The following is a 121,389-nucleotide window of genomic DNA, read 5'->3' on the forward strand; positions in this document are numbered from 1 at the left end:
TTTTCAGAGGCCCGTATATGCATTTTTGGAGATGATTTCTTCTAACGATTGAAACCCGAATTCGAATTATAACATAAAAAAGAAAGGATTATAATTTTAGTAATAAAATAATCTATCAAATTTAATTTATTTAAATGGTTGCGACTTAACTTATTGCATTTATATGTAGATTAAAGTAAGGACAGATAGTTAATTTCCTGATGGACTCGGTTCTAAATATGATACGTATCTATATTTTAGGTGCTGAATCTTTCCATCACAATTTATCTATCTAGCTTTTTATGTTTTGAAATTATCGTGTTCTCCTGTATCTTTCAGTAAAATCAATTTTATTTCCAGTCAATTCTTTAATTTTTCAAGATTTTAATGTTATAGTAATACTTTTTATTACTTCAGTCATTTTATTTATTTTCAGGCACTTAGTGACTATACTAAATACATTTATTTTTGTACATATTCTTTGCTATTTATTTTAATTAGGAGAAAATTTTCAAAATAATAACTAATCAAGTTTAATAAATTGTCATGCACTGAGTTTTTGAATTAGAAGTATGAATATTCTTTAAATTTTCTTAGTATTGTTTGTGACAATTCTTTAGAATACTCATGCTGTTTACATTCTCTCTCATCTTCTTTCATTTTCGTAGCTCTATTTTTATAAAGTTGGTGGGGAAAATGACGGAAGAGCTGTATTTTTTATTACTTTATTGCTTAATAAACAAAATTTTTCAACGTCTTCCAGTTTACCGACTGAAATTTTTAAAAACCAAAGACGAGAAAATTAAAATTCGCATCTTTGCAAATTTTATCTTCATAACCTGTCAAATGGAAAGTGAAATTTTTTTCTGAAGAGACAAATGTTTACATGAAAGTCAATTTAAAGTCTTATCAGTGGTTTTCAAGTATTACGATTTCTTCAAACTCAAACTTCCACATCATATCAATGGAGATATTTTATTGTAATTCGACGAATTTTGTCGATTTTCACTCTAATATTCATACTAATCAAAATATTTTTTAAAGTCGCAATCTTAACTTCAAAATAAAAAAAATAATTTTAAAAAAATCGCAGCTAAACTTAATGTTAACAGAAATAGTCTCCCTGAAACTTTTTTGTATACTCTCTAATAATGATATCATCCCTTCTCCTACCACAAAAATGGACCTTAATAAAGGTCGTACACATCACGAGTATTCAAATTTTTATTTTCAGAGCCCCGTAAATGAGAGCATTGTGCTTCTTAATATAGCTATGCAAACTGCGTATGTATTTTAGGAACGGTTTCTTCTACCGATTGTACCCCGAATCTCAAATATAACAGAAAAACAGGATTGCAATTTTAGTAACAAAATTACCTACCAAATTTCATTTATTTTGATTTAGTTTATCGCATTTAGATATTATTTAAAATATGATATGGGACTATATTTTAGGTGCTTTCTATAAAATCTTATAATCTATCTCTCTACGTTTTGTACTTATCGTATTCACCTGTACTCAAATAGCCGTACAGACTTCTTAAGCATGGATTTCGTCCAAAATTTGATAGAAATCTACAAATTTAGTATAAAAACCATGCACCAAATTTTGTACATGTAGATAGTACATACAATTATAATTCTCGAAAAAATACATAAATAAATAAAATAAAATTTAAGTAAATTGAAAGTCATGATTACTGTGTATATTTCAGATCTTCCGAGTTTGAAAACATGTTTTTAGAACATGATAATTGAAAAACGATTTGAGCTACATGTACGAAATTTGGTACATGGATTTTATGCTAAATTTGAAGATTTCATTAAAATTTTGAACGAAATCCATTCTTAGGAAGTCTGTGGGACTACTTGAGTACAGGTGAACACAATAAGTAAAAAAAGCGTAAAGAGTTAGATAATAAGGTTTTATATAAAGCACCTAAAATATAATTCTTTGTACATCACAAACATAAACCAAATCCTACGAAATCAGGTTTTAAACACTAGCAATAAACAAATAGCCAACATTAAAACAACAAATATAAAAATTTTAATTTAAAATTTTTTTTTTTTCTCATTAACGAAATAAATGAGTAAGCATTATAATCTTTAAAAAATTTGACTCGAGATTTTGACGAATCTCTTCGTTTTAAACCTCAATGAGTACAAAAGAAAAAAAATTGGTATAAAGTTTCACTGTTTGTTTGTTTGTCCTGGAACGCGATAACTCAACAGCGCTTTGAGCTCGACAAATGAAATTTGGTTCATGGTATTTACACCAAATTTGTTTTCTACCAAATTTTGATCAAAATCCATTCAGATATAGTCTATCCTTCCAGCTGCGCTAATATAAATTAACATGATAAAAGGAATAGAGCTAGATGGATAAAATTTGGTACATAGATTTAGCATTTTATGTATAGATATCTATCTCATTCGAAGCCAAATAAGTCAAAATGTTGACCGTCTGTTGTTCCGTATATTAAAAATAGAATTTTCACAAGCACTCTATGAATTTGTGACAACAATTATAGTTTTGTATAAAATTTTGTTTTCAATGGATTGGGGAAAAAATTCGTCTAAAACACAAATTTGATTTTCGGGTTCTATTAACTGCATGCTATGGAGTAATCCTTCTAAAAAAACCGTCGAAAATCACTCGATAGATTCAGTAACAACACTAAATTTACGCCAAAGATTTATATTTCATAACCGTTCTTTGCGAATGTTATAATAAAGATACAAGCCTTTATCCAAGATCCGCAATTTTATGTGGGAATAGGGAAAGAGATAACACCCTTATTATAGCATAACGATGAAGTTTTGGGAAGATCACTCCAGCTGGCTTATTTAATTTCAAAATAAGATTTCATTTAAAAGAATGTTTTTTATTAGACAGGGCCCTGTCTTTATTAGTTTACTAGTATTCTCAAGTCCAATACTAAGATAATTTTGCAAACTTTCCATACTTTCCACCTTTACTTTAAAATTACTTTTTACCCGATTATCTGAAAAACATTGTAATGTTTCCTTAGTAAATAACTACCCCCCCCCGTCCTCAAAAAAGTCACAAATGTAAATGTCCTAATTTTGGGGTAATTATGAAATACATTTTTTATATTTCGGAAGCCAAAACTTGGTTTTTAAAAATTATTGGAAAAATAGAATATCTTGAAAAATTTATTTATTTGGAGAGTTTTAAAATTTGTTGCAGGTTACACTTTCATATGTTTACCTTCATTTTCAGCGTTATTTTAAACAAATATTGTAACAATCAGTAATTAATAAATGAAAATTTTGATGTTTCTTTTTTAAAGAGTCAGTTACAAAACAAGTATTGAAATAATTCATATAATTATTAGTATAATCAAAAATATTAATTTATTATCATGGAAAGATATTGTTCTAAATTAATGGAGTTTGCTGAAATTTTTAGTTTTAAAAACTTTGTTTCTTGTCTATAAATAATTTAATAGATAAAGTTTTATCAAAGTAGATGTTAAAAATATTAGATATTTTTGATTAAAAGTCTACATTCAATTGTTTCTTTGACGATCTATGCCTTTTCTTTTGCATGTGTTATTCATTAATTTTTTTAAAGAAATTATACATTTAAGGAATTTATTTTTAGTTTCATTAAATAGTTAAAATTAATTGACTATGAGTTATTTTATTGTTTGAATTAATCACATGATTATAAATTAAATTGGAATCTGAGTATCCAAATTTCTATCTGGAATTAAATCATCGAATCCAATTATTCTTTTTTAAAAGAAAAAAAAGTCTTTATTAAATTCACAATAATATCACTGATCTATTTGGCTTAACTACTGTTGACTTCATCTCTCTCTCCGGGGATTTTTTTTTTTTTTTTTTTGTTAAAATAAGTATTGTCTACTTAAGAAGTGACCTTTTTTTACTTTTCATAAAGATATACACGAACCCTCAATCCTTACGCATGCGCTGAAAAGAGGACAACTTCGTCACTTTTACTTATTATACGAACGCTCAAGCATAGCCACGCCTCCTCCAGGATGATTGACATGGACAACTTCGTCACCGGTCTGGATACTTTTCCTACCAGGAGCCTCGTTCGATATTTCGATTACGATAGAAAGTAACAATCGATACGATCTGTCCAATGGAAGCTCTCGAACAAAACAGAAAAGGAGAAATCTGTGAATGGGTTCCCCCAGACCAATCCAAAGCGGTTGCGCGCAAGGAAGTTTACTCTCTCCAACTCTTTTTAACATTTATGTTAACGATCTACCTAGAGCTAGTAATTGTCACTTAGCAATTTTTGCAGACGATACCGCCATTCTTACACAGCATAGGGATCCAAACATAGTCATAGCAAACATTCAACAGTACATGACCATTTTGCAGTGCTGGCTCATCGGCTGGAAAATAAAAGTCAACCCAAGTAAATGCGCGTGCCTCCTGTTTACTAAAAAAGTGAATATGCCTGACTTAGCCCCAATCCAAATATTCGGCCAACCCGTCCCCTTTGTAAATGAATACAAATACTTAGGGTTAGTTTTAGACGCAAAATTAAGCTTTAATAGTCATATTAAAGCAGCCCTCTCCAAAGCTACCAGAATGAGTTGTAAACTCAACAGCTTAATTGCTCCATGGAGCCAGCTATCGATTAGGCTCAAGCTTCTGCTCTACAAAGCTATTTTAAGACCAATACTGATGTACGGCTCTCAAATTTGGGGGGCGACATCAGCCACTAACATCAAGAGGTTGCAAGTTTTCCAAAACAGACAACTGAGGAAAATAGTTAACGCACCATGGTATGTCAGAGGAAAAATAATACATAACGACCTCAAAATTGAACCTGTTTCGGAATTTATTAAAAGAACGTCAATTAAGTTCTTTGAAAAATTACCCCAGATTCGCAACGAGTTACTGAATTTACCTGCATATGATCCTGCTTTACCCAGCTCTAGGAAAAGACCTAGAGCTGCAATTGATAATGTTTATATCAATTTCCCAGCCGTAAAAAAGCTGAGGACATCTTAACTCTGTTGCCAATCTGGTGGCTTAAAATTCTCAAAATTGTTACTGTTTAGGCCCTAGATAGCTACGATGTGCTACACGCGTGAAAATTTTCTGTAATTTTATTCAGCCCAGTTAAAATCAGTCCCCATAGAAAAAGGCACGTGCAACGTAAATCCATTAAAATTATCTATTTACCCCATAAATAATCTTTTTATTATTTTAATTAAATAAATTAGATCAAATATTGTTAAAAAAATATGTATAAATAAAATTAATTACCAAATTTCATGACGTTAGAGCTTTACTGCGCTCGTCTAAACTAGTTCAATTAAATTTAACTTTCCCTAAACTAACAAATTAAAGTATCTATTCCAAATTATGATGTGGAGGTGCTCGTGACCACTTTGTCACTTCGCGGAACTCCGAAACATCACGACGTTGCCGTTGCCGTTGTGAATGAGTTGGTTATTCTTGGAGTTATCGTATCATTGAATTGCATACCACTGAAATTTATCGGAGCGGTGACTCGCCGCTTCTCTTCATGAGGGTGACCTTGAGTTTCCGTTCGCATTTGATTATGCAGCGGATTGTTATGAGCGAGTATAGAAGCTGGGACCTTGTGGTTCGCAGCCGAGTAACAAGACTACAATACAAAAGTAATACTCATGTCTCGTAGCTGTTAGCGGGCTTATAAACTTCACCACAATGCACTATTCCATACAGATAATTTTTAATTAATCACCCTCCAGTGAGTCGAACGATATGGCTGTTGAGTCTAATGTGCCTGTACCCATCTGAGTAGCGCCAAGCATTATGGCGAGCGTGTGTGAGTGGTTGCTGCTGCGTCTAGTGAGTTCTGACGACTTTGTGTTGCTGCGGCCAGTGAATCTGATGACTTTGGATTGCTCAGGGTAGATGGCGCCACTACAGCTGTACGAAGGTTAATCGTCCTATGACCACCAATGTGGAGGATTGGGATGAGCTAGGATAGAACCTGGGACTTTGTGATTCGCAGCCGAGTAACAAGACCACAAGACAAAGGTAATTCGTTGCTATTAGCTGGCTTATAAGCTTCACCACAAGGCACTATTCTATACAAATAATTTTTAATTGCTTGTGACATGATTTTGCATTTAGTCTGGCGCCATCTATTGGCAGAATATAGAACTAAAGTAAACATTTTAAAGAAATGACATATATTTAATTCAAATTTTTCAGAAAATGGTTTACTCCAATAAAGAAATTAAATAAATAGTTTTGAAAAAAAATCAAATTTAAGAAGTAAGCTGAAAGAGATGAATTAATTCAATCACACGTTACTTAAATTAGTAAATTAAGTATTAATTACAATTAATAAATTTTATATTTGATACTAAGCAATAATTTTAAATTAATAATATGATTGAAATAATGTATTTGAACAAATATTTAAAAATAACAATAGCAAAATTATTTGTTATTCAAAAAAATCGTGGATTATGCATCTCTACAATGAATGGATTCATGTACGGCGTACATGAATCCATTCATTGATGATAAGAAGCTTAAATTTTGATGAATAGGTGGAATTATGATATAAAAAAAATCTGTGTTTCTAGAAGCAGTTGGAATTGCTTTAAGCCTTTTCTTAATTTATTTTTGTTTGTTTGTTTGAATGAGGGGGATTTAGGGATTTTTAGCTACAAAGGCTGTACTCCCAGCGTTCAACAATATCTTCAATCAATAAATGTCAAAAAATTTCAAGGGTTGAAGGAAAATATGGAGAGAGAGTTTATCTGCAAATGCTTTGCTCGTGAGTTGTTTGAAATTACAGCTTGAAGAGAGTTGAGGCCCATCTTCGACCACAGGCAACGTCTTACGCTTGAGTATTTTAGGCAGTGCAGTAAGATATGATCCAAATTATTCAAAGATTAGCATGTTTCACAATTTGGTTGATTCGACAGGTTAAAACGATGTAGAAGGCCAGGTGTAACGAGTGTTTTGGTAGATATTCTAGCGCAAATGATGTCTTCTCTTCTATTTCTTGTCCATTTAGCAATATTTTTTATGTCTGGAATTTCACCAAGAATTTCATAATATTTGCTCTGTCTATAGCTGTCTGTTGTTTTTCTTTTTGAGATTTGTTTGATGCGTGAGATGATGTCTTCCGATGCGATCCATTCAATGCATGGGCTGATTTCTGTAACTGATTTTGCGATCAAGTCCGCTTTTTCATTCCATAAAATTGTCGAATGCCCTGGGATCCATAGAAAAGTAATATGTTGGTTAATCTGAGATTTTTCCACAATTTTGGCCACAATTTTATGAATAATGGGTGGGGATTTATATGAAAATTTTTGAAGTGCTGTTGGAACTGAAAGACTATCTGTAAGAAGAAGTAAATGTTTCTCAGGAACGGAAAGATAGTCCAGAGCCTGGCAAATTGCAAGAGCTTCAGCTGTAAAAATTGAATTGATGTTGTGGGTTCGAAAAGCAAATTGAGACAGATCCAAAATGCCGGCGATTGAAGTTAAGTTTTGCGATTTCGATGCATCAGTTGCGATAATGAAACATTGTTTGAAGTAATTTTGAAGCGTTTCTTGAAAACTGCCATTAATAGCTGAGTAAGGGAGAGATTTGTTTTGAAAAGGGTATTTTGAAATAATAATACTGCAATTTTCTCTTGGAAGTTGCAAAAAATGTTGATCAGAAATAATGCGATTCCAATTAAGGTTTAGATCAGAAAAAATTTTATCCAGAAAAATTTTGTCCTGTTCAATAAGAGCAAGATTGAAATGTTCTAAATCTAATTTGAAGATGGCGGAGAAGGAACTGATAGAAATCTGCTTAATGAGAAATTGTAAGGATTAGCGTTTGATTTTTTCACTGAGAATTTCCTGATTGGAGATGTAAAGGAGAGCTTTATTTGGTGTCCACTGTGGAACACCAAGTGCAATGCGAAGTGCTTTGGTCTGAATAATATTACATGCTTTCATGTGAGTTTCTGGAAATTTGTTGATAATGGGACTGGCGTAAAAGAATAAGCTGCAAATGCTATTGTCTGTGATTGTGATTAAATCTTTTGTTCTTGGGCCATAATGTTTATATGCAAAACCCTTTAATGAGTTGATTTTTTTAAAGCTTTATTTTTAATTTTATTTAAGATCGATCCGTTTTGATTTCTTTTTGAAAAAGGAATTCCGAGGAATGTAATTGAGTTTTTCCATTGGATGTTCGTCCCTGCTAGTGAGATATTTGGGTGGGTAAAATTAATTTTGTTTGAAAGATCGGCTATGTAACTTTTCTCTGCATTAACTGAAAGCTTCCAATACGTACACCATTGATGTACGTTTTCCATTGTTTTTTGTAATTTCTTAGTAATAAGTTCAATAGACTGGTTTTCTTAAGATAGAATAAAATAAACGAGGACTTCTTGCACTATTACATAAGTTATCCCAAAATTTTTGTTTTGCTTGTTTACTATAAAATTTGAATCTGCTTGCGAATTTTTTGTGAAGAATCCAAAATTTAGTTGATATGCATTTTAATGCTTTCTTCCGATATATGATTTTAAGGTTGTAAAGTTTGTGACAGGTTTTATCCCGCCAAGGTGGGTATTGTTTGTTATTCAAAGGTATTTTTCTAGTATTATTGGATATGATTTCTGAAATGTTTGATGAAACTGAGTCTAGGTTAAGATTTGTATCTTCAAAAATTTTTTCCGATTGAAAAAGAATAGATTGCCATTTAATTTCTGTGAGGAACCTTTGTTTGTTGTGTAAAACTTTGCAGGTGGAAATTATGGGGAAATGGTCGCTGTCAAAAGATGATTCAGCAACAAAACAATCTGAGCTACAGAAGAGTGATTTGGAACAAAGGGTAAGATCCAGAAGTGATTGGTTACCTGCAGGAGTAATGTGCGTCGGGTTCGAAGTATTTCAAATGACAAAATTTGAATCCGTTAACCAATCGACAAAATTGTTGCTGAGTCTGGAAGAAGTGGTTGAGCCCCAAAAAGGGTGATGTAAATTAAAGTCACCAAAGATGAACGTTGGTTCAGAAAGTGAGTTAAAAAAGTTTCCGAAAATTTCAATGTCAAAACCTGTAGTAGCGTAAATGTTTACTATACAAAAGTTTAGAGAAGCTGTAATGATTTTAACGGTGAGTATTTCCACGTCCGAATTTTGAGGTACATCGTAAGGGATTATGTATGCCGACAAATGATCGGGGATTCCAATTAAAAGGCCCCCTCCCAGTCTGCCTTCCCTGTGAGATCTAAAAAACCTTTTTTTATAGAAACTAAAATCTTCTTCAGCATAAAGAAAAGTTTCTTGAAAAATCCATAAATCTGAAATTGAGAAGGGAGGAATACCAAGCCAGATTTTTTTATTCCTAATACTACGGCAATTCCACTGAACAAAACGCATCCTAATAAATTAAACCAACAGAAAAGGAAAAAGCAATCTGCAAACTCTGCAAGAGGTCAACCAAACACCGGGGTGATGTACACACATACACACACAAAAAAAAAAACCAAGCATTTGGGAAAGATAAAATTGAAGCAGCGCTTTGCAAAGAAGAGAAACAAATAACAAGCAGTAAAGTGGGAGAGGAAACATAAAACAGCAAAAAGGAAACAAAGCGCAAGAAAAGATTATGAATCCGAAGTCCCAGCAGGGCCACCAGCGTCCCATTGCATGGGTTGACTAGTAGAACTAGCGAAGTTTTTCGAAGCATTAAGTAAAGCTTTTTTCTTCCTGGATGGAGATTTAATTTTTTCACCTTTGTCAATCACATGAATTAACTGTTGCACCATAGACTCGACCGTCTTTTGAAATATTTCCAATAGAGCATTGAAATGTTGCTCCATCTTTTTGTTGATGTTTTGGATGATGGATTCCATTTTGTCGTTGAAATGTTGTTCCATCTTTTTGTTGATGTTTTGGATGATGGATTCCATTTTGTCTTTTAAAGATTTTTCAAAGTCAATGGGTTCCGTGTTCGATCTAGTAACAGTCGCATAAGTTGCATTAGAAGATGCATTAAATATGCGTCGTGCTTCCCCCGTAGTGAGGTGGTTACGACATTTTAGATCCAAAATTTGTTGTTCTTTGACGTACAAGGGGCATGCTTTAGATGTTGCTGCATGAGAACCTTGACAATTAATGCATTTGACTGGGTTTTGACAATTTCCAACGTGTTCTGTTCCACATAATTGGCAAACGGTGTTTCGAACATATCCTAGATAGGTGTAGGAAACTGTAACATTTTGAACACTGTCTAGGCCGATCAATAAAAGGTCGAATTTTCTGGATTGTAAGCCAAAGTTTAACTGAATCTGGAAGAGAAGTACCCAGAATTGTTACGAGAATTGGAGAAGTTTGTTGTGTCGAATTTTGTTTGACAAAACGTCTCATCTCTCTGATTTCAATATCATTAAACTGTCGCAGTTCATCTGCAACTTCTTTGAGTGGAACACATGTGGGCATATCAATAAGCAGAAATCTAGAAGTAACTCCTTCCCAAATAACGTTTGAAGCAACCTTAGTATCGTTAATCTGCTCTAAGCTAAGAAGTTGTTTTGCGCATCCCGGATCCTTTGTAGTAAAAATTAGCTTCCCTTTCCGGGTAAATCTCATGTTCATGATATTTGAGTGTCTGTCGATATTTTGCTTTATGAAAGTTTGCATCAGAATGGGGTTTGTGCGCGGTATTTGAGAAGAAGCATTCGCATTAGAAAAAATAACGTTTATTTCCTCGTAATGTTTCTGACCTAAATTTAGCACAAGGTCCTTGGCAGGTTTTTCATTCAAAAAATAAATGTCAGTAATTTGAGGCATCGTGTTGAAGGCGAGAGTTTCAGAATTCAATTGAAAGGACTCATCACTAAAGTCTTGCACTGATACAAATGTGCGACTCAGCTTGCAATGAAGAAAAAATTCACAAAATATAAAGGAACAATTTTACCTCGGACAAAATGAATTTAGCAGAGTAGAAATATGAGGAGAAACAAATAAAAAACTTGTCTAAACTTGAGAGTAAGATGCAAAAACAAAATCCACCGTAAAGTATTTTTAAACGCAACTTCGCTTTTTTATAAACAAAAGACCGTTATATCTTTCAAATCAAAAAAACGAATCTCATACGATGTCTCAGAACCATTCTTCAAATTCATTAATTTATTTTGTTTTAAGCAGTGTTTTATATACGAAAACGAGAACTAGTTTCCAATTGAACATATATAAAAGATCGAAAGACATTATGGCACAATATTATTGCTTTATTCTTTTACTGCACATGCAAAAGGGCACTGGAGTATATAGACTGTTTGAATGATTTAGCCCGTTTATTTTTAATGTGGTGTAAATCGATCATTTAATAATAAATAAAATTGAGACCAACTACTCACATGTTGCGAAATAGAGCTTTTAAGAATGAGTTTGCGCAGTAGTCAAGTTTTTACTGCGTTTATTCTTCAATTTGCCATGCGTTTTGTAGTTTTTGCAAAAATTGCTATTATGTAATATACAACGCTAAACTTGATTCAGTGTGTATCGTACGATATATTGCTGTTTATTTTTCGGCATATATAGTTTTCAGTAATTGAAACGTTTTGCATTATCATATTTTTTAAAAAAAATACTAACTCATGCCTGCTGGAAAAAAGAGCTCCAAACAAAAACCTTCAAATAAAAGTAGTAATTCAGGATCGTCAGCCTCCGAACCTGGAAAACAAAAGTTACGTGTTAAACGAAAGAGTGAGGGTAATTTCGAAAATATAAAGAAAAAGCATTGCTCTTCATCCAAAAGTAATTTTGTAAATCTCTATGGACCCGAGAAGCGAGAATTGTTTACACGATCATTTGATTTTTCTCCGTTGAATTATATAAAATATTTACCTATGGGGCAATGCTCTGCATTAAATCTGAGGAAAGTGAGTATTATCAATATAGATAGGAAAATAAAAATGTCTATGTTGTACTCTTTTTAAAATTATTTCTCTCTTTAAATATGATGTTTGTAGTTTTATTTAACCATTACATGATATTTGTTTAGTATATTTATTTTTCCAAATATATGTGTGAGTGTGTGTGTTTAATAATAACTTCTCTTCACTTTCAATTAATGAATTTTACTTGAAGATTCTTTTTTTTTTCCAAGTTAATCTTCATAAGAATAATTCTAATTTGTTATGACAAAGCTTATCTGCTATATTTCATGTCTTTGTGTAACATAATTAGTACATTCATTCAGTTACAGAATGTCCACTGAGACTTTTTCAAAGCTGATGATTTTAATTTATAATTAATTATGAAAGTTTTATAGCATTGCCTTTTTATACAAATCATAGTTAGAATTTTTGCATTTCAGGAAAAAATATTTGCATTTGGATTAGTTAACTTATATTTATGCAACAATATATTTAACAAATCCTTAATTTTGCATTTAATAATAGTTTTATTTCTATTTAGGTGTTTTCAATGCTACTATTTTTGCTTTAGATTGAATTTTAGTATAAATCAAAAATTTGTTCCTTTATTAATGCAATTGAAATTTATAATCAATTATACCATTCTTTGATTATAAGCTGTTGTTTTCAAATACCATTATCACAAATGCTTTGTCAAATGTCAGGAATTTAGTTTGTTCACCATCAGCATGCAATACGATTTGAACATTATTTTTAGTTGCTGTGTTACCCATTGTCAACAGATTTATATTTTAAACAAATATTTTGAACTCATTTAAATTATAAAAGCACAAAAAATATTTTGAAAAAATATCTTCTCAAAATAATTTCTAATAAAAGAAAGGTGAATTAAAATCTATTTCTCATTAAAATTAGACTTTCATTTTTTTATTCTCCAATGAAATTTTATTAATAGTGAAACCTTAGTAATCCAAGCCCCAGATATCTGAAATTTCAGATAATTTAAACTTCTTTTTATCCTTCGAATTTTCTAAAAAAAAATTAACAAAAAATGAAGGAAACAAGTTTAATATTCATTACTAACCTAAAAAAAATAATAACATTTGAGTTGGTATTAAAGAAATCATACTGCATATTAATTGATAGAAACAAAATATGATTACCTCTTGACTTTTTAAGCTAAACTTGCTTGGAGATGCAATGTTGTACTAACACTACCTAAACATATCAATTGCTATTGTAGTAATATGCTGTTTCATGTAGTGTAGCGCTATTTCAAATACTCGCAGTACCTGCATGTGACACATAATCCATCAAAATGTCTTCTTATTCATTTTTCTTGGAATCATCTTGATCATAGAAACAATATTGTGTAGAATATTGATACAATGGTACTAAAAAAACAAAAACAATTCATTCATATGCCTTGACACAATGCAGCATTGATGGCTTTTACTGAAAAACATGAGTATAGTGAGTTAAACACTGATGCAACAAGCAAAACCAACCCAGTAAGCAATGCATGTTTTTTATGAATTGTCAATCACTCCAGCTTAAAGTCACTATCCTCAAATTGTTTGCCTATGGCTCTACTGAATTTTCTGAATTGCTGTTAGCTGTTTCCGTACTCTTTTACACAGTACTCAAGACTATATTCTACTGTTTTTAGTATTTAAAAAAATATTTTGCTGAATCCTTGCAGAATCTCAACAGGATTTCACAATTTTGCAGAATTATTGAGAATTAGTTCAGATTCTCAAGGTTACACCATATTTCATAGAGCTGGTTCAGTTTTTTCTTATTTTAATATTTAATTAAAATACTCTGATTTAGAAAGGTAAAAATTTTAAATAATATTTAATGAAATTTAGAAGCGAACTACATCATATAGTGTATTTTGTAACTATGTAAAAATGCAATTAGTAATAATATATTTAGGTTGCATTCTTAGGAATTTCATGTAAATGTATAATAAGAAAGCTAGAAAATGCAAAATATGTTATGTAAATATATTGAATCCATACTTTTTGAACAAATAGTTTTTAATGATTTATTTATTTAGTTTTGGAATCATTAAAATATTTTGGGCAAGAAGAATACCTGTTCTAGAATTTTTGTCTAACAAGGTCCTCACAATTCTTGAATTTTAAATTGTTGTACATTGCATTAAACTCTGAGAAAATACTTGATTTTTTTTTGTTAAATGCTTGACAAAAATTAATAACTTTTATTAATAAATAGTAGATAGGAAAGAAAAATACTTTGACTTTATTTTGCTTGAGATTTCAACTAAAAAAAAAAGTATTGTTTTGAGAACTCTCAATACTCAAGATTGTCAATCAACAATCTCTCTGTAATTACAGGAAAGGGTAGGAATTAGTATGTACAAATAACACAAACTCAAAAAAGAATGTTTTACAGACCCAGGAAATAAAACTATTGTTCCATTTATTGTATTTGTCAATGCTTAAATGCACATTTGAAATGGCCCTTGAAGTTTGTAGTGAATTATTTATATAACACTAAAAAAAAAAAAATTTTCAATCATGTTCCAAAAAATGTTCTCCCAAGTAGCAAAAATTGCCAAAAGTTTTCCTGTGGATCTGCAAAATACTTTTTTAAAATTTTGTTTACTATTTCTCCATACATTATAGATGTTTTATTGAAACTTGTGACTTATCTTAATGTGTATAGTCTAATGTCTGATGAAAAATTTAACAATGTAATGTAAAACAATACAACAGCAACAAAAAGAAGATTAAAGCTTATATATAGTACTTATGTAAGACAATGTATTACAAATTATGGTTTTAAGATATGCAATTATTTTCCCAAATAGTTTTGTTTCCACTTATAAATCATTTATTTTAGTATGCAGCGACTTTTATTATTAATGACATAGCAAAGAAAAAAGTGCCCACAACACTAAATCCTTTTGAAAGAAGAGTTACAGCAATTGCATGGCATCCAAAGTATTCTCAAATTGCAGTGGCTGCTTCCAAAGGGGGTGAACTTTCACTGTATAATCTAAATAAGCCTGGTTCAAGTTTTATTCCTGGAGTAAGTAGTGTTCAGTATATAATTATTACAAACTAAAAAAGAAAAAAAATTCATTGTATTATAAATATTGCAATGTGTTATATGTTATAGAAGTTGACTAGAAATGTAGAGATTCTTAAAGAAGTATAGTTGTTTAAATTCAAAATTGTTGTTTAATGATGATTTAATTTCTTCAGAATATATTTCGACTCAAGATCATCGTAGAAATCTTCTGCAAAAAGGCATGGAGAATAGAGAAATATTAAGCATACAAAAATATAATTAGAACCATGCTTAAAGTTTTTATTTATATAAAATGGGAAAATTAAAAAAAAAGTTGCCATTCAATTAGGTATGTAAAAAGTAGTGATTGATGTGATTCATAATTTAAAGTAGAAATGCTTTTATCTTTGAAAATTCCTTAATGCTAACAAAAATTATCACATATATAGTTAACATTTAATTTGTTTTTATATAAAGGCCTTGACTAAATTCTATTAATGATAATTTCTGTTTAAATTAATATTTACAATTTTTTGAAGTAGTTTCCTAAAATGTTTCCATTACATATACTTTCCTAGCCATGAAAAATTATAATTATTTCCGAAAAAATTTCAATTTAAAAATATTTTTTTGCCTTTGAGATTTATTTTTATTAGAAATTTTGTAGGTGAAATGAACAAAATGTAGCTTGTTTTGCCATCTTCCTTCCTTAGTGTTTAAAGTTATATATAAGATTTCAAATAAAGATTTTGAACTTGCAAAATTAATAATTTAGAGGACTTGAAGAAATTAAAAGTTAGTAATTATAAGAATCTAATAGAAAAAATATATATCTTTTAGATGTATCTTCGCATTATTATTATTTTTAGTTGTGTAGATAATAAAGCTAATCATTGGTTAGAGATCCCCCCCTTCACATTTATTCTTTTTTACAATTACTTTTCTGAAATTGAAATTTTTTTTAAAACTGGGAATAGTTTATTATTAGTCAAGCAGCAACCTACCTTTTATTATAAGCTCTCTATGTATTAACCCTTAACTGGGGAGGTGCGGTCTACAAAACTGCATTTCATTTATACTCATATTAAATTTTCTAATGAATGTATTAGTATGAAAAATTGCCAATATATTTTGCAGTTCTTTTTTTTGATATATGAATATGTTTTAGAAATTTTTCAAAATATATTATCATTGAAAAAAGTAAATGCATTGGAACATTCATTTTCTTCTCAAATTACATGTTACAATAAATAATATTCTTGAAAAAACATTACTTTTTACTTTTAAATCATATTTATTCTTACAGTATATGAAGGTATATAGAAGACAATATAATGCAAAATTCAACAATTATATGAAAAAAAAAAAATGACAATGGGTAAATTGGTCCTTCTTTTATCGGCTTGTGTGACTTTCATAACACGGTTTTCTAGGGCATTTTAAACATGCAGGTTAAGAACTAGTATAAAAATCAACCTATAAATTTTGTATATATATCTCTTGGTATATTAATATATTTTATAAATTTTTCAAAATACATTATCATTAGAAAAATTTATTATGTTTGAACATACATACCAGAATCAGTTGAATGCGAACTTTCATAAAAAAAACACTTCTAAACAAATATCCTTATCACTAAAATCACTTTCTGCTTCATTTAAAATTGTCTGAAGTACTGCTTCATAATAGGATCAGTAAATTGGATAATATTTCGGGACCCAAGTTTTAGCGCCATCTGCTAAGCCTTCTTTATCACTGGGACACTAATAGGGAGGTACGGTCTTAGAGACTGCACTCAAAGAAATAACTGAATTATTTTAAAAAGCATCCACTGAAATCGGTTGAAAAAGTGTATGTGTATTGAAGGTCACAAAACAGTAAGCTGCATGGTCAACCCATTCAATTGAGCTAAAAATAGAATAGGGGTGACCGAAAATCCACCACTAGTGGTCTCACAGACCTCACGTCCCCAATTAAGGGTTAAAGCCATGTGTACAATTTTGATCATCCTCTAAAGTTTTGAAAACAACATATAGTTGATTGATTTTGTTTAAAGCTTTAAATATTATAATTTTTTTGAAATCACTATTTGGACACAACATCTGCTAATAAGTCTAAATACTTTTACAAAGTATTTGTTTTCAATACTATGATAGCATAATTTTGTTCAAATCGATGTTAATATAAACTTAATACTCTGTAGCTTGCAGAAAATTGACAAACTTTCGTCATTATCTGTGATAGAAAAATAATTGATAGCAAATATAGATCTTTTACCTACAACTATTAAAAATTTCAAGTTTTTTTTCCTCCAATTTTCATTATTTTTTTTTCTTCTATAGTGGTGTCTTAGAAATTTAGCACTGACTAATATACAATGAACATTTCTAATATGTAACAACAATTAATATATAATGAACAAAATAAAATATTTGTTTTTAAATCTATTATTCATCTGATATTCTTAGTATACTTTCAATTCTGCACCTCCCCCCATTTAATGTTTTCATGCAAGATATAGTAAAACCTCCTGATTTATTGGAAATATTTCTTTAGTAATATAATAATTATTAAACAAATTAAGTTTGATATTTCTGCAAAAATAATATTCAAATTATAATATATTGGTTATATATGTAGAATGTGATATGTTGATTCTTGTTACATATTAGTGAAACTATAATTATAGTTCACTGAAATAAAATTTCTGATATTTTGTCAAATTTTATATTCTCAAAGAATCAGCATATTTTTTTAGTTTTTAGAAAATAATATAATTTGACATTTAAATATGTAATTCAACTTATTTAAAAAATAAATACCTCATTATTTCAAAATACGTTAGACCAAATCAATTTAAGTATTTATTAATCAATGATTATGTTCATTAATACTAATTCTTTAATTGATCTAACAGCGATTGATCAAATTTTAAAATAAAGGCACTTTTCTTTTATGTAGGTAAAAAGCTGTTCTATTTCACATTAAACTTGCTTAGTAAAAAATTAATATTTTTTTCAGTGAAGTGTCCTTTGCTTATATTAATAAGAGAATTGATTGTGCCAGTTAATATTTTAAATCTTTAGTAATATAACATGAAAAGCTATTTTCTTACTGTATAGTCATCAAAAAAGTATCTAGACACTTGTTAATACTCGTAATTTATAAAAATTAAATTCAAAGGAAAAGTTTCAATTGGTTTGCAAGAAGTTCCCCTTTAAAAATATGTAGATTGTATTTACATAAGGGACCATCTGCATATTTATATTTGTGTAATCTGATTTTCCAGTTGCACTTCATAATGTTTTATTTTTTAACTGATTTTGAAAAATAAGAAACCCCAGATATAAAATTTTAGACAAATTAGTTCAAAATAATCGGTGATATATGAGAAAAAAGATTTAGGGGCTGTTTCAATCTATGCAAACATAGCAAACACATTATTACGAGTTAATAATGTGCACTGTTAATATTTTCCTTTATTAAAGTTTTCATTTCAATCATTAATACAGTAACTTTGCTTTAAAAAATTGAGATATTTTCATCATGAAAATTTAGATATATTGTCACGTAGATACTATGATATAGAACTCAATGACACACACAAGGAGTAGAACTAAACCAATTTATTAACTGAACTCAGAACTGAGAATACAGTAACTGATAAATCTTCTGCTTTTATACAAGCAGAGAAAATTCCAGAATACTCTTCTGGAGACAGTAAGAAAAGTCCAGGACCCTTATATGGTAAACTAAAGAAATGTCCAGTATCTTATGGAACATGAAATAAAGGAAAACATAAAATCAAACAATTAAGTATTTACATATACAATTAATCGCATTATCTCTAGCGGGATTCGAACCCAGTTCTCTTGATCATGAGACCAGTGCCATGACCATTCGGCCATGGAGATTCGACTGTCTTTCTTCAATGCGGCATTGCTCCCTCCTTAAAGAACAGCGTCTCGATGTTATGACATTTCATTGTGTGGCTCTAGTTCTTGATCGAGTCACAGGGCCAGTATAAGTTGTCGTGTCTTCACGGGGAGTAGTCTCTTGAGAAATATCTCTTTCCGGAACCTCCATACTTTCATTAGAATGTTGGTCGTCTTGTTCTTCTGGGTCATGGTACGGCTTCTTGCGTAAAACGTGGACAACTTCCTTCGGTTTCCGCTTTCTAGAATTAGGATCGAAATCGGCTACTTCATAAATGACGTCGGACAACTGCCTCAAAACTTGATAAGGGCCGAAGTACCTCTTGAAGAGCTTCTCGGAAAGCCCTTTTTTACGAACTGGAATAAAAATCCACACTAAATCCCCTGGTTCGTATGCCACCATCCGATGTTTGGAGTCATAACGCCGGCGATCTTTCTGCTGAGCCTCGAGAGTTCGGGCACGAGCTAATTGCCTCGATTCTTCTGCCTTATTGATCAGATGACTAACGTAATCTTCTTCTTGGCTGAACTCGTTGGGGCAGAGAGGAAACATCGTATTCAACGGCGTTTCAGCTTCTCACCCATGTAGTAGGTAGAAAGGCGTAAAACCTGTCGTGTCGTGCTTGGCAGTGTTGTAGGCGAATGTGACGAACGGCAATATCTGCTCTCAGCTCTTCTGTTCGACATCAACTTACATAGAAAGCATATCTGCTAGCGTTTTGTTGAATTGCTCTGTGAGACCATTTGTTTGCGGATGATAGGCTGTAGTCATTCGATGAGTGATATTGCACAGTCGATTAATATCGACACCAGCTTGGACTGGAAAACTTGTCCACGGTCTGTAATGATAACTCGTGGAGCTCCAGGCTTCAATATGTTGGTTGTTACTATTGGAAAAAAATGAGTTCAAGTAAATCTAAATATTGAGACAACTGCTAACAAACAGGAAATATTTCATACACTTATAAAGAACATGTTTTTATTGTGACAATATTCAGAACTTTATTATGCAATTTTTAGTTTTAAAATAAAGAACAGTATTCAACATTTTTTTTAAAAATCAGAATGTACTTCATTTATTTGTTTTCTACATAATAGCTCATTAAAAATTAGAAAGTAAATGCATTTGTTGTGTAAATTTATTTCAACCATTGTTGTATGTAGTAACTTATTTTATGAAATTATAAATTTTATGCATCATTAACATACATATATCCATATTTAAAAATATATTAATTTTAAGATAGGTCCTGGCGGCTCAATAGTGGGATTAAAGTTTCACCAAGATGATCCTTCACTAATATACACCACTTCAATAACTGGAGATATAAGGCTTGATGATTTTAGTGGCAGGAGAGGGAAAATACTGGCCTCTATTGGATGCTTCGAGTAAGGTTTCATTGTGATACTATTATTCTTTAATATATATTCATTAAAATTATATTTATCTGTATCCTCTCTTTCTATTTCAGCAATTGGTTTTCTTCTTTAGATGTTTGTTATAATAGGAAGTTGCTGATATCCGGAAATACTGCAGGGAATGTATGCTTAATCTCTGTTGATGGTCAAAAAGTAAGAAAGGTTATTTTTAAAATATAGTCATCATGTTTCTCTGAAAATAAAACCTATTCTTACATTATTTTTTGCTCTAAAACATATATTAGGGCCTGTTTAAAGGAGATATTTATTATTATTTTTCATTTTATTTTCAAATTTACATTTATTTATGTGAAAGAATCACAGTGAATCAAATTTTACTGGAAATTATCCTTTCAGTGTTATGATACTTTAAATTTTTTTGTTGATATATTTAATTATTATGCAAGTCAAATGTTTGAGCATTAATCTTGCCACTAATAAAACACTTCTTTCATCTGCATGTTACTCACAAACCTTTCAAATCAGAGAATAATGATTCTTGATTTTGATCTGCATTTATGCTTCTATTTTCCTTATCCTCCTGTTTATTGGTTCTACTGTTATTTTCAGATCATTTGAAGATTCAGATTCTTCTCATTACAGAAAGTTTTAATATTCCTATCTTTAGAATTTTTCACTGTTTCTTTCTTATGCATTATGGATTAGCTTTTCCTTTTTGTACTCACCTTATCTGAAGATGCAACTTTTAAATGTATTATTACATAAGATTCTAATAAATGTTATGTCATATTTATCAAATGTTCTTTTGCATTATATTTTCTTTATTTGGCTATTCTGTAGTAACTCTGGCATCCTATACTTGATGATCTTAATTAGGGCTTATTTTGGGATAAGGGCTTGTATTGGAAGTATTCTGAAATATTTTTTGTTAGAATTTCTTTTTCAGTTGGATCTTATTTTCAGAAAATCTTGATAATTATTTTATGAAATTGTGCAAAAATATTTATTTGTGACCTTTTCTTTTTTTCTTTTAAAGGTTTGGCCTAAATCAAAACATTTGCATAAAAAGAAAATTACACATGTGGAATTTTCAGCAGCAGATCCTAATATTTTTGTAACTTCATCAATTGATCATTCAGTTAAATTATGGGATCTGCGTATGATGAGTGATTCTGAATTGAAACCAAAGCCTATTCGTGAGTTTGTGCATGTAAAGGGAGTAAATTCTGGTAAATTACTAGTTTTGTAGTAACTTTTAACCGCTTATTAATGTATTTTAATCTTTATTCTATATTTTATTGATTTATATTTATAATGTTTTGGGTTTTCTGATCATGTTATGTAGATATAAATTCTATTAATTTTTTTATTTAAGAAAAATTCTTAATTTTATTAAAACGATTTATTTTATGATTATTTTAACAATTCATTTTAATTAATTGTGATAAAAGGTTTAATCTCCAGCTTTTTACATTGGTTAAATAAAATACTTTATAAATTTGTATAAGAAAAATATTGTTTTTAATGCGATTTTTGAGTAATTTTTCAGTGCAATTGAAGGTTGAAAATTTTTCAAATATATTTTTAAAACTTAAGTTGAAAGTTCAATTTATTTGTTGGATAATTTTTGAAAAATTTTTTTTTCTAAGGTTAAGCTATCTATCTTAATTTCTGGACATTTTTAGAATTTAGTGAAATTCTGTTTTTTTATATTAATATATTAATATAAAATATATTTTATATTAATTTTTATATTGTTATTTTTCTATTTTGTACCAGTATTATTTAAAAGAAATATCTTAATTAATATTGATAACTTTATTTTGCAATAGCAATTATATAGTTAGTAGAAATTTTTTGAAAGCCTTAAATAGTCTGTTTAATAAATTTTTTTTTCTGAATTACATTTTCGATATTTGTTTCTATTCTCATTTAGCATATTTTAGCCCATCTAATCGACATTCTCTTCTTACTACTGACCAACACAGCGAAATTCGTGTATACAAAAGCCCAATGTGGGATGAAGAACTTATTATAAACCATCCTCATCGTCATTTCCAGCATCTGACCCCTATAAAAGTATGAATTTAGTACCTTAATAATTTGTGGTATCTGGCTCCAAACCACCTCCTTTCCATCTCTGTCTTAATTTTTCATACAAATATTAAGACAGAGATCGAAAAAAATCATGAATATAAAAATTAATTTGATTTTGAGTTCATTTGATTACAATGATTACAATTTTCATGAATTTGAAACTTTTCAATTCTTTTACAATATCTTTCATTTTTCCTTAATCTTTTAATATTAAATATGTTTTTAATTTGCTGAAACTAGTTTATGTCAAAATCAACCTTCAAAAATTTAGCTGCTGTAAAATCAATAATAAATAAATAAAAATAGTATATAATTACATGATATGTATAAATAAGAGATATTCATTTTTCAGTGAGATTGCAGATTTTTGACCTGGAATATAACTTCTCTGCTTATATAATAGAAGTTGTAATTAGAAATAGTCTACCTCCACAGCTCTAAGAAATAAAATGTGTTGTACTAAATGACAATGTCTTCACAATTATTTCTTTCATAAAATGTTGCTTACTACTTACAATTATCTCATTTCTTTTTATTATTTTTCTTTTTTGACTTTTTTGAAGAAGGAAACAGCATTCTAAAACCAAACTGGCATCAAGCCTTCCATCAAAACTTTTACTTAATAGCAGCTATAAAAATTCTGAAAAATTAAAATCTTGAAGATTACATTTCTAAATCTTACTTTTTCAGATATTTCATGGATATGTAATCTGTATTTATTCATTTCATATTTATTCAATATGAGATATATATTTAAATTTCTTTTTATAAAAGTCACTATGTAATTTACAAATTATTATAATCTGTAACTTCCATAAATTTACATTTCATTTTTCTGATCTAAATAAAAGTTGATTTTTTTCTGCCATTGTTCCAAAATTAATAAGAAATGACTTTTCATGTTAGCAGGGGTGTTTGTGCTCCGGGGAAACCCCGGAATTCCGGGGATTTTGAACTTTGATACCCGGAAATTCCGGGGATCGTCGTTCAAAAGGAAGTAGGAATAATAATGAATTATTTATTTTGATCTGGGTAATTTTGTTTGCTTTGAAAGCAGAAAACGCAAGGTCAGTGTGTGTGGTGAAAACTTTTCCTTTCTTTCTCCAAAGGCAGTGATAATGCGTGAAAAGGGGGAAAAAACTTCTTTTTTGTTCTTTCCTTATTGCGAGTTATGACTCATTCCCCCGGTTCTCGGACATTCTCTTCTGGATTCTTTTCGGCAAGTAGGCGCGGTAGAAAAAAAAGGGCGAGACTTCGTTCGACCAGATGTGCGATCACGTGACCTGGGTTCAAAGGTCTTAATTTTGCAAAATTAATGGTTATTAATTTTGCAAAAAAAGTAATTCATTGAAGTTTTATAATTAGGTCATTCAATACTTCATAATCGTAATTTTTCATTCCCCCCCCCCTTCTCGAAACTCCAAAATGTCGGTAGTAAGTCCGTAAAAGTTTCAGGGGATTTTTTGGGGTCCCACAAACACCCCTGTGTTAGAGAAAATCTGTATTGTTCAGTAATATCATTTATTAAATAAATTGTTACTCTAATTATGTTTATCAATAATATAATCATTATACTTTTTTGCACTATAATTGCATTTTCTGAGAAGCATGTGTTAATTTCTCATGTGCTTGATTATTTAATTAAATATTTGTAATGCATTTCTTTTTAAAAAGCATAAAAATAAACACTAATTAGATATTAAAAACATACTTGTAATTTAATATGCATATCATAATTTGCATTCTACAGCATTATTATTTCTGGTTCCAAAACATCTGGCTGTTGCCATTTTGCTGTAGTCATTTTTGCTCCAGCAGCAATAAATATAGAACAGTTTTGCTTTTATCATTTAGAAATAAAATATGATCACATTCAACCATCCTGACTTTTCAACTACCATCATTTTAACCTAATATTCAACATACATTATGAAGAGAATTAAATATAAATAAAATGAAATATAAATATGAATTATATGGAATCTCTATAATGTAATGCTTTACTCACAATTCTCTAGAGCCATTGTCTTTTGGATTGTTATCAGAATTGGAATTATCATCTTCATCCCAATTTTTTCAGGTTTCTAATTGTCTGATATGAGCTGTAATGGCATAAAGACAGTCATTTTTAGCTTTTAATTGTGATATTTTATATGTATTGCTTCAAAATATTTCTGTGACAAACATTGATTCTTGATACTTTGGTTGAATTTCCATCTATGCATTTGTCTTCTAATGATTTCTTCTTACTACTATGCTTTATGCTTTATCAGAGGATAATATGCTGCACTTCATTTTATTTTGATCTTTCATGTGTGTTGGCTCCTTGCTTTGAGTTGTAATTCTTCTGGATCAGTCCAAACTCCATCTTCTTCATAAATGTTTAACCTCAAAATCTCACCTTTAAATCTTAGTACATATCCATGAAAAATTTTGAAAGTTTTTTTTTTTTATCTACAAATTTTATTCTGTATTGTTTCAGTTTTTTAAAAAAAATAATTTTACTATTCCAACCCTTTCGGTTGGTATTTTCAATTGATGCTAAAATAATAAATAATATTGCTCTATATAGTCTCTTGATCATTCCATTCTCATTGCAGAATCTTTGGAACTCATGTGAATTGAAACAGGTACCTTGATCTGATATAGTATGATTCAGTGTTCTGAAATCTTCAACAAAATGCATCACTGATTTAAGATCATTGTTAAATGTTTTGTCTCTCATAGAATAGAGGCATACAAATCTGATCATATTATCAATAATGTCAAGTAATTATTTCTTTCTCTCATAACTTGTTACTCACTTATACGGCTGGTGGGATAAATTAGAAAAGAGCCTGTCTCTTTCCACTTTGAAGTACATTGATATAGAATGATTAAATATTTCTGCATAGATGAAAAACCAATATAGTACCTTCAATTTGAATACATCTACAGCAAAGTGTCCTGTAAAGTCAAAGAACTTTATTGCAGTGCTTTTTCTCATACTTTTGGGTATGACATAGAATTCTTTCTTTTGCACCCTCATTAATGATGCAAAATTATCTATTTCCTATCAAGGTATAATTCTGAATCTTTTTTGATAATAATTAGTTTCTTCACTCACCCTATGTCATAAGAATTGGATCATCGTTCAACACAAAACATCTCTTAATTTATTTTCTGTAAAGATACATAATGTATCTAAAGAATTTAAAACCAGAGCACTACCAAGTGTATCAATGATTTACATTTTAGCACTCGGTCAATGACAAATTTTTAAATTAAAATCTTGAAGAAGAAGACTCCAATGGGCAATTTGATAATAAATTACCCATTGATTGCCATATGATTTTTTTCATTCTTATAAGCTAAAATTTGGCAGTTGATTACTATTGTAAAACTAATGCCCAGCAAAAATTGTATAAATCATTCTAGTATTTGTTCAATTATTATTAACTGCAGCTTTCTTGATGGATATTTCTTTTCTGTCTATACAATAAATGCCATTTGTCACCATTTGCATTACAATATGCCATCCACATACACATCGGTATGTACTTTGGTTTTAATTTTGGATTGTAGAGATCCAAAATCTGTTGATTCATTAATTCACACTTAACGTTTCGAAAGTTTCTTCTTAAAATTCTTCCCATTTGAAAATTTCTTTCTTTTTTGTAAATTGAATATCTTTTTTAATGACATAATTTGGAGTAAACCTTCCAAAGAAGTTATTCAAAGCAATAAATCTTCGAACGTCATGAATATTTTTAGGTTACGAGAACTTTGATATTGCTTCTAGTTTTCTGATTTCTGTTTGGTCTTGTATTTGCTAATGAAAAATTTTAAATATTTTATTTTTTTCCCAAATTTACTATAAGAGTTATTTCAGAGTTATTATTTCGAATTATTTATCAATTTCCAAGTAATATTTGTGAATATTACTTGGAATTGTGAATTTGTGAATTCTTGAAATATTTCTGCTAATTTTTCAAACATCTTTTATAAAGTTTTTTCTAGAACAAATATATTATCCAAATACCCTTATTGCATAAAGGGCCCATTGCAAAGTACATCAAATGTTGAAACTCTGTTAAAGCATTTGAAAATCATCCTCTTAAATTGTTCAGCTTTATCAGATATTATGAAAGCCGTTTTTAGCTTTGTATTTTCGTTTAATGTATTTGTAGATATCCATGTACTAAATCTAGAGTTATGAAATTCATATCGATATAATCCATATTTTGAGCATCCATATAATTACTCTAATAAATCATCAATTTTAAGTAATGGAATTTTTTTTTATAGTCAGATTAATTAAAGCGTTTATAATCAAGAACCAGTATTCTTTTTAACCAATCTGACAGGATTTCTGTAAGATAATCATGTGTGTGACAAAATTCCATTCCCCCTCACTCTTTCACAATTTCTTTAATAGCAGCTCTTCTCTCAGAGGCATACATTTTTTTAGTTTCATATGTATTTGCTTCCATCCTTTAATTTCTTTTATGTCCATTTGTGTTAAGTCTGTGCATCCTAGTTTCTGAAAACAGTCTCTATATTTATTCATTAGTTGAATCAATTCTTGCTTTCATTTGTTTATGATATTGAATCAATTTTAATTTCATTTAATATTATGGGAATTCTTCTCTTAAAATAACTTGAACTGCTCGGAGAACTTGTGGATTTTCTTTTGATATCATTTGAACATAATTCAATAACATCAGCTCTAGCAATAATTTCAATAAAAATTAAATATCTTAGCCTCCTACATTCACAAAAAGAGCATGTGTTTTTCCATGCTCAGCTTCTGATAAGCAGCCAACGTTTTCAGAAGAATTTTCTATTGTAATTAAACCATTGACAATGAAGACTGCTTCATAACTGATATGATTAACTGCATTTTTTTTTCTAATGTATTGTTTTCAAGAACTTTTATGTTAGATAAATTTTTTATATCAATTTGTAAGTTACCTGATAGTTTATCTACTCAAGATCTAATATGAAATCCTTTTCCTATTCTACTGTAAGCATTTTAATGAAGATCAAGACATGTCCATTTGATGATATGATCCACTAGCTATGCATTACCATCGATTACCATTGATATGCATTACCATAGTATTTACACATTGGCCTTTTTACATTATCAATTTCAATATCAGATTTAATTATTTCTATAGAAATCACATCAAGCACATTTTGATTTTCAAAGCCATATAACTCATTAACAGCAGATTAGGGTTTTGGTGTAAATTTCTGAACTACTGAAATGTTTAGAAAACAACAGGAACTTCCTATTTCAATTAAAACTTGTAATTCAGCATCCAATATGAGTTTATCTCTCCTGAATTTTCATCAACTTGTCTTAACAAATAAGCTTTATCACTTGAATGATTATTTTTAGCTCTAGCAACACAATTTTTAGCTTTATGCTCTACTTCATTACATTTTCAATATGTTAAAACTGGTTTTGGCAGCAGATAATCCTTTGAAATGTGTCCAAAATTGTTACATTTGGAACATTTTGATTCACCTCTTTCATTGCATTCATTTCATATATCATTTAACATTTCATTGAATATAATGTTAGGATTATCTTTAAAGGAATTCTATTCATCATAGTGTTCTAGATCATCAGGTGAAATGCATTTATACCAATCATGAGTAAAATGATCCTTCCGTTCTTCAAAATTATCTACTTTAACATTTATCTATTAATTAAAAAACTTCTTAATTCATATTGAAAGTTTTTGCATGTGCTTCTTACATCCTTAATATGCATAAATATACATCCTTAATATGCATAAATATACATCCTTAATATGCATAAATATACATCCTTAATATGCATTTGGGGCAACTTCAGATGTTAACTTATACCACTTTAATAAAACCATTTTTTCTTTATAATTGCTTGTAATATCATCTGTTAACCCTGATGATTAACTGAGCAGTGTTATAGGGCAATAAGCCAAGAAAAGGAATAACTCGTGTACTTTGTAGTATAGCAGCTACTCTTGTGCTCTTTTTATTATTCTTCATGATAAATTAAATATTCGTTCAGAATTCACTTGTATTTTTATGTTCTTGTAAAATATGCTTAAAATATTTTTTATATTGATTAAATGGAGAAAAAAAAATTATGTGACATTGATATCTTTGAAAAAATAATTTTTAGAATTATAAGTTAATGTAAAAAATATTTTTGTACTGTAATATTTTTAGAAATTATTGCGGAAAAAAATACCGAAGTTTCGCTTGATTATAATTAAAATTATTATTAAAGTTTTTTTTTTTTTTAATTGCTCTGGTCTGCATATTTTTGTGCTCGAAAGTATATATGTGAAGTTGATACCTCCATTTGTAGAGTACCAATGCTCAGAAACAAGCACAATTTCATATCAGTAAAGATTCAACCATACTTATAATAGTTTTTGCAAAAATTTATCAATTTTATTGTTCTGTTAATTATACTCATTTTACCTCTTGGTGCTCAGCCAATTCACTATTTTATGAAGTTTAGGATGGAGGAGAAATTATGCACTATACAGTGATTATATTCTAGCGTAACAGCAAAAAAATATAGCTTTAAAGTTAGGAGCTGGGAGAAGTACAATGAGAATTGGAAGAAAAATTGAGCAGAAACTGAAAAGTGGTTTGTTGCACCAACTAGTGGAAATGAAATAAAAGTAAGAAAAACCATGAATACTCACTAAGAAGTGAGATAATATGTATTATAACAGTGAAGTTGCTATAAAAACTTTGTCTTCTAGTACTTGTGAACAAAGAAATGAGCTTATAGAAATCTGACCTGCCCTTCAGCCACATTAGGCCAAATACTCAGGAGTATATTGTAATTGTAGTATTACTGAGGTGCTTTTCTCGCATGATAATTTATATTTTTACTGTCTTGGAATCCTTTATTGCAGTTAGATTAGAATGTAGACGTTGTAATAGAAAATTTAATTTATTATTATTATTATTTAAATTTTATAGGTATTTTATTATTATTATTTAAAACTATTATTATTTATTATTTCATAAATACTTTATAGCAGCAATTTGCAGAAAAACTTGTTCTATCTGTTATGAAATTAACATGATTAACATCATGTTTAAAAGACGTTTATGTAGGAAAAAACATTTTTGTGGGTTTTATTAATCTATGGGATTTTATTCAGGCAACTTGGCATCCTTTAGAAGATATCATTGTTGTTGGTCGATATCCAGATTGTGGAGTGAATGAAAATACTGTTCGTTACATTGACTTTTTTGACGGTTCAACTGGAAAGCTGTTGCACAAGTGGAGCTCCCCCAATGGAGGAATTTTATCGGTACTGTTTTTAACTCTTCTTTTTTGCTTAAATTATATTTTATTTGTTACTTTAGTCTGTAGCTATGTTCTATATATAAGTGGTTATCAAAATAATGGAAACACCTCAAATGAATATGAGTCTTTGTTAATAAGGCATGGGCCCACTTTTGGCATGTAATACAGATAGGATTCGCTTGGGAATCGAATCATACAAGTGCTGAATAATGTTTAAAGGAATATTGTACCATTCTTGGAGATATTGTGAAAGTTCCATTAGAGATGCCAGTATAGGAAATTGTTTCCAGATTGCACAACCTAATGTAGACCATAACAGTTCCATTATATTAAGGTAAATGTTTCACTTTGTTCTTGTTCTCATCAGACCACGATTGGACAAGTCCTTTGCTTGAATAAGAGCATTATCGACCTGGAAAATTCTGTCTCTTGCAGGAAACAAAGTCTGCATGATAGGATGAACTTGGTCAGCTAAAACTTCTCTATGCAATTCCTGTGATCCTTCCTTTCAGAGTTAGGATTGGACTAGCACAAAAGTACGCACAGCTACCTATGTCATCCACGTCCATGTATGATGTTTGGAAGGAGACAGTCACGATCATATATATCTTAATGCATGCATGTGTCCTCCAAACATGTTCTTGTTCTATTTTGCAGAAAAGTAGGAATGATGATTCCATGACTTCATAACTAGGTGCTACTTATTAGTCGATCAGGTTTTGTGATAATAGTAGCAATGTAGATGACCTTTGGCATTAACATCTGTGACAATATTCAGTTTACGAAAGTGCTTCCAATTACTGGCACTGACGAATCCAAATGCTGTTTGAGTTCTGCGATCAATTTGGTTGCCATTACTTTCTTTTTGAAACATCACAATCCACTTCCGTGCTTTTCGGTCTCTTTTACACAGCTTCTCTTTCCGTGCGCTATTTTGCTTTGCTGAACTTGTCATGTTATGCTATGTGTACCCTAATATGACTTTAGACACAATACCTCTAGGAATGCCTAAATGTGGGAAGTTTCGATCCTGGTTGCTCAAGCTAATCGGACTTCTATAATTTAGCTTCTTTTGAAAGTCTGTGAGGTCTCAAATTTTATACATTTGAAAAAAATCCAAGATATAAGCTAAAAAAAAAGCTTCTAAGTAAGCTTCTTTTAGTTTCTAGCTTCTTTTGAAAGTCTGTGAGGTCCCAAATTTTATACATTTGAAAAAAATTCAAAACATAAGCTTAAAAAAAAGCTTCTAAGTATAAGCTAAAATAAAGCTTCTTCGTACTATCATGGTATGTAAATTTTAGATTTTAAAAAAATGATAGCTAGGTTTATATCTCAATGTTTATCATAAATGTCACTTTTATACACAAATGTTTCCATTATTTTGATAACCACCTGTGCTTGTAATTTGCATGTAATTCTTAAATAATAAAAACAGTACTTTTGATTAAATTAATGGAATTTTAAATTTGAATGTTACTACAGGTAGATAAAAGTTTATTTTGTTTTCGAACAAAACATTTAAATCAGAAAATACCTAATAAATTGGGCTGAAAATTGCTGAGGTACAGCATGATTATTTGCTAAAATTAACATGTTTCATGAATAAATAATGAGGGAAAGGAGTTTTAAAAAAGATAAATTTCTTACCTCTTTAAGGATGTATAGCAAATTGCATTAGAGTAGAATTTTTTATTTGAAAAACATTATTGTTTCAGAATAGTTTGGATGAAATTTACAATTTAATTTATGTTGTGTATTCAGTTATTGTAAATTTCTAAATGTGCTTGAAATAGAGATTATGTTCAAACTTTGATATTCTTCTGAATATTATGTATACATTGAAATGATGAACATTTGAAATTTTACTTATTGCTTTTGTTTTGTTTTCTTTTCTCTCTTTATAGCTGAATGTTTTTAACATTTCTGGTGATTGCTTGGCTTCTGGGACAGGTAGTTAAAATGATTTGTTTTTATATTTATATCACAAAATTAAAATTCTTAAAAATTAGAATTTTAAAAAAGCTTATATATGTTTAATATTTTTAGTACAAGAATTTCACAACTCTTGTACCATTTTTTCAAAGCTTTTGGTTATTTACGTTTGTTCTTGTAGGGTTACAAGTTTTGATTCTAATAATAATTTTCATGGTATTGATTTAATACACTTAAAGTCAACTTTAGTTCAATTGTTTTCATATCCATTTCATTTTGGATGTAAAGGGAAGATTGATTACTGAGATATATTCTATATTATCTAAATTTTATTCAGAATTATAGTATCTAATTTTAAAGAATTGACTATGTCTTATAATATTTATATTCTTTAACATTATCTATGCTTATAATAGGAAGTGTTTTTGTGTACATCTGTAGTTCTCAAGAAAAAAGTCTCTCACTTACAGCTAAGAAATTTGGTACACAAGTACTCATAATGTGAATTTAATGTAATTTGAAATCCTAATTTTAAAAGTTAATGTAAAAAATATTTGTTCTATATTTTCTGTTGCTTTTGATGATTTGTTGAATATAATCATCAAAAACATTTATCATTCTAAAGAAACTTTTTTTTACACCTCTAACATAATTTATTGAATTTAGAGAAATTTTTGAATTTTAATCACTATTCATGAAAGATTTTTAAAATGTATTCTAAAGTACTTGTATTTCACCTAATAACTTCTCTTTAAAAAAATTGTAAATGATTATTCGAAATTTCTCTCTAATTTAAAACACAAATGATCGAAATATCCTTGATTGATGTGTGAGATGATGAAAAATGATGAATTAAATTTAAAGATTTGTTTATCCAAAGCATCACTTTGCTGATATCAGAAAGTGACAAATTATGTGTAGAATTTGTTCATTGCCATTTAGCAACAGCATGCAAAATTGGATTGTTTTCTTGTTTAAAATGGCAGAAAGTGTGAGGATTTTTCTTTTCTTTCTATGTTAGATGTTACAATAAAATGAATTTTAGCTGTGTAGTTTTGATTAGAAATTGAATTTAAAGCCAGATTACTTTATAATTTTGTTACTAGATTTAGTAAAAACAAAAAATATGTGCAGTGAAACTCCCCTAATTGTAACATTATAGAGGTAAAATGCATTGGATCTTTAAATGTCTAAATGTGTTTAAACCAGGAATATCTCCCATTCCTTCTGATAGCAATATGCCATTTAAATTTAAATGAAAGAAGTTTTCATTTCACTTGGCCTGTAGTGTGATAGTAAATAAAGAACATAGACTTTTGAATAACACAGAAGATAGACAGTATTTGATGCTGAACAATCCTATTTTTAGTCATGGACAGTTAAGTATGTGCAGGCTTCTCAAGAATTAATGCTTTTGATTTGATGGCTTTGTCATTCCATGTACAAAAATAATCAGTAGTGTTTATCAAGAAGTTTTAAGCAACTAATTTCTAATTGATGTTAATAATTTTGATTTTTAAGCATCTTAGAATGATATATTTTGGCATTAAAATTTCTTCCTTTCATTTACATATAGTGTGATTAGTAAAGTTCTTTTAAACCCTTTAAATTCAAAACAATATTTTGTATAGCCAGGGAAGTAATGTATACTTATAATAAAATGAATATGCTGCATGTATTGAGACATATTACAGTACCATTAGTGGTGAAATAAGGAAGTTACCAAAGATTGAACTAAAAAAAATATAGAGAGAGATCGGCCAAAAAAGTTAATTTACAAAAATGTACACTATATTATAATAAAAAATACAGGAATACGTTTCATGGAATTGTCTATAAAACTGACAGAAATATTTGCGATTAAAATAATAAATGTTCCATAAAATTTGTACTGAAATTGGAAAATATATTCTCTGATATTCCCCTTCCCCAGATGCATTTTTCAGATATTTTTATTATTATTATTGTTTATTTGCATTTTTCTGATTGGATTTTTTGGTCAGGCTTCTTTATTTTTTGTAATTTCCTATTTAGACGCTTGAGTTGCTGTAATCTGTTTCAGTAAATCCAGCCTATCATTTTGCTATATGTGCATGTTACTTCTCTGTCTGTATGAGACACCAATTTGAATTTAAGGATCTTAAAAGCACTTTACTGAACAGCTTGTATATATCTCTGTGCTACCAGAAATTTTTAAAAAATGAGGATTTAGTTTTTAGTAATTGATAGAAAATTAACGATAGCAGCTTATGCATATTCTAACAACATAACATTTTAGCAATTAATATATTTTGTCATTTCTTATAACAAGCAGGAACAGATAGCTGTATGACAAGCCAGCTAGGATCATGTAGTGATCTAAAAAAATCACTTGATTCTTGAGAGTTAGTGAACAGATTGAGCAGGGAATATAACCCTTTAGTTACATTTATGTAATTTAAATTCTAATAGGTTAATTTGCAACAAACTTTCGAGTTTCATTCTCTCTCTCTCTTTTATTTTAGTGTCTGCATTTTCAGTAATAGATCAATCAATCAAATTTCGATTTTTATTGTCTGTATTTCACTAAGCAACACCAATATCAAAAAAAAAAAAAAAAAAAAAAAAAGGAAAATGTAAATTTATTATTACTTTTTTTACTTTGTTTTTATACTCTGTTATTCTGGTTTTAATTTATCTAACAAAGATTCCATTCATCATCACATGGGCAACACCATTGGGTTCTTCTAGAATTTTTTTTAAAAATTTCTCTTTTAATAAATTAGTTGAAAATATTAGCAATAATAGAATGAGTAGTTTTTGTCTTGTTTTCCATTTATATAATATCTAAAAATTGGTGTCATTTTATGGCCTAAATTTAATTTATATGAAATTTTTGCATATTAAAAGCATATCATTGGCAAATGCAGTCAAATTTTAGCAACATAAAATTTCCCCCCCAATTAATCACTAGTTACAGTTTTAAAAAAATTACATCTTTGTCGATTAATTTTTAGCATATCACAGATATACAAGAAGTGAATATTAACATTAAATATTTATCATCTCTTTATTTCAAGAATGATTTCAAAAAAAGGTCATGGACAGTAGAATGCAAAGTTAATACAGTAGACTCCCGATTAAAGTTTTTTTTTTTTACTGATTTTTTCAAAAAGGTGCAGTTTTACAGTTATGCTTTTGTAATTACATAATACATTAGAGTAATAAAACAGTACATATGTATTAATTTTTTGTGTATCCTTGACGCCTCTCGTAAATACAAGGCACTTTTCTGTTTTCATTAACAAAATGTATTTTAGGTTAGTTTTGAGTGATATACTAAAATATTAAGCGTTAGTTAAACATTTCCTGCTGTTTATTTTACGTTTTATTGTACATAAAACGATTTTTCAAAGTTGGAATGACTATTTTCTCTTTTGCTATACCCGTTTTTAGCTTTTTTCGGATTATTTGCGATTTTTGTTATCCGCGGCAGCCGCACCACCCAATTCCGCGGATAATCGGGAGTGTACTGTATATGAAAGAATCATGATTTTCTGTTATTTTGTCTCTTTCATTTGTTACTATACCTGGACCATTCATTTGAATAATATTGCTCCAGATATTTTCCCTTAGATTTTATTTTGTAATATTTTATTCTGTACTCAGATTTGTTTTTTAAACTTCTGAATAATTTCTAAAGATTGCAATATTTATGAGTTTTGTCAGTTTCTGTAATGTAGATTATAACTATTTGAAGGAGCGTTTGATTTGTAATTTCATGAGAATACTAAGATGAAATAATATTGTTACTATATTTTATCCCTTGAATATCAAAATTTGATGTGGTATTTTTACAGAATTTGTAATATTTTATAAATTTGAAATGTGGTAAGAAAATGTTTACATAAAGTTTAAAACAATCATGTCATCTGTATGTGTAATCAAATTGTATGTTGACATGGAAATAATATTTTACCGCAATTTTATTAGTTAAAGTTGTTGAGTTTGCCTTCGCTCAAAACCCACTATATTTGTTCCCAGATATTATGCCTTAAAAAGGCATGAAAAATATAAGTTTTTTTTTTTTTTTTTTTGCATTTTAATGAAGGGCTATTAATCTGAGATGAAAAATTTAAATTGGAAAGTTAAACTTTGAAGCATAGAACATTAAGAAAGTTTAAATAGATTGGGAATAAATAAATAAATCATCAAAAAATGTTGAAGTTGTTGCATTGAACCTCTTTATCATTTCAAAAATCAAATGTTATCATGACATCTGAAATCATAGGAGCGCACTTTCAAAATAGAAGCTCCCCCCTCCCCCCCTTGAATTCAGAAAGATAGAGAAGTACTTATAACAATAATCCTGATTTTTTTCCAACAAAGTTAAATCTCTTAAGATAGGATATCTGTCTCAAATCAGAATTATCATCGGACATTCTTTTCAGTGTAGAAGTAAGTTTTAAGTAGAATTGCAAAAATTTTATAGCAGTTGGAAAAAAAAAATTTTTAATGTTTCCAAATCCAGTACTTCTCAAAAATTTATTCTTGACTTTCAAATTAAACTGTAGTAATGTTCAATGTCTTTTTTTAACATCTACGATTTTACGACTGAAATTTTCTCTCTGGATTAATAGCCTTTTATTTAACACATCACTCCAGTCTGACACAAAGATAGCAGAACTTTTGACCGACCCATGTGATTTGTGGATACCACCAACTTTCAGACGGTACCTTATCAACATTTCATTACATTTTTACTGTTAGTTTATAAGTTACAGTGGTTTCAGTGATCTCAGTTTTGTAATTTTTAAAACAATTAAAAAAAAGAAGTATGTTATTGATTAAACATTGTTTTTGATTGAGAAAAATACTATTGAAACCAAACCGTGGCTTGATAAGCGTTATGGAGAATCTGCACCAGGGAAATCTTATCGACTCGCATGCTGAATTTAAACGCACTGAATTACAAACACCGATGATGCTGAACGCCAAAAGTTGGCAGTTATTTTGAAAAGCAGAAAAGTCTTCAAAATAGTTTTGAAAGAATGCAAAGTGAAACAACACGAGATAGCTGACACGTTAAAGATATCAGAAGGAGCAATTGTAAATGAAAATACGTACGTTGCTCACCCCGTATCAAAATCAGCAATGATTCAAAGCGTTGTTCAGGCGAGATAGAAAAGCTTCTCCAGTTCTGGTCCCCCAGCGTTCATTGGCTTTTTGTAGACATCAAAAAGATGCTCCATGTAAAGAGATTTGGCTCAAATGAAGAAATCATTACTCGCAAATTAGGCCTCAATTTCGACAAAGGCAAATCTTTCAGCAAAAAAGGCATCGGAATGAATGTATCACGCTTCAAGTGTATATTGATAAATAAAGTTAATTTTCTAAAAAAAAAAAAAAAAAAAAAAACTTAAACCGGAAAGTTATTTAATGATGTGTTAAATGTAAAAAACAGGGAATTTCAACTTTCCGGTTCTCAGCCGCGCCCATATACGGAAACAAATATAGTGGCTTGTTTTGAATATAACAACAAGACTTTGGATACATCAACCTGACTTACAATGAGAAAATTTCTATGAATTTTTTTTTCTACATTTTTATGTTTTTCATGGAAATTTGTACCTTGTTATAAAAATGAAATCTGCATATATTTAAAATATTTTTTTATTGTTACCTTAAAATTTAAATCCTGAAAAATTTGATTGAAAAGAATGTTTATTTCTTGATTTAAAACAGGAATGCATGAGAAATATATGAATCTAAGCTAAACTTCGTTCTTAATTTTTCTAATGACTATTTTGAATTCAACTAACTCATTGCTTAGCAGTCATTGAAAGTAAAAGTAACATTCGATTGACTAAATCTTGTTAACAAACTGATGTTTTTTGTAGGTTCTTATGTTGTATTCTGGAAAGATAAAGATGTTTTTGATGGCCTTTCATTTCAAAAATCAATGGTGAATGGGCAGAGGAGAACATTATCTTTAATATGATTAAAAGCTTGAGGCTTTAAAAATCTAACAGTCATTCTGGCTTTTGAAACAATTGAATGTGTATATATAGACATGTTTATATTTTTATAAATGTGTCCTACAATGGCATATTTTTTAAAGGCATTTTTTTTTTTGTATTATATATTGATTTATGTTTTTCATCATGTGAATAAGCATTTTTCTATTGTAATTTAAAAATAGCCATTTCTTATTTTTATAGCACTCTTCTTGTATTCTTTCAAGTACAAAGATTTATACTGTGATATTAAAAATATTGCACATCAATTCTATTTTGTTTTATTGCTGTCTTTTAAAAATAATCTTCATTCAATATTGAAATCTTTTTATGAATGAAAATTTTAAATTATTTTTAATTTGAATGAATGCTTTCAAGCATTTTCTATTGGGCGAAAATATATCTATCATATTATTATAATCATTACGATGAATGTATTTGCCATCTGACAGCCTCGAAATGCCAGATTTCTTCTAAACAGAGTTCTATATCTCACAATTAATTCATTGCGAGATGGCCAAATTTTGATTTACCAAATAATACAACATATATATAAGTTGAAAAGCATTTAATGATTAAAGCTTATATTCTGAAAACATCTCATCTATGTTTTAAATACTTGAATAAACAGTTTGAATTTTTGTGAAATTTTTATTTCAGTCAATAAATTTAGAAAACATTTTTAATCTACATACAAATAAACACAATTATGGATAGAATGTAATTTTACCATGTTAGCAAATAATAATCTGCAGAAAGCTTAATTTTATCCTATTGTCTTGATTTCAAATTTTATTTTTTAAGTTCTTACTCTTTTTGCTAGAATAGAATGCTTTCTTTAAAGAATTTTTTCAAATGTGAGATATATTAATACTGGGAAAACAGTAGTAAAATTGAATTTTCCCCACATTATTTGTTCATTCAACCATTTCAAGTATTTATACAAAAAATTTATTGCACTTAGTTATTAATAGTTAACAAAAACCAATTTGAAAGTAAATTGTATCTAAAGAATTATGTTATTCTGTAATTCTTATTTCTGAAGAATCTAAATCATTCTTGGAAACAATGTTTTTATCCGTATTGTCTCCCTTGGTTTTCAGTTAAGATCACAGGATGAGAATAGCAATAATTCTAAAACATTAGTTTAGGAAACATAAGGCAGCATTTATAATGAAATGTCAGTTCTTTCATTTGCAGTTTGTGATGGTATAGTAAACACAAATGTGAAACCAGGAAAAATATTTTGAAGAGGACTTCAGATATAACAATAATCAACAGTTGCTATAGACTGATATGACAGTCATTATCATTGTATGACAAATTGTAAATTTTGAAAGAAATTTACTTACTGCATAAAGGTGCGTAGCATCATAAAAAGGGCTTAAATTTGAAAACCATTTTTAAGCACCTTAAAAGTGCTTAATTTTCAGAAAAGGTCCTTAAAAATTGCTTAATTTTCTCGTGAAGAACGAAGATAGGATTTTGTTTTCCCACAAGTTGAATTGGATAATTCGAAATAATGATCTTAAAGTTTTGTTTACCGGATGTGTCAAGATAGTAAACCAACAAAAGGGAAGAATTCGAAGGAATTTTCCAGGGGCCCCAGCATATATTAAGATAGCGCTTAGCGATTCTTTCTCCCCCCCCCTCCGTTTATATTTTCTTTTTTTCCCAACAATGTACATTGTCACTTATAAAATACTGGAATAGTTATCCGGAAGGATCAGTACGAAATGCGTACTGTACCATATTTATTGAGAATCAAAAAAACGTTCGAACTTCAATTTTTTATGTTTTAGATGTTGAAGTATTTAAGTTTTGTCTGGTAACTATATATTTAAACTTTTAAGTATTGTTAAACAAGAATATGCGATATTGTCTGATCAACGAAAAAAACAACAACACTCAGATGAATTTAATGCGTCAAAACAGTATATCGAATGTGGGAAAAGCTGCTTTAAAAACAATAACATATTTGATCATCATTCTCATTAATATGTCGTTTAAGAGCAAACGCTTGAACGATCTGCTACAGGTATTCAATTGTACTATATTGAATCGTAATTAATTACATTAGTCAATCACGTGAAATCCTGTATAATGAAATTTTAACTTCAAGCCTTACATTTTTAATGTCTTTCGTGGCGTTTTTTGAATGTCTCCATCCATTTGAACATTTTTATTTGTTGACTAATCTCGTCAATTTTTTTAAGAGGAAGAAAAAAAAAAAAAAAAAAGGAACTGCTAAATCTGATAATTTTTGAAAGAAATAAACTTTATTTTTTTTAAATTCAGGTTTTAGATTCTCTGATTTTATAATGATTTTTCTTTTCTTTTTATAACTCTTATAGAAATTTTTCCCCCAGTGAAATCTCTCTCAATATATAAAGACTTGCACTGAGCAAAGTCCAGCATAAAGCCATTGAAGTTAAGAACAGGAAATTTGGCCCTCTAAGAACGCATTTCTCAAACTTTTAATTCGAAGTTTAATTTTTTTTTAAAAATAGAATTTAACATGTTTTTATCATAACACATTATCGCACAAAGATTTTAACACCGTTTTAAAGGTTTAAAAAAGAATAGCTTTCCAATTATATATATATTAGTTTTAATAATTTTTGTGAAATTAGTTTTGGTCACAGTTTATAACTATGATTTTTATTATAATAAAACTCAAAATAATATTGCTTCTTCGAATCCTTAAATGACATTATTTTGCAGTTAAAAAAGAAGGAAAAAAAAAGAGGCTTTCTTTATTTTTATTTAAACTTTAAAAATTTTTAAGCAGTCTATTGAACAAAATTCTTTATTTGATAAATTTTGAACCAATGCAAGATATGATCAAGGGCTCGGTTCAAGAAATCCTTTTTTAAAAAGTGCTTCCATTGGCATTTTTTTACCTTCTCGTACATAAAATTTAGAGAAAATACTGCAATCGTCAAAGAATTCGAACTAGAGATTTTAAAGAATCTCCACGTTTGAAACCTCCTTGAATTCGAACAACAGATTTCAGAAAATATCTGTCTGTGACAAAGATAACGCAAAAACACTCTGAGCGTTGCGGTCTTCACGCCAGACTTGTAGATTTCGATCAAATTTTCAGCAACATCCATTTACAGGAAGTCTGTTTGTCTGTCCAAATGCTCAAATATAAGTTAGTACAAAACAAAGATTTCGGTATAGATTTTACATTTGTAGTATAAACACCTATCAAATTTCGAACTAAATCCAACAAGGGGTTCACTGTATGTCGGTCTGTACCTTCAGAAACATGTAAACGCGATAACTCAACAAATGCAAATGACTTAAATATATCGAATTGGGTAAGTGATTTTGTGACTATAAGTCTAGTTTTGAGTCAAATTATTTGTTTTAATCAGTTGGGAAAAATGTGTCTAAAACCCTCATTCGCTTTTCGGATACTTTCGACCGCCTGCCAAAGATGAATCCCAAAACACTTGCCAACAATCACAGGATAGAATCAATAAAAATGTTTAATTCAGTTCTACGGCTAATATTTTGTAACTATTGTAAGTCAATGCCAGGAAGGCAGTAACTGAGAAAGTCTCCCGTTGACTTATTTTTGTTTTGCTTCTATTTCGCTTTTCTTTTTCAGAGCTGACTTTTTTTTTTTTTGTCATGAATTTGTTTCCATTATTTATGAAAACTGGGATTTATTAAAGCATTTTCATATTTCTTCATAAAATACATTTAACATTTCTTCAGTAATTTTTTTTTTATAAAATAATAATCCTTGCTTATAGGTTAAAAAAAAAAGGCTTATTAAATTTTAGGAACGTTAAACGTCCAAAGATGACTTACTACACTTAAGAAATAAGAGGTGGTAAGACAATTTCTTTTTAGTCTGATCATTTGTGAGTGTTGCTATTATTTTCTATTAAAAAATGATTTAAAAAATTCGTTTAGAACATGGTATTGTTCTATCATGAATTTCAAGGCAATTTTTCCAGTCATATGATGATGGCCATAGGATTGCTTTAGTTCTTCGATTTATAAGACTGCATATAAAATTACTTAATAGAATGAGTCAATGCAGAGAGAAATGACTCTTTCCATCCCAGCCACATTGAATCTCAATTCTGTTGCTTGTATAAAATTCAAATAGAAAATTTATGGTCATGTTGAGCTTCTACATCACTATTGATATTTCCAGAAATGTTGAAAAAGTTCAGAGATCTTTATTGTTAATCTTATAAATGTTGACTTAATTTTTTTGATAGAGAGAGTTTTCATTTTTATGATCATTTCTATGGTTTTGTCAAATCCAAAAAGACATAATTTCACAATAGAAGATGTTGAGCAAATACAGAAATAGATATTAAAAATTAAAAAATAAGTATTAAAATTAATTTTAAGAAATTTTTTCAATAAAAAATATGTATTATTATAAAACAGAAAAAATACTATGCTTGGAAAACATGCAGTTTTACAAAGATGCTTAAAAGTACTTAATTTTGCAGCAGTTTCTCACTACGCACCCTGTACTTTAAAAAGAATGAAGAAATATGAATACTGCTTTAGTAACTTTTTGTGTATATGTGTGTCTGTGTATGTATACATTTCAAAAGAAATTTATGAAATGTATATCATGAAAATCCTTCCAGTAATGGATAATTGTGACTAGTATTTAGGACAAAAATTTTCCATAGATTATGACTAATCATTTAACAAAAGGTCACTATAAAAAAATTACCATCCTTACAAGGACGAATTTAAAAAGATCCATAAGCAGCTTATGCATTCGATATCAACTCAAACATATCAAACAAGATGTAAAATTCTAATCCCAGATATCAGATGAATAAAAAATTTGCTCAAGGGGAAGGTTGTCATATTAGTTACTATTATGTAATTACTATTAACTTATGTACTTACTATTAACATTTAAGACATACAAAAAATAATGTATTATATGCTATTTTGTTTTCATTAACAGCAAAATTAATATTTCCATGTTTTTGGAAATTTTTACTGTAACTAAAATATTTATAACATTTTTTAAAAATTTTTATAGCCTATTAGTATATTTTTGATATAAATTTTTCTATAGTAATTAATTTGTCATTTATCATAATTATTTCAACATCAGTAATAAAAGATATGACTTTTAAAATAAATTATTAAAGTATTTTTAAAAATTCATATCAATAAATAAGCATCAGATATTTAAATTTTTGCATTTATACTTTTTTACTATAAAAGCTTCATTATGACATTTAAAACTCACCATCCTTCTAAATTTCATATTTTAACTACACAAATTTAGCTTCAGCCTGAGATTCTTCAGTTATGCATCCATAATTAATTTAGAAATTCTAATTAGAGACAGATTGCCACAATAAAGTATGAACAGTAATACAATAACTCAGATGTATAAAAGGGCTATAAACAACATAGATAGAATACAAGCAAAACACTAAAGATTTATTATGAAAAGCCAACCAAGATATTCTAAGGCTGTTAAGACATTACATCGCATTTCAAGTTTAAGAAGCAAAATAATAATAATAAATTAAAACCAATTTCCTTTTTCATTTTACTATGTTAATTATGCAGTTTTTCCTCTTGAATATTAAACAAATCTTTGAAATAATTTATTTCAAATTGATCTGTTAAAACAGATTCTACAGACATAGGATTTTAATATATATTATTTATACAGACTCTGTTAAAATGTCATTTTTTATTTTTCATAAAAATATGCATGTTATTTTTATATAAAAAAATATTTACAAAATAATTTGTGATAATTATTATCACATTTATAACATACAAAATACTATGTACACATATGATACATATGTATACAACAAATGCATCATTATATTACAGCACTTCTAGTATAGTTTCCAAGACAGAGACAATAATTTATTTTTTCTCTTAAATTTTCCCATGATCTGTCCTGTTTGATTTCTTGTAAAATTCCAACCATTTTGTCTGACTTAGATACTGTTTCATAATGAATCTGCATAAAAAAAAAATATTTTAAAATTCTTAATCAGGAGGGTGAAAATGATAAAAGTATATTATGTAAAATTCCACTTCATTGCTATGCAAGATTTTTAAAAAATGTTGTCATTATAGTTTAAAAGAAATAATTTGACATATAAAACTGAGCATAATTTTTATATAAAGTACTTGAAAATTCTGAAGAAAATGCATGTCTCATATTTAGTTTAAGCATTCACAGATAAATAAATACACAATTTAATTATTTCTTAAAATAAAAAAAAATAAAAACATTTAAAATATTACTCGATGTCTCGGATAATATTAAAGGATATTGCAGTCTATGTGAATATAATATGTGTATCAAGGTCATTTTTCCTACTTTCTCGTCTTGGCAACAGCCACTCTTCTCCACCCCCTTCTTTTTACACAATTGTTAAAGAGTTCTGGAAGTTTCCTGCCTTCTCCCTCTCGGTGGGCTCATTACAGCTTGATGTCTTGCTGTTTGTTACATGTTAGTTCATTTTCACAAAATAGCGCTAAAGGTTTGTTTTTTAAGCTCCGCTATGATGAACAGCCCTGCTGTCAGGAGACAATCAAAGAGGGTTGCCTACAATGTGTAGGTATAGTTACTTAAAAGAGTTCATGTCATCTAAACCAAATTCTCTGTTAAAAGAATTGTTTTTACAGATGCAAAAGGTAACTACCGAAATGTGGGGCATTTCCTACAGCACAGTGAGTTGTACAGCGAATTTATGCAAGGGCTGATATGACAGCAGTTGCTGAATTTTTAAATATGCCAGTTTTCAAATTGCTCAGGAAAGGAAATCCACAAACAAAACTTATTACAGATTTGATAAAAGCATCATAAACCAAACTGTACAAGAATTTTATGACAGTGGTAATTATCTAACAGTGATAAATTTAACAGCTTGCTTAACAGAAGAAAATCAGTTTTTCTAGATGTGCTAAATTATTGTGAATAATTTTGAAACATTTGGGAATTTCTTACAAAAAGTGCAGTTTTTAACGGAAAGAAGTAATATGGTTTCTTGTAAGAGGTTTTTGAAAAAATGCACTATATGAGAAATGATTCTTTATACAAGCCAATAATATATTTTGGTGAAACTTGGGTAAATACTAGTCATTCACCCAAATTTATTTGGCAAAGTTTCACTAGCCAAGAAGGCGTAAAAGGTCCATTGGGGAAAGGATCAAAATTGATTATTTGTCATATTGGGTCTGTTGATCAAAGCTTTATTTCGTCCACACAACTTGTATTTCAAATAAAAAGTACAATTGGCAATCATGAAGAGATGAATAGTGAAGTTTTTAAAGAGTGGTTTCTGGAATTTACTAAGAAGATTGGACGAACCATCCACCATTATTATAGACAATGCTAGCTATTATTTTACATATGCAGAAAAAAAAAAAAAAAAAAAAAAAAAAAAAAAAATTCTCTCTGTAAAGATGGGGAAAAAAAAAAAAAAAAATCTGACAATGTAACATGGTTTCTAAACAAAAATATTCCTCATAAGACTACTAAAACCAGACTATCACTACTGAATGTTGTAAAAGAGAACAAAGAAAAATACAGAGCATATGAGGTTGATGCTTAAAGTAATTGTCTAGAGATGACGTGGTGAGATTCTTCCCCTATCATTGTGACTAAAATGCAATATAACTTATTTGGGCACAGGTGAAAGGCGAAACTGTAAAATAATAACATTTTGAAAATTAAAGATATAAGAAAATTGCTCCAACTAAATGTAAAATCAGATGACTGGAAAAATGTACAAAACACACAGAGAATTTACAAGGAAATTTCGTTAAATGTAGAGCTAGAGACGATGTAATGAAAAAGTTTGAGATTAATTGACAAGATGACAGTAAAAGCAATTTCAGTGAGAGCTAAGATGAAGTTTTTTGTCAAGAACTTTTACATTAGACTTTTATGTTTATAATCCTTTTATACTGTTGATCCTTTGATACTGTTTGCTTATACATTTCAATTTTTAACAACAAAAATAAATATGTTATATCTATAATCATTATTAAAACATTATAGAAAATCATCATTTTAGTAATATACGAGCATTCAAATAGTAGCCAGAGCATCTAACTTTTTGTTTCCTATTCTAGTTTCTAACTGAAACGTTCAGGCACAAGGTAAAAGTAAGATTTATTGAAACCCTGGTAACAGAAAAGGGGAGAGTGAAAAAATCTGTAACCTTGAAACATCAATTTTATTTATGTAGGCTATAATGTAAGCAACATCATAAAAAAATTTTTTTCTCTTCTTTTAGAGAGACCAATATGAGCTTTTGTACTGAAAAATATAATAAATATTAAAACTAATAGCTTTCATGACTGTTTTTTAAAACAATTGTTCTCACCTGCAGAAACAATGCTAAATATGAATGTATTAATTCAAAATTTCTCTTTGTCTTTAGCGATTCAGATAAAGTTTTAAGAAAATATTCCATAAACAGTTTAGAACCACCATTTTCTGGACCGAGACAACGAATTTCAACATCTATTTTTGATGGATTCATTTCTTTCAATTTATCCATAACCATGTCATCTATAAAAAAAAAAAAAAAAAAAAAATTACTAACATGGAAAAGCTATGCCTTAAAGTAAATAAGCAATAATATATGATTAACAGATTTTCAAAATATTATATTATAATTCATTTTATTATCATTATTATTATTATTCAGAAACTTTAGGGAGAGTGGAGAGGGTTTACATATTTTCAAAATTTGACTCAATAACATTTTTATTTACACAAGGAATGGCAAATACTAAATTTATTGTAATTTTGTGCTTATTTATACTTATGCTTGTCAGAAAAAGTACATGCATTTCTATGAAAAAGCAGCTATAACAAGTAAAATAATAAATTCCATTTAACTAATTTAATTCAATGAGCAAGCTACAAATATAGTTAATTAAAGAGCATAAAATTCCAGCAATCGAAATTAAATTAAAAAGATGACAAAATAAATTCAACAAATATAAGCTATAGAAAATTGGAAGATACACATAAGAAAAGCAAAAATTAAATTATATATGAAGATTCCTTGCAAACAGACATATGAATTAAAATCCAAAAATAAATTGTTTTGAATGAGAAGAATTTTCACCGATTTTCTGAAAAGCAAATGTTACCGAGCTAAGAATATGCATTAAAGTTTATTTTCGCAGTGAAATTCTGTCGCAAAAGCTTTTAAAATTTTGTAAAAAGCTTTTAAAAATGACCGCTTATCAAAAGCAATAATATTTGATTGGTAACAAAATGATAGAGAATACTTTATAAAAGAACTGCAATCCAATAAACCATCGAGTTCAATTAATGATCAAGATATCTATAATATCAGAAAACTGGTGCTTTATGATTACTGTTTGTCATTATTGAACAAGTTTCTATATCATTTGGTTCCTATTTTAATTTTTCAGTTTGAAAAGATGATTTAGGATTGAGAGCGTAGTTTCTTGAGTTACTTCATGAACTTTGAATTTGTCAAAACAACTTGCAATAAGGTTCATGAACTCCTTTTTCAGAAGATTTCTTTCTAATATGCATTACTACCAGTGATGGAACTTGAAATATGTTTCTGATTAAGAAACAGCTCAACAATCAAGTGAATTGCACTTGAAAAGTGTAGCAAGACCCCAGGAAAGTCACTGAAAAATCAAAGTAGCATTGATTGCTTGTTTATATATATATGCGTGAATTTTACCAACTAACCAGACAATCAATAAAGGATTATTACTTGAGTGTTTTGCATCGTTTGCATAAAGCAATAAGTAAAAAATGGCAAGAAAAGCCAAGACTTTTATGCCACAATGACACACTTTCCAACAGTGCAATTATTATTCATGAATTTTTAATCAAACATTTCCGCCCCACAAGCTCCATATTCACCTGATACGGTACTATGTCCTTTTTCTTATTTCCATTTTTGAAATTGACTCTTCTTGGTAACTGTTTTGGTCCCACTAATTCAATAAAAGAAAACTTACAACAAACTCTGAAGAGGATTCACAGATATGGCTTTAAGACATGCTTTGATAATTTGGAAAAATGAAGGTAGAAGTCATTTCAATCAAAAGAGATTACTTTGAAGGCAAAACAACAAATTAATACCGTTTTTTCATGTCGCCAATCTGAGTACTTTGTGATCATAGTAGTATATGCAATCCATTTTAGTTGCTAAAAATAGCTTTGTTAAATTGAAAAAAGCACATCAAAGAGACACAGAATGCACATTATTTTCCTACCCCCCCCCCCTTTTCCTTCCACACAAAATTGATTTATTTCATTAGAAAATTCATATAATTGGAACTCTAATATATTTAGAATATTACTTTCAAAAATATGGGTTAGTTTTAGTTTAGTTTAAATATATTAACATCTTATATAAAAGCAATGCTAGTGCTATCCCCCCTTCTCCAAACTTTTACACCAAACCAACAGGAGAACTGCCTGATCCAATCTATCAGATTTAGCAAGTAGCAGGCCTGGATGCATGGTGTATCTTTTAGTGGAATCAGATTCACAGCTAGAGCTCCTCAGTCTCAAAACCACTAAGCTATTGTGGCACACCCAAAAATATAGAAATCAACTTTTATTTTAGTATAAATGATTAAAAAAAAATCTTAATGATACCTCTTTATGCAAGAACCTTCTTATTAAAAAATAAAATTGCATATAAAAATAAAAAGTTCAACTCACAATTTTCAGTTCCATTGCATTTGTAAAGTAATTTATAGAATTCTGATTTATGTTGCATTACATCCAGGATGTTAGATTTTTCCCTCTGTAAATAAATAACTGAACTTAATATGGTAGCAAAAATTAATTTCATTGTATATAGGGTAAGGGATCTAATATTTCAAAATTATCACTAAATCAATATCTTACAATTTAATTATTTTGCAATTAAAAAAACAAAAAGCCAATTTTATGAAAATTAATGATTTATTTTCTTAATTACAATAAATAATAATGCTTTATTAATTCTTTTGATTTAAAACTATATGTAGGTATAAAAGCAAATAAGTAACATTTATGAGGTATTTAAATCTCTGACAATTTAGAATACAATAAGATTAATTAAAATCAGAATAAACAAAATAAATAGAAATACATACATTTTATATTAAATATCATATATGCATTTCATTACATGTTACGAAACATTTGAAAACTAACCCATCAAAGAGTATTCACTAAGTTTTCAAAAAATTGAAATGAGCAATGTAAAAATTTCACCCCAGGGGATAACTTACTTTTTCTTTCCAGTTATCAGATTCTTCAACCAAGAATGTGGGTTTTAAACCAGAGACCACGGGTAAGAAGAAAGGAGCATTCTTGGGCACTTGAACAGGCTCTTTGGGTTTATTACGACGCTGAATAATAATAATAATAATACATTAATGAATATTGTGCGCAAAGAGAGGATTAAAAATTTAATTACCAACAAAATCCCTAATTCTTATATACCAGTGCGCATAAGTAAATCCTTCATGTAGATATAATATAATTTAAACCAGTTGCAATAGTTATAGGACTAGTAAAACTTAAACAGGAAGATATTTTGTTAAAATAAATTTATATTAGTGGTAATAAATACACAAATGTTTTGAAAATTGAGTGTGTGCATGTGTCCAAGGGAATTAAGGGATTAAAATAACTTTCTGAATTGCTCCTATTAAGCTTATTAATTTAAAATATAGAAGCTAATGAAAATTCTCTGAGCACCTTTTATTGATAAAATAACTGAAACGTCAAAATAAATTCTTTTAATAAAACTCAAATTATAAAAAGAAGTTAAAGGGGAAATTTCAAAACAAAATTATCTGTTGCTATGACAGAAATTTAAAATAGGAGATTTTTTTTTGAGTTAGCTTTTGCATTGGCAGGACAACATCTCCTTTTATTGCAGCATTTATTTTATTTTATTTATTTTAACATTCCCCCCCCCCTTTTTTAACCTTTGTACCTTTTTAAAGCACAAACTACAATAATAACAGCTATAAGGAAAATTATTATAACTAACCTGATTAGAATTTTAAACATTTTGTTTGTTTCAAACAGCATCTATCTATGCATGAATGCTTCAATCAATGAGAAATAAATTTGGTGGCACAAATTTAACGAATGAAATAAAATGTTAGTGGTTGTACATTTAATATTTTTTTTTTTTAAATTGTAAGCAAAATAGTATCCATGTAGTTAATTCAGTTGATATATATACAATTCATTCATTTTCATAAGTATAACACAAATACTTATAATACAATATTTACACAAACACACACTTTAAATATTTCAAAGAAATATGCTGCAAATAAGGTTAATTTAATTGCGGCATATTTCTTTAAATGTGTTAAAGAAATATGTTGCAATTCCACATGAATCATTTTAAAGTCAATTATTAGATAATTACATTATGATGGTAACCAATTCCATTTACCTGTTAACTCATTGCATACCATTCATGAGTTTTCCTGCATTTAGAAAATTATCTGTCAAAGGCCACTTGCGAGATTTCTTGTTTCAGTTTTATTTTCTAAAATGTATTATGTTCTGTAGTTATAATGATTTAAATAAAGTGCAATTTGTCCAAAAACCTGCAGCCCCTGACACATGTCTCGGAGTTATCTATGTGGTATGCAATAGGTTAACAATGTAACACATGCTAGGATGCTCTATTCTCCCTTAGAACTTTTTTCTTCAAAAATAAGTACTTTTTAAATTTATTTAGCAAAAAACAATAATACAATAGTTTTGATTATAAAACTATTGCATTATTATGAAATGCATTAAATTAGGCAAGAAATTATCCATTTTTATACAAAAATAAACATAGAATATAATTAGTAATTGATGGATATTTTTCACAAAGATTGAAGTTTTTTAAATGTCCCTCTCTCTGAAAGTTTTTTTTATTCAAAACCTTATGAAAGTATTTCCATTGCATATCTAAAATTATTTTATTACACTAAAATAAGCTGTATTCAGAAGAAAACAGTACACTTCCATTTCAGAAATTCTTTGAAATAAAGTTATATAGAATAAGAGAGGAATAGAAAATTACATCATATTTGTTTTCATAAGTAAACAAATGTAAGGTATAAAACTCAGCAAATTTCATTAAATATGTACATGAATATTTGCTTCTTTTTAAGAAATTAAGAAAGAAAGAATCGTTAATTTTTTAACTTTCGCATTAACAGCATTTCACAACACATTAATTTTTTAAAAGTTTTTATGGAAAGTTTCTAACTAAAAGTAACATTTATCTCTTACATTCAATTTCAGTAATTTACATTTATAAAGTAATTTCTTTTCTGTAAAAAGTTAAAAACCAAAAACAAAATCAGATTCTTTTAGTTGCTTCATGACACTGATAGAAACTTTTTCAACTCTCTAAAAATTAGGTGATATTTTGAATGAATTGATGTTGATATTCACTATTATTTCATAATTTATTATTGCTTTAATTTTTAAAACCTTTAACTATTCAATGTATTACTTGCGAAAGTCCACAGTGAATTCAATATGCATTTTCTTGACATACATACTTACAGGAAAAATACATAAATAATTACTAATAATAATAATGATATATAATAATTATTCTACAAAGAAGTAATCAAGTGTCAAAAAGCAACAGTAAATTGAAGTCATTTAAAAACTGATTCATGCATTTTCTAGGAATACAAAATAGTTTAAAATATACATAAATTTTAAAACATGTAAAGAAAATCCAAAAATCGTGTTCTTTACATAGATTAATAAAGAAGTTTCTTCCCTTCAATATCACCACTCTGATCGTACACATAAATTCAAGCATTCTCAGTATTTAGAAACTCCTTCCTGAATGCCTTCCTTCAAATGCTTCATTTTCATATTTATTACCTTAATAATATTTATTAGTACAACTGAGACTGACATTTAACTCATCAAAATGATGAATTAAACTGTATTCCATTGTTTATGTTTGAAAATTGAAATCACATGATGCATCAAGTGTTGTAGATGTTAGAAAAATTCTATAATTCAATAACATGCTTTCGGCGAGTTGTAAATATTTATATAGACAATACAGTCAAAAAAATTTTCTAATATAAAAGAAAGTTGAAGATAAATTACCTTAATTATATCTAAATCTAATAAATTAAGCCAACGCGATTTAGATACAAGAGATAGTGTAACAAGTTCATCAGAAATTTGTTCTGGCGATTTAAATTCTGGAACTAAGTTATCTGTTTCTGCTTCGTCATCATCTTTACTGTTTTCTAAAAGAATAAAGAGTCAGAAATTAGGAAAAAATAAAAATTGATTAGATTCTGAAAAACTGAATAAATAATTTTATAACACATGATATATAAATTGAAACATTGTAAATATAGATATATCAATTAAAAAATCTTCAAAAATGTGCAACTTCAGGAAACATACTTTTTATGTAAAAATAAAGATTTATAAGCATCAATACCTTCACAGAACAAACAAACAAACAAACTTTATAATTTTTCATTCTCTTCAAAAGATATCGATTTCAACCGAAAGAGAACCTCACATAAAAAAGAGGTAAGGAATAATAAAACATAAATAAAATGGAGATATAAATAAAAAAAATTCTTGATAACTAATAAAGTTAGCATCATTTATATAAAACTTTTATGGTTAAAGATGGTAGTATAAATTATCTAAAAACTCAATGCATACAAAAAAATTGGCTATATAAAGCTAAACATGTGAGCTAACTTAATTGATAAAAATATTTATCATTTATAGAAAAAAATCTTTTTAAACTCACTTGTAAATAGATAAATTTTAATATGAATGTTTACAACATTAAATCAAAAGACAGTTTTATAAAACTTGATGGTATAAAGAAGCATAATTTGATTTTACGCTGAAAACAGAAGGTGTTAGAATAGTAATAGCAGAAACCGAACCTCTGATTATGGGATACAAGCTTTGCTATATACTATTTACAACTACTTTTTATGTCTAAATATTAAAAATTACTACAATATGCCTTTCTCATATTCCATCACTAAAATTCAATCATGCAGAAAAAAAACATATTCTCAGTGAAAAAATGGCACATTTCACATAAAATCATATCAAATATTACGATACATAATAATTTTGAAACAGTGAATTTAGTTTATCTTATTCAGACATCACAGTATATTAAAAGTTAATTTTAGAAAATAAGACAAAACTTTACTTTCATTGTTTAAATTCTTAAGAAGAATTTAATAAGAATTCATTAACGAATTTAATAAGAATTTAGATATAGGAAAAAGTAACAATGGCATGCTGAAAATAATGAAATATAGCTATTACAATTTTTAAAAAATAAAAATCTTATTTATGATGGTTTTGAGATTGAATATGAAATTTTGAAGCCACATGAAGCAAAACTCACCATCTCTTCCATCCATTGTAACCACTGGCAGATCAAGCTGTAATGGATTATATGCTTCAGGTAATGGATGTAGTAACAAATTGGAGTAAAGAGTAGAATTTGCCCATAAATAGATACCAGGGCTGCCTGCATGCACTGTAGCTAGATATTCACCAGAAGGAGACATAGTGAGGCTTACACATAAAGGTGACACAGTAAACCAATCAACAAGTCTGGAAAATAAATAAATTTTAAACATAACTCATTACATAATAAGGAATAATAATTTAAAATTATCATTAAGCTTTGTATCAAACAAGATCAAAAAGAAAGTTTAATAAAAAAAATTACATCAAAAATAAATTTTAATCTAATATGAAAGATTAAATTAACTAATTAATAAACTTATTTATATTTATTTATTTCATTAATATTTTTTTTTACCGCAGAGAGTAAGCAAATTCTAATAAATACATATTGAATTTATTAATATTAGAATATTTAATACCCAGGTGACTTGTATATATAGTGGCTCATACAATTGTGAGTACACCTTACTTTTATTTGATAAATTCGACTTTCAATACAAATAATACATTAACGAGAAGTGCAAACATATTTTTATTTTTACACACAATAATTGATTCAATTTAAATTAAAAATAAAGAACAATCAACAAAAAACTTCTAAATTGAAAAGTTTCAGAAGCATTTTAAATAAGTGCTCAGATTTTTGCCTCAAAAAATTGAGAGTACACTAAAGAAATCTTTAATATTTTGTATAGAAAGAAAATGTCAATATTTAATTAGATATCCCATGGCCTCTAAATATTGTGGTACTGATTTGATCAACTTTTCGATATATCTGTTGACATTTTGCCCTGTTCTTCTAGCAACTCTTGTTTCAAATGGGTTTATTTCTAATTTTGTCTTTTTGGACCTCTGTTTTGAGTGTGGCCAAAAGATATTCAATGATATTGATGTCGGGAGACTATGGTAGTGTGTGCAACTCCTGTTTATGATGAAAAAGACATCACATTTTGACATTATGTACAGTGTGTTTGAGGTCGTTGTCCAGCTGAAAAATGAAATTTCCATCTAAACCCAAATTTTTAGCACTTTTCTTTAGATTGCTTTATAGATTTCTTTTATAGATTAGATTGGAAAAAGTATATCCAAGTAAATCATATAGTCATTCAAATTTGCTGCAGAAACTTCTCAAGTCATAGGCAGAAGTGTAAGTGCTGAAATTGTGCAAAATGTAATTAGACAAGCTGGATATAAAAGTCGAGTTGTTTGAAAGAAACCATTCACAAGCTTGCAAAATCAGAAAAAGTGTTTGGTGTTTGCAAAAACTCATCAATTGAAGACCCATAACTTTTGGAAGAAAGTTATATTTAATGATGAAAGTATAATTCAACTTTTTTTTAGTGACAGTTATCACAATGCATGGGAAAAGCCCAATACTGCTTTGGATCCAAAAAATTTACATCATACAGTTAAAAATAATGGTGACTTCGTCATGGTTTGAACTTCTTGTATACCAAGAAATCTAGTTTTTATAGATTTCATTATGAAAAATATAGTTTATTTGGATATACCTCTCAACAATTTAATGGAAAATTCTAAAAATTTGTTTTTAGATGGAAATTTCATTTTTCAGCTGGACAACGACCCTAAACACACTGCACATGATGTCAAAATGTGGTGTCTTTTTCATTGTAAACAACAGTTATACACACTACCACAATTCCCGACATCAATGTCATTGAACATCTGTGGGCCACACTCGAAACAGCAGTCTAAAAAGACAAAATTAGAAACAAAACCCTTTAAAACAGGAGTTGCTAGAAGAATGGGACAAAATGTCAATAGATATATTCAAAATATTGTGATACTGATCAAATCAGTATCGCAATATTTAGAGACAATTATAAAAGCCAAATGACATGTAATTAAATATTGACATTTTCTTTTTATACAAAATATAATAAAAAATTCATTCGTACACTCCCAATTTTTTAATGCAAAAATCTGAGCATGTTTCTTTAAAATGCTTCTGAAATTTTTCAATTTAGAAATTTTTTACTGATTGTTCCTTTTTTTATTTTAAATTGAACCATTTGTTATGTGTAAAAATAAAAACATGTTTGCACTGCTCGGTAATGTGTTATTCATATTGAAAGTCAGATTTATCAAGTAAAAGTAAGGTGTACTCTCAATTGCTTGTGCCACTATAAGTAAAAACCTAGGAGACTTACTTTAAAAGACATTCCAGTCATATTGTTGTACTAGAATATGCAAAGAAGTAAAAGTAGATTCACTGACACAGAAATTAGAAGAAGGTGCATGCAATTATCTTACTCATCAGTAATTTTTTTTTAATTCCCAGAATTATTTGTATTGTTCGATTATTAATAAAAATATATATTTAAATATATACCAATCAACAGATAATATGATTCACATTCTTAAAAAAAATCAAGAATAAGACTGAAAACCCAGAATAATAATTATAAGCCCATATTTATTATTAAAAGAAGCTTAGTATACTCATTCAAATACAATTATTAGTATATTGTTTCTAAATTCTCAATAAATAAATTATTCACATATGTTAATAACACAATTAAAAAATTTCCTCATAAAATAAAAATTTATCCTAATTAATTATTTTTTTACATCTAAAAAATTCTTTCAGATAATTTAAAATTTGAAATGGACAGACATATAAAAAATTTTTTCACCCAACAAAAAAACACAAATTATTTAATGATAACATTAAATTATTTTTTTTTAGTAAAGTACAACAACTATAAAAATACTAACTTTCCTGAAGATATATCCCAAGTTTTAATTGAGGAATCACTTGTTGCAGCTATTAACCATTTAAAATCTGTACTAAATGCCTGAAAATACATAATAACCATTTATAGTTTTAAATGGAAAAAAGTTGTATAGTATTTAAAAAGAAAAAAAAAATCATATATGGGCATATACATACTTTGAAGACTTATTCTAACATACTACAGAAATATTAATACATAATATTAAAAAATTGTTTTCAAAAAGTATAAATTAATTACTTAATAAATTATGTAACTTATAAATGTATTGTACAAATACCAATATCATAGAACATTTTGCAATGCAATGTAAATCGGTGCATTGTAAAAACTATTGAGGGTATTTCTGTATCTTCATATTGAGTGTAAATCACTGCATATGGAGATACAGAAATACCCTCAAAATTTTTTATACAATTTGCTGGTTACTAATAATTTACTTGAAGATAAGAAGAAATGTTAATCTTTAATGAACAAGTGATATAACTTTTGTGATTCCATTATAAAGCTCCAGATTACATTTTGAACCCATTACGACTTAAAAAAAAATTATGTGCTTTAATGGTAAAATTAAAGAACTGTTTTGTTTTGTTTATTTCTTGGATGTAAATATTAAATAATTGCTTTACATGCTTTATCAGGGAGAAAAATATATTAATTCACATAAAAACAGGTATTTTTGTCACAGAAGCACCATGGCAGATTAAATTAAAGAATTTTCTTCAGTTATCTTATATTAACACAATAACCACAAGAACAAATACAATAAAAGAAATAAGTACAAGATAGTCAAATTAACCATTAATCAAACTCAGAAGATCATAGAAATCATGCAATTATCCAAATGATATACTATTTAAAAAAGTATTTTAAATGATGTGCTTGCCATTTATTGAATACATTACAATCCTGACTATCCATCTTCTGTACTATCCATACTAGTTTTCTTTTATCTAATTAAAGGAGGAAGGCAAGGCTTCTATAAATCATCTATTAAGGACTTTCTCAAAACCCAAAAACTGTAAGCTTTGTCTCTTATTTTAGGGTTACCATTTCATATCTGTGTAATCATTTATCAGAGAAAACTAAAATCAGTTTGAGCCAATTTTCTTAAGAATTATGTCATATTCATGTTTAAATAACATATTTATGTAGTGTGCAGAGTCTCATCCTGGTGGTGTGTGCGTCATCACTCAAAAGCCAATAAGAAGCTATCCAATTCCCGCCATTAAAACTGTATTTAGTACTGTAATAGCGTTCATCGAAGTAAAGTGGCCCAGCCGAAGTAAAGCGGCTACACGTTACCAGCATAAACAAATTTAATGAACTGGACGAACGTCTAGTTCATTAAATTTGTTTATGTTAAATTAGTGTGTGATTCTTGTAATATGAGCCAACTCTAAGCATCAATTTCAACTGGGCTTTTCCCTAGGGCCCATGAGAGATATTTGATTTGATATATAATCCGATTAATAGAGGCCTGTTTATCGAGCCAGAATGAACATGTCTCCACATTTATGTTTAGTGCATTACAGAATTATATGCTAAAATATGAACAATTTTTATATCCTTTAACAATAATACAATATTTATATCCCTTAACTTACTTTTTTCTCTCATAAATTCTTATAGTATTCAATAAGTGAGAAATTACATATTATAAAAAGTGAATTTTGGTATAGTAACTTTGTCTTTTGGTATTGGTGGGCAAAGAAATGAATTCATAGAACTCTAGCTTATCCGAGTTTTTGTCTTCAGGCTAGTCATACTGTCACATTAGGCTGGATACTCAGGGTTATACTGCATTTACATTAGGATAAAAACAATGTTTTAATTAAAAATTAGAGGTAGGTTTTTGTTTGCACTTTCATTTTTATTTCTTAATATCTAACAGGAGTGTACTGTATACCAAAACTTAAGAAATTAAAAAAAGTAAAAATGGATAGGACTTTACAATAAACATGAACCTTAAAGAAGCCTCACAACCAGAATGAGATCAAATAAATACATACAAAAAAAAATGAAATGAAAATTCATACATAAAATGAATTGATATATAGATTGAGATGAGCAGCTGATCCTCTACGAAGGTTTGCTTTAACAAATATTGAACCACAATTATATTATGAGGTGCATCATTTTAAATAAATCCCATCCCAGTTAATTATTTGGTTACTAAAGGTGTCTAGTTTAAAATTAAAGAACTAGAGTTCAAGCCACAACCACTGCACTGACTTTCCGATTTTAATTTTTATGAAAACTGATGACACATTGATCTTTCATTAATGGTCCTCCTGTGCATTAGAGGGTGGCCAGCATTTCTGCAGTTTGATTTTGCCTGACTTTTCCCTGTTATTTTCAAGTTTTATAAAAATACCCTGGATTTTTTCAAAAGTATCTGAAATCTTCAGAATGGTTTTTTTTAATGTATTGCACAGTAATTCTTTAAAATGTACAAAAAATAGTGTTCTTTCTTAGAACAATCAATGATGAATAAATATTTAGTGTTTGGAAAACAGATCAAAAAATAATTTGCAATCATAACATAATTTTTGTAAACATTTACCAATTTCTGTTATCATACTAATCAACATCTACAGAATACTAGAAATGTGTGATTGTCTAGAAGGAATTCTTTCAGAACTGATTATCCAAATTTATTTGAGAAAGATATAATACAAAATCACATACATATTGACAGAGTATTTAAGAATGAAATAATCTATTTCCTTTTAATGTGATCTTCACTATTTATAGTCTTTACTAAAATCCAAATCAAAACTGAATAATACATATAATGGTAACAGAAAAATTATAATTTACTAAGAAAATAGCTACAACAAATAGTATGTCATAATAGTATGACTTTTTAAGCTAGGAGATGGTATTGCACCAAAATAAATGAAATTATTCAGTGATAATAAAACTCTTAGCTTGCCAAACATAGTAAAAAATCACTTGCACATGGACAGAATGATTAACCAATTTATATTATAAAAAAAAAAAAAAAAAAAAAAAGTGAAAACTTGGCTCTAATCACTAAATTTTTCTTTCATCTATAAATATTTATTTCTATTAAAATGTCAAAAAAGAAAGAATGAATGAATTCTGTAAATTTTTTATTAGTTTCATATACTCTCTATTTTCAGAAATAGAAAACCACCACACTAATTCTCATTCACCTGAAGGCATTGATTTTACCTAAATAGAATAAGATGAAAGATGGGTAAGAAGATGCTTACATTCTATTAAACAGTATAGTAATTTTGATTATTAATGGAATTACGAAGAGTAGCAACCGCTGATAGACCAAAAAAATAATGAACTAGCCAAGCTAAGAATAAATACACAGTTCACACTAAAACAATGAGGATCAAAATGACAAGGGAAGGAAGAAAAGAAAGGAAAAAAAAAAAATGCAGAAAACCATCTAATGAAGCAAAAGACCCAACAAAAAATATGAAAACATACTAATATTATTCACTAATCAAACAGTGATAATCTCATATTTCTGAAATGAACAATATATCAATTGTATAAATAAAATGTTAATATTTCTTTTATATATCTATATTATTTTGAAAAAATGGGAAAATATTGAAGATATATATATTTGTATAATATATCAAACAAAAAATTTAATTTTAATGTGCTTAGTATTATTTTATTCAGAAGACTACTTCATGTATGGAGCTTTTTAAAGATATGCAGAATATATAAAGAAAAAGGAAGGAAACATTAGCAATGGCATTTATACAATACTTTGAAGATCTCATAATTTAACAAATGATTTGTATTATTTCCAAATACTCAGAAAAACATTTTAACAAATATATTATATATATATATATATATATATATATATATATATATATATATATATATATATATATATATATATATATATATATATATAATGTTTAAAAGAAAATATATGCAATATGTCAATAAAAAAATTTGCCAAGAAATGGAAAAACAAATTAATTCTTGTATTTAAAATAAATTAGTCCTAGATTATAATGCTGAGCAAAATACATCAAGTTGAAAATAACTTTATCAACAAAAGATGCATACTTTCACAACTCATAGTAGGATGATGTATGAAGAAGAAACTACCTAGATCAGCCTCCCTTAGCTTACTCCCATATTCCAAATTTAATCGATATGTACAAATTTAGTGGAGAGACCAAATGCAAGATTTCACCAATCTAGATTAAAGCATGTTTGAGGTGACAGTCCAGACTGAAATAATTTTTTAAATATGTTTTACAGACTCGGGACGGTCACGAAGATAATTTTCAATCTAAGGAATGATGATGCATCAGAATCTCGACATAAAATTTGACAATTACAATACTTTTTTTTCATATACTTCAAACATGAAAAAGTTAAAAAAACTTTTAAAACTATAATAGGCCCCAAAAAGCTGAAAATCAAAGCATTACTGTGAGTCAGGCCATAGTTTTGCTTCATTTTTCATAGAACACATAAACAAAATTATTTTCATTAATTATATTTTTTATTATATGTTTCGCAACTTGACATTCTGAAAAAAAAGTTCCAAGAAAATTATTATCTAAACAATAAAATAATTATGGCGATTAATTTTCCAATCCTTTCTTCTTCATGGCATATCTGAATATTATATAGCCACCTTTATTGTTTCTAAATTATTCTAACTAAGAGTATCAATGTAAATCTGAGCCTCATTGCAATTCGATCAAGAAAGAATGAATCAAGAAATTATAATATTATGGGATTAGGTGTAGCTAACTAATTTGATTGCCCTACAATTATTATATAATCCTAATTTAAAACAGCACTTCCCTTTTTCCAAAAAGATTATATCATTAAAATTTATCATCAGGACAATATTAACTGGTGCTTTCACTACCTTTAAAATGGTCTTTGAAGTGTCTTACATTTTTACAGAAGTAACATTTGTTTATTGACAGGTCAATTAATCCTGACGATTCTATTGAAATAAAAGTCTAATTACAAAAATAACAGTAAAAATAAATAAAAGCGTAATTTTAAATTATATAATAATGATAGAGAATTCTAATTGGTAAGCTATATTTTAAAATCGCAAAAATGTTAGCACACAATAAAGATTTGCGAAATCGGTTCAGATTACTGTTTAGTTAATGCTTTAATTCAAAAATATCTCTCGAAATACAGTAGACAACCATTGATTACATATCTAGTGTCACTCATACAGAATAAAAAAATTTCAAAATAGATATTATGGCAATGGCTGTGAAACCATGAAGATCTCTCTTAGATCTCTCACAAATATGGAGAGTGAAGGAAGACAATCATTGCAAGAGTATCTACAGGTTACAAGTGTTCATATGAAACAAAATGCGTTGAAGTCAAATTAATGGTTGGGGTTGAACAAATGGTTCATTGATTTCCCTTATTATTTAAATATATAAGTAATGTCTTAAAATCGAATAATGCTGAATCAATAGACTACTCATAAAATTAAACACTCTCATAACATAGCAATTATTTATAAAATGAAGTGTTTATATATATTAGTTTAAAAGAAACTTTGTATTTTTTTATGTATTTTTTCTGTAAAAGATTTTTACCCCCAATTTCTTTTAATGAAAGTTACATCTTTTACATTACCACAAACAGGAAATCTCTACTTCATCCTTTATAATAATTCAAACAAATTAATAAAATCATATCTTACCATATCACAGATGTTTCCAGAATTATCAGCAAAGTTTCTTATAATTCGCTTTGATTCAATATCCACAAGCAAAATTGTAAAATTATCCATCGCGACAGCAAGCATAGCACTAAAATATTTATAGTTTAAAAAAATAAGCACTACTATACATATTTATATGGATATTCTTTCAAATAACACTTATTAGAAACTATTAAAAATCAGAAAACATAGCTAAAAAAATATAAAAATTTTAAGAAAACAAATTACATTCACATAATTTTTACACACAGCAATGGAGTTGAACGATTTTGTGGATATTGCAATGCATATAATTGCAAAACTTTTCAGATAAATATTAAAAATTATTGTGTTATTATTGTGTTGTTTCAATAGCCTTACACTTGTTTTGCTCATTGCATACAGGAACCATCTTAATAGAGTCAAGTTCCATGACATCATGCTGTTAAAAATATAACTGCCTAGATAATCTGTCTTCTAACTTTAAAGGTACTATACTTTTTTTTTTTTTTTTTTTGCCATGCAAATTACTTATACAGTTAACAGAATCCCCCCCCCTAGTTTTCAGAAGCGCCAGAAGTGGGGGATCATACCATCAATTATTTGATGAAACAATGATAAAAGGCTGAAATTTAGGGCAATAATAAAATCTATTATTATATTATGCTCCAATAAATGTCAATATTATATAGCAATTAAATCAGGATCAATAATATTTTTTAAATTTTATAGGGGTAAAAAATAACAAATGTAAAATAATATTCTCAAATATTATCATGGGGGGGGGGGAATTTTGCTTTCTTTTCACTTAAGCACAATATCAAAATATCTCTCCGAGTTCATGTTCTGAACCTTTACATCAGAACAAAATCTGATAGCTTTAGGTCAAACAAATGCGTCAACAAATTTGTGTAGAGACAAAATATTTACCGAGAGATGCTATTATAGACAGAATTCGCAGTTTCAGCTGAAAATCAGAGGCATAAGCATGCTGAATGAGGAAAATAAGATTTTGCACAAGAGTATAACAATCACCAAACAATATGTACTCATCAGAATGCCAAAGGATATATAAGTATTTTATTTTTGAAATGTGATTATATTGTACAAATATTTTCGGTTTGGTTCAAATTTTTTGATCTGTTTGAAAATCTTCCTGATTCTGACTGAATTGTTATCATGTCCATAAAATTTTAGGAAGTTTGATATCTCAAGTTTCTTTAATACTTAATAAAATATATACAATCCAAAATTTGCATTTCGGGTTCTGAGGATATGGTACTAATGGTTAAGAGAGAAAAAAAAAATGCCCTAATTTTTATTATAAGGAAACTAAAATAGACCAACATTTCATAATTTAAAATCACTTGAAACAAAGTGAAGTGAAACAAAGTTTAACTCAATAAATTCTAGGCAATAAAATTTTAAAAAACAGAGCTCAATTATAAACAACATGGTGTACTCATATCAAAATTTGTCTTTAATCTATACAATAAAAGCAAAAATGAAAAAGACCAACGAAGACAACATAACACAATGGCAAAAGTATGTGAATGATAAATGTAACTAAACAATAAAAGAGTACTAACATATCAACAAAAAATTTAATTAACTTTATTAAAATAATTATATACATACGGTTGCGACTCAAAATATTATAAAAGAATCCTGCATTTTCCCTGTACGTATCTGTAATATAAAGGGAAATGCGTGCACAGCACTCATGTATTAGTTATAAGTGAATAACAAAAATTTTTTGGACGTGTTTAAATATTTTTTATAGTATTCATCACAAATATAAACTACTCTACTAAAAAGTCTCTTTTATTATTATTATTTTCAGTTTCAGTAGCTCCATTAGTAATCAAGTAAATTGTAGTCTATTCCAATATCAGTATTTTTTTTTTTCCCACAATCATATGGTATTTTCATATATATATACATTTTTTTTCATAAATTTTTAGGATCATCAAGCTCTATCAAAAATAAGAGCTGCATGCTTTTGCTTTTCTAATAGTGTTACTTTTGATACAGCTTTTAATTAATTGTTTAACAAAAACAAAAAAATTTTTATATAAGAAAGGCACAGTTCATTCAGAAGTCTAAATTTTTTTTAAAAATAGTTAGAGAATATTAGTGATATAAGAGAAGCTAATTTTACTCAGAATAAATTTATTCTGACAAGAATTTATAATGTTATTCACTTCTGGCAGATCCAGGCATTTTTTTAAAATTGAAATCTATATATTTCTCTATGTTGTCAAAAACTTTTATAGTATTTTCACAAACACCGATATTTTCTACTCAGTGAAAATAACAAAACTTCAATAAAAATTCAGAAGAACGAATAATTTCCAGAAAATTGGCACATCCAGCTGGACTATCTTCAAATTTTCTATACATTGCTCTTAGAATAAATAACATCTACTTTCCATTTAGTAGTTTATGATCATACTGAAATGTGCAATGGATTATGTGCAGTCCACAAGCATGATCTAAAATTTTACAGTGATTTTGGCGCAAAAGTTCTTTGACATGTTTTTAAAATATGACATCTACATTTTGTCCATCGATACTAATTTGTAAAAGAAATTAAATTCAAACTTGATATAACTTCTGTAAAATTCTTAAATAGTTCTTGAGCAAATTTATGCTTCAAAAATACTGATTTCTAATCTCCAATGAAGAATCTACTGGTTGATTTACACAAATATCTTACAATAAGACCCATTTGGCATTTTTATGAAATGTGGTACAAAGCTTCATTAATGCATATTAAATTTTTTTTATTATTTAAAGATTTCTTAAGAGATTTTTGCAAAAATGGAGCTAATTTAATACAAATAATTTACAATATTTTTGTAAGACCGAATGCATATTTCTCGGATATTCCATTAACAGCGGAAATAAGCGAAAATATTTCCAATGTATCATTGAATATATTAAAAGTCAAATGTGATGCAACATGTTTTAACATCCATAAAAGTTCAGCTTTAAATTATTGTTCTTGAACTAGTTAACAATAGGCTTATTTTCAGACATCAAACTTGATGTTTTTGGACTTAGCATGCCATCTTTTCCTATATTCATTTCAGATACAAAATTCAATATCAATGATGATTTTTTTTGAACAAGCACTCAATTTTATGTTTTCCTCTTTTGGCATGACTAGTTTGAGTATGTTTTCCCATTTCACTTAAGCTTATTATGTTCTTAAAAAGCAAGCAGTATGCAGCAAACAGATTTAGCAGAAATTATTTAACCCATTCTAACAAAGTTAGTTCATATTTTTATCTGACTAGTAAGTATTATCTGCAGATTTTAAGCAGCTTATTGTTTAAAAACACTAATTAATCTACTCTGAATAAGCTCACAATTTCTCAAATAATAAACAAATCATTCAATAAACTCGCATGTGAGTAACTAAACACCACAGTGATGCTTCCACAGATTGAATATTGCTATTCCCGCCGGAGAAATTTATTCTGTGCTCTTACACAGTTACAGCGGCCTAACACATTCTCATTAGCAGCAATCCGGGAATATCACGGAAAGAGAATGCTACTTCAGAAATCGAAATTAGACTGATCTATACAGAAAAAAAAAAGGGAACGAGTAAAAAGACGAATGAGTTTCCATGATTACACAGTTGTTCCATTTTTGGTACTATGGTCACAATCTTTTATTTTTGCAATGTTCAAAGATCGTCGTTTTTTTAGATGAAAAAAAAATTAAAGACTTTAAAATTCCCTTTTTTTGGGGGGGGGGGAAAGGGAGGGATTTCAAATTTCTGTTATATATATATATATATATATATATATATATCAACTTTCCTGTATTTCCTTGGTTTTCCCGCTGCAGTGGTAACCTGGTACTATATAATAAATCATATACTAAGGTAGCATAAAAATATACAAATGAAATTGATGTCACAGAAAAATTAATTTTCTTAATTTGAATACATGATATAAAATTTTATTTTGTGATGTTTCATTCTGAAGTTATGGCTAAAAAAATAAAATTTTATATCTTCATCTAATCTCTCTTTAGAGGGATATAGAAACCTTTTAATAACACAGTCAAGTCATCTAAATGCTAAAAGGCATAGTGTTGATTACAGTATCCTGAGATGCATTTCGATTATTTTATCTCACTAGATGTGAGGTGCAAAAGGATGCGTGTATTTCTGGAATGTACTTTACTGTTAAATACTGTTCACGTGAACACAGCATAACACCAAACTGGGCTATCTTAAAATTACAGCAACCCTTTTAAGTGCCTTACAGCAATGTGTCTGTCAGATATTCATTAGAATATTAACCCACATCGGCTCAACAGCCACCGCAAAAGCTGCAAAAGGCTTCAATCTGTCAGGCTTAACAAAGTCACTGCAATGTTACACCGCAGCAGCCATGTATAAAGGATTCCAAGTGAACTCTAATTCCTACCTTTATATATGAACTGTTCATTGCAAAAGGATTATAAATATTTGTAAATAAAAAAGTTAAGTTCAAGTATAGTCCACTGCTCACTTCGAATCACAAAATGTAAATATATCTCCCTTTCATATTTCCTCTCACTCCTATTTTGTTGAATTAAATCTATCCTAATACATGCACAAAAGAGCAGAGGGTTTTAGAATCTATTGACAAACAATACAAGAGCATAGAATTGTATAAGGAACATGCAAACAGACAGACAAACATTCAATTTCATATATATAGAGATAGATTTAATTTAAAAGTAATAGATAGATGTATTTAAATATATATCAAAATAAAGATATTCAATACCATAGTAAATGGAAGCTTACTTTTCACGATGAAGAACAACTTTTGATACACCCTGTTCTACTTCCATAATAGCAATTTCACTGTGATCTTTAAATTTCCAAAATTTTAAAAGTTTGTCAGTGCCACCTGATATTACCATTTGATTAAAGCCGTCAATGGCAACTCCCCGCACATTTCCTTCATGGGCTAAAACAATTTTAAAAATTAGCAAACAGTATATTTATTAATACTAAAAAAAATATTCAGTTGACACTTTGAGACGTATTCTTTTAAAAATGAGAAAATAAAACTATATTATGTATACCTGTTTCTTTTCCAAAAGACCCTCTATGCATCCCAGATTGGATATTAAACTTATCTAAGTGGCCAGTGTTGTAACCAATCACAACAAAATTTCCACAAGTACTAATACTCAAACACTAAACACAGAGAAAAGTAAATTTAGTAACAGTAGCAAATTAGAAATGAATATTCGAATTGCAGCAGGGTAATTATAAAACAAATAGAAGAGGTTTTTTTTTAAAAATCAGCGCGTGCGCGCGCGCACACACACACTCAATATTTCAAGATATATTGTTTTTCAAGGAAGGGATTTAAAAAAATTAACATAAGATAAACACAAATAAATAACACAGTCTTCATATGTTTAATTTATTTTTCGAATAACATTCATTAATTTCAAAAAGTCTAAAAAGTATGCTAAATTCTTATAAATGTTAAAATTATTCAACATACACTAAAGTGACAAAAGTCATGAGATACCTCCTAATAGCAGGTTGGACATCCTTTTGCACGGCAAAGAGCAGCAACTGTTATAGAGGCATGGGCACTTTAAGTCATTAGAAACATCCTGCAGAAATATTGAGCCATTGTCCATAATTTCGAATGCATTTGTGCACAAATTGACCTCTCAATTATGAACCATAAATATTTGATAGGATTCATGTCCAGCAATCTAGGTGGACAAATCATTCATAAAAATTGTAAAGAATGTTTTTCAAACCAATTTTGAATAGTTGTGGCCTAGTGACACGGCACATTGTTATCCATAAAAATTCTATCAGTGCTTTGATACATCAATAGTTGCAAATGGTCTCCAAATAGCTGGACACAACCATTTCTAGTCAATGATCAGTTCAGTTGAACCAGAGGACACAATCCATTCCATGCGATAACAGTCCATATCATTATAGAGCCACCACTAGCTTGCACAAAGTCTTAATGGTAACTTGGGTCCACAGCTTTGTGGGGGTCTGTGCCACACTTGAATCCTCCCATCAGCTCTGACCACTGAAATTGTGACTGACCTGAAAAGCCACGGTTTTTCAGGCATCTAGGATCCAACCAATATGATAACGAGTAGAAGAGAGGAACTGCAAGCAACCTTGTGTTATTAGTAAAGGTATTCAAGATGGTTTTTTGCTTCCAAAATAACCTCTTAAAGCCAAGTTTCATCACACTGCCCTAACAGACACATCTGTCATAATCCCACATTGATTCCTGTGGTTATTTTATGCAGTGTTGCCTTCTATTAACACTGACAGTTCTACAACACGTCACTGATCTTGGTCATTAAGTGCAGGCTGTCAGCCATTATGTAGTCCATGGTGGAAAGTTAGGTATTTTTAGTACATTCTTGATACTGTGGATTTCAGAATGCTGAACTCTCTAACGATTTCCAAAACAGAATACCTTATGCATCCAGCTCCAACTACTATTCTGTGTTCAAAGTCTATTAATTCCAATCATGTGGCAATAATCACATCAGAAAACTTTTCACATTAATCATTTGAACACAAATGAAAGCCCTGCTAATGCACTGCACATTTATATGATTTTGTAAATAAAATACTTCTATCTATATACTCACATAATACTACCCCATGACTTTTTTCATCTCAGTGTGTGTATTTATATATATATATATATATAAATTTGAATGTTTTAAAATTACCATCTAAAGAAATAATAATAGTTTTCTTAGTAAATAAAATGAACTGTATAAATGAATAATTACCAGTGCTTCAACATTTTTTAATCCTTTAAAACGTTCATGCATTATTTTATGTTCTCCCATGCAGCTACGATTATATGACCAAGTAGTGACAATTTTTGAATTGCGATGAATTGCAGCAATATTATCCCAGTCCTTTTCTCGTGTAGCTTCTATATGCAAATTCAAATAAACATGTATACAAACTTTGCTTATTTACAGCAATATAATAATTAAAATATTCATTATTAATGAACTAGACCATGCAAAATTTAAGTGAATAAATGAACATAAGAACAAATCAAAGAATAAAATTTTAATTCACTATAACAAATAGACATATGTAAATTATTATGCAAAATAATTCAAACAACTGATAAAAAACAATACCCATGGTTTTCCACACATTTCACAAACCAACTTAAAAATAGGAATGTCATAAGTTTCAAAACATTATGAAGTAGCTCACAAAAATACATGAATTAATAAATTAAAGATATGTAAAAGGCAAAACATATGAAGTAAATGATAAACTAATTTCACATAAAATTTTAACTGCAGTTAATTAACTACTATCACAAATTTTTTTCATTAAACAAGATTTTTTAAATAATTTGATTTAGCAGGCCTTCTTATGTATATGTATGTTTTTTTTAAGTATATGTTTGCTAAAAAATCCATCAAAAAAAAAAAAAAAAAAAAAAAGAAAGAAAGAAAAGGAAAACTTCTGGGCATTATGCACCCAATCTATTAGTGATAAATAAAGAATAATGGCTACTAAACTGCCTATAAAAACACATCTTGAAGTTAAACTATTGATATTCTTCAATGAAATGATGATTATTATAGGTTCATTAGAATAAAAGCCTTACTTTCATACAGCTTATCTACAATGTATTTGTATCTTCATGGCATCTTAAGTAAAACTGATTGTAAGAAGTTATCAAACCTGAACAAAGGTCGATTATAGGCAACATTTTCTTTGTGTCATGCTTAATTCCTTTTCGCTTTGCTGCTTTCCGATTAAAAGATGCTTGACCCAAACTCTTATTAAGATTATCTGCTTCAGTTGAAAAAGATCTAAGAGTGGAATCTCGTCCTATAATTCAAAAAGATTTTTTTTTTAAAATAAATTTTCTGTAAAGGTCAAAATTGACATAAAATTCACGAAACTATACTCTTTTAAACAGGACTACATACAATGATTCAACATATATATTACTGAAACCAAAATGTTTTACAAATTAGTGTCTCCTCCTTAAAGCTAAAACCATTTAGCAAAGTATATTTAATGAATACCAAAAATCTTTTAATTAAAGCACCACAGCATTGAACGTTAAGATTGAAAACTTTAACATTTATCAAATCATGCCTTCTGAATGTACATTAAAGCATAAACCACCATTAAGGGTCATAACATCTAAATAATTATAAGAAAATCTAGAATAAGTGAGAATGCCAAGAATAAAAATTCAAAGAGATTGTTGAAAACAGAAATTAGAACTCGTAAACGTTTAAAATCATTTTATAAAATTAAATTTTTTAACCTACAATTTTTAAGAAAACAAAAGAAAGAAATATATAAATGAAATCTTACTATATTAAAAATAAATCCTACCAAATCTACAATAAAATTTAATCTTTATTTGAAACTAGTCATTTTCAGCGAATAGTTGATTTATACTTAATAATGTAATTCAAATTAACATTAAAATTTGAAATTAATAGGCTGAAAGTATTATTTGCTTCAAAATAACTTCAAAAAATGAAAATAAAAGTTCAAAAATTCATTTACAAACCAGCACTCAAAATGTTCTTTCCATTCACATCATAAAACCGGACTTTAGTTGGTGAACTACTATGCCCTTCTCGAAGCCGTAGAAGTCGACCTCCATCATCAGGCAGGTCAAATATCCACATCTATATGTATATGGCATAATCAGAATACAAATCAGATTTTAAAATAAATCAATATTGAGCTTGAAGTATTTATTTAAAAAAATCAACATATTAAATAACAGTTATTACAAAAATACTTTCTTCTTGCATCAAAAGTGAAAAAATTAGATTCATCAAGCAATGATTTAAAATACTGAATACATTCATAAAATAACAATAATAGCTATATAGCATTCTTTCAAAATGAAAAAAATTATTTTATTCTGAACCATTTAATCTTAAAATAATCATATTAGAACAGCAAAGTAATTGCATACAGGAGTTCTAATAGATTTGTTAGGTCAAAGAGAATTTATTTCTTTTTTGTTTGGCCATTTGCTTCCTAGTTATATTTTCTGGGTGATACATATCCATTCATTGATACATATTGCCTATAACACTACATATCAGTTTAACACATATGCCTAAAAAAACTCTGCAAAAAAAAAAAAAATGATGATAATCTTAACAAAATTGGATGTACCTCACAGAATCAGAAAATAAAAGATATAATAATAATAAATAAATAAATAAACAGTCAAACAGGTAATCAAGTATGAATGAAGTATGATATAAATAATATATCACCTATGGAAAATATTGTAGGTGCATATATTAGCTGCAAACAGATCTCTTAGAAATTATAACTCTTCTGTAAAGTAACATATCAGATATCATTCTTGTGGGGAAGGGGGAGGTCCCAGATAATAATCAATAGGAGACATTTGTAGAGAAGCAGATGAAATAGTACACACATTTCTCATTTTACTTTTGACATAGCAATTTTAATAACTGTAAATTGAATTTTGAGGGGAATTTTGCTACAACAAGTACTGTTCCATAAATACTTTTGAATCATATAAAAACTATGTATTACCGAGAATTTTAATTTTTTAACATAAATTGGTTAAATTACTTCCAGCATTCTTGCTTCTTGGCATCGATACTTCCTATCAGGGTCGTCTTTAATTTTGATATAACAAAAGAAAGACCCGAAAGCAAATGAAAAAAAAAATTATTTTTTGGAAACTACTTATGTTTAAGAAAACAACATCAAGAATTGCTTCAATCTAAGTTACAATTAAAAATACAACTACATGCCAGCTTTTGTTACAAACCAAGTAGAGAAATTTCTATTTGTTTGAAAGCTTCTTATTTTTAGAACAAAATGCAACAGAGCAAATTTCAAGTAACTCAGATACAGAATTGGTCCCCCCCCCAAGATTTTGAAGAATGTTACAATGGTGGAGGGCTAAAATAATATTTTAATTAAAAAATAAAAATTTTAAAACTTTTTTTAATGCAATCAATTAAAAAAGTTATCAGAGAAAATAAAAAGTTGAATTATCAGAATGATATGAATGATTTATCTTAAATGTGTCACTATGAAGATCTATCTAGCAGCAAAATTATAAATGAATGTGCACTGAAAGAATAGAATAAATCGCCTTATTTTAAATCTACATAAACCCATTAATCTTTTACATACCAGCAATAAATATAAGTATAAACTAAACCAGAAAATAAAACATTTTTTAAAATTATAAACAGTACATAAAAAAGTAACAATATTTACTAAAGATATAAACAAACTTTTATTGAATTGTCACTAGATGAAGTGATGAGCAAAGGTTCATTTGGGAGAAATTTCAAGCCCGAGACACATCCTCTATGAGCTTCCCTGATCTCACTGTGAAGACGCTTCTTTTCAAGATCCCACACAGCTATATGACCCATGGTACTAGCAGAAGCCATGATTGGAGGACCATCTTTTGAAGTAATAAAATATACATAACACTTAAGTTATTTTGAAATTGATTCTTTGAAAATCAGTATCTAATAATAAATGTGTGTGTTGGCATTCAACAGGCCAGAACATTAGACTTAGAGTTACCAAATTTGGTGCAGATGTATTTTGAAAGGTGAAAAACCTACACCTCAGAACCATTTGTTGAAATTTTAATGAATTAAAAACCAAACAAAGTTTTGATATTTTTCCTCAATAACTTTCAAAAATATCATAGTACAAAAGTATTTTTTATACCATCTTAAATTCAAAAGAATTATATTTTCAATGGTACTAATTTAATTGATATAAAATGTTTTATTGAATTTTAACTAATGTCTCAAGATACTTTTAAGTGTATTTTACAATAATATCCACATGATAGTATTGAAATTCAAGTCATTAATATTGTTGCTACAAAAATTTTATCCAGAATATTTCTTCCACTGTTGATGACCAAAGTATGGAATTTCAGATTTTTTTCTAAATATTCTATTGGATACAGATTAAAAAATGCTTTAAATAATTTTTTCCATTTTTTTTTAAGTTTATAGTTCCATTTTAGAAATTTTATTAGTAATAATAAGTTGAATTTTAAAAGTCAGCAATGATGAAAAAAAGTCTTAAAAATTAAAAACCTCCATTTTTAATTAAGGAATTAAAAATAGAGAAACTTAATGTTAAGTTTCTCTATTTCTAAATATTAATTAAAAAATTCATATTCATTCACATTCAAAAATCTTTCCGGTAACAAAATTGAATGTATGAAAAATGCATTACTATTTCAGCTTGAAATAGAGAAACTTTAATTGAATAATCTTTCAAGATATTACATAGGTCATGAAATATATTCTGTATATATTTCACATAAATGCTTAAAATTCTAATTTCTGTTTTTATATTTATAAGTTATATATTTCATTCAAAAAGAATGTTAATGGATTAGTTGCAGTTTAATCATTTTCCAAATCAAAATTAAAGTTCAAAATTTAAGTGATATGATAATAAATTAAGAAGAAGCATATCAAATTATACATAATCATGTGAGACTTCCAAGTTACAGAAGTTATAAGCCAATCAAAATTAGAAATGTAAAAATAATTTCTGGAAGAAGCCATTAAATTACATATAAAAATTTTATTTGAAATTTTTTTCGACAAATAATATCAACAAATCTATTAGTCACCAAAGGCAGCAAGTTTAATAAAAATTTATGACTGTACAATCTTTCATTAAGTGGTTACTGCATATGCATTTTATAACAACTCAAGGAATTTTACAACATATTAAAATTTTAAATACACTTTTCACAGACTAAATTCAATAATTACTTGATTTACATAGCTTACATTTAATTTAATGAAGTTCCTTTTGCTGCAAAAGTTACCAAGTAGAAAAGACCAATGAATAATTTTAAAAAAAATGATTGAGTGTACATCTACTCCTAAAAACAATTATAAGATATTGTGAGTTTGAGATGAAACAACCATATATAATCACCAACTTTTTAAACAAAAATGAATTGAGGCTAGAAAGAAAAAGTATTACATTTACTAAGTTGGGAATATAAAAATTTGTTTGTGACATAAAAAAATATAAATTGTGATAAATAGTGAAAAGCAACAAATAGCATTCCATCTGTAGGAGTAGACTAAAAACATGACATATGTTAAATGTTTTGTAACAGTAAATACACTATCCGAGCAATATGCTGAAATCCGTAGTCTGGAAGGCTATTGATCATTTAGAAGTGGGTCAAGGACAATTCATTACAGTAAAAGTACCAAGTTTCTCAAAATATCGTTGCCAGGTTATGGATATGGGGTTTGAAAATTGGAAACATTTGGCAAAGATTGAGGCAAAGTCATAAATACATCTACATCAGAGAAATCATATGCTTTTATTTGTTTGTATAATATGCATAAATTGTACATTTTTGTCAGTAAACAAATATCTATAAATTTTAATTATTTCTTGTCTGTTACTTCTTTTTCTTTTCTCAGTCTCAAATCATTTCCTTATCCAAAATTTATATCTAAAATCATGATATCTCTTAACTGTTTTGAGCCATATATATTGTTAAAATTTTTCTTTTTTTTTTTACAAATACCGCTAATCAATTGTAGTAACGCAGCACATTTAATTGCTAGTTCAGCAGCTTGCTTGCTGTCTAATCCTAGAAAATTTTTAATTGTCGGCGATTCCGACTACTCTTACACACCACTTCTGACAATACACACGACTTTCCTGCATCTTCAGAGTGCCCGTCTTTTATAGTTCCGGGAGGCGGGGCTAGAATCTTCAGACCAATCAGGACGTACCTGGGTGTATCTCGGTTCTTAGTGGATGGGTCGTGAAAGTTCTCGAACTTTCCAGTATTATCCATTTAGTCGCCAAGCTCTGAGGTCATTGACGCGGTACCCGCTCAGCACACACAGGACAGATCTTACAACGGTTTTTTCCCACGATGACACTATTCGTGCCGGGTAGCAAAATTACAGATTTGTAACAATATAGAGATGTAAAATAAAGTGTACTATATAAAGACATTCCTGTACATTCTCCAAAAGAGATCTACATTAATTTTAAGTATATCATAGACAATCTTCTGTTAAAATCTGATCCTAATTTTTAAGATTGCAAAAAACAGACTGAATAAAAAGCAGTACAAGCAAATGCTGATTTCCTGAATACTTATGTAGGATTTAAAAAAATGGAAAAGAAGTACAATTTGATTTTAAAACTATATAGTTTATATAAAAAAAATGCTAAAATTTATTATTTTTCAGAAGAAAAATACATTAAGAATAAGTGGATTAAATTTAAATTAAAATAAAATCATTAATTCTGATACAAAACCATTTTACTATATATTAACTATGAAATAAATTATCATTAAATAATAAATAAATAGATGCCTGTTTTAGCAAGAGGGATTTTTTTTGTAAAGTGTTACAATTAGTTTCAAGCAAATTAGCATAATTAAGTTCTTTATCAAACAGAAATTCAACTTTCTTAGCAAAACAATAAAGACATTTTTTTTGGATGATCAGTATAAAATGACAATATAATTATAGAATCTAATATATTTCAATATATAAAACAGAGACATTTTATTTATTTAAATCTTCATACAATTTATTCTTAAATACTCAAAAACAACGTTTTTAATTTAAAACAATCAAATAGAATATTCACCAGTTCGAAAACTTAATCCAGTAACTGCTCCCCAATCTTGTGAAAATTTCATGAGGGTTTCATCAAATTTTAGGTTATGGATATAGATATCTCCACATTCTAAACCAATGGCTACTACATTTATTGCTGGTGCCTGAATTTAAAAAAAAAAAATGCAATTAAAGCAGCTCAAAACACAACCAATGGTTTTTAGAAATAAATAAAATAATTGTTTTAAATAACAGATTAATTAATGAAAAGAAGCATCACAATAACTGTTTTAATTGAGTAAATATGTTCTGAGAGCAATGCACCAATCTTTAAAAATGGGAATCAGATTGGATTAAATATAGCAAGCAAAATTATAGAGAAAGTAAAATAAGATTTTCATCAAATTTAAAATACATTTTCAACAAACTCATCAACTGCTTTTAATATCCAAGCAATTTTTATTTAAATTATTATTGTTATTTTTTCCAAATCTTTTAACCACAAATTTTATTTTGAAACGAGTTTCCAGGAAAATTTCTAACTTCAAATAAAAAATTAACTATTAAGTTACAGTAATTTTAAGCCAAAGAATTAATTAAGAGTCATAATTCATCCTTATAGAAAATCAGTTTTTATAAGATTATCTGAGGATTAAAATTAAATGCCAGAATATTTAAAAACATGTTATTTTGAATAGCATGATTTCCACAATGTAAGTGTATAAAAATAATCACAATTTTTCAATTTCCTTAATAAATGTGAAACATAAAATAGAGTAAAAGAGTTTGAGATAAAGAATACATTAAAAACCATATTAATATCTAAATGTCTGATTACTTGTTCTAGAACTGTTACAGGAGATCCCCAGCCATCAAATGTGTAAATAAGCTTGTTAGTTCTCAAATTCCACAACTGTAAGCATCCTTGAAGACTACCAAGAAGAATCTTATTCAGATATGTACTTGGATGAACAATTGCTGAGATAGAGATAGTGAAAGGTATCTCTAAAGTTATTTCTGGGAGAGAGAAAAATAATAAAATTTTGGAAATACGTACATTATTCATATGTCCAATATAATTAAATAAGATTATTTTATACAAAACTATAATTACCTTCAGCTTTTATGTCCCAGACAATAAGAGTGCTATCCTCATATACAGCAATCAAATGAGGTCCAAATGGAAGAAGCAATAGCACATTCTTTATGGGGCCTTTATATGTATGTTTCAACTGTAAAATTTAAAATTCAGAAAATAAATATTTCCATAAACTACACATAAATCCTTATTTTCACAACAATAAGTAATAAAGCTAATTTGTTTTAGATATCATTTTAAGTGATAAAAATAAAACTTGCCACACATTCAAAAACTAATACTAAGATGCAATATGTGCAACTTTAATGCAATTACTGTTAAACAGCTATTTAAAATCTAATAACAATTACATTAAGACGCTTTCCAAAAAATCAGGAAATTCTTTTAACTTCAGATATTAGAAAAGGAATCTTCTAAACAAATTCTTTCATTAAATGAATCACACTGTTCTTTGTATATACTTTTGAGTTTTTCAGGAAAATTTCAAATTGGATTTTTGCATGTTCTAAACTTTCTAGGGAATTTGTACTTTGAAGTAAAGAAGTTGAAACAAATCAACCATTTGTTTTTCACATAATAATGCACTGTCCTTCAACAAATGTGGATTTAAACAAGATGAGTTCACTTACTTTTAAACAGCAAAAGCTTGGGACATATGTTAAAGTATTTTTATAGTATTCTTCATGATACAAAGTAATCTATTAAAATTCCCCCTTTGTTTTTTCAGTTTCAGTAATTCCACTAGTAATCAAGTAATTTATAGTTACTATTCCAATATCAGTATATTTTCTTTAGACTCAGATTTTTAGAATCATCAAACTCTCTCAAAAATAAGCTGTCTAAAGGTTTTCCTTCTTCTGATAAAATTTTATATAAACAGCTTAACAAGAGTGAACTGATTTTCATTAAAAAAAAAGCAACAATTGAAATATCTGAAATTTTTTAACAAATGGTTGAAGAACATTAGTAATATAAGAAAAGAACTAATTTCAATCAGAATGAATTTATCGTGATAAGCAATATTTATACTTTTATACAAACTTTTTTAACTGAAATCTATGTATTTCTTTATGTTGCCAAAAACTTTTAAAACATGTTAACAAATACTGACATACTCTATCCTAATCGATAGGAAAAAGCTTCTATGGAAATTCAGAAGAAGCAATAATTTCCAGGAAATTAGCATGTCTAGCTGGACATATTCTATACAATGTTCTCAGAATAACATCTACATTCCATTCAGTAGATTTTATGTTCATACTGAAATGCTTAATTATAAGTAGTCCACAGGTATAGAGGCCTAAAATTTTATAGTTATTTTTGCAGAAAATTCTTCTAACATGTTTAAAAATTTTAAATTTACATTTGATCCATTTATGCTAATTTGTAAAAGTAACTGTATGTCCAATATTGATATAACTTCTTTAAAATTCTTAAACAGTTGTTGGATAGTGGAATGCTTTAAAAATGCTGAATTCCGATATCTAGTGGAGAATCTATCGATTGATTCACACCAATATCTTACAATAAAATCTATTTGGCATTTTTGTGAAATGCAATTCAAAGCTTTATTAAAGCATATTACAAATCTTTTATTGTTTAAGGATTTCTTAAGAAATTGTTACAAAAATGGAACTAATCCAATGCAAATAATTTACAACATTTTTGTATGACTTAATGTATATTTTTTAGCTATTCCATAATCAGCAAACATATGTGAAAATATTCCCGATGCATCATTGAATATATTAAAATACAAATTGATGCAACAAGTATTAATATTCATAAAATATTCCAAATTAACACTAAAACTGATACTTCTTTTAAATAATAAAAAATGTATTTAATTTTATATCTTTTGCTCATATAACAAAACTTTTCATTTTGGTACTTTCAGCATAATAGAGAATCAGATTCAGCTGCAATTTAAACAAAACTTTCAATGTTCTTGAAGGTTTCTTTGCAGTAAATCATAATTCTTTCAAAAATTTTCACTATGAATATTTTGTCACAAGTGAAATAGCAGTCGATTTTAACTTCTAAACTGTAATTTTACAGATGCTTTTAAAGAGCAAATAAATAAATAAATAAGTAAAAATGTCATTACCAACATACAGAGGATATCAAAATTTTACATATCTAAATGTGCAAACAATCCCTTAAAAGAAAATTTCAAATATCTCCTGATATGTATTCATTAACCAAAAGTTGTTATCCAGATATTTTTTTTCCATGGGGAATCTATTCATGATTTCAAAAATGGGTGTTGCTATAGGAAATTTCATAGTTTGTACAATTTTAAATATGTAGATAAGCCCCTAAAAAACTTTAGGCTCAGCATTTTTTAATATTCATTACTACCTTTAAAATGGAAATGGCATGTTTAATTTTCACATAGGATGAGTGATTGCAAAATAAATCTGGTCAGGTTCCACCCACCATTCATGACTGCACAAAGACAAGCAGAGCAACCTCCAACATATTTGGTTCAAAACTTGATCAACATCTACACCTTAGATGCAAAAACTATATTTCAAATTTCATTTACCTCAATTATTGCATTTTTGAGTTATCACTTTTATATGCATATGATAGTAGAGACCAATAGATGGTCAGATTATCAACAGATTTGATTCCAAAATCGATACTATCTATATTGTGTAACAAATTTTGTCAATTTAGATTTTTACATTTTGTAATAATCATGCTCTTGGATAGACTTGGAAGACAACATATTAATTTTTATCCATACATTTCAAAGTGTTTTTAAGTTGATGGGCTCACAAAACAGCGGAAATATACTGATAGTTGATGATAGCAACAAAACATCCAACTTCTCAGATCACAGATACTATGTCAGAAAATTGGATGGCTTGAAGGTGTTCGGGAAACTAGTTGAATTTACAAGAACTCATGCAATGAGTGGAGTGTGCCCTAATGACAATATATTAATTACATTGCACACAAAATGACAATGAGCACTGTCATAGAACCAGGCAAGGGAATTGTCTCACAATAAGTGAAAATGTTCAAGATGCACAATCGAATGCCGACATGCAGTAGAAATTGGTAATAGTCATTAGTGATCACAGTTTCTCCATCAAGCATAGCTTTAGTAAGAATGACACCCTTGGAGTGTTATGCCACAAAAGGCATAAACCTCACCTGACTGGGTTCCTGCTAATTTTTTTGTCAGGGTGGTGAACTTGGGTAAAGCCATTTACTTAACTGAAGCTTTAATACAGGCTCATGTCCCCATCTCATCGATGGCTATGATCTGCCAAAGTGGATATCAGCCAGTGGATACCAGTAAGTACCATTTCTGTATATCAATAAGAAACCTAGCAGGATGAAATTTCTATTATGTTAAGACATTTATATATTCAGGATGTACTAAACCTTTTGATGACTGAATCAAGTTCTGTAGATTATTCTTGGACAGTCCATTGAAGATATATTGAAAATATATCTTCACTTGACATGTCAACAAATCAAGTGGACAAATACTCATTTGTACACTCATGAGGAACAGGATGCGTAGTGAGAAAGTGCTACAAAAATGAAGTACTTTTAAGTACCTTAGATAAAAAGGTTAAGCACCATTGTATATGTACGCATATGAAAACTTGTGTATTTTCTAATCCTAGGTAATTTTCTGTTTTATAATAATGCATAATTTTTATTTAAAAAAAAAAATTTAAAAAATAATTTTAAATATGCATTTTTTAAATTTTAATATTTATTTTTGTATTTGCATAATATTTGCTCAATGTCTTATATAGTAAAATAAATTGTCTTTTTGATTTTGACAAAAACAAAAAAGGATAATAAAAATGAAAAAAATATCAATACCAAAAATTTTGTCAACTTTTATAAGATTAACAATCAAGCTCTTTGATATCATTCAATATTTCTTAAACAAAGCGCCAGCTTATTTAGATGGATATATTACTTCTGAAAATGTTGTCATTGATGTAGAAGTGTACCGTGACCAAAAGTTAGTATTTGATTTTTATACGTGCAGCAACAAATAAGATTCAACATAGCTGGGATAGAAATGTAAATTTCCTCCTGCACTAACTCGCTTCATTTACAAATTTTACAGAAGAATGGTTACCATTGTAGGACTGGCAAAACTACCACAAAAATTGATGATAGAGCAATGCCATGTTCTAAATAAGTTTTTAAAATCATTTTTCTAAATAGAATAGGATAGGATAGCAGCGTTCAGAAATGTTCAGGTTATAAAAAATTTCTTATTACTTCTAACTTCTAAAGTTTAGTAAATTATTATTATTTTAATGTTTCATATGTTTAAGATATATGATTATGTTCGGGATGACTTTTTTTTTTTTTTTTTTTTTTTTTTTTGAAAAACGTTCACATATAGTTAGATTTTGAATATATGCATAAAAAAGAGTGAAAAAAAAAAAACACCAAAGAAATCAAATTATACAAGTTAAATTGCAATTTTTTTTTTTTTTTTTTTCCCCCTTGAAGAAAGGTATAAAGCAAAAATTTTACTATTCAGAAGTTTATCAAATGATTTGCTCGAAATTTTTCAGACAGCTTTTAAGAAATATATTATTTAGTTTTTAAACTGAAAAAGAAACTATATTTTTATCTATTTTTTAAATAATGGGGTTCAACTGATTAATAACACGACATTTTCAACTTTTTTCACATTATGAATAACTAAAATAACTATAAAATATTTCTAAACAAATAGATTACTTATTCTCTATTTCAGGGCTGCAGAACATATTGTGAAATTATTATTCCAAATTTGAATTAAAATTATGCATTAGTTTTTTTATTTATGAGAATTTTTTTTGTAAGAAAATTTTATCAAAGATTCGGATTTAAGGAAATAGCTTTTAAAAATATAAAATAGCATTCAAATGTATGTAAATGCAAGTATAAAAATCAGTATAATTCCCAAAAAATATATTTAAAAACAGAATTCTAACAGTTTTCTAAAAAATATTATTAAATGAACAATCTTTAAAATTTAAATTAAAGAAAAGAAAGATTTTTTTTTTTCCTTTCTTTTATCATGACGTTAACAGAGGTAAAATAACTTGACTCAACGGTTCAAAGAAGCAATGATTTTGTTTTGAATTTCATTATAACAATAAATCCTTGTTACAAATGATTTATTGTTAATCCTTGTTAAAAATGATGCTTAAAACTAATTTTTCAAAAATTACTGAACTAAAGTGAATAAATGCATTAATTCAAACAAAATTGACATAATTAAAAAGCTACTTTTTTAAACCTTTAAATCGGTCTAAAAATTTTTGGTGTGCTATGCTATGCTATAATATGCTATGTTTTTATAGCAAAAACACATTAAAATTCTATTTTATTTTTGTAACTAAACTTCTATGGAAAATTTTGAAAAATCCAACCATAATTGACTCAAATGCCCAAAAAGTAACTATGCAAATTTCATGCTCCTAACTCCAATGGTTTATACTGTGCATCACTCTGTCAATCAGGACAAATCTTTATATGTAAAGAATCGGGGGAAAATTCTAAAAGTTATAAAAAGAAACGAAACAAAAAGGAAAAATTGTTATAAAATAATAAATTTAAACCCTAAAGAATAAAAGTTTTGATTTTTTTTCTTTTAAAAATTATAAGTGCCAGAACTAGCAGCTCCCCCCCCCCCTTGGGAAAATCTAAAATTTGGCAAGATTGGTCCAACAAATAATAATTTTCAAATGATGAGCACATTTAAAATGTACACAGAGAAAGAAATCATTATCAATAAGAATTTACAATTTCAAGTTAAAATCTCATGATACTAGATTTTATGAGATCGACTAACTTCATTACACACCGCAATTAATAACAATTCAGCATCACATTTTAAAATCCCTCTAATAAAGTCATTCAAAACATTGCTTCAAAACGATATATTAATGAGAATGATGATCGAATGTGTAACATACTAAAAAAGGGTTTGCTGAGTTTTTGTAGCAGTTTCCACCATATTCAAAATTTCTCTTTTGAATACCAGATTCATCTTGTTGTATTCTTATTTTCCGTTGGTCGAACCAATTGGCGTATTCTTTTTTAATAACACATAAAAGGTTAAACACATAACTTAATTAAATTCTTCAACATCTCAAACACTCAAAGTTTTTTTTAGTGTTCGAGAAATGCTTTTTAAAAATTCAAATATTTTTCATGTCACAATATGTATTTCGTATTGTCCATTCCGGATAAGTATTCCAGTATTTCAATAAACAGCAATACACATTGTTGAAGAAAGAGGTTGCAGATAAAAAAAAAGGCCCTTAAGTGTTATCTTAATATGTGTTGGAACTCATGGACTCTTTGTCCAAAATCTTCCTTCTTGGTTTTCTTTCTTAATGCATATGATAAACAAGCTTATACGATTATGCTCTAGAATTATGATATTCAACATATAAAAAAACAAAAAGCTTTATTTGCACTTCTCCATGAGATTAAGCATTTTTTAAGGACCTTTTTTCAAAACTAGGCACTTTTATGGTGCTCAAAAATGGTTTTCAAATTTAAGCACTATTCATGAAGCTACGCACTCTGAGGAAGATGGTCTCAGTGTGTAATGCAAATTCACAATCTTACTACGACCTAAACAAAATGTTTTGATTCATCATGAAACCATTTTAAACAGTAACATATTCTTGTCAGAAGCTACATGCAACCCTTGATAATCTTAAGATGCATTCCTAAGATTATCACTATCATTATGCACTCTACAGTATGATAATATCACCTCACTGCTTCAATATCTTGCATATCTGATCTGCAAATTTCGGGTCAATATTTCTAGTACTTTATTTACAAATTTCATATGTTGACTGTAAATTTTTAGCGATAATGATAGCATTTTTAATGGATAAACTATGAATTTATGGCATAAGTGCCTTAATATGAAGTTTCCCACTAACTTACTTCCACAAAGGTACATTAAATACTTCACCCTTTTCTTGCCTTCAACTAACATAAGTTTTGCCATTTTGTAAAAATTAACTTTTATTTTACTTCATTTACTCCTTCTCAATTTAATTATAATCATTCAAAAATATTAAAGGATTGCAATTTCTCTATTCAAGGCAATGGAGCAAAAAAGAGAACATATTTCCATACTAACCTCATCTTAAATGGAAGTTTTACAGTATTCTGTTTTGGAGGTTCTGTCGCATGTAGTTTGCATAGTTATAAAAGCAAAAATTCTATTTTATGCTTTGAGGCTGATTAGAGCAAATTGTACCTAAATGGGTATGATTAATATATGTAGATATTAACTCTAATACTGTGCATAGCAGATTAATTAAGGTACAATAATGAATTTCAGAATCATGCATTAAATTTGATGTTTTGCTAACATAGTAAAGCCTCAAAATATATATTTTAAGAAATACCTTTTTAACTACTGAGAACTGTGTTTCTGCATAAAGAAGTAATGAAACAAAATCATGCAGTTTATTCTATTTTAAATAGAATATCGCCAAATTTTCACAAAACTAAGTTAAATTTCATTTCCTATCAGGAAATATTTTTTAAAAAATAAATAATATTCACCTCAGTTCCTCTTCTCCATGCATATATAACATTTTCACAAGCTGTAAAGACTAAATAGGCATCAGACGTTAAACATGATATTTCTTCAGGGTGTGGTCCACCTGTTAATTAGTCATGAAAGAAACATTTATTTTTAATTCAAGAGAAGAAAAATCAATAAGAATTTTATATCAAAATATCAGAAAATTAACAGTTATAATTGACAATTATATTGTAGAGAGAATTAAATTTGAAGCCGAAGGAACTCTAATTTACGAATATTCTGTTTTATTTTTTATAATAGTAAATATTGATATTTTTTATTAGTTTAACAAAGAATGCCAAGCACAATATACAATACACTTACTGAAGTAAATGTAATCTATACTAATAATAAAAATGAACGTGCGTGTGCATGCATTTTACCACTCTCTAAACCATGACCTATAGTTATCAAATTTGGTACATGTATAACAAAGTTCAGGAACATGCACTTCAGAGCGATTTTTTGAACTTTTAATTAATTAAGAGTTAAATTTTGATATTTTCCCACAATAATTTCTAGAAATATTGCACCACAAAAAGTAATGTTTACACATCGTAAAATTCAAAAGATTATCTTTTTAGCAATATCAATTTAACTGTCATATAAAATACTAAAATTAAGAAAAATTATATTATATATAAGCATTTTTTTAAAAAAAGAAGTAGGCAGGTTCGGAAACAGTAAAGACACTTTGAATTTTTAAATTTGCTTAATCCATCTCGCGAAGCATAATTTATTTACAAGAGGCACAGACAAAGCACATCCGCTCACAGCAACAGATTAGGTAAGAGAAGACAGAAATAAATTATCCCTGGTCTTATATAACATGAGATATCGATAGGGAAAATATTTTTCCACAGTGCTAATATACTATTCAGATTCTGATAGGGATTTCTGACACATATCAATTTAATTTGGATTAAATTAAGAGTTTAAAATATCATTACACACACCCACACACATATTGTTACAAATCTGTAATTTTGCTACCCGGCACGAATAATTTCATCGTGGGAAGAAACCGTTGTAAGATCTGTCCTGTGCGTGCTGTGATGGTGCCGCGTCAATGACCTCAGAGCTTGGCGACTAAATGGATAATACTGGAAAGTTCGAGAACATTCACGATCCATCCACTAAGAACCGATATACGCCCCGATTGGTCTGCAAGATTATAGCCCCGCCTCCCGGAACTATAAAAAAAGCAAGCACTTAAGACTAGGGGAGAATGGGAGGATTAGACAGCAAGCAAGCTCTTGAACTAGCGATTAATTGAGCTGCGTTATTACGATTGATTGACGGTATTTGTAGAAAAATTTTGTAACATTTGGTGTCAGAAGTGGGATTAGTTGGGTTTTCCTATGTATGCCTTGGACCAGAGGAATGGATGAAAAATTCGCAGAGCTACTTGTCATGATGGCAGAGATGAAGAAAGGACAAGAGATGAAAGCCGGATATGAACAGTAAATTAAAGAAAGAAATTTCATCTCGGAAGGAAATTTTAGAAGATAAATGTAATAAAACTGAAGACGTCCAAGATATCACAGAAGAAATTGAAGGAAGCAGCGAGAGCCAAGTGGAAGAAAAGGCTGAAGATCGAATGGAGACCGGTGTCACCGAAAAGGAGCTTAGCCATCCGGAGGATGAACCGAAGTTCAATAAGGAGATCCCCTCAGGGGCTCGCCTTCTTTAGATGGATACGAGTGTTCCAATTCCGAGGTACCCAGGGATCTTTACTCTTTCTTCTCTCTTCCTACTCTCCCCTATCCCTTTTATCTTTCCCCCCCTTCTCTCTTTAAATCCCTCCTTCCCCTTCTGTTCTCTTCATTCTTCCACATCCCTCGACGGTAAGCGAGGGAGCTTTCCATGAGAAGCCGCCGCCGCCGCCGCTCTGTTTGCTTCTCATGGACAGCAAACCCCCCCCCCCCACGTGTTCGTCGTGCGTGACGACCCTTTAGACGGGTGGTACATTTCGATCCCTGATGTATCAATCGGCCGGTATCCCAGATATTTGACTGGGCTGCTCAAGGGGATCACTCCTTGGGCTTGGCGTTAAGGGTGGTCACTGTCCCCGGGCGTGACTCTCAGCGTATAGGTTCCGGCTAGCACCATGGTAAGCGCCGAGGCTGGAAATGTCTAGAGCCGGTGGCTGCCATCCCTTGTTGGGCTCCGTGGTGGGCGGTGCCGTCGGGCCAGAACTTTTGTCTTTTTTGCATGGGTCTTTTTTCTCAAACCGATTCAGTTAAGTCAATTAACGTTGCACAAACTGAGCTTACGAAGTTTTTTCCAACATTTTTAGTTATGGTGAAGACGATAAACTTAAAAACATGTCGCCTTTTTTGATACAAAAGTATATTCAAAGTACTACTGGGAACGTCACATCTGTAAAGAAGCTTAGATCTGGAGAATTGTTAATAGAATCTGCGACGCCAAAACAGTCAGAGCAACTTCTAGCAATAAAGAATTTCAGCGATGTCCCAATAGAAGAATAATCAAGCGAATAAAACTCTGAATACCAGAGGTGTCGTATCTAATATGGTCCTTATTATGGTGAGTGATGCAGCATTTGTTTCTGAACTGCAGTCATTTAGAGTAACAAGTGCACGTTGTATAACATTAAAAAGAGATGGTAAAATAATTCCAACTAAGCATGTTATTTTTGCTACTCATGTGCTTCCCAGAAAGATAACAGCTGGGTTTATAAGTTGCGATGTACGTCCTTTTGTGCCAAACCCGGTGCGTTGTTTTAAATGCCAGAGTTTTGGACATACAAAAACTAGTTGCCGCGCTTCTCCCTCTCGCTGTCCACAATGTTCTAAAATTGACCATGATGACACTCCTTGCACAAAGTCCGAAAAATGTGCTAATTGCAACGGTAGTCATCCTGCTTATTCAAATGCTTATTATTGTAATCAAATGCTTATTAAAATTTCTAGAAATATCTCTTTTGTAGAAGCTAGGAAAAATAGTTGAAAATTGAATTCCAAAGGTAAATCTTCCATACAGTACAGCTTTAAAAAGGACTACTTGTTCAAGCATGCAAACTGAACCAATACAAATTCAAGAAAACAGTAGTCCATCGCAAACAATCTCGAAGCCTTTCCCTTCTCCATCAAATGAGGAATACATTACCATCAAACAGAAAGATTGGCTTGAAATAATAAAATCTAACAAGTCTTCCATAATTAAAGAAAAAAACATTACAAAAAACCAAAAAACTTTAAAAACTGTTCCACAAAACAAAAAGAAAAACAAGAATCTTTCCATTCAAAACCAAAATGAACAGAAAGAAAAGATAAACGTCAATAGTAAGGATGTTGAGTTGGAAATTCATCCATCCAATGAATCTCTCAGCGAAATGGATCTGAGCGATGAAGCTAGAGTTGGCACAGCCAAGCCAAAAGTTTTCAAATCTAAATTCTTCAGGAAACCGAAATGACAAATATTAATTTAGTCTCTTGGAATTGCATGGTTTTCAAACTAATAAAGAGGATATCAAATCTATTATTAACAAATATCAACCTGTTTGCTTGGGGATACAAGAAGCATATTTGACTCCCCGCGTCTCCCCCCAATCTTAAAAACAATGTTCTTCAAAGAAAAGATAATGAACAAAATTCTAGAGCATCTGGCGGAGTTGCATCTTTAACTATACGTCATTTGCCAAGTAATGAAGTTGTTTTAGACACAAATTTACAGACAATTGCTGCCCAAATTCAATTGAAAGTTCTAACAATTTGTTATTTATATCTGCCCCCAAATGAACATATTGAACAACGACATTTGGATCAATTAATAGAACAGTTGCAAGAACTTTTTTTCTCCTATGTGATTTAAACGGACATAATCCTATTTGGAATAATGATGGTATCAACACTAGAGGAAAGCAAATAGAAAAACTGATTGATGATCATTGTCTCTGTATACTTAATGACAATAATCCCACTCACTTTCATCACGCTAGCAAAACATTCCACACGATTGATCTTGCACTTTGTTCTCCTTCCCTTGCACCCTACTGGAAATTTTCCGTGGACTCAAATTTATACAACAGCGATCACTTTCCTATTGTATTGACGTACATGCACAATGATTTTTTTTATTTCCTAGAAGACCTGTGAGATATAATATTAGTAAAGCAAACTGGCCATTGTTCAATTCAATATGTCTACTTACACCAGATATGATTGATGATACTTCTATTGATTTGGCAGTCAAGCTTGTAACCGAACATATAATAGCAGCAGCAGATCTCAGTATTCCAAAAACATCGGGAAAAATACCAAAGCTATGCAAACCGTGGTGGAATGACAAATATGAAAACTGTAAAAGAGCACTAGACAAAGCATGGAATACCTTCAAGAGATACCCTACCACCCAAAATCTCATTAAATTTAAAAAAGCAAAATCTGAATTTCGTAGAATCTAACGCATTAATCAGGAGCAATCCTTTCATTCGTATGTCAATTACATTCAAGGACAAATACCTTCTAAAATCATGCGGGACAAAATAAAAAAGATTTTTGGCTGTTACTCAAATTCAGATAAAATATCCTTTTTAAAATTGAACGGACGAGTAATTTCTAATGCAAAAGAAATTGCTAATCTAATTGGACAAACTCTTTCTAACATATCGAGTGAAGAATTTTATCCAGAAGATTTTAATGCTTTTAAAAAACACACAGAAAAACAGACATTAGATTTTCTACCTTCATATGGGGAGGAATATAATATTACTTTTAAATTTCATGAATTGAAAAATGCATTAAAAAAAGTTCCACTCTACATCACCGGGACCTGATAGAATACATTAGGATATGCTGAAACATCACGGCGATTCGTCATTGCGGGTACTCTTAACTTTATTTAACAGAATTTGGATAGAAAGATTCTTCCCAACCTGCTGGCAAAAAGCAATAATAATTCCTATTCTCAAACCTGGGAAAGATCGGCAAGATCCTTCTAACTACAGACCAATAGTTACTAGTTGCCTCAGTAAACTAATGGAACGTATGGTAAGTCACAGACTGATGTACGACTTAGAAGAGAAAAACTGGATTCCCCCTTTCCAAAGCGGTTTTCGCAAAAAGAGAAGTACATTGGATAATTTACTAAAATTGGAGACTGCTATCAGAGAGGCTTTTGTAAGCAAAAAACATCTTGTATCTATTTTCTTTGATATGGATAAAGCTTACGACCGAACTTTGGTGTTATGGCATTTTGAAAGATTTATTTAACTTGGACTTAAAAGGGAATCTACCAATTTTTGTACATAACTTTTTGAGAACAAATTCGTGTTGGTGATATTCTATCATATACTTTCATTCAGCATGAAGGTGTTCCTCAAGGTAGAGTACTGTTCTACTGTTTATCATAAAGATAAATGGAATTGTTTCGAAAATCTCACTATTTGTACACACTTCACTTTATGTCGATGACATTCAAATACATTGTGCTAATGAAAGTTTGGATTTCATTCAAAAACATTTACAAACATCCATCCATAAACAATATGATAAACTAAGCTTTGAAAAATGTTTTTTTTTTCTCCCCTCCTCAGAAAACAGTTAGAGTTCACTTCTGCAAGCGACGTGGCCTTCATGCAGATCCAGAGCTCCGACTGAATGAGTCGGTCATTCCCACAGTTAGTGAAAAAAAGTTTTTGGGCGTGATATTAGACAACAAATTAACATTTCGCTCTCATATTCAAAACTTGAAAAGAAAATGCCTTCAAACGCTAAATATTATAAAAGTACAATCAAACACCTCTTGGGGAGCAGATAGAGCCTCTTTGATTAAGATATATAAATCAGTGATACGCTCAAAGCTTGACTACGGAGTACCAATTTATGGCTCTGCTGCCAAATCTAGCAATAGAAACAGCCAATAAATTCCAGATGCTAGAAAACGAAGCCCAACAATTAAAGATGGAATCTCCTCCCATACATCTAAAATTGACAGAGGATTACAACTTAATATTACAAGAAATATGTAGGAAATTTCCAGGCACAAAAAATAAACTCTCCAACGGATACATCAAAATTGTGACAGCCACTGAGAAGGACAGACTAGGTGTCTTAGAAATCCTTAACAATAAGAGAAAAGAGTACATCATATCTGAAGACCCCAACAATAGACCAATTAAAATAATCATCAAGGGACTGCAAGGAAATAAACACAAAGAGAAAATCAAAAGAGAATTACAAGAGCTAAATTACAGTATTGGACGTATTTCACAGTTAAAAAATTTCAGAACCCAGACCTTCCACCCCATCTTTCTAGTTGAAATCAAGAAAATTGGAAACTACAATGGTATCTACAATGTTAGACACCTGTCCTACATGAGAATTAGAATTGAATCATACCGGAAACCAGCCAAAGCCACGATGTGTTTCAGATGCTCAGGATTCTTTCATAGCGCACGGAATTGCAGATGCAATCCGCGCTGCATCAAATGTAATGGAGAGCACATTACTGCAGAATGTAACATCAAGGAGAAAATCCTTGAGCCGATATGCATAAATTGCAAAGAGAAAGGACATCTAGCTTCGTGGAAAGGGTGTCCTACCTGCCCATCTACAACAACAGGAACCAGAAGATCGTATGCTGAGACCCCCAGAAAAATATCCCAGAAAGGAATCCCAACGTAACTCAATGCCAATCTGCATCCCAACAGAGGCCCAGAAACCAAAGGAAACCAACTGAGTTCAACCCAACAACAGCAGCCCATAACCCCTTTCCGGATATCTCAGAAATCCAGGAATTATTGAAGCATTTAAAGAAATCAAGAAACTAATAATAGAATTCCCAGGCCTCCTGACAATAACAGCCAAATTAAAAGAATCGAAGACCAAAGAAGAACGGAAACTCATTCTCCTCAATACACTTCTAGAATAAGCTTCAACACTCCCGCCCACCTGCACTTAGAAAGCTCCTGATTCGTTGAACTCGGACAATAGATAAACCACCACCAGACTCTCGGAACCCGGAAAATTCAGAAAACCTCACCCACTCCTACTCCACAGACTTGCTGCTCTCCCATTGGACAAGAGAACTCACCCCCTCTCCCAGTCTCTGCACTCCGGCCACTGCGAAGAACCATCTCGACCTCAGTTTGTCATCAGTCCAAGGCATATTAAGACGCAAGGCCTTAACCGTTATAAGGAAGGAGATAGCCTCGCTTCGTGAGGCGGGTGCTCCAAAATCGCCAAGACCAGGGGAGAATGGGAGGATTAGACAGCAAGCAAGCTGCTGAACTAGCAATTAAATGTGCTGCGTTATTATGATTGATTGACGGTATCTGTAGAACAATTTTGTAACTATATATATATATATATATATATATATATATATATATATTCTACTATTTTATACTACTATTCATAGTTTCATCAAATAATTAATTGAACAATTTTCTCCCTTTGTTGAGAGTTAAATAAAAAGGATTTTGTTTAATATCTGTATAGCTTATAAAAATGAAAAAAGTAAACTTACAATATAAAGAAAATTATATGATAAATTATTAGATGGTTCTACATTTTGAATAGAGCTATGATGTAATGGAAGGAACTCCATTAGAAAAATTCATATACAATAAACAGAACTTATGCAAGATAATTAAAATAACATGTTTTTAGCATCTGACAATGGAGCAGAATCATGGATATGAAGTAATATCTAAATGATTTATATGAAGTTAAATAATCAATTTTCCCAAAGAATAAGGTAGTCACAAGAGGCGATATGTGTTAATTTGTCTATCTATACATATATAAAGCTCAATGTGTATGTGTGTGTGTGTGTGTGTGTTCACGCTCTACAGGCCAGACCGTTTGACCTACAGCTACCAAATTTGGTACATGTATACCTTATAGGTCGGGAATGTGCACATGGGGTCCCTTTTTTTGAATGTTTAGTTAGAATTTTTATTATTAATTAAAAACTAACTTTCCCGCCAAACAAAAATCATTTTCCCCACCGCCAAATGAGTAAAGCTTCGTTTTTTTTTTTTCCCCTCCCACTCTAATGAAGCTAGGCTTACGATTTTTCGGCCGATTATTTCAAACGATTCTGTTTAATTTCTCAATGTTTGATGCATTTAAAATTAAACATTATTAATTAATCGATCTTACAGATTCATTCTGAAGTACTTTTGAATTAAAATAAAACAGAATAAATGAAATTAAAAATTTCTAATCTGCATAGCGTTGCTCCAACTGGCGTAGAAAGTATAAATTCTACGGGAGCTAACTGAAAATTAGAGAGATACATATTACGTTATGACTGAAGGCTTTTATAATATTATGAGTGAATTATATGACTATCAAAATTTGAAGAAGCTATTAAAGTAGGAATTGCATAAAATATTTAATTATTAAAATTTTAACGAACATTAAGATTGACGAACTGGCTGGTCGCCAAAGGCAGCTAGTTTAATAATAAAGATAAAAGTATGTTTGTGTGTTCATGCTTACAAGCCAGACTGTTTGATTAAATGATATCAAAACTAGCATATATATAGTTTGGAAAGTGGAAATGTGTACTTCTTTTTTAAATTTTAATTAAAATTTTAGCAATTTTTTTGCATTTTTCTGTGATAATTAGTAAAATTATATAGTGCCAAAAATGACTTTTGCTCCAATTTAATATTCAGAAAATTATCTTTCATATGATAGCAATTTTTTGCCATATAAATAATTTTCTATATTTAGTCAATTCTTTTAAAAATATTTTAAGTACATTTTCCAACAAGAATTCTGAGCAAATATTAAATGTGTCAGAAATAATAATACAAAAAGATAAGAGTTCTGGAGAAACGTCAAAATTATAGATAAAAATTAATATTAAATTTGCAAATATTTTATTTTCGTTTTACATTAGAATTACCATCCTGTCCTTTACCAAATCATTATTGTCAAAGCATATTTCAGAAAAGAAAGTCATATATTTAATTAATTCTGGAAGAATTCTGAAAAAAAAATGTATATATAAAATACTATTAACATGAAAAAAAATATCAAATTTTAAATTGTTTAAAATCAGAAATTAGGCGATATTGTTAAAAGGCTAAAAATGGTAAACTATATCCATTTCTTACTAATTTCAATGGAGTGAACAGAACATAAGAGTCATGTATAATAAAATGAACAGAATGCCACAGGTTTTCTAAAATAATATGAATCATATTTATTAAAATTTGGAGGTTGAAAATATTTTGTTGAAGAAGCCATTAAGACCAAGTTATATATCATTTACCCTAACAAACTAGCTAGTACACAGAAGCAGCTAGTAACAAATAAATGGAAACTTTTGCAAAATTTTCGCATCAAATTTTTTGTATATTTTCAAAACTGCTGTATTAACAAATAAAAATATTTGATTTATTAACAGACACACAATCAAACCACTCAAAAAAAGTTTTGATTCTATTTGATTTTTTAAAAGCATACCTAAAGTCATTTCATATTATCTAGAGCATTTCCAATAATTTGAAATTTTGTCATTTTTTTTAATTAAACAATCCATTGTGAATGTGACAAAAGTATAATTTTATGTATTTTATAGCTAATATTTCGTTAAAATTGACTTTTCACAATTCAGAAAAAGCAAAATGTCTTCAAAATTATACATAGATGAAGGAATGTCATTTTTATTATCAGTATGTTATCAAGATATGCAATAATATAAAGCAAACAAAGTCATCTTTCACTTCTTATATACATGTTGCATATCATTAAAAGTAAAAAAGAGTAATATTTATTTTCAGTATTAAATGCATTTAATAATGATGGACATTGTAACTATGCTCATAGTTGGGGTATAATGTTACATCACAGTACCAACAAATAATATAAAGAATAAGTTTTTATTAAAATTCTATTAAATTAAAATATATAGATATCTAATGGTTTCTAAAACAGTTAAAATATTGCATCTGATAAATTTATGAATAATAAATAACTTTAAATGTGCAGAAATATATAGATAATGATGTAGCAACACTGCAGCTTTCATATCTATTCTAGAAACTAAACCCTCTTTTCTTTTAGCCTGTTCTCATGTTTATGTATCTTAAATGTAAGTATATATTAAAATGAGAAAGCTTCTACTAATGTAAAGAAATATTGCAAACTTCTAAAAAGATATGCAAATTTAAAGGGAAAAGCTTTTAGAAAAATTAGACTATTTTTATTAACATTCATATTTTTTAATTAAAAACCTTTGAATAAAAAATGCAAAGCTCTTCAGAGTAATAAAATTTACTTTGTGAAACTTATGCTTGATTGAAATGTGATAATTAGACAAATTATATATATAACAGTATCCCCCCCCCTCTAATTCATTCAGTATACTATATCCCACCTGATAACAAAATGATTATAAAATAAGAATTTAAGTAATCCATTTTAACTTACCAGAACACAACACAAATAGTTTTACAATTAAAATAATATTCAACACAAAACAAATACTACTCATAAAAAAAATTTAGTTACAAACACAAGATTTTACTTTTTACATGTAAAAACAGATTCATCTATAAAAATTTAATTAATAGTGCAAATTTTTCTAAACCACACGTCCTTTTGAAAATAGAAACAAACAGATGACTAAAAAGATTTTTAAATAACAATTATTAGTTTTGATAATATGCTAATAGCCAATTAGTCAACACACAAAATCAGAAATAAAATATGATACAATTTGCCAACATTATCTGAAAAATTCACATACTACAATGACACCTTAGAATAATATTACGAGTTACACACACACACAAATACTTTCTATCTATCTATAAAAATGAGTATACTTACTAACACTCAGAAGATCTAATTTTGAACACTGTAAGAATAAAGAATAACATTATAAGCATGTGATGTTATATAATTCAATAATAATAAACAACAGTTTAACATACAAGCTAAGTAATGCATTTCAGTTTCTGACACAACACGAATAATAACGGTTATTCTATAAAATATATTCTATTACATTTTTAAAAAAATAAAATAACAAACATGATATTATATCTATTTTAATAAATTTTAAATAATTTTCATTATTTATACTTTTCTAAAATTTGCTTTTTTACTTATTAAAATTTAAGTCAAAAGTAGAGTAAATTTATTTTTTGACCACTGCATTGCATAACAAAATTTATGGCATTTTAGTTAGGTAATAAGGTATTTTTGTTTAAGCATATAGAACCTTTATTCTCTTTCCCTGCAATAAATATAAAAAGTTATCAATGACATATAGTAATTATTTCTTTTACACTTTAAAGAAAACAGAGGAATAATGGTGCAAACTGAGAAGAATTGTAAGAAACTACTTAAAATGGCATAAAAAATGTATTAAAAATCAAAATAAAACAACAGATATTGAAAAAGCAGAAAAACATTAAAAACAAGGATATAAGCAAGGGGAAATCATGCACAATACATTAAACTGAAAAGAATCAAAATCATATTAAAATATTTATATGTGCCAATTATAAAATCTATTTATAATATAAAATCTCAGCTAAATCAAATTAAATTTTTTGTCACCTATATAATTTTAAAATTAAGTTGTATCGCATAATTTCTTATAAAAATGCATTCATAAATTAAAATTTTTCTGATTTGAACACATGAATGGCTGAAATTAAACTGTCGGAGAAACTGTTAGATACATAACTTCGGGCATTTAGGAGCTTGTTTCTCAAGAATGCACCAAGTTTATATATGCTTTTTGATTTTCCTTATTGTCATTAGTATTATTACATATCCTGATACATATTAATTATAAATGCTCTTTTCATTAAGTTTGCATTATGATTCACACATTGTATATTATGTTAATTTAATGAATTATATTCAACATAATTATCATTTAATGTTACATATGACATAGAAACGCCTCAAATGTGATCAGGTAACTAGTACAATTCTTTAGGAATGTACTTGAAAACATTAAAGATAATATGCTGCTGACATTTATAGAAATTATAAGATATTAGTTATATAAACATCTTTCAGGAAAAAAAAAGGAGAAACTATTCTTTATTAATAATTATTTGCCATTAATAGGAGATCTCAAACACTTCAGAATAAAAATTTCAATATAGTGCAGCAGCTTAACGAATATTTTACAAGTTTGAAAAATGCAATAGTTTTAACCCTATAAGCCCTGACTGCTCAATATCATCCCATTCGACGGGGTCCGACTCTGGTGCTTTGGGGCGGTTAAACGAGTTTAAATGAGTGCTCATCGAGAAATGCCTTTCACCCCTTAAATTCAATTAATCACCCCAAAGCGCATGAATCAGGGACCTGTCGAATGGAGCAATATCGGATGGTCAGGGTTGATAGGGTTAAAACAACTCCTGAATGAGAAAGTAAACTGAATTATTCAATATCTCATTATGTAAATACAATGACTTTTTTAATCTGTATTTCCAAAAATGAATAACAAGAGTTTTTGTAATAAATCATAGGACATTTGGAAGAACAGAAATTGGAAATATTAAAATTAAAACAAAATGTTCCAAAAAATATTGCAATCCTAGAAACAACAGCAGGCAGAAATCAAAACATATGCCTTCAATAAGATATGAATGGTTATCCTTTTCTCGCCTACAGAAACATATTTATTAATCATCAAACCTCAAAACTCTTGGTATATGAAAGAAACCATCTTATTGTGCCTTTTCTCTGCATCTCAAGAACTTTCTGTGCATTCATTGCAGAATTTGAATACACCAGCAAACAAATGTAAACCAATAAAGGAAATGAATTCAATATTATCAATTAATTTCTACTTATCCTCAAATACATGATTTCTTTTTATATTTAAATTACAATGTCTGTTGCAACAAACAACCTAGAAATAGGCAGTTCATCATATATTTTTGTAGTAGCGTATCCAGTAGGTCTGGGTGTAACATCCTATTAATCTATGCTTATATAAAGCTCAATGTGTGTGTGTGTTAGCGCTCTATAGGCCAGACCGTTTGATCTATAGCTATCAAATTTGGTACATGTATACCTTGGAGGTCGGGAATGTGCACCTGAGGTCCCTTTTTTTAAAAATTTTTTAATTAGAATTTTAATTATTAATTAAAAACTAACTTTCCCGCCAAAAAAATCTTTTTATTTTCCCCACCGCCAAATGAGTAAGGCTTCAGTTTTTTTCCCCCACACTAATAAAACTAGGGTTAACATTTTTCGGCCGATTATTTCATACGATTCTGTTTATTTTCTTCATGTTTGATACATTTAAAATTAAATATTATTAATTAATCGATCTTTTAGATTCATTCTGAAGTACTTTTGAATTAAAATAAAACAGAATAAAGGAAATTAAAGATTTCTAATCTGCATAGCATTACTCCAACTAGCATAGAAAAATTCACTCATTCGCATTACCATAACTGGCATTGAAAATTCACGCATCACTGTCAAATGAGTAAGACCAGGTTTTTTTTCCCCACTCTAAAGACGTTAAGCTTAAAAATTTTTGGCTGATTATTTCAAATGATTCTGTTTATTTTCTTAATATTTGATGCATTTAAAATTAAACATTGTTAATTAATCGATCTTTCAGATTCATCCTGAAGTACTTTTGAATTAAAATAAAACCGAATAAATGAAATTAAAAATTTCTAATCTGCATAGCGTTACTCCAACTAGCGTTGAAAATTCACGCATTTGCGTTACCATAATTGGTGTTGAAAATTTACGCATGCGCATTGTGTTCTGATTGTTGAAAACTATTTTCATCGGATTCTGACTCGATTTAAATTTTAGGGTTAGTTGTGTGCTTCTGTAATTAAATTGTATTTATGTTAGTTATATATTTTTTGTATATGCTTAAAGTTTTAAATATATTGTTTTTTAAGTAGTTTTTTTAACCTGTTTTCAACAGATTATTTTAAACGCTTCTGTTTATTTTCTTAGTGTTTGATGCATTTAAAACTAAACATTGTTAATTAATCAATCTGTTCATGATGAATCGGAGAAAATTTTGATGAAAAGTTCTTGAGATATTATATAAATTAAGAAAGATATTCTTTAACACCCATAAGGTTTAAATACTCAGCGACTATGTTTTCAGTACTCATATTAAAAAAATATACTTTTCTTCTGTAAAAAAAAAAAAAAAAAAAAAAAAAAAAAAAATGTTCTGATATTAATTGCACTTTAATCATTTCCACTTAAAGCATAAATTCTACGAGCATTAACAGAAAATTGGAGAGATGCATATTACGTTACGTCTAAAGGCCTTTATAATATTATGAGTGAATTATATAACTACCAAAATTTGGAGCTTTAAAATATTTTGATGAAGAAGCTGTTAAAATAGGAGTTACATAAAATATTTAATTATTAAAATTTTAACGAGAATTAAGATTGGTGAACCGGCTGGTCTCTAAAGGTGGCTAGTTTTAAATATTTATAGTCTAGACTTTTTGTTACCATTACAAGTTTGAAATAATTAAATATAACTATAAAATAAATATTACACACATATATATATAGAAGCGGTTGCAACTGTCTCTAAACACCTCACGAGATGGCGTCAAGGGGGAAACTAACTTTAGTGAATATCGAATGAGACTAGAGATCGGGTGCTGGACTGTTTGGGTAGAATGGCTGTGAATCATGTTAGCACAATGAAGTGCCCAAACTGTAAATTTGTACAATAGAATATATATTTAATCCCAGATATGTTTGTTGCGAGTTCTTTCAGAGGATGGACACATTTGCTCCCACATATATTTATAATACATGTTAATAATACATTTCCAATTTATAAATATATACATTCTTTATATTATAAATGAGAAAATTGTGCTGTTTCTTTTTAAATCATATGGGTCCAAAAGGACCCAAACACAGTGTATGAAAACTCCCCCCCCCATAAATATGGTTATGATGCAATAAAAAAAACTCATAAGAGTAGCAACCTGAACACATTCATAAGGTTACAGCATAGTAGCTATGTTATTTAAATTTTATTGCAAAATTACATTGCTGCTTGTTTGAAATGAACATAGCAGCAGGGTTAGTATCGATCTTTTCATCAATGCCAATCGTTTTCACTTGAAATTGCCTGAATTTGTTTTTCATATACTAATCCAACTTTAGTATAGCAATGTACCTAAGTTCATTTGAGCTGCTGGCAAAGGAACACTTAATTTGATTTCTAAATTGAACCATAATTTTAATTTTTATATAAATTTAGCTCAACAATTGGTAAGTAATAAACACAAATGTAATAATAAAAAAAGACAGAATACATTTTAAAAACTTAAATAACACAAAAAGAAAATAAATCCTTTACAGGAAAGCAAATTGAGTGGTCAAAAAGGTACTAAGAAAGAACACTCCAGCTGCAGAGTTGAATAACCATGTGCTCTAATTCTTGCCATTATTTTTTAATTTTATGTTACCTGTACTGCCTTTTCTTAGGACAATTCAAAACTAAAAGAACTTATCATAAATAATGTAAATAGAAATAATAGAGGGCCAAACTTTAAAGATAAAACATCTGAAATATTTCACAATAACTAATAATTTGAGACTCTTTAGGAAAATAAAGATAAACAAAAATTCTGAAAAATTTAGCATTAGTATACTAATCAAAAGACAACTTTTGATACCAAGTACAATTACAAAAGCCAACTTAAAATTGTTCAACCTTCTCAACTACCTGAATACCTTGGATTAACGGGATGATGATCATCCAAAACAGATAAAAAATGAGGGTGAAAACCTATAGACCATGACTGAAACACCAACCATAATCACCAGATGAAATTCGATTCTACTTCATTGAGACATCCGTTAAAAAAACAAGAATTGCATATTTATTCAGCACTTCTTATCAATATGCAGGTGGTATTTTTCAGTGGGCTTTATCTAAAAGTTAAGTATAATAAATAGACAAAATATATCTCATTAATGAAATGGGTTTTTGTTTTAATTTTTAATCACTAACAATCTTTTAAATTATAAAAAAATTAAAAAGTAAAACACGAGAACATTATTCAAATAAAATGAAATAGGCAAAAAAATATTGCATCAGGTAACTAAAATTTTGTATCATTAATAAGGATAGAACATTAGCAGAAAAAATCTAATTTGAATAAACATTAAAATGCAGCATAGAGATGAGGAAAATCAAATATATTAAAACTTTCCATTATTAGAAGTTCAGTTCTGAATCATTTATGTGATGGGTTATATACGAATATATATGAAACTTTTGTTTGTACTGAATGAGTTTATATTTAACTTGGAAAATTATATTTAAAGCAAGAAATTTATATACATAGAAAAAAACTTACTCCATAAGTATGAAATGATTTACCAACAGCTGTAACAACTAAATTTTCATTTCTTCGATTAATATATCTAAGTGACAGAGGTACATGATTGCAAACAAATCCTAATGCACGATATCCAACAAATATTTTGCTAGATTGAATCATGATTACAAGTAATCGCAGTAATAAATAAAATCGTATTCGTTCAATGATAGGAAGGAATGAGGTTTGTTTTCCGGCGTATGCTCCTGAACGGATTCTTAGCTTGTGCCGGGTTAACAAAAATCAAAACTCGAATATCACAAAAATTTTAAAATCTACCAGAAGCCACAAAGAAATTCAATGACAGGGTGATGAGATTTGATAGTTACAAAATATAACTTATGTCTCTTCGCACGTGTAGCGGTTCCAAGTTGAATTTACATCAAAACAAAATACCTTACGTTGCCATGTAAATTTTTTTCGTAATTATACAAAAAAAATTATTAAAGTAATCAGTATTATTATGCTCTATTCTAATTTCATGACACGTAACCATTTATACCTAAATTTTTACTTTTTCCAGAAACACAATTTTCTATTGAAAAAAGCAATTAAAACATAAAAATGCTAAATTAGGGGTTATGTTAATAAGATCAAAAAAGTGAAGTGAAGTAAAACATAAATCGGAAATATTTTCGCGCCCTTTTATTAGGGATACGGAATGAAGGGTTTTTATTGAACTCTCCTTTAAATCCGCGTTTTAAAATATTATTATTATTATTATTATTATTTTTTTTTTGAAGAATGAAATTTTTGAGCTCTTAGTTGTTCTTTATTGCATTTAAAATTATAAGTTTACACTGCAAGTACGTTCTTAATATTTATTACGATTTTCGTAAATTTTTCCAATGTATTAATATACGTCTCTGCTTTTATTGTATTAACATAACTTATGATTCAAACTCATAAAAATAACTATCATTTTTCAAAGGAAAATTATTTATGAATATGTGACAATATATTAATTTTATTGTCTATATTATGAATTTTTTATTATGATTATAAAGCTTTTTTTAAAATTGAATTACGAATCAAATGTACAAAAGTATTAATGGTTTATTGGATGTTATCCATTTAATAAGTGATTACTATGAAATAATTTATTATAATTGCTATTATCATTTGAATATTGATTGTGAGAATTAAGGAGTATTTCAAAGCTCCTTAATTTAACTAAGCAGATCATTTTATGTTATCAGCTTCGATTAATGGTGTTAAAAAAATGTCATCTTAGCATAAAACTGATGTTCTTCGCACTTGAGAAAGAAAACAAGTACTTTTAAAACTGAAAAAATTATCAGTAAAACTTTGTGTGGTAGCAATGAGCACAAATTTATTATGGCTGTTTTTTTATAAATACTTCTGGTTGATTGTAAGATAACAAAAAAGAAAAGTATGGTTAAAATGATGGTTCCAAAGTGGTTAATACATGCATATGGAATTATTTAATTCTTTTAACTCTGAGAAATTGTTTTGTTAGAATTCGAATACTATTTTAAAAAGTAAATCTGCGAATTAAGAAACTGTAATACCATATTTATAGTTATAATTTAATGATAAAAATTTATTTAAACAAATTATGGCTATTTTTTAAGTAGAAATTAAAATCAATCTACCACTGCCAATAAACCATAGAAGGATAATTTTGAACTCATTTATAATAACTTGTTGGCAAATGAAATACTTATTAATAATGCTGGGAAGAAAATTGAACATTGGTAATTTTCGTTGTAATTTTGTGAATTACTCAGATTATTAGCTAGCTACATTTTAAAAATATATTTATTAATAATTAAATGTGCCAAGTAATTATTTTAATTTGCTTATTATAGGCATAAATGAATTAATATAATCTTTTTAAATGATTGAACAAATTTTACAGGTCTGATAAAGCAACATCATGCCTAAGCGTAAAAATGTTTTTGATGAACTCCCTATTTTGAGTAAAATGCATATTGGCATCAAAGAAATTAACTTGCTTAGTGTAAATTGTGCTGAAAATATGAAAAAAGTGTATGGTAAGATATAATATTTGCTAATTAATGATTTATTTTGATACTTTCAAAACTGTTCCTTATCTGTTTAACTATTAAAAACTGAATTGTTTTTCAGTGATTTTTCATGTTGATATTAAATATGCATATTAAAAAAAAACTTCTATAACCCCCCAAGTATTGAAGATCTCATAGGGGTTTATTTAAATGATAAAACTGTTGTGTAAAACTGAAATATATATAGAGAGAGAAATTCAATCATGAAAATTGTAGAAATTAGTTTTTGCTTATTTTGAACATTTGAAAAATAAAAATCAATGTATGGTCTTATGAAATGTTCAGTATTGGGCAATACATCAAATTCATAAAAAAAATATCTAATATGCTAGAGAATTAATAAAATTTTGTTTAACTTATTATTATCTCACAATTTTTCATATGTGAATATATTGGACTTTTCCTGCCTTTTACGTTCTTTTAATCTCCTCAATTCCAAGATTAATTTTGATTTATGAATTTCATTAATTTTTCACGTATTTGTTTCTAAATCCATCAAAACATATTAAAAAATTGTTTTATAGAAATTCTGTTTATTAGTAATTTTAGAAAAAAAATTCTGCTATTTGAAACATGGACCTACACTAAATAAAATTATAAATTTAATTAATTTTATCCTAAAATTTTCTATATGATTAACACTGAAAATATTTTGAAGTTTTTTTAGTATCTCTTTCTAGGGAGGTTTAAAGGTTGCTGACTAAAAATATTATCTGACTATATTGAATGTTAAAAAATATATTTATGCACTGTATAGTGATCTCTTCAATATTATAATTTGTTGATGGATTTTGATTGAGTTATCATATGTTATATCTGCCTTTTTGTTGCAGGTATTCTGAACTAGATACTTAAATTTATTCACATTTTCAGATTGTATACTTTTAAACTTTAATATAAAACCTATCTGTATTTATAAAATATACATATTTGCATTTATAAAATAAATTTACCTAAAATTTCAAAAGAAGAAAAAAAACCTATTTAAATGTTATTAATGTTTTTCCAGGATTTCATATTTTTCTTTAAAAAATTCCATAAGAAAACAAAATGTCTATTTACAAATAAAGGATTTGCACCCCCCAACCTCTTCATGTTTGAGGTAATGCAGTATGGATTAAATTTGCTTATGTGGAATCAGATTACTATACCTTTTCTCCCCAAAATGAGCTACAGTTTATCCAATAACAGTTTTCTAAAAAAAAGTAATTATGATGATTCCTCTGTGTACGTGTTTTCCTGTGGAAAGAATTTTGTTCCTTCAGGACTTTTTAAATAATTTAATATTGAGGCGGGAAATCATTTCATATACTAATAATTATTAAATTTTAATTTTTCAGAGAGAACTCATTCTCTGTTGTTTAGTGGGTCTGCCAATCCATGTGCTGGGGCGAACAGAATGACATCTCAAAACTTAAATAATTCTGTTTTTAAAAAATCTGTACTCCTGGGCAAAAAAGGTATTTAAACATTTATTATATTCAAATCTGATAATATTGTTTGTTTTTTTAGTTTATTATCTCATTTCTAATAGTATTGATTAATGTTAGACCCAAATGAGCCTTGAGATTTGTTTTTATATCTTACTACCTTGCATTGCTGTGATAGGAATGAGACTGTTACATGCATGCACTTTGAAGGTATTTCTAGTGCTGTTTCAGTTTATATGCAGTTCAACAATATTATCAGAATGCATGATATTACATAATTTGTAATCATATATGGATAATTACATTCGTGGTTGAACAAGTTTTAGTTAGTTTAATGTTCTTACTTTGACACTGAAAATACTATTAGGAAATCCTTATACTTAAAAAATAAAGATATTTTTTTATGCTGATTTATTATATGTTGTAAAACGCAAACAATCTTGTGTGAACCAAATTTTTTTAAAGTTTAAAATATTTAGTTTATTTTTCCTATCTGCTTTTTTTCCAGTTTTATAAAATTCATAGAATATTTTTAAATACATCAAATAAAAAAAGGATTTAAATTACAAAAATATATTTCACGAAAACTGGACTGTAAAACTGAATTTGTGTCGCATATTTTGTTATTTATGATATAAAAGTTAACAAACATAAAATTATTCATTTAATAATAGCAGATTTTTTAAAAGTTCAACTTGAAAATGATATTTTTAATTTTAAAGGATTATCTTAACAGAATGGCACTCATTTGGATTCGTCTCTAAAAATTATGATTATGAAAAAATCAGTAAAATAAATGTAAATTTAAATATGTGTGCTTAAAGTACAGAATGAACTTCTTTATTACTATACTTTTCAAATCTTATATATATTTTTTTATTTTGAACACAAATTTATCATTTTCCTTTTAAGCATTTTTTTTTTTTTTTTTTTTTCCAGAAATATACACTTGAAATATTTTATTTCAGGAAACAAATCATATCAATAAAATTTGTAGAGATGTGCTTATTTTCTAGTTTAGATGAAATTGTCAAAAATTTGGAAGGAAACATTTATTTTAGAAGTAAAAATATGTATCTAGCAGTTCGTCATTCAATCATCTGGATTTGAAGGAATTTCTAATCATGCATAATGTTCACTTAAATGATCAGCAATTGCATCTTAGACTTTATAAGGATGAGAAATGAAACTTGAGAAATCGAACGTTAAAATGTTCCAGAGAAGTATTGGAATAGTGAACCAAAAAATGAAATTTTTTCTTACGAGTTGTTATTATGCTGGTTACAAGTAGTCAATCCAGAACATTCCAAAACTGGGTAGAGATTATTTTAATTCAATAACTGACATCAATACAGTATGCGTGAAGTCCATGGACTGTTTCAACAGTTTCATAAACATCTAGGATTCATCAGTTAGACTCTACTTCTGGAAGAATCAAATCTTTCTTTTCTGAGAAATGTAATTTTGATAGAAGAATGTCATTTTAACCAAGAGAGAACTTTAATCTTCAAAACAACTACTTTTGGAATGGTAAAATTCCATTCTTCATACAAAAGGTTCATAAATGGCAATTTTCTAAAATATGTGATGTTGTATGTTTAGAAAATCATTAGTTGGTTCCATTTTTTCCAAAAACATACTGAAGCATTAATGGTTACAGTTTGATCAGTTAGTTTTGATTGGCATTGTATCTGAACTAACGGGTTTTGCTTTTGGTAAAACATATTCTGTCTATCTTTGCTCAGACATTCCTAAAGCCTATCTTTATTTCCAGTCAGTAGTATCACACTAAAATACTCTTAAGGATAAAATATATGTTATTAAACTGGCCTTTTCTTTATTATACTAACAAGGGGAGGGAATGAGGTGGAACTGGCATAACATTCACGAAACACGAGTTCGGCTCTACGTTGGTACTATTTTCCTTTTTTTCATTTGTTTTCTTTTTAAATTATTTCAAATTAATTTAAGAATTTACAAAAAGTTTTAATAATTAATGGTTTTTTTTTTTTTTTTTTTTTTTTTTTTTGCAAAAATAACTATTTTCCCAATTTTTGGATTATAATTTAATTTTTAGAAGAATAATAATTATAAATATTTATGAAGTTCTTTTTTAAATATACAGAATTACTTAAATTAACAATTTAAAGATGGTTTAGTTAAGATAATGTTTTTTGTATGGTAAAATAATGTATTTTTTCTTAATACATATTTATAATTTTTTTTTTAAAGAAGAATAACTATGCACAGTCATACGGTTCTTAAATTATAATTTAATTTTAAGTGTTAAAGTTATTATAATTTAAATAACTATTTTTATTTTTAAGTCACCAGAAGTTAAATTTTTGGATTTTAATAATTATAAATTTTCTGTTATAACTCGGTGAAGCTGTATTTATATCGGTAATTAAAGAGAGCATCGAAAATTAATAAAATTATATTGGCAATCATCTTCAATATTAACAATTGAAAAGAAAATTTAGAAAGCAGGTGTTAAATTATGGAATGCAAAGGCAGATGCTTCATAATTTTCAGAAACATTGTACAGTATGCTTTGTACACTGCCTGATTTTCTATTATTATACAATATTTAACAAATATTTTTGTGATGTCAGTAATTTTATTAATATTTATCATCATTTAAGCTATGTTTGTAATTATTTTTCCTGCTTAAAATTAAAATTATGATTCAAGTATCAGGTGAAAGAACATTTATTTTTGATTGATAAAATAGTTACATATTAATAAAAATTGTCTGTAATTTTATTTAAACATTTTTTTTAAAAAATATTATAATTCAGATATGAAGAGAAAATAAATTTATTTTTCTATACAAAATGAGTATCAAATTAATAGAAACCATCTTTAAATTGTTAATTTAAGTAATTCTTAATATTTAAAAAATGGATTGATATTTATAATTATTTTTTTCTAAAAATTAAATTTTAATCTAATAATTGGGAGGAATAAATACTTATGCATAAAAAATATAAAGCATATTAATTTTTTAGTAAATTGTTAAATTAATTCGAAATAAATGAAAAAAAATTTCAAAAAGTACCAACCCAGGACTGAAATCGGATATTGTGAGTGAATGCTGAATGTTTGAGAGCTATTTTCTTGAAATCAGTAGTCTACTTCACTTTTAATATTTTCATGAATGAACATTCTTAATGCATTCTACCATTATACTAAATCTCGTCCTGAACACAATTTTCCATTTCGTATTCTCCCCTTGTGAGTAATGTTCCCTTTTTGAAACATCAGGTAGAGGTGTATATTTACTTCTGTATATTATTATACATTTTTATGCCTTTTTTTTTTTATCATTAAACTTCAGTAGAAAGTTAGAAAAATGAGGAATTCATGGGAGGGGAAGTTGTTTTTCATAGCTCCTCCCCCCATCATTGCTATTGAAATATAATAAATTTTTCTCTTATGTTTCTCTCTGTTCTGTTTAAATTTCTTCGTCTGTTTCAGAAACAAATAATAACACAGGCTCATGTTGCTTGTCTCGGAGCAGTGCAGTCTGTGCATTTTGTGACAAACCTATGTGTTCAAGTTGCTGTCGGATTTGCTCTTTATGTAAAATGGAATATTGTCATTTGTGCTCCGTTTTACAGTAAGTATATCGGGATTTTTAAAAAAAAATTTTTCTCCTTCTGAAACTGGAAAGTAATTTGTTTTGGGAAAAAACTAAATCAAGTGTATATGTTTAATAATAATTCCTAATTTAATTTATATTTTAATTAATTTCCCATTTTTCATTTTAATTAGCCCGTATTACTTTATTCTAGAATTTTCTATTATTTCCAAATCTCACTTTTTTTATTAAATTATTTTTAACAAGCACTCTAAAAAAATTGATGACCATTGCAATTCTTGCACTGAAAGCAAAGGGATAAAAATCCCTAACACTATGTGTTCCTTTCAAATAAACCCAAAATTTCCTCACCTAAATCAAGATGTGTCAAAGAAACCCTTATAAGAATCTCTTAATAAAAACACTAAAAGAAAAATTCCTCATTCTTTTCGCACTTTCTTTCGTTTTCTCTATCTTAACATTGAAATGATGATAAAAATTAAAAAAATAATAATAATAAACACTATACTCACAAAATGAATGCTATTGTAACTTAAGGGCTACTTCGACCAGCCGAAGAGCATGCAGAGAAGTAGATTAATTGATCATGCATAGCACCACTCAGCAGAGAACCATGAGTGTATTTGGAATACAATACAATTCTGGGGCAGGCTGTGTTGCCAAATCATCCTCGTCAACAAAAGCACCGCTCCAGATGGGAATTAAATATGTAATTTTGAATTAATGAAATATGTCACAGATACAAATCTTTTAAAAGTTATCAAAGGAGAATTTAGATCTCCGACTTGGAAGTTTGCCGCCTCTTTCAGCAATGGACTCTCAGGCCTTTATTAAATTCTGCTCAATAGTAAAAATATAAAGTTACAAAAATCTTCCAACCTTATAGTTTAAAAAATGTTATTTATGTATATTCAACAGCTAATTATACATGTTAAAATTAATATAATCAAAAATTAAAGATAGAGAGCATTTCTATTTACAAGAGAAATTCAGATAATTAACAAAGTACTCTAGTTGAATTTCCATAATCTTTTTGCATGCAATTTTCCTTTGTTTGGTTTTAAATAGATCAAAAATTTTAAGCTTCTTGGAAAGAATCGCAACCTTACACCTTCAAATTTAGTGCAATCATAAATAATATGCTGTAGGGTTTCAATAGAATTTACACAATGACATTATGCATTTTTGCTGAAGAATCTGTGTTGATATTCAGAGAAACATTTGTGATTTGTCAAAATTTGATTTAAATTGAAATCTTCCCAAGCACTTTCTAGTTTCTACCGTAGGTAAGCGTTGATACAGATTCCTTGCTTTATCACTGCTAGACTATCATAATTGCTGCTTGTCTAGACATTCACACTTAAGCTGGAACTTGATCCATCTATGAGGAATCTTCAAATCAAAATCGATTTCAGTTTTTTCATTTCCCTTTTTGGCTAACAAATCAATGCTTTCATTTATAGAATTCCAATTCATCAATATTTCGAAATATGATTTTAGTTTCTTTTAATTTAAACCGAATCTTTTGAACTACTTTTTTCTAAAGCGGAAAGTACAGATTTTGAATATCTATAATATGACAAGTGTATTTTTGTTCTTTGGTGAATTTAGTTACCTGTAGAATAGCAAAAGCTTCAGCTAAAAAAATGTTGATTCTTTGTTTAGATTATAACTTATTCATTATAATTAATTTATAAGGATCAAGATTCCACAAACAACTTCCCTGTGAACTTAGAACCACCAATATAAATCCTCAATATATCGATTTCCCATAGATTCTCCAATTCAATTTCATCCTCTAAATCATTGGCATTTATTTCTTTCTCCATAATGGAGTTCAAATTTCTTTTTCCACAATAAGTTAAACTTTTTAGATTCTGATTTAACTGTTAGGTCGATAGGTGTATGATCTGCTAAAATCTGTATTGCATCTACTGATACAGTATTACACACCTGTGTAATCTTGTTTTATGCTGAATTTGTAATAGTTTATTTTTAACCTTGATTGTAATGTTGCATCTTTTAACTTTTCAGTTACACGCTTGTAAATTTCTTTTAAAACTTTGGTTTAACTCCACAAGTTGCTCTTGCATATCAAGTAATTTTACCTTGAAAATTCTTTACTTCCTTTTTTATTAATTTAGATGATTCTGCCGTGTTAGTTGGCTATCAATACTTATGCCCAAATGTTTCAAGATTTTCACATAAGGAATATTTTCCCAAAGATCTTCAAGTTTGCTATATGTATGATCTGCTTCTTGATCATTATCATGATGAAGGCAGATTTATTAATACCTGTTGTTAGTACTTATGTAACTAGATACTTCATTTTTCAGTAGGACATTGAAAATACCATTTCAATGAATTGAGTTAAAAACATTGCTAATGTCTAATGAAACAGCAGTTATTATCTTCTTATTTCTCTTGTGTGTGTGTGTTTTTTTTTTTTTTTTTTTTTTTAAGATTTAATTGCTTTGTCCATGTCAAAAGGGTACTTTTGTTCTTCCTGAATCCCTTCTGAAACTTATGCAGCTTTCCATGTTTCTTTAAAAATTTCATTAGCTGTTCAGCTATTATCTTATCTAGAATCTTTCACCATACTAGGAGAAGACAAATAAATGTATAATTACTTGGTAATGCCAGGTCTTTCCCTTCCTTAGATATCAAAGGAATTCTAGCTTTCTTTCATGAATTTGGAAAGTACCCAAATCTCAAACAATCATTAAATATATGATAAAATAGATTTTCATGTGTATTAAGAACTTCTTTCTGTATGCCACCAGTAAGTCCATCAGGACCTGGAGCTTTATTGTTATGTAGAACATTTTGAGCTTTCTTGATTTCATTATTTGTTAGTTTTTCAAAGCTCCCAATATGTAAATAGTTTCTCCATTGTTCCTCTTCATCTAGCCACAGAAATGATACTCAATAATTTCATCAATACTTTCTTATAATTGTTTTGTAAACATGCCTATTTCTTTCTTAAACTTTAATCTTCACTTTAAATGTTTTTTGTTACCATCAACTATGTTTTGGAATTTTTGCCTCAAAACTCTTACTCTAATTCTCAACACTTTTAATTCTTCTGTCCACCAAATTGTGTTTGTATTACAAACATGTGTCTTCCTCGTTTTCAAACAAAACATTTGAATATCGAAGTTTCTCAATCTGCTTTTCCAAGTCCAGTTTATTAAAGGGATTGTTATACTTCAGTTTGTTTATTTTAGCATTAAAGTCTACCCAGTTTAAGTCCGATATTTTCCATTTGCAAACATTTTATAAAAACTTTAAAGTTTTTGCTAATTGTTTTGAAGACAATTATAACTAAATTCTTTTGTGATCCAAGATATGATCATCCTTATCTTCATTCATTTTTAATTTTTATATTCTTGGTTAATAACAGATCTATCCTTGAACTGCATTAACCCTTTCAAGCGCACAAACATAATTTTAAAAATAATGTAATTAATTTACATGTTTAAAGACTAAGGGAAGAGAAAATAGCTTATAAAAAATTTATAGTGGACTGTACCATGGGGTGGTTTACTGGAGTACTTCTACATGCCTATGACATATTCTTATGAATAATTTATACTTTTTAATTCATTTTGTAACATAATTATTCATTATTCATAATTATTCATACAATCTTATAACATGAAAAAAAATTATTAAAAAAAAACAATTTTAATACCAAGTAATCCTCAAATAAAGCTAACAATGGCAAGTTCTTTATGTGGCATTTTGACTTTAAATACAATCAGCACTATATTCAAGTTATGAAGAAACATAATATTTAAATTAACATTTAAAAATTAAGAAAATTATACTATATTAGAAAATATATTTAACATCCCCATAATATGGTTGTCTGCTAATATGAGAAGAATGCAAGTGAAAATTTCAACCATTGTATTTGTATAAACCATACTCAAATGTAAATAAATTCCTCACCCACAAAACATATGGCAAGACCCTACAAAATATCACCACTTGATTAATTGAGTCAGGGAAAGGAAGACAGATCTGTTTCATTAACGTGTTTCAAGTGGTAGAGAATCTCATGCCGTAGGTGTGCGGTGGTATGTCTCTGAAACCACCTAAAAAGATGTCAAGTATGAAGAACTTTTCTTTCGCAATTTGATTTGAAAAAAATGTGTATGTTGTAGACAGCTTCCATAAACAAATTTATAAAAACATTTTGAGTTTTTGATGAAAAAAAAATTAAATTGAAAGCATTCAGAAAAAGCATTAAAAATGACTCTTTTGCTAGAGGGATATTAACTAGTGTGTTGACATCTACAGGCAATTAATTATTAAAGTTAGAATAATATTAATTTAGAGCCTTTGGTTTCAATCAGAAAGCACCGCTTTTTAGAAATAATTTTTAGAAAGTGATGGAAAGTGAAATAATTTTTAGAAAGCGTATGTCAAAGGGTTAAAGATAGGTTTTGAATCTACCTTTAGTAATTATGCATTGAGAATGTCTTTGGATGAAATCAAAGTCAATATGTCCCCATTCATCCGTATCTCTCAGACCTCAAATGCTGAATTTAGCATTGATATCTCCACATATTTATATATTTAGAATTTGAGTTCTTTATAAGTTATATTCAGTTGCAGTAATTACTAAAGGGGGGGGACTTGTCACAGGGACTTGGGAACAAGTCCCTGTGATCAATTAAATTATGAGATTTAGTGAACACTATGGTAAGTCATCCCGAAGGCGCATGAATTAAAAACCTGACTGATCGGACTGCCGCAACATCAACATGGTGGGAACTGTGGTTGAGTCCTAAGGGCCATCACCGGCTACGGTACAACCCTTTCCTAAGTAAGTACTTCCCATCATCGATGGGAGGGGCCAGACCCTTACCGTTTTGTGAACCCTCCAGGGTGACGATAACCATCCACCATGCTAGGAGCTTCTCATCCTCGTTTCGAGGTTCCAATACAATGTCACACAAAATAGTAAAATCAAAATTTATGAAAATTCATTTTAACAATGTCCTCAGAATCATAAAAGTGGGAATTTTGAAATAGAACCATAAAATATTTAGCATGGACAAATGGCGCTCAACATATATACAAGGCAATGGTTGGCATCATTAGGCTAATTTATAGTTTTTTGAGGGATAAAAAAACTTTTGCTGGATTGACTACCATTATTAATCATGAAGTGTTTCAAACAATTTTTTAACATATATAATTATTCTTTCAGATATGATACTCATGATGAAACAGCTGTTTGCTTATCTTGTCTGTGATTTGAATTTTAAAAATTTACTCTTGCTTTAGTGTTGTACATACTTCTGTAAAATTTTTGTAAATAAAATTTTCTCTGTATAAATGTGGAATTTGTAATGGTTTGTCCAAATAAATAATTAAATGAAAGAACTATGAATGTTGTTTTTACTTATAGCTATTCGCAATGTGCATTCTCTCTTCTTTTCTAAAAACTTGTTTTAACTGCTCGCCTATACGCAGCCAAAAGCTCCTCGACTAAATATTCAAACTCATCAGCAATTGCTTCTTCAATGTATTGTAACGAGACTTGTTCTAACTTGACGTGGACTGAATGGCTCAGTGGTAGAAGCTATGAACTGAAAGCGACAGTTCGTATCTGATTGCTGGCAAGTTACCTTAAAATTGTTTCGTTATTGATTTACTTTCTGTTATTTCTCGTTGTTCTGGAATGTCTGTATCTTTCTAAATCTGAAAGATTCGAGTCATTTCGTCTTATGGCTAAAAACAGATGTAAGGTTCCTTGAGTCTTGAGTTGAGATTAGCGAGTGTTATCTTTGACTTTAGTTAACACACGGTTTATCTACGAAACAATATTAAAACCTCTTTTTTATATGTAGCAATAATCCAGCTTGTACTAAATCTGCATACTATGTCACTTCTTGTAATCAATGTTAGATTATTCAAGTTGTTAATTATTTAACAATCTCCCCATCCATGGAAAGATCCATCCTTCCTGTGGCACGGCATTGCCTCTATCCACAAAAACAGATTGGCGATTGAAGTGGGATATTAGGAAAATTTATCGAACTGGAAAAGTCTTGGGAAATTTGTAAAAATATCTGAAAATCAGGGGAAATTGCAGACGAGAGCATGCGCGGGATTTCGCTACATCCAGAACTTAATATCATCAAAATGATCGTAGCAACTACAAACTGGAGCAGCTTTCTTTCAAGGATTTGGCGACTGTGTGAAATTCCATTGCCATAAGAAGACTGGTAAGCTGATGATTGCTGCTAATAGCAGCCTGGTGAAACATATGGAAAGATTTCTTTCAAAGAATTGAGAGAGTGAATACGTTTGATTCAACTCGCTCTCAATTCAACACCTTGCTATGATTCCATATCATTGTTAAAGATGATAATGATACTTTGTCATGGCAGTAGTAATGTGGAAAGGGCATTTTTCAATTAATAAAAGTGGTTAGGGGAGAATATGGAAGAACAAATACTCATTACAATAACAGGATGCGTAATGTCATTAAAAATTCCTTAAAAACTGCTTTTTTTTGGGGGGAGGGCCTTAAAAATGATCATTTTTTTTATACAGGTTCTTATATTTTTCTTCTGATGGGAGGGAAAAAAAAAAGTCCCATTTTGCCAGGCCGGATCTGCAGGTATTTTCATTGCAGTGTCGAATCTTTCAGTGTTAAGCGAATTTCAGTGAATCTGAAGGCCAGTAGAAAAAGTTTTATCTCAACTTAGGGATATGGAAGAACAAAATATATCCTTTCCATTTACTTGACTTTTCTTTCATTTTCTTTGGCTTGTTTAGACAGAGTGAAAAATCTTTTATTTTTATAGATAATTTTACGCATTCAAATAAAACCACTAATGTTGGCTTTTAACAGAAAATTGACGTTTTTCTATACGTGATTATTTTTATATTTCAACATGATTTAGTGAATTAATTAAATATTTTTACTTCGATTAATTTTAGTGCAGAAGTTAAGTCGGAAAATGTGTATTCCATTCATTCTGGACTTCCAAAAGTGAATACACTGAATATGCAAGGCTTTCAAAAATGAAAGTAAAGCAAAATGTTTAATGCTCCCTAATTATTTGTAGATGATTCTTGCCGAAAGATGACTAAAAATAAATTAATTAAAATAAAATTATTTTATTTTTTATTCAAAGAGAAAAATAATGTTATAGCCAAAAAAGAAATTTATTGTAATCAATGTTCTTTTAGAATGATTCCTTTTTTTTTTTTTTTTTTGGTTCCGCTGTGTGTTTGCACACTTTAATTTCTTCCTCAGTATCGCCTCCTAGTTTCCCTTTTGCTCTAGATCAATGGTCGGCAAATACGTTAGTCAACAACAGAGCCAGTTATCAACAGTTCAACGATTGAAATCTCTAGATAGCCACATTTAAACTTAAATTATAATATAGATAGGTATATTGTTATTCATCTAATTAAGGTATACTTTTAGGCTGGCTTTTACTAAGAATTCCTCAATCTGGAAACGTACTTTCGCTGAGGTCGACCTTCAAATTCTCCCATCCATATTTGTCTTGTATATTCATTTCATGTATCTTCTTTCGTTTATGCTTTCTATATGTTACGAGCGCCTTTGGCTAAAAACTAGTTTTAACTTTAATCATACTAGAGCTATAACTTGCTTTCAGAAGTCTAAAGTCGGAATTAATTGCGTGGGAAACCAAAGTACGTTTTTGTATATGGCAACTATACAAAGCAAGCAACTAACTATATATAGAGCATGTAAATAGAATTGTAAAGAGAGAGAATAAAATGGAGTCAGATTAACAACGAGTGAATTATTTCACATTACGAACCCACATCTTTGAATCTTATTAGAGGAGAAACGACTGAATGAAATGAAATTCAGATAGAGTCTCGACACTATATGTCCTAACCATCTTAACATATCTCTCTCAATTCAAAACACTACTCTTTTCATTCCACAACATTCCTTAAAATTTACTGAATAATTAAATTTTTAAGTTAAACTATATAGGTATGTCGAATAAAATTTGGTGTTGCATTTAATAATAATCGATAAAATAAAATTATAAGATACCCCGAAACTTAAATCATGATAGTGCCGGACAAACACTAATGTGAACAATGGCCTTGCATCACCTTGGAAAATTTGTGTGATTCAAGTTTTATGTTGTTTTTAATTTTAAGCATGGTTCCAGGTTCTCATTAGTAAGACGACTTCTCAAATTGCTCTTGATAAGGTTTATACTTGAAAAGGATTGTTCGCTTTAATATATATATATCCGAAAAAGGAAAGAACAGCAGACGCTAATTTTTTCATTTTATTATATATCAAGAATACTATTCCATGTGTTAAAAATCAACATATTTTCCTTTTGCAGGTCTTTCGAAACAGAACACTTGTTCTGTGGACTAAGCTTACATTTGTTTTTCTCCAATGTTTCTGTATCAGCGCTAAGACGTTAAATTTCGAGCTCCATAATTCTTTGTTTTTAATTGTATTTCAAAGATGCCAATGTCAGTATTAAAGGGAGAAAATTTTAATTTTGTTACAATAATATTAAGAGGTTATTTAACAAAGGCTGACATCGCTTTGTGGTTTCTGAATTTCTGTTTAGCAGACAATGGTAACTCTTTAATTTTTTTGGAATATTCTCTTTGTTCTTAAAATCTCGAAATAGCTCTTCGAATGCATTTATAAAACAACTTATGCATTCGCCATTTGTATGCGATTTCCTTCTTTAAGGAATCTCTTGACTAATCACAAAACTTGCAATATTAACGTTATTGGAAGATTGCATCCAGTAATTAAATATAGAGCTTGATCTTTCTTGACTATTATCAACTACTTTTTTCAATTGGAACACCGACAGGATATTTAATACTCAATGACGTGCTCATACATATTTCCATTATTAGTCTATCCCTTTATTTTGAGATTTCTTCCAAGTGGAAGATTAGAAAAATACAAGAATTTAACTTTATTTGTTTTACCAATAGTTGAAAGAAAATTTAGTCGTCTTAGTAATTCTTCCCAAGCAATAAACGTATTAAAATGGCAACTAGAACGCTCATGATCTTGGATTACAGTTGACAGCTTTCTCTATTTTTATAGCCACCTATAAATCGTGTAGTTTGGTCATCTTTTATTTTGAAAAACATTATATTACAAAACACGGAATCTTGCGTTTTTGAATAAATTAACCGTCTGCGAGGTTAGCTTTCACCAATTGTCATTTTTTTAAAGTAGCACGTAGTGGAAAATGATCTACCTTCGGCATTTTTAGCAAAAAAATCGTTTGTGTTGTACAGGTCTGCTTTAACACAAAACATTCTAAATTTATCAGTTATAATACTTAGCCATAAACCAGGATCATTTATACTCTCTTTATCGTATTTGTTATTGTTATTTCCGTCATTATTTTCTGATTCGGTCATATTTGTATAAACTCACGGTTCTTCAACAAATTTCACCATTTTCATTTCAAGACTGTGTAATTGGAGTAGAAATTTCTTCCCAGTTGAAGTTTGAATTGTAATTTCTGAAGTTGAAGCAATTTCTTTTCCAGAATTACTTCGAAGCCAAGAAAAGTGATCTATTTGTGACTTCTGTGAAGTTTAGCTTTTCTTCTTTTTTCTTTTCTGATAATTTTCAAAGTTGATACCCAGAGCGATATTTTATTGGCATGGACATAGTTATATTTAACAGTATTAAGTAGTTTATAGAAAGATTTATTAAATTAATATATGATGTACTATACGTTATTATCTTGTAAGTGAGATAAGTAACTATAAATCCACTTACCTTATATTAATAATATTTGCACACTTGCACTAGACTATAATATATGCTGTACACTTCGTATATTTCCTAATCCCTCGACTGCTCCATTTAAACTTCTTCCTTAATTCTTCTTATTCCGGTAGTGGCCGGTTACGAAGTAATGCAGTGTGCATTGCTAGGAGTTGATCGTTTCATTTATCTTCGTTTTACTTTTTGTTTTAACAACTTAATATAAACAAATATGCACACATAAAATATATTACATTAGATGTAGAAAAAAAAGTAGATAGTTGATGATTTACATTTGAACCTAGACTCATCCTCGATTTCTGGGGGCCGCATGCGCCCAGAAGTCGCGCCGCTCTGTCTTAACATGTCTGAATGGGATCTCCTTATTCATAAATGAGCCTTCCCCCCTCCCGTTTTATAGGTATTACTGCGATCATTGCCCAATAATAGCGTAAGTTGAAGTTCAGCCAGCCACGTACAAACAATCGTATACTTTCAATATGTGTAACCCCAGATGGCCGAAGTGTAAATAGCCGGCCTGCTTCCCGGCTATTTACACTAGCCACAGCACCCTTTATCTTAACATCAATCCCCCCAGGTGGGCACCTCTAAAATGGGGAAGAGAAGTTTCCGGATTAGTCAATGGTTCTCACGCCCTGATATGCATACAAATGGTGTGAGAGTGGCTATCTCCCCTACCGATTACAGGATGTACTTCCTACTGGACAAGTTTTACCGCGGCCGATGATGTCCCTTACGACTCAACCTTAGTTCCCACCAATGCGGTCACAGCAATCCGGTCATTCATATTTTTCTATATGCCTTCGAGGAGGGTTAGAGTAGTTGTTCACGGTTATCCTAATTTTAAATATATCAATATCTTTAACTGACTTTACAAATATTCTGTCCATTTGAGCCCAGCCTCATCCTCGACTTCTGGAAGCCGCATGCGCCCAGAAGTCGCGCCGCTCTGTCTTAACATGTCTAAAGGGGATCTCCTTATTCCTAAATGAACTCCTTTCCCCATTTTATAGGTATCACTGCGAGCGTTGCCCAATATCAGAGTAAGTAGAAGCTCAGCCAGCCACGTGGAAACAAACGTATACTTTTAGTATGTGTAAACGCTATTATTGTTCAGAACACTATTTTAATCCTTGATAACAGCGGGGCCTCGGTGCACCCGTTTCACCGCACCCTCCAGGTGGCCAGCCCTGCATCCTGGCCAACCAACTCTTCCTAATGAACACCTCCAATGCTGCCCACACCTACGAACACTGCTCGACCTCTTTCTAGTGAAGGGCAGTCTTCTCCCCAATAGAAGCTAGTGGAAGGCACTGGATGGATTCTTCCATATTGACCATAAATACATTGAAATCTTCCTAAACATTCCATTCCTCAATCACAACTACCTTAGATTTAAAGCAGCACATGGAGGCTATAAGAAAATGCCCAACAAGTCAAAGGAATGTAAGAGATGACATTTTAAAACCAATAGAAGCTAGATATTCCACAGCAGAAGTTTCTTCGGCAACATACCTCCTCCAAAAAAATATTCTTAACATACAATGCCTCCTATCAAATTTAAAAAATGAAACTAACCATTAACAATGCTGAAACAATAGTTTACAAATAAAAAAAGGAAACTCAAGCCCTAACTAAACAGTGATGACAAAATCAAATTACAAATAATAATTCTAAAGAAAATGAACCAATTAAAAAATGAAGCACAGAAAGAAGAGATCCTCCTTCAGAAACTTCTGTACGCTCACTACCGGCCCCTATGACCTGCCTTAGAAAACCATTGTCAAGAACACCCAATCCCCAGCCCAACTCTTTAGAACTCTTGACCATCTAGAAAAAAGCGATCTTACCAGCTTGGCTCTGACCACACTCAAAGAGCTATATCTCCTTTCCCCTCCAAATACTATTCAAATCATACGAACCCAATCTCCATCCCACGGGACCCGGAAATAACAAGAAACGAGCTATCAAGAATAATAAAAACAATACTAATGATGAAAGCTCTTGGCTTCGATTACACCAATCGCAAAGAAATAAATAGAGAAATGCCTGACCTCTTCCACAAATATTACAAAAAATATCTTCAATTAAACTACTTTCCTGTACTCCTGAAGAAAAGAACAATTGTAAAAAAAGAAAGCAAGGTTCTTAAACGAAGGCAAGGACCCCTTAATCATTAAATCATACCAATTGTGTCACCTTTCTATCAACAGTCGGAAAGGTGTTTGAACAGATGCTTCATCGACGCCTCAATCACCACTTCAGTAAAAACAACCTCTTGCATCAAAAAAAATTTGGCATTCTGATAGGCATTTCCTGCAATGACGCTATCCAAAATTTGACAAGATTAATGACCCCAAAAACAAAGGAAATCACACAATGGTGATCTCCCTAGATATTCAGGGAGCCTTTGATAATATTCAACATGAATCAGTCCGTAATAGCCTGAACTCGCTTTACCAAATATCGAACATCACAGAAGCCCTAAAGGATATCTTCAATGACAGAACTACTATCTTCAAACATCCCAAGGTCCAGTTTACTGGGAACAGAAGCAAGGCTGCGCCCATTCTGTGACCTCATCTTCTGGAATCTGGTGACAAACAAAATCTTGGCATATAACTACCCTCCTCCGCAACTATAGATCTTCGTAGAAAACTTTATCTTCGTCATCAGTGAACCGACGGGTGCCAGACTGAAAAAAGCCGCCCAAGAAGAAATCAACAAATCCAAATCCGGGACAAACAAATAAATGCTACAAGTTTCAACAGGAAAATCCACTACAATGTTTACCTCAAAATTAGTAAATGGCCCCAAATTTAAATGGAGCAACACAACAATAAAAAGAAAAAGAAAAAAAAAAAAAACCATAAAATATCTTGGTATCATAATAGACAACAAACTAAACTGGGCAGACCTTTTTCTCAATATCAAAGTCAAGGCAATCAGTACTTTTCAAAAGTTCAAAGAATCGCTGAAGCCAACTTTGGTTATAAGAAGGCTTTAGAAGAATCCGGAAGACAATGGCGGAGAGGATGATCCTTCGCGGAACTGCAATTTGGAGATATCTCCTTTCTTCTAGATAAACAAGACTCTTCAATTCCATTCAGAAGAAATTCCGGCAGAATATAACTAGAGCCTACTCTACCACTCAGACAGCAGATCTTCAGGTCATAGAAAAGCTTCTTCCGCTCCCACTGAAAGCCGAACAGATGGTAGTCTACGTCAGAACTACCAGACTCTATAAAACAAGCCATCTGGGAAGCACCCCGTCCCTCTTCCATCGAGCTTTCTTCAATCTTGAAGATAAAATCTCATTCAGAGAATCGACTAGAAGAAACCAGACCAACGTCTACACGGATGGCTCCAAATAGGATGGCAATACTGGCTCCGTCTTCTGTTTTCACGATGGCAAAACTACTGCAGACACCTGGATGGCCTCTTTCCGCAACTGCAACTCAGTTTTCCAGAAGTTCTCGCCATCAAGGAAACAGCGCCAAGAGCCTCGACCTTAAGTCATGAGAGTGAAATCTGGTCAGACAGTCTGTCCAGTCTTATCTCGATTTCCTCCCTGGTAACCAAAAGCCCGATTGTCCAAGGTGTACAAAACATCCTCCTGAAAAATAAACGGGTATCTCACTCCTTGATCAAAACTCATATGGGTACCATAGGCAACAAAGCAGCGGACGATTTAACAAAACGCGCGTACTCTGAAGGCTTACCAGTTTTCCTTCCTGCTTCTAGGTGCCACTCAAAAAAGGAGCTCTCCAATATTTCCATCAACAGATGGCAAAGGGAATGGCACACAGACTCCGCTGGACGTAACATCAACTATCCCCTGAACCCTGGCAAAGGCAGGAAATCCAATTTGCAACGGAGAATGGTCCCTTCCCAAGCTAACTACAAAGGTTCCACCTAAGGGAAAATCATTTTTGCGGATGCTGTCAACTTGGTGACCCTTTCCACTACGACACTTCATACCCACTAAAAGCTCATTCCAATTCGTTGAACCGATGAAGGAACTTAAATGTCTCTGTTCCTAGGATCCTAAAAAGCAACAATTCCAGAAACCAAATACTTGAATATAATATAATAAACTTTATAACCTCAAACAATGACTTTATAATAACCAAGGAACTTTTTGTAATGGCAAATCTTTTTATCCCATTTGTATTTAATTATTTTCTCCACTTAAGATCGTCAATGTTAAGATTGTAAAT

The 121,389-nt window shown here is 29.1% G+C and overlaps 3 protein-coding genes across 3 annotated transcripts; 2 read left to right on the top strand and 1 right to left on the bottom strand.

Moving 5' to 3' along the window:
* Positions 1–11,420: 11,420 nt before the first annotated feature.
* LOC129988071 (DNA damage-binding protein 2-like) lies at positions 11,421–37,853 on the top strand. The gene is made up of 9 exons (XM_056096181.1): positions 11,421–11,896; positions 14,765–14,953; positions 20,117–20,262; positions 20,346–20,445; positions 21,290–21,482; positions 22,190–22,332; positions 29,514–29,666; positions 31,567–31,612; positions 37,474–37,853. Exons 1-9 carry the CDS (start codon positions 11,612–11,614, stop codon positions 37,572–37,574), a joined length of 1,356 nt encoding a protein of 451 aa, XP_055952156.1. The 5' UTR covers positions 11,421–11,611; the 3' UTR covers positions 37,575–37,853.
* Positions 37,854–43,280: 5,427 nt separating this feature from the next.
* Positions 43,281–100,655, bottom strand: LOC129988655 (WD repeat-containing protein 36-like). The gene is made up of 20 exons (XM_056096926.1): positions 100,262–100,655; positions 94,743–94,770; positions 83,904–84,004; positions 76,341–76,458; positions 76,065–76,243; positions 75,258–75,390; positions 71,867–72,042; positions 70,135–70,255; positions 69,285–69,434; positions 68,360–68,508; positions 66,647–66,761; positions 66,363–66,528; positions 61,550–61,658; positions 55,829–55,908; positions 53,022–53,233; positions 51,731–51,876; positions 48,862–48,981; positions 48,305–48,389; positions 45,960–46,147; positions 43,281–43,579 (listed from the first exon to the last, which is right to left on the bottom strand). Exons 1-20 carry the CDS (start codon positions 100,403–100,405, stop codon positions 43,436–43,438), a joined length of 2,664 nt encoding a protein of 887 aa, XP_055952901.1. The 5' UTR covers positions 100,406–100,655; the 3' UTR covers positions 43,281–43,435.
* Positions 100,656–100,912: 257 nt separating this feature from the next.
* LOC129988416 (uncharacterized) lies at positions 100,913–112,742 on the top strand. Its single transcript, XM_056096639.1, has 5 exons — positions 100,913–101,088; positions 102,165–102,300; positions 103,674–103,793; positions 107,244–107,385; positions 112,589–112,742. Exons 2-5 carry the CDS (start codon positions 102,183–102,185, stop codon positions 112,632–112,634), a joined length of 426 nt encoding a protein of 141 aa, XP_055952614.1. The 5' UTR covers positions 100,913–101,088; positions 102,165–102,182; the 3' UTR covers positions 112,635–112,742.
* The last annotated feature ends 8,647 nt before the right edge of the window (positions 112,743–121,389 follow it).

Source organism: Argiope bruennichi, chromosome 10, assembly GCF_947563725.1.
Source record: "Argiope bruennichi chromosome 10, qqArgBrue1.1, whole genome shotgun sequence".
NCBI classification, from domain to species: domain Eukaryota; kingdom Metazoa; phylum Arthropoda; class Arachnida; order Araneae; family Araneidae; genus Argiope; species Argiope bruennichi.

Bases quoted from the DNA above. Each gene is read 5' to 3' on its own strand.
- LOC129988071 (XM_056096181.1), top strand. From the start codon at position 11,612: ATGCCTGCTGGAAAAAAGAGCTCCAAACAAAAACCTTCAAATAAAAGT. The intron at 22,333-29,513 runs GTATGAATTTAG...GATTTTATTCAG, and splicing joins AGCATCTGACCCCTATAAAA to GCAACTTGGCATCCTTTAGA. The intron at 31,613-37,473 runs GTAGTTAAAATG...TGTTTTTTGTAG, and splicing joins TTGCTTGGCTTCTGGGACAG to GTTCTTATGTTGTATTCTGG.
- LOC129988655 (XM_056096926.1), bottom strand. From the start codon at position 100,405: ATGATTCAATCTAGCAAAATATTTGTTGGATATCGTGCATTAGGATTT. The intron at 66,529-66,646 runs GTATACATAATA...AAATTGTTTTAG, and splicing joins GTCTTTTGGAAAAGAAACAG to CCCATGAAGGAAATGTGCGG. The intron at 61,659-66,362 runs GTAAGCTTCCAT...TAAATATTTTAG, and splicing joins GTTGTTCTTCATCGTGAAAA to TGCTATGCTTGCTGTCGCGA.
- LOC129988416 (XM_056096639.1), top strand. From the start codon at position 102,183: ATGCCTAAGCGTAAAAATGTTTTTGATGAACTCCCTATTTTGAGTAAA. The intron at 102,301-103,673 runs GTAAGATATAAT...TTAATTTTTCAG, and splicing joins AAATATGAAAAAAGTGTATG to AGAGAACTCATTCTCTGTTG. The intron at 107,386-112,588 runs GTAAGTATATCG...TTATTCTTTCAG, and splicing joins CATTTGTGCTCCGTTTTACA to ATATGATACTCATGATGAAA.